General features: G+C 51.4%; 2 protein-coding genes across 2 annotated transcripts; one reads left to right on the top strand and one right to left on the bottom strand.

Annotated features, from left to right (window-relative positions):
• Window positions 1–10,508: 10,508 nt before the first annotated feature.
• On the bottom strand, window positions 10,509–12,611 carry LOC117438716 (serine/threonine-protein kinase pim-1-like). Its single transcript, XM_034074158.1, is given in 8 exon segments — window positions 10,509–10,572; window positions 10,574–10,664; window positions 10,906–11,082; window positions 11,289–11,547; window positions 11,549–11,656; window positions 11,965–12,015; window positions 12,096–12,197; window positions 12,303–12,611. Coding segments are annotated over 8 exon segments (1,161 nt in total).
• A 7,746-nt stretch (window positions 12,612–20,357) lies between these two features.
• On the top strand, window positions 20,358–75,537 carry LOC117438715 (hydrocephalus-inducing protein homolog). The gene is made up of 43 exons (XM_034074157.1): window positions 20,358–20,399; window positions 23,626–23,846; window positions 25,507–25,626; window positions 29,011–29,145; window positions 29,699–29,898; window positions 31,671–31,795; window positions 33,263–33,464; window positions 35,583–35,754; window positions 36,741–36,840; window positions 37,947–38,065; window positions 38,432–38,655; window positions 40,080–40,147; window positions 41,496–41,731; window positions 42,311–42,411; window positions 43,673–43,808; window positions 44,267–44,431; window positions 47,136–47,288; window positions 48,732–48,970; window positions 50,514–50,754; window positions 52,831–52,974; window positions 54,654–54,797; window positions 55,588–55,901; window positions 58,414–58,453; window positions 59,131–59,340; window positions 60,214–60,351; window positions 61,181–61,358; window positions 61,841–61,971; window positions 62,699–62,832; window positions 63,619–63,755; window positions 64,605–64,732; window positions 64,820–65,011; window positions 65,407–65,556; window positions 66,272–66,499; window positions 66,769–66,879; window positions 67,045–67,203; window positions 69,968–70,248; window positions 70,425–70,644; window positions 71,394–71,606; window positions 72,943–73,106; window positions 73,364–73,514; window positions 73,761–73,991; window positions 74,142–74,366; window positions 74,832–75,537. The coding sequence occupies exons 2-43, from the start codon at window positions 23,640–23,642 to the stop codon at window positions 75,288–75,290; spliced, it is 7,425 nt and encodes a 2,474-aa protein (XP_033930048.1). The 5' UTR covers window positions 20,358–20,399; window positions 23,626–23,639; the 3' UTR covers window positions 75,291–75,537.
• The last annotated feature ends 51,690 nt before the right edge of the window (window positions 75,538–127,227 follow it).

Below are 127,227 nucleotides of genomic sequence, written 5' to 3'. Positions count from 1 at the left end.
TGGTCTATAATCACTTATGCAGATATACCTTAAGATAGCTAAGTGCAAGCTCTGTTGGTCTCTGAAGTTATCTAAACCCTTCAGATCAGGTTGGTGGCCCATTACTCAGACTAGAAACCACCGTGTCCCATTTTGGCCCCTGGAGAACAGAGGTATAGCCTCTATAACAGAGGTATAGCCTCTATTCCAGCTGTGAACATGTCCTGTTCTGGAAAAGCTGGTGCTAGATTCAGATTCTGGGTCAGTCAGAAAATGGTGTCCAGAGATGGAGTGGCGATGGGAACGGCAGTGTCTGCACATTTGTCTCTGTGTGCTGATAGCAGTCACTGTAGCAGAGCTGCCAGCATGAATTGTGGTCTGAAGAGCAGCCACGTTAACCCACAAAGCTGGTTTTTAAAATGTGTTTCTGAACTATGGTAGCCCCTGCAGTAACCAGTGCAGAGGAGAGCCCTCCGTCAGGAGGCTGCATCTCCCGTGGCTGCCCTGCACATCCAAAGTCCTTTGCAATCCTGTTTTAGTGTTGGCTGGAAACACATTGTGGGTGCTGCTGTGAAGGGAGGAGAAGCTGTCAGGAGATGCGCTGGTGCCATGGCAGCTGTAGGAGCAGGGATGGGTGAGGAGGAGGCCCTGGGCTCGTTCACGTGCTTGGAGCTCCCCCTTCAGAGCTGCTGGAGGCAAAACAGGAGCCTTCTGCGTGCAGGAAGCAAAGAAAGTTACCACAGCAGAGGCTGAAGGAGAAGGTAATTTCTGCGGCAGCTGAATGTCTACAGCAGCGATACTTCCAGGTACCTAACAGAAGGGCAAAAAAGTCAGTTTTACCAATGCAGAAAGTGAATGTATTGAAACAATCTAGAATAGGTTAAATGACAAAAATCATGCTGCAGGCATAAACGGTATGGCCATAGAGAATTGTACCAATCATCCTTTAATAGAGCCAAAATTCAGTTATATGAAAGATTTGAAAGTAACTTTTGCAGAAAGTAGAATTGTATTGAACATGACAGAAGTATTTGTAAGATGAGAAATCTTGTATAAAGTATCTTAGTCCATAGGCTTTTGTGTTAAATATTCAAGTAATTTCCCCTGATTGTTCAGCCCTAAGACACGAGACGACAAGCTACAGTTTGGATGTATTTATAATCAATTCATGTTGGTGAGTCTCATTGATTTGATAAAACAAGAGTAACTTAGAGTTTATTGCTTTTAATTTTCAACTATTTTAAAGCTTTTTATGGAATAAGGACATTTTCAGCAGTTGTAGATTGCTGGACCATTTCAGAGGTACCCCTTCTTTAGCTGGAAGACTGACCTCTGCCTTGACCGAAGCCATCTGACTACTGCGTTTTAGGACAGTGCGAAACAACAGTGTCCTGGTCGAGTTGTCTCTACCCCAGGACACACATTACATCATGGCTTTATTGTTTTTGGTTAACCAGGATTTTTCTAGTTGAGGACCTTGCTAGTGAGAGGCAAATGTAGACCACTGCAATGTATCATCTTGCCCAGGGCTGAAGATGGTCGTGTCCCAGAAGCAGTAGCTGGGGCAGCTGCAGCAGTGTGGTGGGGAACACCACAGGAAATTTATCATTTCCTTTTCTTTTTCCCTTTGGTTTTCTATGTTTAGTCTTACTCCAAGGGCTCTTCTGCCTACCCAGCACATACAATTTACCAGGAATTCTGCAGGGAAAAGGTAAAGAATAACAGTCCTTATCAGAGGGATGGATGAGAACTGTGACCCAGGATCTAAATGCTTGTTCCAGAGAACAACAGTGAATCAGTGCGTGTTGTTCTTTGTCTCTGGTGAGCCCCTCTGCTGTCAGAAGCTCTTCCTTCACTGTCACAGATACTCCTCCAATTTTTGTAAACTTGATGTAAAACAACTGCTGTCTCCTGTACATCAGTATGGAAAGATTATGCAGAGCTTTTCAAGTCATTTAATTTAAAAATATTCATTGTGTAATAGTTTTGCAGATTTGGCAGGTAAATTTTGGTGTAAAAAGGGTCAAAATAAGTTAGAAGATGAAGTAATATTCTAGTGAATAAATGAACACTCTTCACTTTCTTCATTTTCATCACCTTAGAAAATAAATAGGTCTTTACAGCACCAAGCCTTAAAAACTTGCTTGCTTTGAACTGATAGGATAGATATGATAACATTCACCGCTGCTTTTGGGGCTCAGCCATCCAGCCAGTGTCAGATGCCACAAAGAATACACCTCTCATGACCGTGAGAATACACCTCACAGACCGTTTGGCTGTGTGGCCAAAACACCACAACAGAGGAACAACCCATTGCTGCACCAATCAAGAGGAAAATGCTAGTGCCACCAAGAAAGAGAAGCAGTGGACAGCAGTAGGAGATTCTGCTTTGAAAGATAGGGACAGTGCAACAGGTTGCCCAAAGAAGTAGTAAATGCTGCATCCCTTCCAGTGGAAGAGGCCAGGGTTGCAAGGGACCTTAAAGCTTCTCCAGTTCCAACCCCTGGCATGGGCAGGGACACCTTCCACTAGAGCAGGTTGCTCCAAGCCCCTGTGTCCAAACCTGTCCTTGAACACTGCCAGCGATGGGGCAGCCACAGCTCCTCTGGATTAATGAGGATTAATGTCCCTCACTAAGGTGAACTTGGGGTCCAGTCTGTTGATGTGATCAGTGAGGTGCCAGGTATCTGCTGCTGCAGGTGCATTCTGTGAAGACAGGGAAGGGTAGGAGGTTGATGGTGACTTTCTCTAGGGGCTGGAGAAGAAAAGCTCTTCCAGAGGATGTAGTGACGTGTATTCCTCTGACAGGAAAATAAACCCAAACCCAAGGTTAACAACCAAGTATCTGGCCAGGTATACTGCTGCTGTGCTGCTATCAGGGGACAGGGGCTGCTCTGCCAGGTGTTTGCAGCAGTTTGCATTGCATTTCTGTCCCAGCCAGCCCTCAAGCCATGGGGCCCAGCCCAGCTGACCAAAGCTGCTGTTGCCTGGGCAAGGGCTGCAGGGGCTGAGAGCTTGGATCTCCCAGGGGAAGGAATAGAACTGAAAGCCCATGGAAGCATCTGATAGATGATGAAGGAAGCTGCATCTTTCTGGCCCAGGGAAGTTGCTTCTCCTGGTGGGAGGAAGCTGTTAAGGTGGGGAAGGGGAAGCTCAATTTGGCGATGAAGCTTGAGCCCAGGGATATTCAATGACATTTATCCTGCTCTGCTATTAACACTGGTGTAGGTTTTTCCTGTGACTGATTCCAGGAGAAATATTTTCCCTGCAAATAGGACTGAACACCTGAAAAATAACCAGGGTCTGTTGTGTATTACAGCAAAGTAAGAGACTGATTTGAAATGAATATTCAGATGGGAGGTTTAAAATAAATACATTTCAAATGAAGGCTAGAGTGGGACATTAAAAATCAACGAGCACTTACTGTGTATTAGCCTGATAATAAACCAACCTCATTTCCCTCAATCATAAAAGTTTATGCTACCACTGTACCAAAAGAGCTGTAAAACCCCAGCTTTTTGCAATTTCACACACAGAGAAACAGAGCAGATGCCTCAGGATGATGGGAGGAGCTTTGCTCCAGTGCACAAAGCAGTGGTGCAGGTATATGTTAACATGTCTTAGAGGCCTTATTCTTGAAAAGTATTTCATATGCTCTAACTTAAGAGCAGCTGCTTTAGACAATCTACAGATTTCAGGTATCCCCAGGAAGAGAAAAACCCTACATCTGCAGTTATGCAGGAGTTCTTACCCAGCACTATACCCAGGTCATGCTTTAAGATTCTAGATGAACATAAGTCTTTAATCAAGAGCCCTGAAGGTGTGAGAGCAGCAGGCAAGAAGTGAAGCCAAAGGTGAGCCCTGACAAGAGGATGTGCTCAATGCTAAAGATGAAAAGTAGCACCCTCCATTCCATGCCAATCCATTGCCTCCCATCCCATGCCGTTCCCTACAGCCAGCCCGAGCTGAATAACAGTGGCACTGCTATTGCCCTGCAATGCCAGGGTTTTTCAGCTCCAAAACCACTTTCAAGGAGGTGAAACACAAAGCTTACAAGTGGAAAAAAGATTTTATTTTAGGATTTCATATGATTTTAGTTTGGTTTCTTTTCTTTGGCCGAATTTTCCATGATGTTCCATCATGGGGTTTTGCTGTGGGTTGGTTTCAGGGGCGATGCTCACAAGCATCCAGGCCTTGCAAGCACAGTGCTGCTGTGCAGAAGGCAGAAGGCCCGGGTATACGGAGCCAAGGGAAGAGCAGCAGTGGCTCCCTCTGCGAGCTTGCAGTGGAGCTGGAGAGTGGGAGGGCAGGAGTGCTGGGCTGCAGGTGCGAGAGCAGCGGGCAAGAAGCGAGCCCAAAGGGGAGCCCTGTCAAGGGGCTGTGCTCAGTGCGACAGAGGAAAGCAGCAACGTCCAGGGGCTACCCCGGGAGTGGTGAAAGCTTCCTCCCCCCACATGCATGGGGGCATGAGGGGCCACCTGTGTGGAGCAGGAGCAGCAGCCCTTGGGCCACAATAGCCCAAAGGAGCCCTGTCAAGGGGCTGGCTCACCGCTGCAGGGGAAGGCAAAAAACCCGCGGGGACACTGGCAGGCCCTTCATGCGGGAAAAAAAAGCCTTCCCCCCCCAGCTGCAGGACACCAGGGGCCACCTTCATGGTGCACGAGCAGCAGGCAGTAGCGCAGCCAGAATGGAGCAGAGGAGCCCTGACAAGTGGTCCTGCTCCATGCTCAGAGGAAGGCAAAAAAACCCCCGGGACCAGTGCCAATGTGGCCCGGGGGAAAATTCCTTCCTGACCCCAGCACTGGCGATCGGCTCTCCCTGAGCATGGGAGCAGGACCGGCTCCTGCTCCACAGGCTGCTCACGCCTCCCCGCAGGTGCCCAAGCCCTGTTCTCCCTCAGTCTGGAGCCACCTCAGGGGCTGCTGAGAGTGGCCAAAGGCCCCTGGCCTCATGGAGCCTGGGGGCAAGAATCCATCCTTCCTACACGTGGCAGGGCATCAGTGGCTGCTCCAAAGCGCTGGCATCTCTGCAAGCATGTCCGCATCCCATTGCTGATGGCTGCTGCCCCTGGCTCCGTGGGGGATGAGAATGGTGAGCTCTGCGGTGCTCCTCCAAAAGGCATTCCTAGAATCTAGCCCTGCCTATCCAGCTGAAAAGGATTGCTATCCCTGCCGTGTGCTAAGAAGCTGGCCCTGCCAGGAGCTGGCTTTGCAGCGCAGAGCTCTGAATCTCTTCTCTGAAACAAGGGGAACATAAAATCACAAAATGGAATATATAAACCTTTAGAATTAGTTGTAAGTAATGTTAAGTTCGATGGCTTTGTAGCAGTAGCAGTGGAAAGTTACTGAGGTGCTTAGTACATAGAAGAAAAACTAGAGTCCAGCTAGAGAACATACTGGCATAAGATAAATCATTCTAGTTGAGGTAGTTTTAAGAAAAACAGGCTAGAAAAACAGGACGCAGGGATAGGGAGTATCTGGGAATAGCAGGTGTCCAGGATGGGCTATGGGTAAACTAACTGATAAGTAGGAGGACAAGGGGACTGTTATGTCTCTGGTGCTAACGAATTCTGTAGGCATGCGGGGAGCTTTCTGGAAAATGCTGTAATCCATAAGTAACCTCATGAATATGTATGTGTGCCCAAGGGCTATATAAGGATGGCTTGTGTAGCAATAAGGGAGACACACGTTAGGTGGAGTTATCCCCCGTGTCTGTCGGCGCCGGAATAAAGAATAGCTGCTTGTCAGCTTGGAAACTGTGTTGGCCAGTTTGTTCCTGGAGTTGTCTCCGAATCAATTTGGCGACTCTGGTGGGAGCCTCTCTGCTCGGCTGCAGGACCCGCTGAGGACAGGGCTCCCTAGGGCCCTCGGGAATGTTTCCCGGAGGGACCCCTGGACTCATTGGGATCAGTGCGGGAGCAGACAAGGACCATCTGCATCAAAGGTATTCTTTTCTTCTGTATAGTCTGTAAGGTGCAGGGGGCATCTCGGTTTGGTACATTGGGTTGGTAAGCGTACGCATGGTTTGGAAGCCTTCCATAAATCCAGATAGGAAATCTCGTAGGTAAAGGCGTATACCCGGCTGCTAGCGTCCGTTGGGATACACTCGCAAGGAGCAGGGGGCTTCTTGTGGTTTGGGTGAGTCCTACAAGACACAGGGGGTGTCTTGTGGACACGGTTTTGAACCTTATTGGTATAAGTATTGGAATTTATTGGTATGGGATTTGTTCCGGTTCGTTCTAGTGCTGATTTTGGTTCTGTGATTTTGGTATCGGTGACAGATTGTTAAAATTGTGTTATTAATTGTGGTCTGTTTGATAGAATTTTAGTCTCTGTATCTGTTCCAAGTGTTGTAATTGTGTGCAGTGTGTCTGTGGGATCCCGTGTGTGTGAGAGAGATTGATAATGGAAAATCAGCAGAGTGAAGAGATCATGAAAAAGAGTCCTTTAGGGTGTATTTTGGCACACTGGAAAGAACTGGGAGGGTCTCCTGGGGGCTCGGTAAATAAAAGAGCATTGGTAAAATATTGTAACCAGTGGTAGGCTTTGTACAGCCTAGAGGATCAGGAGAAATGGCCTAAAAATGGAACTCTGAATTATAACACATTGTTACAATTAATGTTGTTTCTGAGGCGGCAAGGAAAATGGGATAAAGTGATGTATGCAGATACGTTTTTCACATTGAGAAATCACCCGGAGTGGCAAAGAGAATGTGGAATTAATATAGCACCTTCAGATCCCTTAATTTTAGCTTTAGAAAAAGAAAGGAAGCAGGCAGGGAATAAATTGGAAAGATGTTGTTCTGGTTGTGATATTGGGGAAATTTGTTTGAAACTGAAGAAAAGAGCTGAGGATCATAGGGTTGAGGATAGAATGGAGGATTCTATATCCCCAAAAGTACCGGATCAGAATCCACCTCCGATCGAGGAGGAAACCCCTGATTCGGATGTAAAACAAGAACAAAGTGTAAAACAAGAACAAGGTGTGAAACAAGAACAAAGTGTGGAACAAGAAGAGAGTGTAAAACAAATTCCCTCCCCGCCCGTTGCTGCCTGGATTCGTAGTAAAACTAAGACTGTTCTGCAAGCCCCTCTGAGGGAAGCAATGGGACCGGAGGGACCTACCAAAATAAAAGTGAATTTTTCTTTAGGAGATTTGGATAGATGGAAACAGATTGCAAAAGAGAATCGAAATGACCCTCTAGGGGTAGCAAAGACATTGGAGATCCTGGTAAAAAGTCAAGATCCTGACTGGAAGGATATAGATGTCATCCTGGATGCATTAACAGAGACAGAAAAACAGTTAGTTATAAAAACTGCTTGCACTCAGGTACATGCCCAGATTACTGCAGGGGCAATGGATGGGAGGGTTGAAGATCATATTCCCCTTACAGCTCCAGATTGGGATGATGATGATGATGGAGATGATGCATCTTTAAAAAGATACCAGAATACCAGAAGATACCAGAAAAGATACCAGAATCTGCCCAGCCTGTAGCTCTGCTGGGATTTCAGGGCCGTCTTGATGCCATATCTGTCCCCCTGTTGATCGCTGGGCTGGCTGCTGACTCCTTATGGCAGCCGCCTTCCACCGTGTTCTCAGACCCATTGGGGAGAGCACTGAGCAAGGCACTCCTGTCGTGGGTGTTGGGGATGGTGTCCTCGTTGCTCCCCTGCCTTGCCACGGCTGCTGGCTCTTTGGATCTGACACCCTTCACCACTTTCTCAGGCACATCAGGGAGAGCACTGAGCAAGGCACTCATCCCATGGGTGCTGGGGATGCTGTTCTGACTATTCCCCAGCCCTGCCACGGCTGCTGGGTCCTTGCAGGCCTTAGAGTAGCTGCATTGCTGCTTCCCAGAGTTGGAATAGCTGCAGACCTGAAAACTGGTGGTGGAGCAACTGCAGTGCTTGTGCCTGGGGTTGGATGACCCAAAGTGCTTGTTGATGGGGCAGGAATAGGCACAGTGTCTGTCCTTTGCATTCAAGTGCTTGATGTGTCTGTCAGGGTACTTTGAGTACCCACACTGCATGTGGCTTGGTTTGGAAAAGCCTCACTGCTTGTGAATGAGGTTGCAGTAGTGGCAGTGTCTGTCTCAGGCATTGGAGTAGCTGCACTGCTGTTGCTGGCACTGCAGTACCTGCTATGCATGTTGCAGTTGACACACTGCAGGTATTCCAACCTCATCAATCAGCAGTGAGGCTTCTCCAGTGCCAGCCACAAGCACTGTGGCTTCTCACTGCCTGCCAAAGCCCTGTGGCTACAGCAACCCCAGGAACTGGGACAGTGGCTACTACATGGCAATGATAGGCATAAACACTGCAGCTATTCCAGCCACTGCAACAAGCACAGCTGCTGCTGCAGTGCCAGCCACAGCAGTGCAGCTACTTCAATGCCTGAGACAGGCACTGCAGCTACTGCAACCTCATTCACAAGCAGTGAGGCTTTTCCAAAGCAAGCCACATGCAGTGTGGGTACTCAAAGTACCCTGACAGACACATCAAGCACTTGAATGCAAAGGACAGGCACTGTGCCTATTCCAGCCCCATCAACAAGCACTTTGGCCAATCCAGCCCCAGGCACAAGCACTGCAGTTGCTCCACCACCAGTTTTCAGGCCTGCAGCTATTCCAACTCTGGGAAGCAGCAATGCTGCTACTCTAAGGCCTGCAATGTATGCAGTGGCTACGTCAACCTCCTCTACAAACAGTGCAGCTTCTCCAACACCAGTGACACACACTGGTGCTTTTCCAGCCCCATTGACAAGCAGTGAGGCTTCTCCATCCAAAGGCCTAAGAACTGTGTTTGCTGCAACCATGGGGGGGGTCAGCTGGGGGGCAGTTGTGGGTCTGGGAGGTGACTTGGGGGCAGTTGTGGGTTTGGGAGAATCACTTGGGGGGCAATTGTGGGTGTGGGGGGTCTCTTTGGGGGCAGTTGTGTGTCTGTGGAGTTACAGGGGGATGACTTTGGGAAGAGTTGTGGGTCTGGGTGGACATTGGGGGGTCACTTGTGGGGCAGTTGTGGGTCTGGGGAGTACCCACACTGCACGTGGCTTGCTTTGGAAAAGCCTCACTGCTTGTCAATGAGGTTGCAGTAGCTGCAGTGCCTGTCTCAGGCACTGGAGTAGCCACATTGCTGTGGCTGGCACTGCAGTAGCTGCTATGCTTGTTGCAGTGGCTGGAATAGCTGCAGTGTTTTTGCCTGTCATTGCCACATAGTAGCCACTGCCCCAGTAACTGGGGTTGCAGTAGCCACAGGGCTTGTGGCTCGCATTGGAGAAGCCTCACTGCTGGATGATGTGGTTGGAATACCTGCAGTGTGTGTCATTGGAGTTGTAGCAGCCACAGCACCTGTCCTTGGCATTGGAGTAGCCCGTGTACCTGCTGCCATGGTTGTAGTAGACACAGTTCTTAGGCCTTGGGTTGGAGAAGCCTCACTGCTTGTTGATGGGGCTGGAGGAGCAGCAGTGTGTGTCACTGGCATTGAAGAGGCTGCAGTGTTTGTGGCTGGCACTGGAGTAGCTGCAGTGTTTGTGGCTGGGGTTGACGTAGCCACTGTATACATAGCAGGCCTTAGAGTAACACCATTGCTCCTTCCTAGAGATGGAGGAGCTTCAGAGCTGAAAACTGGTGGTGGAGGAACTGCAGTGCTTGTGCCTGGGGCTGCATTAACTGCAGGGCATGTTGAATTGGCTTGTAGTAGCCACATTGACTGTCCTTGGCGTTCAAGTGGCCGCTATGTCTGTCTCTGTACTTTTAGTACCTGCAGTACCTGTGGCTTGGGTTTGAGAAGCCTCACTGCTCGTCACTGAGTTTCGAGTAGCCGCACTGCTTTTTTTGCCCTTGTTGGAATAGCAGCAGTGCTTGTCTGTGGAGTCGTATCAGCTGTAGTGACAGTCCTTGCCATTGGTGCCTGTTGCCATGGTTGGTGTCATCGCAGTGGTTGTGGTTGGTGTTGGAGTAGCTGCAGTTCTTGTGGCTGGTGTTGCAGTAGCCGCATTGTCTGTTGCTTTGCTATTAGGTCTTGCCTGCCCTCACTGCAGAGCATGAGAGACTGAATCAGCCTTGCTCAGGGTAAGTGCTAATCAGAACCCACTATACAATCCGTGTGTTACCAGCGTTATCCTCAGACTAGAGCCGAACCTAACCACTGCCTCAGCTACAAGAGCAGAATGAACTCTTAGGAGGTGTCCCTCTGACACCTGTTGCCCTCCAAAGAACCCAGAAACCAATCCCCACAACCCCCCCAATAACTGCAAAAGTCCCCCCAAAACACCCTATCCCCCAATAAACACCCAACCTCACCAAGGTCCCAAAACCGCAAAACACCCAAACCCACCAACTCTCCGCAAAACCCACAAAGTCGCCCCAAGAAACCGACCCCCAAACCCTCCAAGTCTCCAAAAAATCCCCACAGGCCCCAAAAATCCATCCTAACCCTCCAAGAGCCCAAATCCTCGCCAAAAAACCCAACCTCCCAAAAGCCCCCAAACCCCACAAACCCCACGCTCCCCCCAGAAGGCACCCCTGGCTTACTTGCCCGGCTGCTGGCTCAGGCTGTGAGGGTGGAGTGTGGCTGTCTCCTGGGGCAGTTCATGTTTGCAGCCAAGGGTGGTTGAACACATCCTCCAGGGATGGTCTGGCCCAAGCTTTCATGTTCAAGCACCACCTGATGAGCTGCTGGCATTCTGGGGAGCATCCGGGAACCACCACTCAGTTGCAGGAGGCTCCTGCCCACCTTGTGCCACCATCCGCAGCGCCCAGGCCGGGGTGTGCTCAGAGCTGCACCCAAACCTCCTGCTCCATGATCCGGTTTGGAGGAGAGCAGGATGGCAGGACATGTGCCACCTCCTCCAGCTGACCAAGGGAGATCAGCTGCCACCCTCTAAAACTTGACCTCCCCCTGCTGCCGCCAAGCCGAGTACCTACCAACAGAGATCTGGCGCTTGAAGAAGAGCTGCCCGCTGGTGATGTCCTTGCAGCACCGGAAGGGGAGGACCCCGCACACCATCTCATACAGCAGCACGCCCAGGGACCAGATGGCCGCCGGACGGCCGTGGTAGCAGTGGTAGAGGAACCACTCCGGCGGGTAGTACAAAGGTGTTCCTACAACAGGATACAGGAACAGCTCATCAGGCGGATGCCGCCTGCTCCCGCATCCTCAGCCGCGCATCCCCAGGGATGCAGGGGCTGCACCGGTGGCCCCATGGACGTGGGGAGACACACTCGGTGTGAGCTGCCACTTTGTCACCAGCACGTGACTCTTTTCCCAAACTGCCTGCTACTGGAAGCACCCTGGGCTGTGCGCTCACCGCTAAATTTGGTGTAGACCGTGTCCCTGAGGAGGGTGCTGCAACCAAAGTCAATTAGCTTGACCTTTCCGGTGACCAAGTGGATGATGATGTTCTTGGACTTGATATCCCTGTGCAGGACACCGCGGCTGTGGCAGTGCCGCACGGCCCTCAGCACCTGCAGGAAAATGCCCTGCGCCGGAGACTCGGGCACGAACGTCCGGTGTCTGATTAACTCAAAGAGGTCCTGCGATGGCTCCGGACGCTCCAAAACCAGCAGCAAATGAGTTGGGCAGCTCAAACCAATGGAGGAGCTGGATGATGGTGCTGCAGTCGGAGCGCACTTTCCTCATCATGGCTATCTCCATGGGAATGAGGGTTCCACTGCGCTGCAGGGTGACCGTGGCACCGTTAGCGGGGCTGATGCTGGCCCGGGGGTCCTGTGCCTCCCTGCCTGGGATGCTCTGATGCCCCCTGCCCGGCCCCACTGTTCCCAGGTGCCCAAGTCCGCAGGGATGCTCTGGTGCAGCCCTAGCCGGCCCAAGGGTACCAGGCACCCTCTGCCCAGGATGCTCCGTGTCCCCCGGTGACTCCACAGCCGCTCCCCTCGCGCTGTCCCGCTTTCCCCCCTCCCGGCGCCACCGCCTCACCCCCACCAGCCCTGCCCCACGCTGTGCCGGTGGCCCCGCGCACTCACCCGCTGGCCCCACGAGGAGATGCGCTCCCGAGCCACTTGTTTGATGGCCACCTGCAAGCCGAGAGCAGCGCTGGGCTGAGCCTCGCCTGGCCCCGCCGCCTCCCCGCCCCGCCGCCGGCCCCGCCCCTTACCGGGGTGTTGTCACCCAGGCGGACCCCCGAGTACACGGAGCCGAAGCCGCCTCTCCCCAGCAGCGGTCCCATTCGGTAGAGCCGCTCGAAGGTCTCCTTGTCATGCCCGACGCGAGAGACGCTGCCGCTGCCGCTGTCGCTGCGCGCGGGGTCCCCGCCGGCCCCCAGCGGCCGCTCCGGGCCGAGCGGAGCCGCATCATTCCCGGCCTTTCCCGGCCGAGGCTCCGCGGCGTGCCGCTCGCCGCCGCTCCCGGGGCGCAGATAGAGCGACGGGTCAATGCGGGTGAGGAGCACCACGGGCACCTTGGCCGAGCGCGCTGCCGGTGCCGGCACCCCCGCAGGGCTCTCGGGGGTCGCGGCTGCCGGGCGGCTGCGGGGCGGGGCCTGGGGGCGGGCCGGGGAGCGCCAGGGGGCGGCGCTGCCTCGCCAGACCCAGCGGCGGCGGCTCGCCCAGCGCCGCCACTGCCAGTACCGGGAGAGCCGAGCGGCGCCGCGAGCCCCGGCGGGGGGCACCATCGCGGGGAGCGGCGGAGGGAGGGCTCCGGACCGCCGAGAGCTGCCGCCGCCGCGCCGGGTGCTGCTGCCGCTGCTGCCGATGACAAAGTCGCTGCGGCTCAAAAGCCGCTGCAAAAGTCGCTGCCGAAGTCGCTGCCGCTCCAAAGCCGCTCCAAAGCCGCTCCAAAGCCGCTCCAAAGCCGCTCCAAAGCCGCTGCTGCCGCTGCCGCCGCAGCCTCGCTCTCAACGGCTCTGTCCACGCGGCCGCAGGAGCCCGTGGAACGGCGGAGCGGGCCCTGCCCAGCCCCGCGGCCGGGCTCGTGCACCCCCCGCCCGGCCGCAGCATCCCCGCGGCCGAGCCTTTGTAAACTGAACCTGAGCCTTGGGACCCTGCGAACGAGGCTTTAATAAAGAAGTGAGACCGGAGGCTTTGGAAAGTCAAAAGGAGGCTTCATTTTACTGCTGATTTTATCCCCTTTTCCCTTTCCACAGAGGTGGATTGAGATGAGATCTCAGGAAGCTCTTCCCTGGGAGGCTGCTGAGGCGCTGGCACCGGGTGCCCAGAGGAGCTGTGGCTGCCCCATCCCTGGCAGTGTTCGGGGCCAGGTTGGACACAGGGGCTTGGAGCAGCTGCTCCAGTGGAAGGGGTCCCTGCCCGGGGCAGGGGTTGGAGCTGGAGGAGCTTTAAGGTCCCTTCACCGCAGCCCACCCGGTGCCTCTGGGATCCCATGAGGGGCGGCTGCTCCGTGAGGAAAGGCCCCGGCCCGCGCTGCCCCTCACGGGGGTCCCGCTGCACCCCCCGTTCCCTCTGACGAGTGCGGCTGCTCCTGCGCATGTGCCGGAGCCCGGACTACAGCTCCCAGCTGAGGAGCGGGGCTGGGGGTGCTGAGAGCTGAGGAGCGGGGCTTGGGGTGCTGAGAGCTGAGGAGCGGGGCTGGGGATGCTGCAGAGCTGAGGAGCGGGGCTGGGGGTGCTGAGAGCTGAGGAGCGGGGCTGGGGGTGCTGAGAGCTGAGGAGCGGGGCTGGGGGTGCTGAGAGCTGAGGAGCGGGGCTGGGGGTGCTGAGAGCTGAGGAGCGGGGCTGGGGGTGCTGCAGAGCTGAGGAGCGGGGCTGGGGGAGCTGCAGAGCTCAGGAGCGGGGCTGGGGATACTGAGAGCTGAGGAGCGGGGCTGGGGGTGCTGCAGAGCTGAGGAGCGGGGCTGGGGGTGCTGCAGAGCTGAGGAGCGGGGCTGGGGGTGCTGCAGAGCTCAGGAGCGGGGCTGGGGATACTGAGAGCTGAGGAGCGGGGCTGGGGGTGCTGCAGAGCTCAGGAGCAGGGCTGGGGGTGCTGCAGAGCTGAGGAGCGGGGCTGGGGGTCTGCGGCCCCCCGAGGCTCTGGGCAGTGGGGCTGCGAGTTCCCTGTCAGTATGGGGGGCTGGGAACCCAGGCCATGGGGGGCTGGGGGCTGTGCGCGTCCCGCTCCTTTCCGTGCCCGCCCCGGGCACACGGCCCTGGGGATGGAGCGGGGCTGTTGTGGGGGCTCTGGGGCTGTTTCCCCCCGGGGGGGAGGTGCTGCTGGGGCAGGCGGTTCCCGGCAGCCAGGAGGGGGCAGAGGTGCCGGTGACTGAGTCAGGTTGTGGCTCCTGGAGTGGGATGGGGAGGAGGGCCGGAAGGATGAGAAACCCGAGGGTGGAGATAAGAGTTTAATAACCGAAGCACAAGGTACTGGTGATAGTGATGATAATGATAAGGGAAATAACAAGGAGAGAGAAAACAAAAAGGGAAAAAGAATAAAACCAATAAACACAAGTGATGCTCAACAGAATTGCTCTGCATCTGCTGACTGATCCCCAGCCCGACCCGAGCAGTCATCCTTCCTTCCAGATACAACTAAAACGTCAGTGTGTTGTCAGTATCTCCCTCCGGTGTATGTAAAAGTTCTGATTGGGCTGGGCCAGCCCTGTTGACAGATCCTCTGGTGTTGACCAACCAGGTGGCCTTTGCTATGTATATCCCAGTGTTTGAAAGTCCCAGCACCCACTGCTCTCAGTGTGATTTTCAGCAGCCCATTGTACCACTGGGTTTTCCCAGAGGCTGGTTCATGGTAGGGATGTGATATACCCACTCAATGCCATGCTCTGTGCCAGGTGTCTATAAGGTTGTTCTGGAAATGAGTCCCATTGTCGGACTCAGTTCTCTCTGGGGTGCTGTGTCGCTGCAAGATTTGCTTCTCAAGGCCCAGGATAGTGTTCTGGGCAGTGGTGTGGGGCATGTTTACAGCCATGCTGTGGTTGCTTCCACCATGGTAAGCACATGGCACTTGCTCTGGCGGGTTGGTGGGAGTGTGATACAGTCAGTGTGCCAGGCCTCCCTGTCTTTGTACTTCAGCCATCGTCTGATGTTCCTCAGTGGCCCAACTCTTGGGTAAATGAGCATCTCCACGGTGTACCTTCACCACCAGGTTCTGCATCTGGGCAGTGATGTCTTGCCACAGTGCAGCAGCCCAGATGGGTTTCTCTCCGTGCTGCCAGTTGCTCTGCTTCCATTACTGCAACCACCCCTCGAGGGCATTTGCCACCATCTATGAGGAAGGAGAGATAAAGCACTGGAGATTTCCTCATTCATTATATGGTGGGGCTTTTTCAGCATCTGTTCTCTGGTGACATTCCAAAACGGGTGCCTTCTGGCCAATCCACAGTCACTTCCAAGATTCCTGGACAGCTGGGACTTCTATTTGAGCTCCTTGTGTCATCAGTGCAATGCCCTCACTTACTCCATGTAGCATCAGTTGTATGATGTATAGGCTTTCCCTTTGAACATGAAGGCAGCACGGGCAAGTGGGGTGCCAGGAGGAGCTGTGCTTCAGTGCCCATCACTTCTGAAGCAGCTCGAAGCCCTTCAGAGGCTGCCAGGATCTCTTTTTCAGGGGATATAACCAGCCTTGGACCCTGTGTATCCCTGACTCCAACAGCCGAGGGGTCGACCTGGAGTCTCTGCTGGAGCTTTCTGCCAGAGGCTCCAGGTAAGCCCATTCTCCCCAGTGCAGTGCAGAGCACATTTCACACCTTGCCCAGTCCAGACTGGCCCAAGGGCATGACCTATCTCCTGTTTAATTTGTTCAGAGGCTGTTGTTGCTCAGGGCCCCATCTGCAATTGTTCTTCCTTGGGTCACTTGCTAGAGTTTACAATCAGACTGTAATGTGGGTTGTGCACGGGCCCTGTGGGGCTCCTGAAGGGTGAGTGGGTCCTGCTGAGCACTCCTGGGCTCTCCAGTCTGCATCAGCTCATGGATGGCAATAGGGGAGTCTCGGTCAGAGCCATCTTGCCACCGGTGCAGTGCTGTGGTAGTGATTGGCACTTGTTCTTCTACCTTCAGCACCCCCAGCACAGAAAGATCCTGTGAGAGACCAGGCAAGGCAGAGCTGCTGCAGTTCCTCTGTCTCTAAGACAGCTCTACCAACAGCTCCTCAGTCACCTTTGGGCAGAGCCTGTCACAGGTGTTGGAGTAGCCTCAGTGCCTGTTGCTGCCATTGAAATAGCTGTGCCACCTCTTGCTGAGGTAGCAGTTGCGGTGCCTGTTGTAGGGGTTGGAGTGGCTGCAGTGCCACATATCTTTTATTTGTATATGTGTGTCTGTGTATTTCTGTGTGCCCTGTAATGTGATGAGGTGGTGGATTTTTCCTGGAAGCTTCAGCCCAGCCCTGGATCTAGGGCTTTTCTTTAGGGTGTCTTAGAGCTGTCTGTGAAGGAGAAGGGGTATTGCAGCCCAGCAGAAATAATGGCAGAATCCCAGCCCCTCCAGCATGTCTGTGAAACCCTCCCACTGTCCCGCACAGCATTAGTCAGTGTCTCCTGCAGGACATCTGAATCAATAGGCAGGAGCAGGACTGCAGCAGAAGTAGCATGAGCGCCTGGCAGAGTTGGACTAGGACTAGTAATTGGTAGTGAGGGTGCTAGTGTTTGGTCCAAGTGTGTGGTACGTGACTGTTTGTATGGTGTGAGAACCCTGTGTAAAACCACATTTGGGGTTCTCCAGTGTGTCTGGGATACTCTGCTATCAGGACAGTAGAATCTCCATGAGGGTTTCATACAACCCTAAGATAATACTGCACAAGAATTGGGAAAAAAGAAACCAAAACAAAGAAACCCCAACAAAACCAAACCACAAAACCTAAACACCAAAATGTAAGTCAATGAAGAAATAATCCAAGCTTTTGTGCATTCTTTATAAAACAATCTGAACTCATTTGAGGTTGTCTGTTAAGAAGGAGGAAAAGAACTGTTAGAGCTGAACCCAGTGCAGTGATTGGGAGAAAACTCCAGGCACAAACTTGCTAACACAGTTTTCAAGCTGACAAGCAGGTATTCTTCATTGCGGTGCCAGGAGACACAGGGGAGAGCTCCTCCTGCCGTTGTGTCCCCCTGTTGCTCCACAGGCCATCCTTATGTAGTCGCTGGGCATACATACATAGTCATGAGGCTACGTGTGGATTATGTTGTTTTCCAGAACGTTCCCTGCATGCGTACAAAAATGTGGTGGTCTCTGAGGGTATTTACTTCTTCCAACAATCTTCATCCCTTCTGGCAAAAGTTCTAATCCAGGTCCTGGAAGGATACCTGTCGGTAACAGTAAAATTGGGTATTACAGCACCTAAGGTGCCTGCCCCCTTCCAGCTGGGGGGGGTAGAGTCTTATAAGCATTTTCTCCACATAACCAATACCATCCTTTCCCTTTAGGAATGGGCCACCACTGAACCAGGTTACCATCTACATTAATAGTGTGGTTGCAATTTGAATGGTGACCTACATCTGTGGCATTTGAACAAGCATGATCTCCTGCCCTGGTTCCTGGTGTAATACATCTTTGTGCACAGGTGTGATATTTATTACCTGGATTAGGATTAACTATTCCAAATGTTAACCTTTCGTTTGAATACAAATTGCTAGTGTTCACCCACAGATTTGTCCATGAAACAGTGTTAGGAATTGGAACTCCAGTTCATGGGAGTTCCAGGCGTTCTCCTGATTTAGGCACCTGTGCACACACCCAACAGCCACTACGATTAAAACTTCAGTACCATTTTGCATTAATTTCAGGTATAAATTCTGGTCCCAAGCTTGTGCACCAGTTATCATACGAGTCCAAATTATGACCGACGCAAGTTCATACGTAAGGGTCCTGAAGGTTCCATCTGCCACATCTCTGGTTCTGGTGCTTTCTTTATTCTTGAATACTGTATCCGAGCAGGTTGTTCCTTTATCTTCCCTGCTGTAAAGGTGGTCAGTAATATCTGGTACGTTCTGCTCCACTTCTGCTGTAGAGGATCTCCTGAAAAATCCTTAACATAAACCCAGTCTGCAGATCTGAAAGGGTGAATGGGATAATCCAAACCTCTTGCTCTTGTCCCTGCTACTCTCTTATTTATCTCCTCCAATTGTTTTCCCAGATGGATCAAAAACTCACAGAGATAGCTCTCTCTGACTTCCTGAAGACTTTCTGCCTTAAACTGGGACTGTTATGGTCTTCCATATAAAATTTCAAATGGGCTAACCTCTTCTTTCGACCGAGGTTTAGTTTGAATTCTTAATAGATCCAGTGGTCACCTTGGTACCAATAGAATTTCATTTCCTGACATTTTCCTAATCTGTTGTTTGATCAGATGGTTCATCTTTTCTACGTGCTCACTGGCCCGAGGCCTGTATGGAACATGTACTTGCCAATCAACTTCCCCCTGATCCCGGAGGGATGGGAAGGAGAATGGAAAGAGTGTAACTCCCAGGGGCTGAGGTAAGTCAAGTAACTAAGGTATAACACAAACCACTGCTGCTACCACCAATAATAATAATGATAAGGGAAATAACAAGGGAAGAGAATACAGCTGCTCGTGAGGATCAGTGTTTACAGATATGTAAAGGGTGGGTGTCAGAATGATGGTTTTTTTCAGTGATATCCAGTGATAGGACAAGGGGCAATGGGTGTAAACTGGAGCATAGGAGGTTCCATGTGAACGTCAGGAAGAACTCCTTTACTGTGAGAGTGACAGAGCACTGGAACAGGTTGCCCAGGGGGGTTGTGGAGTCTCCTCCACTGGAGATATTCAAGGCCCACCTGGACAAGTTCCTGTGTGATGTACTCCAGGTTACCCTGCTCTTGCAGGGGGTTGGACTAGATGATCTTTTGAGGTCCCTTCCAACCCTTGGGATTCTGTGGAAAATGAAGATCTGCCCCTCTGCTCCCAGTGCCCAGAGGGGATGTGCTGGCAGTCAGCACGGAGGTCTCGATCCCATCAGAGCTGTAGGGTCTGACAGTACCTGCATGGCAGAGAGCAGAGGCTCTCGTAAGGGATGCACTGGCTGCCCTGTTTAAAAATCAAAGCCCTGGCTTGGGTTCCAGCCCAGGAGAGCCTCTGCACAGCTGTTGTTTGACAAAACTCACAGTGTTTTTGGCCAAAGACTTTCAGGTACAAATGCAGTCAAAAAAAGGCAATCCAGTGGTCCATTCTTGAGCAGAGCAGCGATTGCTTTGGGGTTTTGCTTGAGTTCAGACAGTTGTGGCTGTGGCATGGTTGTAATGGGCATGTGAAGGCACCTGCCCGGGGCAGGTAAAGGCACATTCATCTTTGCTTTTATTTCTTGGTGCCTGCTTCAGTTTGGAAGCTCGTTGCACAGCAGGGCTTGTGCCTGCAGCCTGCCCAGCACCTCTGAGCACAGCGTGCGTGCTGCAGGGAGCTGCCCCAGCTGCCTGTCAGCAGCAAGAGATGGGCCTGTCCCTCCAGTGCTTCCCAAGTGATAGATAACCCAAGCTGCTCCTTTCACAGCTTCTGAAGAGCCTGTGGGGCTTCGTAGGTGCTGGGGTTGTGGCCGGTGCTCCTGTGGGCTCAGGTTGAAAGGCAGGTCACGGGCTGGGCTTGTCCCCTCCCTGTGTCTCCTGGTCTGATCTTTCTCTCCCTTGCTTCAAACCACAGACCCATGTGCCGGTGTTTGAAGGTGCCCTGCAGGAGAAGTAGTAGCCCTGCTGTGGATGACCAGCTTGCTGCAAAGGCAGGAGCCCAGGAGCCCAGTCCTGCTGCAAATGGAGCTGCCAGGGGATGTCTGAAGCTGCAGATGCCAACCAAGCTGTAGTGGAGCAGGTAAAGCACGTGAGGGCTGTTGTTTGTCTTGCTCAGGAGAAGGTGGAGGGAAGGAGCGCTTGTGGCAGCTGGTGTGGTGCTTGGAGCTGACCATGGGAGGATCCTGCTGGGCTGTGGGTGCTCGGGTGTAAGTGTGGTTTGAAATGTGTGTGATGCCAGGAAGTAAAGAGCTGCCATGTGCTCAGGCTCTGAAGGAAGCTCTGTACCTTGGGGGAGGAGAGGAGGAGCCTGTACTCCCTAGGCTGTGGTGTGTCTTGGTGCTGGGTGGCCTGGAGAAGGCCCTGGCAGGAGGGAGAGAAGAGCTGGGTGTGAGGGAAGAGAGACTGAGCCCTGCTCTGGCTGCGTGACTTTGACTAAGCCCTGGTCCTGCAGTGTGGGGGTACTGTAGGATGTTTCTGTCCTCAGTATCGTGGTGACTTTGATGGTTTTTATCTGCCAGTGGAGACATGAGGCCAAGGCAGTTAGGATTAAGGCAGTGTCAGCCCCAGGAACGACTGTTGAACCATTCTGTAGCTGCTGCACAGTTATCAGTGCCCCTGACATCTGTCCCCTTTCCTGTTTAACCTGAGCCGTGGTGCCAGTACCTTGCTGAATTGGGCCCGAACCTCCATCCAGAATGCGCCCATCTTTCTGTGCCCTGTCTCCTGGCAGTCACAGCCTCGGTTGCTGCCCTGCTCGTGTCAGAGATTGCCCCTGAGCTGTGAGTAACTTCTTGAATGTTCTGAAGTTTGCAGCAAGGCAGCTGCTGGGTTAAATGGTTTCACAGTGTGAAGGGAGCAGAAGAGCAAGGAGGCATCACACTTGTTGGGCCCAAGTTACTTCTGGTTTGTTTTAAAAAGTGATGGAGGGAAAACAATTCCTCAGTTCAGGTTTGACTGCACAGCTGACATCAGGGTCTCCAAACTGGGGTATTTGAAATGCTGTCTGGATTTAGGAAAGGAGGAGAGAAGCCTTTGCTTGAGCTCTCCAGTTTTCACCTGGATTCGTGGCTGGACATGATGCGGGACATGTTTTGGAGTGTTTCCACAGGCTGGCTGCCTGGAGAGCCAGTTAGCACTCAGGGCTCATCTCCTCCCTGGCTGGTTTGTAAACCCCCAGATGCTGAGTGTTGGTTTCAAAGTGAGGGCTCCACGATCCCCACCAAGCAGACGTGAGGATTTGCTTTGCCTGTGGCCGAGAGTCTCATGGGAAGGTTTTGTTTCTGGCAAAGGCTGTGCTGAAAACGTGTGAGGCTCCTGGCAGCTGAGATGCCCCAGGAAGCTGGGTGGCCTTGGCTGGTGCGTGTGCCCGTGTGCGCAGGCTGAATGGGTACAAAGTGATGGATGGGTGCTCAGCAGGGACAGCAAGAGGGGTCACCCCAAAGGCAGCCTGGCCATGGCCCTGGTGTGAGTGGGCTCCTCCTGGGCCAGCGAAGTAGGAATTAAATGGTTGCTTTGTAGTCAGTGTGGAAGCTTTTTTCTTTACTCCTGCAGCAGGGAAATGATTGGATCATGTGCAGTGTATAAACCAATTGATCTGCCGCTCACGGAGCGTGAACAACTGGTGCTGTAAGGTGCACTTTAATGGTGCTGCAGCCCTTCAGTGCGGGGCAGACATTGAAGGCGTAGGGGGGCTGCAGGGGTCTGCAAGGCTGTAACTTTAGCAAGGCCCTGCAGTGGCCGTGGAAGCAGCAGAGGAGAGACAAGGCGGCCGACAGTGATAGCGAGAGAGCTCAAGGCAGGAAGCAGCAGGGTCTCCACTCCAGCCTGGAGCTGGAGAAATCCCAGAGCCACAGGTGGTGGTGGCCTTGGTGTGGAAGTGGTGCGGGAGGGTGAGCACGTTCTTTCCGGGGGGTGTGGACCTCTCCTATTGTGACATAGAGGGAGCTGCTGCTGCTCAATGCACTGAGGCAGGAGCAGGCTTGAGCTACTGTCAGGCTCTGAGCTCTGCTTCGTGGAGGCGCTGGTGAAACCCTGCCCTAGCTGGCAAAGCCAGAGCGTTGAGGAGAGGGGCTGGGCAGCCCAGGTGCCAGCCCTGTCCTTTGGTGCCCAGGTTCCCCTGGCTGTTGGCAGCCCAGCAGCAGTTCCCTGCTGTGCTGGTGGGCAGCATCCCCACCGAGGCGGCTCCTGTCCCTCCAGCTGCCCACAGGTGCCAGCAGCGCGAGGGCATTGGGGAGCCAAGGCCCTGCAGGGAGGAATCCTCCAGGAGAAGCTGAATCAGCCGTGCTGAGGTAGCGTCTGGCCCTGGGCAGGGAGGAGGCAGCTCCGTTGGCAGCAGGGATGGGGCAGTTGTGTGATAGCCGCAGGATTTAAACACCCCTGGGCTAAGAGCAGGGCTGGGCAGGTAGAAGGGCTTGAAGGGGCTGTGGAACTGCCGTGCGGCTTGCAGCGATGGTAGAGACTTGGAGCTAGGCTGTAGGTCCTGCAGCAAAGGGAGCCTTGTCTGTGTGAGGTGGGGAGCAGGGAGCCCCGGGGTGGTGGGCTGGAGGGGTGCTGTGTCCTGGGTGCTGGTTTGTCCTGCCCCTGCAGGGAGATGTGCCCGATTGCTCCGTTGTGCTCCTTTCCTGCTGCTCTGGGAGGCTGGTCCCTGCGGGCTCTGGGGCTGGGGAAGAGCCTTGCTCCAGGGCTCAGGGGAAGCTGCTGGGCTGGCCGGGCTGTGCAGGTTGGAAGCCCTCTGGAAATAAGCGTTGTGGGGGTGACGACAGGATTCGTTTCAAGTGAAGTGAAATCACAGTTTGGAGAATTGGGACGAATGAGGCAGTTAAGAGCCGGTAATAAACCCTGAAATCAGATGAATGTTGGATCATCCCCATGAGGTTTCTCCCCTGACAAGCAGTTCTTTCCAGCTTTAAAGGCCACTCTTGCTGCAGCAGGTCCTCCTGAGCAGAGGCAGTGCAGAGCTCTGGTGTTTGGTGCAAGAACAAAAGGAACCGGTAGCCTTGTTTCCTGAAGCTGCCAAGGGCCCAGCACCACAAACACCGTTTGTGCCGTGCTGTAGCTGTCTTGGGCGTAAAGGCATGAAGTGATTGCCTTGCGTGCAGGGTGTGGGGGAGAGTCGAGGGGCAGGGAATGGCCATCTTTGCCTAGATGCTGTCTTGCTGTGTAGAGCAAGTGCACACAACAGAGGTGCTGTGGAACACAGGGAAGCAGGAGGGAATATCCTCCTGGATTTTCCTTAGATTTGAGCTAATTGCTCCTGTGCCTTTGATGGTTTCCTGCTTCTTTCCTGCTGTGGCAGCCTGGAATGCCTGTAGGGAGCCTCGAGTTTGGGTGTTACCAAGTGAAAATGGGGGCATCCTTCTGCATGGAGAAGTGCTCTTGGGCAGTGGGGTGGTTTCCTGCCTGGAAGGAGCCGTTTTTGCCAGCTAATCTTTGTAACTTCAAGCAGGCAAAGTAGCCTTGAGAAACTCTGGTTCTTAACCAGAGTCTTGAGCTCTGTGCTGAGTTAGAAACATCAGCAGGCTCCTTGCAGAAAGGGTGAGAAGTGCCAGCAGCCCCTGGTGTGTGTCCGTGGCTGGTGGGACTGCACCCAGAGCAAAAGGCTGTTTTGGCTCAGGGGCTGTCTGTTGTGGGGTTTTACGTCTATGAATGGAGCCTAAATGTGGTCTAATGATGAGTGAGGGTGGGGAGGCCATCCCTGCGTTCTGCGCTTAGGAAGGATGCCAGAGGCTGGAGACATGGCTGTGTCCTTTGGGTGTGCCAGGAATGGCGAGGCCCTGGCACAGATTGCCCAGAGGAGCTGTGGCTGCCCCATCCCTGGCAGTGTTCAAGGCCAGGTCGGATGGGCCTTGGAGCAGCTGCTCTAGTGGAAGGTGTCTGTGGCCGTGGCAAGGTTGGGAGTGGGTGAGTTTTAAGGGCCCTTCCCTAAGGTTGTGGGTTCCAGGCTTCCATGGGTGTGGGGTTTTAAGGTTCTGGGGTTGTGGATTGTCCAGTTGTTGCTTCTTCCAGGTGAGCTCTGCGACATGGCCAGTGGCAAGACCCCCCGGCCCATGAGGTCCTCCAGAAGGGCGGATGGATTCCAGAGCAGAGTGGTAGCATCTCGTAATCCCAAGCTGGTCAGAGAGGCAGAAGAGTCTCTCAGCAGCAAGCAAAGGCTGGCGAGGCCTCGGGAGATGAGGCGGCCCCGGACTGCCCAGCTTCGGGACATGGGTGAAGTCTGCCATCAAAAGGTAGCCTTTCCCTGGCCTTTTCCTTGCTGTTTGATGTGCTATTTGAAGAGGACACGTGCTTGTGGCTGACTTGCCTCCAGCTCACCCAAGCAGCTTGGTGATTAGGTCCTGTTGTCATTTCCGACTGGTGGTGGTGGAGTTCTTTCTGCTGGGGGAAAGGCAAAACATGTGTTTGCAGTGAGCCATTGAAGTCCTGATCTGCAGGAAGCCAATGGAACCTGTGCTGCAGTTGGTGGGTTTTGCTGGAGTTGAGCTACCGTCACTAAAGCTACTGGGGGTAGGGCTGGGGCAGGACACAAGGGCAGGAGCTGCTGTTTCTCACCCTGCTGTTCAAAGAGCCACCTCTGGCTTTGTTGTAGTCAACTGCCACGTGCTTGGGGTCACAGGACTTCCTCAATGGTGGCAGTAGTGACCTTTGAAGTCTGAGGGCCTGTGGCAATTACTTAAGCTGTAAGAAACCCAATTGCCTCAATGCATGAATGGGTTGGAAGAAGGCGTGGGAGCCTTCCAGGGTGTTTGAGTTTTCAGGCTGCTGGATAGCCAGGGAATCGCCCTGGGCAGAGGAGAGTGGATGCGCTTTCCCTGGATCAGTGCTCTCTTAGATGGATGTTTAAAGCTGCTTTTCTTGCAGGACTGCTCAGTGTAACAGCCAGTCCAGGTGGGTGGAAGACTGAGGTAGGCTGTTGAGCAGAAAGCTGCCAGCAAGTGAGCTGTAGCACATCAGTTCAGGGTTGCCCCAGACAGCACACGAGGTGGGAACACGTAAGACAGGCGCCCAAATAACTGGCAGTGCTACAGCTTCTGGCCTCAGCCTGACCGTGGCTTTTGTGGGGCAGCGCGAGACCTGCCTGTGTGTCTCGAGTGGCAGCAGTGCAGCTGGGAGAGGGGAGACCAAGCAGGGAGGAATTATCTCCAAGTAAAGCCTCTGCTGGGTCAGCATTTGTTCTTTGTGTGTACTTTTCAGAGCTGCTTCTGCAGTGCTGTTAAATAAACCAGCAGTAATAGAATCCAGTGAAGCAGCAACTTTAAAGCTCCTGGGGAAAGGGGATACGAATTGCAGCCTAGCTCAAGTTGCCCAGTGATGCTGGGGAAAGAGCTGAACTTCATCCCCATCCAGCATTCACCTCATTTGTCTGTTTCCCAACTGCCTGTTACTTTCTTGTTGGCCTTTCCTCCCTGGTACTGGTGTCTTCCGCCTGGTTTCTCGGCTCTCCATCAAAAAAAGATATGTGGGATGTGTGGGACTCAGTGTCGCTGTCCCAGAGGGAAGTTCACCCGCAACTTGTTTCCTGTGGAGGCTCATGGAAACTGCTGGGTTTTGCTTGCTCCCCGAGTGCTGGTGGCTGTTCCAGCAAGTGTCTGGAGTTGAGCGAGCAGCTTAGCAGAGGGCTCTGCTGGAGGTGAGCGCTGCTTTGCCTGTTGGAGAAGGCAACCTGAAGAAAGAGCCTCCAAAAGAGCTTCTTAGCTTGAGGCTGCTCAACATGGTCCAGAACCCTTTGCTGAGCTGAGAGCAGAGGTGGGTGAGCTGCCATCTCCTAGCGTGAGCTGGGCAGATGTAGTCACCAAGAGACTGTATTTACTGGAGATGAGTGTGGGATCTTCCTTCGTTAATCTTTCTCCCAGCAGCTGAAGCTCTCTCTGCTCTGTCTTGCATCTGCAGTTCTCAGCCGTTGATCGGGACCAGAGGTCGTTCCAGCCTTTCCCATCCGAGGTGGTGTTTGAGAACTACATTCCCCACCAGTTCTACATAGCGTCGCTAGCTCTGAGGAACAAAGACAGGGTAAGTGCTGGGCTGTGGAGGTTGAGCACTGGGCTGGAGGAGGAGAGCAGTGGAATTCACATGGTGTGCAGCAGAGCAAGTTCCCTGCTGCAGTGCAGCACATGCAGAATAAAATGTCTCACCAGCGTTATTCTGCAAGATGGGGGAAATGTTCCCATGCTGGGGATTCTGGTTTTGGCCGTGCACTAGTGGTATCTACCCAAAGGAGCTCTTTGAGCCAGCATGCTTCCCTTGAAAGCCCTGGAGTGATGGGATTGTCGAGGGCTGTGCAGTTCTTGCCTGCTGTCATGCTTTACCTCGAGAGTGCACCGTGTCCTGGTGGCTCTTTGGTCAGTCTTGGTTTCTGGCAGGCCATGTTTTCCTCTCTCAGCCTGTTCAGCCACCTGTGTGCAAGTGCCTGTCAAAGCACAGGTCTTGAGTCTTCTCCACTTTGTGCTGGAGTAAGTTGTAACTGCTGGCATTAGCACTGCAGGCTGGGTGTTTTGGAAGAGCAGTGGAACAGGCTGGCTTAGCAGGAGCAGTTAAAGGGGAGGACTTGAGCCTCTTGAAGCTCCTGCTAAGCTCAGTTCAGTTCTGCTGAGGTGTTTCTAAGCCAGCGTGGCTGTGCTTTCCCTTTGGAGAATCCCAGCACAGGCAGGGTAATGTGGTCCTGAAGGTGTCCAGCTTGAACTGGAAAGATTGTGATCCTTTTGAGATTTCCTGAGAAAATTGAGCAGGGAAAAGCTGAGCGATGTCAGCAATTCTGTTCTGCTGTAAAGGGGGAAAAGGAGAACTTTGAGTTTCAGCTGGGGAAACATTTGCTCCAGTGAGACATGTGCCAAGAGCAAGCCGGTGGGAAAAGACAGGAGGCAGGGAAGGGGCTGAGTTCAACGTCCTGTCCTGGAGCACTTTCTTCTGCACAGGGATTCTCTTGCTGCATAACAGGAAGTGTGCTGGAAGCAGAGAAAAGTCAGAAACAGGCATAATTCCGGATCCTGTTGCGTAAGAAAGAGCAAGATGTGTGAGTGTGAGGAGGGCACGGGGGGAGGTGGAAGTGTGCAGGTGAATTAACCCCCTCCTCAAATCTCCCTGTTGGGAGAATCAAAGGACAGGACAAAAGGAGTGACACTGTCAGGGCTTAATGTAGGGGGAGGAAGAGCAAGAGAAGGCAAAGTATCTCCTGAGATGACAGGTTTTACAGGGGTGTGGTAGAGCATGGAAGACCCTTTGGCAAGGAAGGATGAAGGTGTGGTCCCTCAGGTACTGCCAGAGAGTTCTGTGTCATTCCTGGTGTAGCTTGGCAATACTGGGAAGTTGCAGTGTGGGTACCTATGGCCAAGGGAAACAACTGGTGTGGTTCACAGTGACTTTGGGCAATCTCTGCTGTAGGTGTGCCCTTTGCTTATTATAATAGGCCTCAGTTTCTCTTTTCCTACTGCTCTGCTTCATTCCGGCTGTGTCTTTTGGGTTCAGCTGCTCCCTCAGCCGTGCAGCACCTCAGATGTTTGCCTTTGCCAAGTACCAGCGAAGAGGCAAACAGTGAATTTGCTCTATTCGTTCTTCCCAAGTGGAAAATAACATCTGCATTGATGTTGGTGCCATTCCCAATAAGACGTAATAGACTGGTACAGCTGCAGTTTGGGATTTGTATGCCCTGTGAAGGGGAGGCAGTGTGTGTGCTGTTGATTTTACCCAAAATGAATTAGTTTTGAAGCTAGTACGACCTCAGGCATTGGACAGCCCTGGTGTAAAAGGAAGATCAGCTCTAAGGAAAACCCTAAGCATATTGAAAGGCACAAAAATAGAGCTGATAATCCCAAGAGAGTTTCTTATGTTGTAATTTTGCTGGGTTTTGGTCATGTCCTGGAGAAAAGGAACATTGTGCCAGGTCTGTCTCATGAGTTTCCCAGATCCCTCTGAATCCTACTGATGTCTCCTGCATGATAGCTGAGGTTGTCTGCTTCCTAGAAGTGCAGCTAGCAGCAAAGTGTAAGAGAGGCAAAGTGTAATGGAGCCCAGTAGGTGCTCTGCAAGCAGTCCGATAGGGAAGTGCTTCACTATGTGCTTGCTGCTCTTGCCTACTTGCTGTCGAATTGCTTTCCTGTCTTCAGGCTGCTCCTCAGCACCCTCAGAGGTGTCCTGGGTGGCTCTTGCTGAAGATCTTTGCCACCTGGGCTCACGTCCCAAGGGACTTGGTGACCAGAACGTGTGGCTGCTGTGGGAAGAATGGGCTCCTGGAGCTTGCTGCCCCAGGGCATTGCTGGGAGCAAAGGGTGTTTAGAGCATTGAGGGCTGCCTTGGCCATGGGTTCTCAGGCTTGGGTGGGGGGTGCAGAATGAGCCTCCATTTGTTCCAAGCCTCACGTGCTCATCAGTGGAGCTGCCTGTCATTCAAACTCTCCTTGTTCTACTTTCTGAGCTGACATTGGGTGCTGGGGAGTTGCTGCCTGTGTGCTAGAGAATGCCTGTTTGCTGTCTCTGTGCCTGTGGTATCCCAGAGGACAGACACTTGCAGCAGGATGCTTGCAGGAAGGGCTGGCTATGAGGAGGGACAGGCAGAAATGGGGCTCTCCTGCAGCAGCCAGAGGCCTGGCTGCAGTCACCAGGCAGCAAGAGCCTCCAGAGAGCTCAGGGTGGCTTTCAGTAATGAAGTGACACTGTGAGGCAGTGCTGGTCACGTATCTCAAAGCAGAAAGTGCCTTTGAGGACCATAATAGATAGGCACAGGCTGGGGGGGTTGTCTGGCTTTCCATCATACAGGCACATTGGGTGTTCTCATCTCTGCTGCAGCCTTTCCTTGTCTTATGGATCTCCCTTGCTGCTTTGCAGCCCCCTGTAAATTCTCTTAGCCATCTGCTTCTTGCTGGGGTTGTTCTTTTGTCTTCCTGTGCTCGTCCTTTTGCTCTTGAGGTAAAGCTTTTCTTCTCAGGAAGGCCAGAGTGTCTGTGATCTCCTTCTCTTGCCGGCCCACCCCCATGACTAGCACCGCAGCTTGAAAAGCCCACTCCAGCTTGGGGTGTGTGTCAGAAGTGACTTTCTTCCCCCCGTATAACCCATGCTGGTTTGCCTTCAGATAATACATTCCTCCTCCAGAGGCATGATCGCCTGGATGTGTGCAGGCAGAAACAAGCGTGTTCTTTGGGCCTGTTGAATACGCAGATGACCTGAGGTTCTGCATCTCCTTCCTGCTTCCTTCACAGCAGGACATGTTGTTCCTACTGCCTCTGTCCTGCAGGTCTGTAGCTGAGCAGAAGGGATTCAAGTCCAGCCTTGTGTGTTCCGTGCGTGTACCTTCAGAGTTAAAAGTGTTTTGGGAAGGTGGTAAGGAGGCTGTCACGGGGCCTGTCCTGGTCCCTTCTCAAGTTTCCCCAAGTGACAAAATCATAGTTGTGTGTCTTTCGTGCAGGTTCCTCGTCTGCTGAACGTCATCCTGGGGAACTCTCCTTACTTTGAGTTGATCAGCCCGAGTGATGAGGACTATAAGGTAGCCCCGGGCATGTCTTCAACCTACCGCATCCTTTTCCGACCTGATGAGAACAAGGTGAGAGTGGAGGTCCCGAGAGATGATGCCTTGAGGGGAAGGTGAACCTGCAGGGCTGGATTCCAAAGCAGGCATCTGGTGTGGGTTTTGAAGAAGTGTCCTGGGTTCAGTGGGGATTGCACTGGATCTAGACCTGAGGGAGACTCTTTGCTGGTGCTGAAGGCTTGTGCTCCCATAGGCTGGAGGCTCTTGCCTTGTTTCAGGCTCTTTTGTCCTTCAGTGGTGGAATATTTAATGGAATGTCTGTTGGCTTGAGGGCTGAGAGTCTGCTGCCTGTGCATGGCCTTTTACTCATCTTGTGTTTGCTGCTTAAATGTAGTTGAATAGTCTGTCCTATCCTCAAGCAGCAGGCCTCTAGAAAACTACAGAGGATCTGCCCCATGGTCCCTGGCTGCCCCTGCTTGTGAAATAATCTGTAATGAAAGGCCATGAAGGTAAAAAGTGCGAGTACATTATCAAATGCTACTGTGAGAGTCACAGAAACCAGCAGCAGTTCTTCTGGCACGGGCATGGTGCTAAATGCGCTGTGCTGAGCTTGTTTCTTTCCCTGCAGGATTATTTTGAGGAGCTTATCATCATCACAGAGAGGGAGAAGTTCTTTGTGCCTATCCGAGCCATAGGTGCCCGAGCCAGCCTGGACTTCCCTGAGCAGCTGAACTTCTCCGAGTGTCCAGTCAGGTTCAGCACCCAGAAGACTCTGCTGGTGCGCAACGTGGGGAAGCGGGAGGCTTGCTACAGCATCACCACTCTGAGGTAAAGGAGCTCATCTCTTGTGCAAAACGCTGTTGCGTGCTCATGGAGTTGTAAACAGTGAGAAAAAGGAGACAGAGCATCTGAGGTGCTGGACATGGGCAGGACACGTGGGGTTTGCCATTGCTTACGGTGTTTTGAGAAAGCTCTGCAAGCAAGTTTTACAGTGCAGTGATGTCTGCAAGGCAGCATCTTGCAGATCTGTTGCTGTTAGATTGGAAGAGCCAAGGTAGGAAGGCAGCTGGAGTGCTGCAGAAGGTGCTGTGTGGCAGAGGACAGCTCGAGGGGCTCAGGTCACAGAGCCCAAAGGCAGCATCAAGAAATGGGCAAGCAATGAGCTGGTGAGAGGCACTGAAGAGTTGCTCAGCAGCTGTGTCTGTATTAGCAAGCAGAGATCATAAGAGGAAAGCAATTGCTCTGGAGGCCCTGGCAATAAGAGTGTGTGGTCCAGGGCCTTTGTTTTCCCGTGGGCTTGGTCTGGTGCCTGGGACCAAATATGCCTAAGCAGAATGAGCTCTGAAGTGGAGAGGAGCAGGTGGTGGCTTCAGAAGTGGACTACCGGAAAGCTAAGGAGGGCGCAGGTGAAAGATGCTCCAAGTGCCTGGTGCATTTGCAAAGGGCTGGGGGCCTTTTCTCCTCGAGCTGTCTCTCTCCCACATTTCCTGGAGAGGGCTCAAGTAGCTGAGTAGCTGGTTTGCACCCTTGTGGTCACAAATAACCTTCTGAAATGGTTCCATACCACTAGGAACCAAGTACACCCGGTCTCTGGGAGGCCACAAGTTCACTGTACTCTGGTGGTCCCGTCATCAAATGCCTGAGGTGAACTGTGTTGCAGACAGCCTGTCCTGTTCCTGTTGGTCTCAGAAGCCAGTCACTGGTTTTCCAGTTTGCTGCACTGGAGAGGGGAATGTGTTTGTGACACTGCATCCGCAAGGCAGGCGGTTCAGTTGGCTGGGAGTTGAGAGTTGCTTGGTCCCAGATGTCTCAGCACAGGAGCTGAGGTTAAGAACGCACCAAAGACCTGCTGCGTCTCAGTTGGTGCACCTGAGCTGCTTCAGTTTCTTCTCCAGGAAACGGGATTCAGAAGACTTTCAACTTGTCTCCTGTGAAACACGAGGGTCTGAGAGGAGCTTCTGCCAAAGGCTGGCAAGGCTGTTTAAGCAGGCTGCTAGGATGCTCTTTAAGCAGGCTGCTGCTTTTCCCTGTGGAGCTCCATGGGCAGGAACTTGTAAATCACTGTACAGTTTCCTTCTGGGATTTCCAGGCCTAGTTGTCACCACCACAATAAGTACCCAGTGAAGTCTAGCATCTGTTTGCAATGCACTTGCCAACTACTCTATTGGGTGACAGAGCACGTGTTGAGAGCTCCTTGACAAGGGTTTTAAGAGTTCCTGAACTTCAGCAATGAACTATTTCAGTCCCGATTTGCAATAAAGAAATGGGAAGCATTACAAAAGTTTAAGTGAGCTACACAAAAACCGTAGAATTGTGAGTAACTGGATTGCAGAGGTGAAGAGCTGAGAACTGTGTGCAGAGGATGGGGGGCTGAGGTCATGTTATACCACAGGATCTTCTGCAGGGTTCTTCTGCATGGGATTGTTCTGCACGTGATCTTCTCTTCAGCAGGAAGAGTCACCCGCTCTGTTTCTGATCCTGGATGCTCTGGTTTTCTTGTACCGCCTGTGGTTTGCTTGCTCCTTGCTTGCACAAGAGAGCTGAAGTGAACTAGACTGCAAAGTTAACGGAGGGCCCAGATCTCTCTCTTTGTGTTGCAGCCCTTTCTCTGTGGATCCCTCCATTGGGACTCTTGGCGTTGGAGAAGCGATGCAAGTCACGGTGGAATTTCACCCACCAAAGACGGGTGTTTATACAAGTCCCATGATTGTTCACTATGACACTGGTAAGTGCTTGGTGCACCTTCTGTGTGTCCTTCCAAAGAGAGCAGTGTCTGCCATCATCGTCTGATGGCTTCATTGTCCTGTTGAATCCCTTCTGCACGACTCCTTCACGCTGGGTAGAGCAAAGCTTCCATGCTGGCTGCCAGATATTGCTGTGCTGGAATATTTCAGCCTGTAACAAGGCAGCAGATCTTCCTAAGCACAGTGCACAGGGAGCGATGGGGAATATTCTGGGTGCTCCACTGGGGAAGAAGGCATAGCAAGGAGCCTGATTGAAAAGGAGATGGCTTTTAACGTGCGAGAGAGCTGTCTGAAGAGCCTGCAACTTGTCCCATAGAGCTCTCCTGACTGGTCATTGCTTTTCATCCCGATGTGTTGTGTTACAGTTCCTGGCAAGGCCTTTGAGGTAGAGACCCTCTTCTTGTGATGTGATGCATGGGTACAGTGGGTGCTCTGCCGAGAGCTGGGCCATGCTGAGGTCTTGTGACTGTGAGGAGTAGTAAGTGTGGCAGCAGTAGCCATTAGGGTGCTCTGAGCTTTGCTGTAGCCTGGGAATGATTCTGTAGAAACCCCCTTGTGAGCAGCAGTTATTTAATGGTGAGGTTTAGGAAGAAGCTGCTGCTAGGGCTGGAGTCAGTAATGTGAGGGTGTAATGATGTCTGAAGGTAGGTGGTGAACAGCACCTTGGAGAAACCCTTGGGAATGGCTGTGCTGCTGTGCGTGTTGCTCTGATGCTGGAAGTCTCCAGCTTTCCAGCGGACACTTACCCTAGTGAAGGGACTCACTTCTCCAGTGGTGAAGTGGTAACAGCAGCACATTTGACAAGGGAGAATGTGCTGGCAGTGGTGAGGCACTTGGCTGTGAGAGCAGCAGGAGCAAAAGGAGTTGGCAGATGGATCCGAGGGCCCCATAGCACCCTGTTGAGTGCAGAGCTCAGCACAGAAGCTGCTCTGTACTTGCCATTGTTCTTTCTGCTCTTGTCCATTTCAATTCAAATGCTCCCGCTTGGTTTCTGAGATGAGAGCTATGGCCAATATTTGAGGAGCAGGAGATGAGGATGACACGAGAGTGGGGGCATCTCCTGCCTGCAGGAGAGCCTGGGCAAGCCATGACTGAGGTGGGCTCCTCAGCATCACTGAGTGATTTGGATGTAGAATTCCCTGTGACCTGAGTGGGATGGCAGCCCAAAGGGCACCCGGGCACATCTGCAAAGTCTCACTGTAAATGCTGTCACCTTGGGGATAAATCTCCACGAACACCCCCCAAAATAAGGTGCCTAAGGTGGTGCCAGGACATCCTCATGCCATATCATGTGCAGCTGTCAGGATACGATAAATGTCCTGATGTGGGGAACTGCTGATGCAGCTCAGAACTGCAGCTCTTTCTCCTGTTGCCTGCAGATTGCCCCGTTCCTTGTACTTCCATCAGCAAGTGAGATGAGCCAAGACTTTGCCTTTGCTTTGTTTCAGGTGAAGATGTTCACAAAAGCCTCTGTGGAACAGCTGTAAATGCCGACATCAGGCTGGACAAGAGCTCCTTGACAGTTGAGAAGACTTCCCTCACGCTGTCAAAGCAAAGTTCCCTGGTCATCCACAACCAGAGTGGCATCACGGCCCACTTCCAGTGGAAGCGTTTTGTTGATGAGGAAGAGGAGGAGCGGCAGAAGCTGAGGTTTGTTTGAGAGATTCCTCCCAGCAAGATAGATGCCCCAGGGGAAAAGTAACACACAGCCTCAGAGGGCTCTTGGGGCTTTTGAAGGGATTAGGGCAGACAAAGCCATGCACAGGAGCTTAACCCTTGCCATTCCAGTCCCACCCGTGCTACAGCTGAGGATGATGTTTTGGGGAGAGAAGGTTGATTGCAATCACTGGCTTGCCTCAGAGGGCAAATTCACTTTTGGGAGCCACAAACTATTGAGTTCAGAGCTGCGTGCACTGCGGAGGGTCCATGAGACTGAGGAAGGTGTCAGCACTCGGTACCTGGGACTGCACTGAGCAGTAGCACTGAAGAGCTGCAGGTGGCACAACTCTTAAGATACTCAAGCAGTTTCTTTGATAAGGTGTCAGGCTCCTTTTCCAGCCACACGCAGGGTAGAGTGCTCGGTTGGCCCAGAAGGTGGAGGCCGTCCTGCTGTAGGCTGGGGAATTGCCTTCCAGTGTCCTGGTTTCTGGCCCAAGGAGGTGTTTCTGCCCTTGCTCCTCGGCTGGGCAGATGTAGAGGGGGAGGGCTGTGCAGGGAAGTGAGGGCAGCCAGGACCTGGAAGTGCTTTTGGGCTTCAGCAACCTGTGTCCTGGTGGTGAGAGATGGGGCAGGTTCTTCCAAGGGTGCCTCTGGTGAAGCTTTGAAATTGCCATTTCAGGCAGCAGAGAAACACTGACAGCCTGGGGGCATGAACTGGAAATGAGACTTAAAAGCTTCTGTGACTTGGGGAATCCTTGTGCCACTTTTCAGGCTTTGATGGGTGCAGGTGTACAGGAGTTAGTGTGAACCCAGAGCTCATCAGGAAACTGCCTTGAACTGCAGCACTTGTCAAGGGCTTTGAGCACATCAAGTTCAGCGTAATTGGGTCAGAAATGCCTCGAAGGCCAGAACTAGTTTTCCACTGTTAGACTCTGTTTTGGATGGATGGTCATAGCTCAAAGGCCACTGTCCTGCTGTGAGAGAAGCTTTTGAGATCTCAGAGGAGAGAGGAGCTCTTCCTGAGAGGAGGCAGTGCAGGAGCCTGTGTTGGGATGTGACCCCAAAAAGCGTAGCTCATTAGAAGGTGTCCCTCCTGCAGCACTTCTGGGGATGTAATTATGGCCTGCTGATGGAGCTTGAGTTGAGGGCTGCTCATCCCAGTGCGTGGAAGCCCTCGTCATGCACAGCATGTGTGCGAGGCTCCGTGTGTGTGCAGCAAGTAATGTCCCTGCCTGTTCCCTTTCTCTTTGTGTTTGGATTTAGCTGGATGATGCTTGTTCATCTGGCATTGCTTCGATTTCCTGCACATGGAGCCTTCCCCTGGTCCCCCAGTGCTGTTACCCACTGGTTCTTTGTGGGCAGAGGACTGGAGTGTGAAGGGGGGGACAGCAGTGTCCCAGCAAGGAGTAACCACTGTGCAGCACTGCTCCCCTCTCATCTCCCGCTTGTGATCTCTAACCACTAGAATGATTTCTGCTGCAACCAGCAGTAAAGCAGAGGTTAACTGCATTGCAGCTCTGCAGAGGAGGCCAAAATGAGGGAAAAGATGAGGTGGTTCAAGTCTCAGTGTAGGGTTTGCATTCAGAGATGCTGGTCCTGACTTCTTTCCTGGGTGATGCTGGGCAAAGTCCCTTCCTCTCTTGGCACCTCTGTTTTCATGCACAGAAACCCATTTGTGTCACTGAAGTGGTGGGATGCCAAACCCATTGGTTTGCTTTGGAAGTGCACCGGGGTCCTCTGGTGCAAGGCAGTGCAGATACTGTCTCCTCATCCCTGTGGGTGCAAAAGGGGAGGGGAAAAGTGTGCTGCTGGTAATGTGCAGCTGAAACCCGGTTGCTTCTCCCCTCCCAGTGCAGGAGGCTTTTTCTTGAGGGCTGCCAGCTTTAAGAAACCTCTGGTGAGCTTCTCAGTGAGGAGTAAAACTCGCTGCTGTGCTGGGAACACAGGAATAATGGGATCCATGGGGGAGCCTGTGTCTCAGGGTCAGCCCTGTGCTGAGCTGCTGCTCTTACTTGCCAAGTGCTTTGCTGGTCGTGCACGGACACGACAGGCTCTGCAAATCTGCTGCTTCTTCAATGATCTCCTTGGTTCGTCTCTCCCATGGCACAGGCTGCAGAGGCAGGAAGAGGACAAGCTGGTTGATGTCCCTAAGGAGCACGGGGTGGTCCCCCCTCTCAGAGAACACCCTTCCCTTCCCATCTGCACCTCCCAGAGCCAGGGGAAAGAGGTGCAGGGAGACTCCACACCTTTCTGCAGTGATATTTTCACCATTGTGCCCATGGTAAGTGATGGCTGAGAACCTCCCTTCCTGCTCCTCGTCCTTCTCCTCTCTGAATGAGGTCCCTTGGCAGATCCCAGGTCAGCTGCTCCATGTGCCAAGAGAGGAGACATCAGGTTTCTGGTGAGGCTGGGGGCGCTTGTTGCAGAAAGCATTTCTGAACAGCAGCAAGAGCCGACCCCAGGCTGGGCTCTGCTGCAAGGCCTGTGACTCAAGGGCACTTCATGAGTGTCCTCACAGTGTTCAGAGGTATCAGTTATTCTCTGTACGGACACATTTCCATGTAGCGCATGGGGGTGAAGAAGGGACACTGGTGCACTGATGCTGCAGGAGTGCTGGAGGCTCCAGTCAGTTCAAGGCTCTTCTGGACAAATTCCTGAGAATAGCCAAGAGCAGAGTGGAATCAGAGCCTGGCTGTGCTGATAGAAAAATGACTCTGTTCTTTTTATCTGCTTCCGTCAACTCAATATTGAATTCCTGTAGCGTTATTACAGTTGCCAGAGGTGTAGCTACTTACGTCAAGTGTATTTGTAATGCTAGGGGCTGAAGGGCTGTACGAGGTGCCTTTGCTTAAAGCAGTTGGAGGAAGTGAGAGCCTATAGAAACCAGGGATGCCTGCTGAAATGTGTGACAAGGCTTCCTGGGCCTGAGCACCAGTGCCAGGATCCTGTGGGAGAGCAGCAGAGAGAGAAGACCCTGAGGAAGCAGCAGACAGTTGCAGAAACTGGTAGCGTGGCCCAGACTTAAATCCCTGAGCCAGAGCTCAGTCTCTTCTGAGGGTAACAAAAGCCCCTTCCGGGCGCCAGTAAAGGCGAGGGACTTTGGAAGGTGTTTCTGCAGCTGCTTCCAAGCTCTCCTCTAAATTCTGTTGACAAGTGTTGCTTGCTCCTTGCTCTTTGCTGATGCTCTAAATAAAGGCTTACAGGGCTGTAGTGACAACAAGAATGTGCTGTTTGAAGATAAATAGTTTGCTGTCACTTCTGTTTCAGGAGGGAGATATCTTGCCAAATTCTTCACTTGAAATCAATGTGATCTTTAAGCCCAAAGAAGCCAGAGTCTACCAAGAGGCAGCCTACTGTGACATCTCAGGTACAGCTCCTTCCTCCTGCTCCTGTTCCCACAGAGGAGGTACAAACACTCTTCCAGCCCACTGGGATCTCGTGTAGCTCTGGAGGGCTCAAGAGGACAGTGCTGGCACATGCTGCTGTCCCTGCGGTTCCCGGTGGTCTCCTGTCTGAGGCCAGGGCTCAGGGTGCCTGGCTCTGGCTTCCTGACCCCAGAAGAGACAAAGCAGTGAAGGAATAAGCTTTCCTGGCACGGGTTTGCCAGCATTTGCAACACACACAGCTTTAATGAAGGAGCCCCAGGAGCCTGTAGACTATTTACCTCCAAGATGAGTCTCGGTTGCGTGGCTCTCTCCTCCTCCTGGTGCTGCTCGCCTTGTGTGCAGAGTAGAATGGGATGGCAGTGAGATCTCGTCCAAAATTTGAGCCAGGATTCAGGCTTCATTGGCTGAGAGCAGCTTTCAGACTGAAGATCTTGTGCTCTGTCATCTCTAGCAAATCTGAGGGAAAGAAGCCACCCTGGAGTTTGGCTGTAAGCCTTGAGGTCTCGGTTGCGTTTGCACCAAGGGATGTGTATGTTAGCAGTACATGTCTGGCTTATGTGATCTGCTCAGTGAGAGGGCTGGTTTTCCATGGCTGGAGGGAGACTCTTCATGGGGGACTGGAGAGATGAGACAAGGGGTGATGGGTTTGAGCTTAAACAGGGGAGATTTAGTTTAGATATCCAGAAGAAATTGTTTGCTGTGAGAGTGGTGAGGCACTGGAACAGGCTGCCCAAGGAAGTTGCTCCGTCCCTGGCAATGTTCAAGTTCAGGCTGGATGGGACTTGGAGCAGCCTGGTCTAGTGGAAGGTGTCGCTGTCCATGGCAAGGGGCTGGAAGTGGATGATCTTGAGGTCCTTTCCAATGCAAACCATTCTGTGGTTCTCTGAGACACCATCCCAGGGGGTTGGTTAGAAATGAGAAACCAGCCCCAAGGCTGATCTCCTGAGAGACGAGATGGGTCCCGTATCTTCTCCTGGAGCATCTGGAGGTGGTTCCATGCAGGCCAGGGACCGGCAGCAGCACTGAGACAACCTGGAAAGTGATGGGTAGCAGAAGGAATTGCGCTCACAGAGATTTCCCTCCACAGGCTGTGAGACCAGGCTGCCCCTGTGCATCAGCGGGGAAGGCGTCGGGCCCCAGGTGGAACTCAGCTGTGACCAGCTGAGCGTCGGGAAGGTGTTTGTTGGCTCAAGCCACAGCTACGGGGTGAGCAGGACGGGTGGCAGGGCATGGGGTGGATCCGGATGGCTCGTGGGCAGCAGTGAGCCTGGTGGAGGTGTGGGATGGGTCTGAATCAAGTTGGTGGTGCTGAGCAGGTCCTTGCCACTGCAGGTCAAGTGGAGTGCTCTGTGTCAGGGGAGTAAGGCCAGAGTGGCTCTGTTTGTGTGAAGTTATCCCTGCTTTGCATGAAAAAGCCCTGGGGCAGAACTTGTCCTGTTGTATTTGGCAGCAGCGCTCAGCATCTTCTGCCTTTTACAGATGTTAATTGCTAAAGTAGAAAAGAAGTGAGGCTTCAGTAAGTAAAGAGGATTCTTCATGTATTTCCATGTTGCTTTCTTGCTGCTGCTGCAGGTGCTCCTGCTCAACAGAGGAGTTACTGAGGCTCCCTTCAGCGTGGTGTATCCGGAGAGAGCTCTGGACTCCTGCTTCACCTTTGCCCCCCGGGAGGGCATGCTTTTGCCTTTGGAGCATCAGGTCATCCGGATCTCCTTCAATGCCAGTGTCCTGGGGCAGTTCACAGAAGAATTCCAGTTGAGTGTGAAGGGATCCCCTGAGCCTCTGACGCTGACTGTGAGGTGAGGAGGGTTCTAAGAGCTTGGTGGTCACATTTGTAGCTCTCTCTGGGTAATCGTCTCCCACCTACCTCATTTGCTGATGAAGCAGAGAAAGAAAAGGCTTGTCTGAGGTCTTGACCTTAGCTCTCATCCTGGCATCCCCACACTAAGAGCCCACACTAACCTTGACTCCAGTTTGACCCTGACTCCTTGCGACTGCAGCAGCAAATGAAGTGTAACTGTCAGCAAGAGGGAGCTGTGGAATAGTTTGGGTTGAACAGAGCATTTGCTGTGGTCCTTGATTTTGAACTGAGAGGCAGAGCTGGCATTGGTTGGCATCAACCGTGAAAGAAATGAATGGGTGTTGTGCAGCTTCACGTGGTGATTCAAGTGGATGTTGGTGAGTGCTGGAGTTTGGAGCCTTAAAGTCTGCTGAATTTAAGGGCAGGTGAGGTGATGTGGTGGGTTCAGGTTTCATTATCCCTGCAAGTAGTTGAAAGGAGGATGGAGCCAGGAGGTGTCCGGTCTCTTTTCCCAAGTAACAAGGAAAAGGACAAGAGGAAGTGGCCTCAATCTGTGCAGGGCAGTTTTAGACTGGATGTTAGGAAGAATTTCTCCCCAAAAGGGTGCTCGGGCATTGGAACAGGCTGCCCCGGGCAGCGATGGAGTCAGCATCCCTGGAAGTGTTCCCAAACCATGTAGACAAGGCTCTTAGTGACATGGTTTAGTAGTGGCCTTGGCAGTGCTGTGGTGACAGTTGGACTTGATGATCTGAAAGGTCTTTTCCAACATAGATGATTTTAGGCTTCTCTGTTGGGTGGTGTAAGACGTGTTGCTCTTGGATGTGTCAGCTGGTGCACTGGTGATGAGCTGGTGCTTTCCTCCAAGATTCAACTGTCCACTGTGTTGAATTGTTGCTGCTGTTATCAAGGGATGTTTGGGGCTCCCCTGGCTTCATGTCTCAAAGTCCTGCCCCCATAATGATTGTGTAGGTCAAGATCTTCTGAGAAAGGTTTTCCTGTACTCCATGGAAAGAGCAGTTCCAGCTAAGAAATGCCAAAGCAAGAAAGCTGTGGCTGTAAAGGGTAGTTCCATCGGCTCTGCTTTACTGGGGGCACGCATGTGTCCAACACATTACAGATGGGGAAACTGAGGCACGCAGCCAGCACTTGTTTGGTGTCCTTCATCAGGCCTTCAGCAACTTGGGGGCATACCCTGCATGACACTGTGCCCCAAGCCCCACCAGCAGCTATGGGCTACTGACCACTTTGCTTTGGCTGCCTCCTGTGCAGCTGGATGCTGTGCTGAGCATGAGGGTGAGGGGTTGATTTGAAACCCGCTGAGGTTCTCAGGCTGGCTTTTACCCACCGGAACGGTAAGGAAAGCTGAAGGCTTTGCAGTGCTCTTTAACCAAGGCAATGTCTCCTCTGCCTTTGTCCTCACAGTGGCTGTGTCATTGGGCCAGCGTTTCATTTCGATGTATCGTGCCTCCGCTTCGGTGAAGTCTCCTTCGGTGAGTGTGCCCTGGGCTTGGGCTGCAGGGTGGGAGGTCTGAGCCTTATCCAAATGGAGCACTTGGCCAGGACATCATTGTCACTTGTGTTCCTCCATAGCCACCTTCAGCATGTCAAAAGCAGGACTGCCAGCTGCTAGGCAGTGTTTTGCCATCATGAGATCAAAGAGAACCAGACAGAATGGCACAGAGACAATTGAATGGTTCAAATAGAACCTAAGGAGTAGAAAGTCAGTGTTCTCTGGTGTCCCTGACAGTCATTCCAGCCCCAGTCTCCCAGTCCTTGGCAAAAGAACGACTGTGAGAGTGTCTCTTGTCCTGGGACAACTGGAGAAGGGAGTTGAAGGCAAGTTGTAGGTGCCCTGGGTGGATTTTGCTGTTGAGAGGCAAGGGCAGCATTTACCCACCTGCCCATTAGCATGAGAAATCAATTAGTGCTGTGAGGCCAAGTCGTTGTCAGCTCCCAGGTAACATGGCCAAGCAGGAGCTCTGCATTGGGCACTCATGTCTTCAGACACGGGCTCCTCCTTCCCCACCAAAAGGCCTGTGCACCCAGAGCATCTCCACTGAGATGCACATTCTGGTTCTCTGTCTCAATCTTGCAAAGGACTTCTCACTGAGACGGTCCAAAGTTGAAATGTGGCCTCAGTCCCCAGGTCAGCTGTGATTGTGTCAGTGGCTTCCATGATGGAAAGCAAGTACCAAAGCTGAAGCCACATCAGCCTTTGTGGGGTAACAAAATCCAGCGTGCAGCATGGCTGTGTGTCCCCACTCCTTCGGGAGGGTGAGACACAGGTCCTGCTGTCCTGCTTGTTCTTGAGCAAGCTTCAGGTTTGCTTCCAGTCAAGTGTGCTATGAGCTGTCACGGGCTCAGTCTTGGTTGTCCCAAGCCAGGAGATGCATCGAGGTTCCTGTCTGGAGAAAGTGCTTTAGAGTGCTCAGCATCATGCTGTGGCTCCCAAATTCTTCCCAATTTCAACATACTGCTTTTACCTCTTGAAAACCATGGGGGTGTTTGTGGAGTTGAAGGGATTTTCTGGATTGACTTTTCGGAGTCAATGTTCTGGATGCACCATCATCGTTGAGAAGGAATTGGTGCTGGTTTGGGGGAGGTGAGAGCTCCTGACAGTTAGAGAGAGGCATTGTGGTGTTGAGCATCACACAGAGTGGGCATTTCTGTGTGACAAGCATAAAAGGGAACTTCATTGACGAGGACTTCCCCACAGAGCTTCTCAATCAGCTGTAATTGCCATTGAAAGGAGGCAAACTGCAAGTGCAGTTTTATCACAGCAGGATGTCCAGCCCAGGAATCACGGGATAATAAACTCCTGTTGTTTCCTTTTCCCAGGCTTTCCTCGCACCCTGTGCTGCCGCCTCACTAACACTTCCCCAGTGCCCTTCAACTTCAACCTTCGCATTCCTGGGGACGGCTTGGGAGCACCCAGCGTGACCAGTTTTGCTCAGGTGTCAGAGCGCACTGGTCTGTGGTGGAGAAAGAGAGGCCGAGGTGCCAACAAGCCAGCTGAATTTACTATCAGGCCCTTCAGAGGGAGTGTCTGCTCCAAGGGACACTTGGATATCCAGGTACGGGAAGAGCCCAGCCCTGTGTGCTTCAGAGGTGGAGCTGGAGCTTCAGTGATGTTGAGGGGGCTTTAGCACTGCTGGCTCTGAGCGTCATGCGAGTAAGAGATGTGCACTAGTGTTGGGCTCTACATCTGCCCTGGCAACGGCAAAGTGTATTCAGTAATTCAGATATTGTCCAAAGACTTCTGTTACTGCCAGAGACTGTGCTCTGCACATGAACCAGCAGAAGAATTAAAGGCAAACGTCATAGAATCCTATCCTGGTTTGGAAGAGACCTTACAGCTCATGCAGTTCCAACCCCCTGCCACGGGCAGGAACACCTTCCAGCAGACGAGGTTGCTCCAAGCCACATCCAAACTGGCCTTGAACACTGCCAGGGATGGGGCAGTAACAGCTTCTCTGGAGCAACCTGTGCCAGGGCCTCAGCACCCGCACAGGGAAGAACGTCTTCATGGTATCTCATCTTCCTAAGATCTGCTAAATCCTTCCTTTCCTTGCTGTGGAATGAGACCTGGAGGGCACTGCATATGGCTGATGGGGTTTGGGAGTGATGACGTATTTGATGCTCTTGTCTTCCAGGTCACCCTGTGCTCCAACACCGTGAAGAGATACAAGCTGGCCCTGGTGGTAGATGTGGATGGTGTTGGCAGAGAGGTGTTATCGCTGCCCGTCAGAGCCAGGTACCAGCGCTTCTCTTGCAGCCCATCTTCTATCCCTGTGCATCTGTCACAAGCAAGTGGTGCTGCCTTGCATAGAGGTGTCTGGCTCCAGCTCCAAATGAGGAGCATTGCTCAATGAGCTAGTTCTGCCCAGCTAGAGAGGAGAAGAGCAGCACATGGAAAACAGTCCACGATGAGCAGCACTTGCACTCAGCCACAGGCACAGCCCAGAGCCTTTTCCTACAGGAAACTGATTCTGTTCCTTATTGGCCTGCTCTGGGGGCTTGAGGTGTAACGTTTCCAAAGGGCCACCTCTCCTCCTTCCTGCAAGTGTTGGACTTGTGCTGGCTTATGACCAGAATCCAAGCCTGGTTTGGGCCACAGCAAGCAGCTGCTGCAAGCTGTTGTCTGTCTCAGTTAAGGAGGGGGCGTGCAGATGGGCAAGGGCCTTAGGGCAGGACTGGTGAGGGAAAAGTAAAGGCGAGATCTTACAAAAAACAAAGTAGTCCTTGGTGTGGAAGGTGAGCTCAGGTTTTCCTGCTTCCCTCTAATATGATGTTCTCAGAGTTAAGCTAAAAGTTGTTAGTGCTTCAGCCAGATTCAGGCCTGTTGTGCTGCGGTGGGTGTCAGTTCAATGGCAAGAGGGATGCAGTTCACCGGTGCTGTTCCCTCTGCCAGGCAGAGTTGTGCAGTCAGTGCCTGGGCTGCAGTTGTGTAGAACAAGTGCAAATGGGAGCAGCTGGTGTGTGGAGCCATGGGGAAAGGACCAAGGCAGCCACAGGACCTGGGAGAGGGTTATCGCTGATGGCGCAGGGCAGGTGGTGGTCTACCCCCTGCATTGCTGGGGTAAAGGGCTGGATTTCAGGCAGGGACACGGCAGTGTTTTCCCTGAGCCACTGGAGTCTGGTGTTCCTGGAGCCTTGGCGAGCGCTGCTCCTCCTCAGTGGGAAAGCTCCCTCAGAGCTCACACCTTGCTGGGGCCATTGAGAGGGTCCTTGCAAGCCTCCTGGGGCAAAGGGGGGACAAAGCTGACTTGGGACAGGGCACCGTGCTCTGCGTGGGCACTGAGCAGCTTTTGTGATGCTGAGACTCAGGGTCTGCCCCTCCTTGCAAGAGGTTGTTGGGTGAAAAGAAATGAAAGGCTGTTGGTCACTGTAGGGGTATCAAATGTCTACTTGACAGTGACAAACGTGTCATGCTCCATTTGGTGCTCCTTGAGAAATAAACAAGTAAGCAACACTGTCTCAGACTCTAATTGCCTTTTGCTCATCTCTCTGCCTAGATGTGTAGTTCCCCCGCTGCGAGTGCTCCAGCCGGCTGTGACATTTGGACGATGCTCTCTCAAAGTCCCTTATCAGCAGATGCTGACCCTTGTGAACGACAGCAACCTTCCAGGCTGCTACTGGGCTCTTCCTCAGGTTTGGCATCGCATCCGCCTCTTGCCTCCAGTGCCACCTAGGGGTTTGTTAGGGAAAAACCTGGTTTGGTTAAGATGTTGCTGATTTGTATTCAACCCTAAAGGTTTGCTGGGAACAGGAAGCTACCGGCAGATCAACTTCAGGAAGCAGCTTAAACTCTGCAGGAAGCAGATTATATTCTGGTTTTGGGGATGATTTCAATGCAGGAGAACATGTATGGTTGTGAAAAGCTGCTGCAAGGAGGCTGCCAGCACGGGATGGGGGGTTGTGGAGGCAGCAGCTTTTGGACCCCCTCAGGATGCTGAACCCATGCATTTCTTGCATCTTGAGTTGTGCCTTTCTGCTTTCTCGTAGGGGTTTTTCGACATGTGTGTGAGTTGCTGTTGCAGTAGATGTTAAAGAGTTGAAAGTTTCCTCAAAGGTCACTCTGAAGTCGTGTTTGATTCTGTCCCTTGTAGGAGAACAAGGAGGCTGCTGCTGTGTGGTACTCCAGCCCTGAGCCCCGTGGGATTCTCCAGCCTCACAGCTCGGTGGAGATCCCGTTCACACTGGAAGTCCAGGTGACAGGAAATCATGACACCGTTGCTCATGTTGCGGTGTTTGGGAGTAAGGAATCCCCACTGGTGAGTGCTGGGGCAGCCGTGTGCCTTTGTGCCTCTCATCATGGTGGGATGTAAAGCGTACAGGGGTTCTTTCCAGGGAAAATGATCTATGGCTGTTGTCTACAAGGAAAGCAGGGATTCATGGCCTAAGCAACACTAGTGCCTGGAGAAGAGGGAGGCTGGTATCCCCTTAGGTGGTGTGTCTGACACTTGCACGTGTCAGTATGGAAGTGTCTGACACAGCATATAATTACGGGTGTGTGAGACAGGATACCAAGCCTAACCTGAAACCCAGAGCAGTCCCTGGCTCTTGTACTCTGCTGTGTTTGTTACAGCTGAACAGCAACTGCTGCTTCATTAGAACTTGTGTTGAGGAGCAGGCAGGGACACCCTGATAGCAGCTACAGCGAGCGCTGTGTTGGAAACGGTGCCAAAGGGATGTTCTATCCAGAGCTGGAATGCAGCTTTGCTGGAAGTCAGGTCCATCATGTGTGAGCAACATCCATCCATCAGATCTCCTTGCCAAAAGCCCCACCAAGGACACCAGAGTCTGCACACCGCTTACATCTGGAGCACAGAGTCTTTGTTTGTCCACCAAGCTTGGAAGTGGATGAGGCAAAGCCTTCCTGGGCTGAAGCCTGCTGAAAGATGTTGTTTGCAACAGCAGCAATGACAACAAAATGTAGACAAGGGGATGGTGTCTGTAGTCTCCTGGCTTCATCTGGCTGAAACAGAGAACAAATCTAGTTAATGAAACTTTAAATGGTAGTAACTTTTGAAGCAGCTGTTTTAAAATGTCTTGTCCAATCTTGGGGCATGAAAGAGGATGTCAGAGGGTTGCTGGGAACCTGATGCTGTCTGCAATGAAAAATAAGGCTGATATGTTGAAAGCACTTGCAGGGCTTTAAACTTTTCTTAAAGTGAACAAAAATGCTGCTACTAAATCCCCTGATGGCACCAAGTATCTCCACTCCAGCCTGTTGTGGATATGCGTGTAAAGAGTCAACAGGAAGGCCAGGCAGTGCTGGAGGTCTGAAGTTTGACCACAGTTGCTCTTAGGAGCAACTTCTATTTGTATAGAAGGAATATTTCCCTTGAAGAGGAAAGTTTCTCCCCACTAGAATAACCAACCAGTTGTTTAACTGTGAGCTGCTTTTTAACTCCTGGTTTCTTGCACAGCTTTTACCCTTGGGCTAACAGTTTGTAGTTTCAAAGTTCACCTTAACTTAATCTTTTTGATGTGGAGGTGAACATGTCAATGTTTTGCCCAAAGGGTGAGCAATTCAGCTGGAGGATGGTGGCTGTCCCATATATTGCAGAAAGCAAGATATTACAGCATCTCCGACTGGTTTGGGTTGGAAGGGACCTCAAAGCTCCTCCAGTTCAAACCCCCTGCCACAGTCAGGGACACCTTCCACTAAACCTGGTAGCTCCAAGCCACATCAAAGCTGGCCTTGAACAGTGCCAGGGATGGGGCAGCCATAGCTCCTCTGGGCAGCCTGTGCCAGCCACAGCTCCTCTGGGCATTCTGTGCCAGCCACAGCTCCTCTGGGCAGCCTGTGCCAGCCACAGCTCCTCTGGGCAGCCTGTGCCAGCCATAGCTCCTCTGGGCAGCCTGTGCCAGCCACAGCTCCTCTGGGCAGCCTGTGCCAGCCATAGCTCCTCTGGGCAGTCTGTGCCAGCCATAGCTCCTCTGGGCAGTCTGTGCCAGCCACAGCTCCTCTGGGCAGTCTGTGCCAGCCACAGCTCCTCTGGGCAGCCTGTGCCAGCCATAGCTCCTCTGGGCAATCTGTGCCAGAGCCTCACCACCCCTCACAGGGAAGATCTTCTTCCCAGGATCTCATCTTGATGACCCCCGCCGTCAATTTAGACCCACTCTTCCTTGTTCTGTCTCCACAGGCCCTTACTCAAAGCTCCTCTCCAGGTTTCTTGTTGGCCCCTTTAGGCCCTGGAAGCTGCTTTAAGGTCTCTCCAAAACCTTCCCTTCTTCAGGCTCTCCAAGCCTGCTGAAGGCTTGGGGTGTTTGGAGCTGGAGAAATCCAGCCAGACTGGATAACTTCTCCTTGGTTTTAGTGATGTGAGAGGGGGGTTTAGCAAAAGGATCCACATTCCTCCTCCTCTGGTTTGTGCCCCTCCTGCAGGAACAAACTGTTTGGTCTCAGGCTGTCAACAGAAAAAATACTGCTCGAATGATGCAATTAATAATTGATGTCTCAATGCAATAAGGAACTAATAGCAGGAATGCACACAAGCACAAATGAGAGGCAACTAACTTTCATGATCTCTACTGTGAAGAGCTTTGCTTCCAACCTTGTGCTGGTTTTCCCAGGAGAGGCTTCGGGAAGGTTGAAGAAGTTCCTGTGCAGTGTGGCCGTGCAGCCACAGCAGTGAGGGAGGGTGATTTATGGCAAGACAGAGCATTAGAAGGAGCAGGTGTAGGCACAGGGTGGAGGAAGGAGAGGTGACAGCAACGAGGAGGTGTGAAAAGCATGCATGGGAGATGGGGGTTCTGTATCCCCTCATAATGGGATCTTGTGACTTTCAGATCTGCAGGGACCACTCCAGGTGCCACCTTTGCTCCAGCGTTCCTGTTTCAGCCTCACAACCCTGACAGCTTCAAACAGTCAGAATTCCCTCAGCCTACGAGCACCCTTAGAGCTGTGCAGTCATTCTAAACTTTCCCTGTTGTTTTTTTCTCTTTCCTTCCTGCTGCCTCCTGGAGCAGAAAATCCATTTCTTGAGCACTGGAGAAGGACCAGTTGTCCACGTGCAGCCAAGCCAGATCAATTTTGGCAGCATCCAAGTTCTACAAGATGCTTCCCGAACCCTCCACCTCTCCAATCAGTCTGTCATCCCTGCATCCTTCTCAGCAAAGATGGTAAGTGTCGCTGGGGCTGTTTTCCAGTGCACGTGACTGGCCCATAGCAGCCTGTGACTGGATTATTTATTTCTGTGCAACATTTCCATATGACTGAGAACCAAACATGTCCTGTTGTGCTGTGCCTATTGACAACTGAATGCCAGAGGGTTAGAAGTCTTCAAGAGAGCTGTGCTTCTAGAAGCAAGCTGAGAGCTTTTCCCAAAGGAAAAGCAGGGGGAGTTTGGTCATTAAATGTTGTGCTTGGCAGCAGCTGGCCAAGCCGTACCCGTGTCCTGGAGAACCGCGATGTGCAGAGTGGTGTCCGTGGTCTCCCCAGCCTGGCAGGGAGGGCAGATGTGATCATGGAGGGGTGAGCTGTGGACAGGGAACACAAATGGAGACAAGCTCTGCCCCTTGATTCTGTAAAACTTCCCGTTGATGGTGCTCAGGGCAGAGGCTAACCCACTGTGGTCCCCATGCTTGTGCTGAGGAGATGCTGATGCTGAGGAGCCAGGAGGAGGCCGGTTGGTGGTGGGAGCATGTAGCCAGGCTCAGGCTCTGATGTCCGCCTCCTGCAGGGCTCGGGGTGCTTTTGGGCTGTTTCCTGCCGTGGCTGTTTGTGTGGATAAGGAGCAGCTTTGAAATGAAGAAGGGAGGGTCCCCCCACTGGGAATGCTGAACCACCCGGAACAAGGCTCTGCACCCAGCTGGTGCAGGACAGGGTTTATTTCCCCTTCATGAGCAGCCCTACGAGGACAGTGGGTCAGCCTGACAAAGTGGGAATGCTGTTGTTAGAGCACTCAAGGATAAGCAAGCAGCAGAGATGCTATCAGAGGCTGGGTATTTATCTTGAAAGTGGGAGGATTTTGTAGCATGGCTCCAGGAGGTTTCTTGTCTCTGAGACACAGGCTGGATTGGGGCAGGTAGAAGCTGACCTAGAAACCCAAGAGAATGTGTCTTAGCAGAGCCCTGTGGCCCTGGCAGGTCTCCTGTTCAGCACTGCACTGTGCTGCCCCTTGGAACCAGAGCAGATGCTGACTGAAAGAATGAGGACAGGATGCAAATCCTCCTCCCCTGACATGGGCTGTTGGCCTGGCCGGGCCCAGCAGGGCTGTGTTGGGTCACCCCAGGGAGTTGAAGGTCTGGCTCCGTCGAGACCCCCATCCTCGTTCCTCAGGACTAGTTTCTGGGGTACAATTTTCTACCCGGCTTGTTGCCAAGCTTTGATAGATGAGCTTTGTCAGGGAGCAGACTGGCAGATTCACCTCTGGAGCAGAGCTCTGAGGGCTCCTTTCCAAGGGAGCTGCCCTGTGTCAGCATGAACCAGAGAAGTTGTACATGAATGTCAGTGGGATCTTCACACCCACTGGCTTGGTGTGAACGTGTTGTCTGGGCAGCCCTTGGCTGGTGGCAGCCAGGTCCATGGTTTCCATCCTAAATGAGTGTTTGGTTGTCTTCCAGGCTGCTGAAAACTCGCGCTGGAGTATTGGACCCAGTCAAGGAGTGATCCCTGCCAAGGCCGAGGTGTCTGTGGCTGTCACTGCAAACTTGGATGACACGGAGCAATTCAAGGATGAGGTGGTGCTGTTCATTGAGAACAGTCGTGCCTGTGTCATCCCCGTCCAGGCTGTTGGCGTTGGCAGCACGATTGTCATTGACAAACCCTTTGGGCCGGAGCTCAACCTGGGAGCCTGCTTCAGGTAGGGAATCTCTGGGCTGCCACTTCCCCATGGGCTCAGCAAGGGGGAGTTCTGCTGCAGTCCCTCAAACTTCTTCAGTGCTCAAGGTCCTGACTCTGCTTCCCTGAAGCCACAGGGATCCCTTTAGAAACATTTTATGGCCATTTGAAAGTCGTTAGGTACTCTGAAAAGCCACCAAGCTGGAGAGCAGCAGCTAAATTGTTGCTGAATTGTCGTTAGTCATCATGCATTTATTTCCTCACTTTATCAAACAAAGGTTTGGAGGAAAAGAGCAGGTCCTGGAAGCCTGCAGCTGGGAAATGCTGCCTTCCAAGTATAACCATGTATCTCTTTGCAGTGATATGGCTTGCTTTCCCGTTCCCTCCGGAGTATCATCTGAGAGCAGCAGCAAGCCTGGGCAGCAGCTCGTTAGGTGCTTCTCGAGTGAATGAATGGTGCTGGTTTATTTCCCCTCTGTGCGGGAGCCCTGGAGGAGCAGCAGAATTTCTTTGCCCTGTGTCACCCCCAGTTGGCTCCTCTGCCCCACTCCATGCCCGGCTGCTCTTTATTAGACGTGGTGGCTCTTTCCTGGTTTCTCCTGCCTGCTTCCCGAGGCAAGGGCAAGCGAGGGTGGATGCAGGAGCAGCTCTGGAAGGGGGAGGAAGTGTGGAGATCTGCTGAGGTGGAGTGGGATAAATGAAGAGTCTTAATTGAAATTGCTGAGCTGGAAGGAGAGGATTCGGTGGTACCAACGTGTGTGTCTGAAACCAGGCATGTTCTTAAAGCCAGGAGGAAAAAAGTGCTGTTTGCCTTGGTTGGAGACCTCCTCAGACAAGAAGAACAGTCTTCTTGGGGTGCCTCTTCCTTTCTGTGGCTGCCAAGAGGGGCCGTGCTGCTCTGATACCTGTATTCTTGGGGTAGAAAGAGCAGATTAATCCTCCCTTAAGTACTTGGGATAGATTTGGAGAGGTAAAATATGCACCCAGGAGCCATCCACGTAAGCAGGGACATTGCAGGGAGGTTGGTGCTTGTCCAGAGTTTCCTGTGCTCAGTGCAGCCACAAGCCACAAGCTGGCTGCAGAGTAGAGGGGACAGTGTCCATGGGGTTCATGTCATTGTCTTCTGCCCCCTTTTTGTGTCTTTGCCTGCGGGCTCAGTTTGGAGGTGTTGCTGTTGCTGTCGGCTGCAGAGCTGCCACCAAAGGGTGGTACACTGGGGGCAATGAGGGTTGGATGCTTCCTAAGAGACGCCTCAGAGGCATGAACAGCAGCTCCCAAGGGGAAGGTGGAATGGCAGCCAGGCTGTTCCTCCACCCACTTGCATCTGGGGCAGGCTCTTTATGATGCTCCTCCTTGCTGGGTGCAAGCAGAGCAGGTGCTGGATGGTGACAAACCCAGGGGCAGGCAAGGTCTGGCTTTGGGTGAAGCTTTGCGCTCAGTCAGGCTTCTTGGAGGTGGTTTTGTTGCCGAGTGTGCAGTGAGGTCGTGCCCTCAGGATGCTGAAGCTGGGTGACCACTGGCAAATAGCAGCTCCCTGCCATTTTGTGTCTCTGCTCCTCCTCTAGCGTGGATCCCTGCTGTTACCGCTTCAAGATGACAAACAGAGGACGACGTGCCCATCTGCTCTATTGGACCACAGAAGGTGGCACCACACTTGAGCAGCATGAGCATCTCCCTGCCATCAGTAACACCAAGGACAAGGTTTCCTCCTGCAGCCCCGTGTTTAAGCTGCAGCCGCTGAGGACGGAGCTGATGCCTGGCCAGACAGCAGAGATGCTGCTGGAAGGCTCCTGCAGCACCCCCCAGGTGAGTACCACATTGGGGCATTTCTGCAGTCCCTTGACATTTGCCTGAGCAAAGGGGCAAGTGCTTCTGAGAACCTGGTTTCCTGCCATAAGTTACCGTGGCAGCACCAGTTGCTTTCTGTGCTCGCCACCATCGGTTGCTGAGGCTTTTTGAGTTCCATGGCTACCATAAAGCCAACTTGCTGGTAGCAAAACATGGCCTGAAGGCACTGTCGCCCCAAGCTCTGTCCAGCCTGGCCTTGAACACTGTCAGGGATGGAGCATTCACCACTGCTTTGGCAACCTGTGCCAGTGCCTCACCGTCCTCACAGTAAAGAACCTCTTCCTTGTCTCCAACCTGAACTTCCCCTGTTTGAGTTTAAATCCATTACCCCTTGCCCTGTTGCTGCAGTCCCTGCAGAAGAGTCCGTGTCCAGCATCCTTGTAGGCCCCCTTCAGATAGCGGAAGGCTGCTCCGAGGTCTCCACGCAGTTTCTCTTCTCCAGGCTGCACAGCCCCAGTTTTCTCAGGTAGACTGGGAGCCCAGGCAGAAAGTAACTAGAGCAATGGCAAGTTGTGTGTGTGGGGAAGCAGCGAGTGAAACAAAGCACCCAGGAAGGTAGGGAGTGTCTGGGAGCAGCATTGATTTTCCTCTGTAGGCAAACATGGGCCAGGAGCTTGTCTGGCACGGAGAGCGGGACGAGAGAAATGAACCCAGTGTGCCAGCTGGAATGATCTGAATGATGCCCGTCCACATGGGAAACTGTTCCAGGGCTCAGTAGAACTGACAGCTTGACTTGTGTCAGTATTTCCATCACGGGTCGCCCGGTCCCTCAGCCAGCCCCAGTGTCCCAAGGGCAGGCAGGTCTTGCAGCAGCCTTGGGTGGCAGCTCAGAGGGGCAGATTTCAGCAGGGTCACTGAGTGTTCTCCTCCCTGGAGCCTTGTTTCCGAGGGAAATGCAGCTCTGCAGAGGAGCTGCCATCTGCCCCTGGTGTGGCTTCCCTGGCTCCAGGAGCACTGGGCACAAGTGTTTAAGTGAATGGGGAATAAATGTGCATTAAGCTCCTGCTGCTACTAGAGTCTGAGAGGTGTTTTAAAGGATTGCCTCAGTGGTAGCTTGAGGAGGACTTGATTTCTCAGCTGGTTGCCTCTGATGGGACTGTCCCTGTGCAGTCCTGAGCCCATAAGGCTTTGCTGAAGAGGGAAGAAAGTACCGGCAAGGAAATGATCAGGCCACTGGTGAGGGAGTCTTGCCTAGAAAGCCAAATGGGCATCTGTGAGCTCAGCTGTGGCTACCCGGCTCCTGCAGTCCAAGCCAAGACCCTGGGATTGGGTTTTCCACCTTCCCTGGGTCTTGAGAACTTCATACCCTTGAGGTTGGTTAGAAGCCGAAGAGCCTGCGTTGTACTTGCAGCACAGGTGATTCTGAAGTCTGTAGGCTCTGTGGAGGAGTTGTGTTGTGGTGTATCAGAGGGAAGAGAGAGGAATAAAGGGAGGAATGTGGGGAAGTGAAACCGTGAGGAACCAGGAGAAGTCTTGGATGTAAGAGCATCCAGCTTAAGTAGAGGGTTTCCGTGCCAAGTGGAAGGCATCTCTTTCCTGGGGAGGTTTGGTTTAAAGCCAGCCCTAGGAGGACACAGTACATGCTAGGAAGGCAGGCTGGCTGTTTGGGGTTTTCCCTCAGATCCTTTCCACTAAACTTGCAAGGGAGGATTTGCTGGCATTGATCTTTCTATCAGCTGTTTCCTTTCATACAGGCTGGTTTGGTTTTTTTAATGAGTTCCTACAGCTTTCAGTAAGCATTTTGCTTGGCAGTGGGACAAACCAAAGCAATAATCATTTGGGGCAGGGATTGTTCTGGCAGCTGCAGGCAGCACAAGACTCCTGAGGGCCTTTTGTGGCGGCCGAGTTGTAACATGAGGGACGTGTGAGCACAGAACAAAGAGGATGCAGCATATAAAGAAGAGAGGGCTCCTGAGGAGAGCGATGGCTGTAACCTCCTGCAGGAATGGGGTCTGTGGGTGGGTGGCTCACAAACACAGTGTGTTTTCTGGACTCCCTGATAAGACCCCTGTGTGCCGTGTGACTCGCATGCAGGTGGTGAAGGAGAAGCTGCTGTGTCACACCATGGTGGGCAAGGAGGGAGTGAAGAATCTGATCATGCAGGTGGATGTCACGTGCGAGTTCATTGCTCCTGCTCTGCAAATATCCACCAGAGAAATGACTTTCCGGGTGGAGAAGGTGAGTCTCTGGCTTGCATCCTGGCACTGACTGGTGTGGCTGGGGTGTGCCTGTGTCCAAAGGAGGAAGTTCAAGAGCTTCTCCAAGTCCACGGAGCTTTAGCTCTGGATTTGAGCCAGGCCAAGCTTTTGTCATGCATGCCGAGATCATTATTTCCCCCCTCTGGGGCTGGGGACAGTGTCCGCAGCTCTGTTGTGCCCTTCTTGATGTGGAGACAGAATTGAGCTGCTGAGCCAAGGGCACGGGCTGAAGATGTGGGAGCCGTGAGAGCAGCGTGGGCTTTGGAAGAGCCAGCTCGTGTGCTGGGGCTGCAGGTGGGGAGCACATCCCTCCTCACCCTCCCTGAGGTGGTGGTGAAAGGAGTGAGGATGCTGCTAGAGATGAGGCTGTTCTCTAACTTGAGCCAGGTAAAACTGAGATTACAGCTGCTCTGCCGAGGGGGAGCATGGCCCCTTCTAGAGAGACACCAGTGTCTGTACTCAGGGGTTTGAGGATCTTCCGAGGTGTGGTGATGTCTGAGCAGCGATGGTGTAGGGAAGCTGAGAAAACCTGCGATTCCTGTCAACTCCTCAAGCTGATGAGGGAAAACTGGAATCTCTTGTGCCTCTTTGCCTTCCCTGCTGTCGGTATGGATGGTGCCTCTTTGCCTTTCCCAAGCCTCACCTTCTTTGAAGGACCCAGGGGTGCCCTTCAGCTGCAGTGATGAGAGCACCAGTGCAAAGTGTGTGCCCTTTAGTCTCTGGATCCCGACTCCTGCATCATCTTTCCCCCTCGTGCGAGATGTCTGTAAAAGAGCCGATAGGTTGTGATTTAGTTTCTGTGGCTTCAGGTCTCTCCTCTGGTTCCCAGGCTTCCAGAGAGGCACAAATGCTGTGAGCAGGCAGTTCACATCTAATCAGTTTTCAGCTCCCCCTGCTGTCTGCCTGTGGTCTGCTTGATGCCACATGCTCCCGTGTATTGAGTGCTATGACAGTGCAGGAGTTGGATGTCAATACATCAGAATTAATTTCCCGAAGACTGTCTAGTTTAGATAAACTGTGCAGGAAGGCTGGAGCAATGCATGGACAGGAGGAAAAGGCTTAGTCTGAGCTTAGCTTTGAGACTGCACCATCTTGTCACTGGAGCAGGGGCAGCAGGTTGGGGCCAGCCTGTTGAGGTTTGGAGCTGCCTGCATGTGCCCGTGAATCTTCAAAGCTGACCTCGGGCTGCTGCAGGCTCTCTGCTGCAGGCCATATCCTGCTTGCTTGTCTCCTCTGAGCAGCATCACTGCCTTACGGGCCTGGCAGAGCTGATCAGGTGGTAAGGAACTACTGTATGTGAGTGGAAATGGCCTTGTGCCTTGTGCCTGTGTGTCCTCTGCCCAGGAGAGGAGACACAAGTGGAGCCAGACTGGGTTCACTTTCTGGTTTGGATCTTGCTGAAGCAGCTGCCTCCTCTGGGGGCCTGCTCCCTCCTCTGTATGTGAGACTGTTTCCCTGTCCCCTGAGGGATGCTGTGGGTTCTAAACGTGAAAGTGTCTGATAGGGTGGGAGGACAAACTTTCCAGAGGGGTAGAAACCAATCAAAAGAGTCAATAGAGATGGATGCACTTTTGGGGTTGGAAAATTTGAAACGCATCTGAAGGGGAGGAGGTCCATGGCCACTTCAGGTTCATTTTCTCTTGTCTCCTGTTTCTGTAGCATCCCGGTGATGTCCTGACTCTTCAGTACAAGCCTCTGTCTTTAAAGAACATCTGCTCCCTGCCCCTCAGCGTGGTCCTCTCCTTAGAGCAGCCCTTCTCCATCTGCACTGTGGACCAGCAGCCTCTGCCTGCAGATGCTCAGGTGAGCAGCCCTGGACCTTCTTGCTGCTGGGCTTTGAAGAGGGATGAATGTGGTGGTGTGTCTCTGCTGGGAGGTCCTCCAGCAGGGAAGTGTGTTCTGTAGAGTCTGCAGTAAACTGGCCCGAGGTAAGTCAGATATAAAATGAGCTGCTGAAGGAAACAGAATGCCATCTGAATGGGGAAGAGACCTCCTGGCTTGAAGACAGGAGGAGGAGGGAGCAGGTAACTAGGTCTGGGCAAGCTGTAGGAAAGGTGTCTCCTGGACAGCATGCCAGCTCTCCAGCAGCCATCCTCAGGTAAGCTGGGGAACAGCTTGCTGGCTTTGAGGGCAGTCCTGCGTTTGGGAAGGCTGAGGTGGGCTTCTCCAGCTGCTGTCTGGCTCCTTCCCTGGTGTTTGCAGAAGGTGTTGGGCATGGGCTCTGTGAGGCATGTGTTGTTATAGGTCCAGCCACCATTTGTGTGCCCTGCCAGTGATCAGCACCTGCATGGGTGAGGCTGCAAAGCCACTGCGCTTGTGCTGCAGGCTAGAGGAGTTCTTCCAGAGTCAGGGCGAAGGCCTGGATGCCAGAGTGCTGCTTTGGTCGTGTTTAGCACGTGGCTTCTGCGGATCCAGAATTCAGGAGGCCAATGTGGATTTGTCTTGTATTGGTGCAGAGCAGAGAACCATGAGCCTCAGACAGCTTCAGACAAAAGTGTGGGGCTTGGTCAGACACTGTAAAGAAAATGAAGGATGAAGCGAGAAGCCCGTGTTGGGGTCACACGTTGAACATTTTGTCTGCATCTCCTTGCAGCCCATGAAGCTGAAGACAGGGGAGGAACTTCAGCTCTGCATCGGATTTAACCCTGCTTATGAGGAGGATTTGCTTATCCGGGCAGCAGAGAAGGCTCTGAAGGTCAAGTTCCTGGAGCATCCTCATGAAGAGCAGGTGACCGTTCGGGGAGAAGTCTACTTCCCGAACCTTCAGATCCAGACCACGGCCCTGGACTTTGGCTGCATCTTGAATGACACCAAAGATGTGCGTTACATGGAGATGACCAACTGCAGCCCACTGGTTGTCCAGTACCACTGGTCATTCCTGAAGGACAGCCAGGTGAACCCAGTGAGGTATGTGCACCTCTCCCTCTCCTGGAAGCTCTTCTTCCTGATGTCCTGTTTGTGGTTTGCAAAGCCCGAGGCCGTTTGCCTGATCTGCCAAATTGTTTTCAACCTTCCCTTGAGGAAATCACACTTCTCTCAGATGTGCTGAGCCAAGGTGCTCAGGGAACAGGTGCTCTCCGCCAGCTTGATGCTGGGAAGGAGACAGCATTCTCCAGCCAAGCTGGGACTGTAGGACACTGCTGGCCCTTTTCACATAGCCATAAGCTGGAGTCCTGCTTTATCTCTGCAGCTACAAAGCCATGCTTTGGCACTTGGACAAGCAGATGTAGAAGGTGACCTCTTCTCCTTCCCTGCTAACCCCATCTGTTGTCACCCTTGAAGTGAGTGTTCATCTGTTGAACTGTCCGTCACATTCACAGAAGAGCTGTTTAGAGTTTTAGAGAGGAATGGCAGGTTCTGCTGTGGCTTTAGGTCCAGCTGTAGATGCTGGAGGGAGCCCTTGTATGGACATCCCTGGGGAGGAGGACCATTCAGCAGTGGTCTGTGGTTTCCAAGCCCAAGAGCAATCCTGTAGTGGTGCTGAAGCACATCTAGAAGCACATTCCTAGTGCTCCTCCTGCTGTGGCTTCTCAACATAGTACAAAAGTCTGGTGTGGGCAGTTTGAAGGAGAGTAGCAAGTGGTTTTCCGTAATGCCCTAGGAAACCCAGCAAAGTTCACCATGGGGCATTGAAGTGCTGCTATTACAAACAAGAGAACTGATCAAGAAGCTGATCAAGGTGTGAAGGGAATTGGGATCTGAGTCAGAGGAGGTGACCTCTTGGGAACTGGAGATGAGCTGTGGCTATTAGGAGGGCTCGGGGGAGAGGACCAGGGCACTGCGGTGTCCCATTGTCAGCTGTGTCTTACCAAGTAACACCAAGTCTTCACTGGGGCCCTTCTTGATGCATGACACCTTCAAGAGCAGACCCTCAAATGCAGAGGCAAGTCTGAAAAAGCTGGAGGGAGGTGAGCAGGGCTGTCAGCTCTGCTGGGAGCCCCTTGTGCTCTCCTGTAACTTAGATCAGGCTTTAATTCCAAGCTAAAGGGAAAATCTAGTTTTGATTAAATAGATTTGCTAGAAATCTTTCTAGTTTAATAGATAATCTAGAGATGGATTTTGATGTGATAGAACAATGCATGTGTTTTCTAATAGCAGAGAAACAAGCACATGACAGCGAAGCCTGTGTGGACTTGCTTTCCTCTGCAGCCACTTGTTGGCCAGCGGCCTGTTTCTCTTTATTCTTAGTTTTGATTGGAACCAGTTTAGGTGTTTGGACTTGTGAATGTGAATCAGTTTTCAGCTGTTCATTGCCCTGTCTCTGCTTGAATTGGCTTTGCTGGGCCTGAGCCTGCAGGTGCTTATTCTGTGGTGGGTGCTGAGTCGCTGCATTGTTGGCAGCAGAGGGTCCTGAGCCCCTGGTCAGGACACAGCCTCTGTCCTGCCCCCTGCCCAGGGGCGTCCACCCCTCCAGAGGGTTTGCAGGGCCCCCTCCTGCTCCTTAGTGCTGTGGACGTGAGGAGAGCTCCTCTGCTGCTCTCACGGCCGTTAAGCAGTGTTGTGCCCTCTCCGGGGCGCTCGGCAAACACTGTGGGATGCTCTGTGCCGGAGCTGGAAATGAAGATGGTCTCCAAGGTGCTCCCACCTCAAAGTGCTCATTAGGAGCCTACAGAAGGGCAGCGTGTCAGATGTTATTTCTGGTCCACACTAAGCACTGTTGGTATTCTAAATTGTCAGCTCTAACCCAGTCTGCCATGGAGGGAATCAACCATCAGGTCTCATGAAGGTGAGATCAAAGACTGGAACTTTCCCTGCCTCTAACCTTGCTGGAGCCGGTCATCAGAGACTCCCAGGATCAGTCACACACATTTCTTCTGGTCAGGAGAGAAAAATGCTGTTTCTCTGCCTCAACAAGACTTCGTGTGCTGCTTACATTGTTTTCCTTCTAATTGTCCAGCCCATTCTTTCCTCCTTGCTCTTTGGTCACTGCTGCTACCTGGGGCAGAATGATCGTATGAGCAACACAATCCAACTGCTGCTGTGTGGTTGGACATACCCAGTGCACACCAGTGTGTGCCCCTTCTCTGACTTCTGAGCCATGAATCTCTCACGGTTACTGTTGTTGCAGACCTAGGTGGTTAGAGACAGAGTAACCCTAACCCTCACCCTTGGACCTCTGGGAGCTCAAAGCTGAGCTGAGCCTTTGCACCAAGGTGTTTTCTCCAGTGACAGAATGGATCTTGAGAATCACACAGCAGGAGACAGCAGATCTGGAGACAAGCAGTTGCCAGCTGCCTGCACCGCTGCTGTACCAGTGTCATCCCCCAGCGTTGACCTGCTCCATCCCAGTTTTGGAGCTCATTACTGAGCTCACAGCACTGATACCCACCCAGGGGCCCCATCCTGTTGAGGAGCTGCTGTGCAGACTTCCCTGCCTGCCACTGCAAGGTCCCTGAGCAAAGTTGTGTTCTTTTTGCAGGTTCATGGAGACAGAGCCCCTGGCCTTGGGTGTGGAGGAGGTAAGTGGGAATCTGCCTCACTTGCACGTTTCCAGTGTAGCAAGCAGTTACATCCTCCCAGTCCCACTGGTGTCCTGGGTGCTGCTCCCAGAGTGGCCTCATGTCCTAACAAGCACATGGCTGGTCATTGGAGAGGCCACATGGGAGGTGTTCTAGGGCTCGTCAAGAGCACTCCTTGTGTGGCAGCTGTGGAGGACATTACCCATCTTGGTCCTCATCAAGTGGTGGGTAGGAAATTCCTGCAGCAGCGTTTGCTGCAGCATCTGCAGAGAGCAGGATGTGAATCAGAGACAGGGAAAAGCATCAGGAGTGCAAGGATCTGGGCTGGATCCTGCGCCCGGCTCCACGGGCTCTCAGCTCCCAGTCTCGTGTTCTTCCGAGGGCAGGAAAAGGTGTTTTTGAGGGCAAGTTCTGCAGCAGAGAGAATTTCTTGCTGCCAGGAGACACCACAAATGAATGTAGTGTATTAGCTACTGCATTAATTGGGCCTGTGGGAGAAGGTTTTCCCACGGTGTCTCCGTTGGTAAGAGGAATGGCTGCGGGGTGAGACGAGGATGATGTTGCCTGTGTTTGAGGAAGAGGCTCCTGCAGCCACGTCTGTCCTTTGGGCCAAGCCGAGGGTGCTGTTCTGCACCAGTTGCCTGCTCCACGTGTGGATCTGTCCCCCCTGCCTGCAGGTGTTCGCTCTCCTGCCGCTGCAGGGTGAGCTGCAGCCGGGCCAGAGCCAGCGCGTCACCTTCACCTTCTTGGGCCACGCCAACCGCGTCACCCAGGGCACGGCGCTGTGCAGGGTGGAGGGAGGCCCCAGCTACGAGGTGGCTCTGCGTGGGGAGGCCTCAGGCATCAGCTACCTCCTGGACACCACCGAGATCGACTGCGGGCTGCAGGTACCGCACGCTGCTCTTGTCAGAGCTCCTTGTCTCCAGCCATGACCGGTGGGCTGCTGCCCCCCCGGCTCGAGGGCTCTGCCCCCTTCCCAGCTGCTCTGCTGGCTCTGTGGCTTGGAAGTCCAGTGTTTGGGTGATAGCTCCAAGCTGGTGTTTAATGGCCATCTCCAGCCCAGCCCAAAGCTGGGAATCCCTCCTCTTGGAGGGAACTAACGCTGCCTCCTGGGGCAGGCAGGATCCCAGTGGTGATCTCCAGAGGGACGTGTCCCTCAGATGTCCATCCGCTGATGGGCTCCTAAAGCCAGAGGTGCAAGGAGATGCTCTCTTTCAATGCTCCTGATTCATTGGCCAAGGAGCAGCTGACTTGGGCTTCCAGTCACTGTAGCTGGATAGAATGTCCCAGAATAACCCTCACTGTATTTCTTTCCAGTTACAACCCCCACAGCTGTTTCCAGCTGTTGGCCGTGTGTGTGTTGCCCTGTTTGTCTCCCTTTTGGCTTGTATTTTGCTCACAAATACTTGTGTGCAGGTGCCTTTTCTCCTTAAATGCCTCAGTGTCTCCTCCTGTGTTTCAGCTTGCTGTTGGGTGACACCTTCAAGTGCAGAGGGCTTGTGTCCCCTACTTGGTTTCTTCCTGATCTTTCCATGGTTGTAATTGCACCTCTGCCACAAATACCTGTCCCTGTGTAGGGCTCAGAGGTAGCCTGCGGTCGCGGGTTGTCCGGGTTAACCCAGAGAGCCCAGTGCCCATCTCTCCTGTGCGCTCCCTGCTTCTGGGCTGTGTTCCTTTGCTTTCGACCCAATGGAAGAGGAATGAAACTGTGAGCAGCAGATGTGTGCCTGTAACTTCCTGCTCTTCTGTCCTCTCCTCAGGTGTTTAACAAAGTCACGGAAGCAGCAGTGACCCTGCAGAACAGTGGGAAGCTGGGATTTGCCTTTGTGGTGCTGAGCCCTGGCACAGGCACTGCAGCCAGCCCTCTGCCTGGCGTGCCCCTGGTCGTGCCCAGCACGGTGAGTAGCACAAGGGCTTCACCCGGCCTGTGTCAGGCTGCCCAGGAGAGAGTTTTGGGGGAAAATAGGGGGAATGAGCACACAACCCCCGTCCAAAACCAGGCAGGAGAGACAGGGCTGTGAGCGATTGCTGCAGAGGCAGAGGAGGTGCATCGAGCACAATCCTAATGGAGCCCCTGACTGGCCTTGGCCGCCGCTGGCTCTGCTGTCCTACAGCAACCACCAGTGGGAGGCACGATGGTTGCGGGAGCTCTTTGGAGCTGAGTGCTAAGCTCTCTGGCTGTGCCATCACTGGAGCATCACTCCATCCCAGTTGTCATCCTGCCTGGGTGTCTTAGAGCTGGAGCAGTGTTCCTGCCTTGGTGCCCTTTTGCAATGGGAAGAGGAAGCAAAGGGCCAAGTGGCTTCCACCTTCCTCAGTGCTTGTCCGCCTGAGGGATGACACACTGATGTCCTCTCCTGCAAGCTGCTGCCAGGAGCTGCTGGCCCTGCTGGAAGCACAGGCCCTTCGGTGCTCTTCCAGAGCAGCTGGTGAAAGAGCTTTGGTTTGTTGTGCCTGGCTCTGGCTAGCAGAGGGTAAACCCTGTCAGCAGAAGAGCTGTGCTCATGCTGAGCAGAGGGCAGCCTTGCGAGGCCTCTGAAGGACATACTGCATCTTGGTGTAGGAGACTTCGGGCGTTTGGGTACAAGAAAGCTGGAGGTGGTGATGTCTGATGTTTCCTTATGTATGAGAAGCTGTCTTGTGTCCTCAGCGTGTCTGTCGTGTGAGCCATCCCTCCACTGAGTCCTCTTTGGTACACTACCTCCCTCTGTCTTCTGTGCCCCGCAGGGTTACATTGAACCTGGCAAGCAGCAAGTGCTGAAAGTCTATTACCTGCCAGGAGTGCCTGGAGTCTTCTGCAGGGCTTTCCAGATCCAAGTGGGTCACCTGGAGCCAGAAAAAATCTGCCTGAAAGGAGAAGGGACCTTTCCCAGGATCCACTTGGACCTGCCCAGGAACATCAAAGGTGAGCACTGCCTGTCTGCTCGCCAGGAAGGTCACCTGGCTTTCCCCCATGCCATATGCCCATAGGGCAGCTCACGGGCACCTCCGCCAGGCCTGGAGGTTTCAGGGCTGTCAGGAAAACTCAGCCCTCTGGTTGCTTCCTTGGTCTCTGGCAGACGAGCCCGTGTGGCTTTGCCGCAGGAACCATCCTGCACAGCTTGCCAGCGTATGGCAGAGGTGTGGGAAGATGAGGGCTGGGCAGAAAAGCACAGGGAACCTGCAAGAGAGGCTGGCAGGGATTTTGACAGGGTTGGGTTTGCATCACGTTGTGGGGCTGAGATGCTCCTGTGTGGCGAGAAAGACGTCTGGGGGTGAGAAGCAGCAGGATCGCCTTTCCCTCCATTGCTGGAGCAGTTTGTGTCTGCGTGTTGGGGGAATGGGGCTTCCTGTCTTCCATGGGATTTGTGCTGCCCCACTGCTATTGGTGGTGTTCTGTGCTTTCAGGCAACGCCAAATATGAGAAGATCCTCCAAAAGGCCCAAGAAAAGCTGGACAAAGGCAGCCAGAGAGACGAGGCCATTGCTCTTGGGGAGGCTGTGGCAGCCGAGCCCTGCATGGACGACTCGGGCACCGTGGTGAGTAGAGCTGCTGCCCTGTCCCACACGTGCCACCCTCCTGCGTGTCACTGGAGCCCCTGTGCCCCACGGCCCTGTGCCCAGGGCTGTGCTGGCACTGGGTGCCTCCCTGCACAGCCCTGGCCACGGACTGTGTCAGCTCAGCGTGCCCCATGGGCTGCCCACCTCTGGGAGTTGTCCCTCCTGGACATGCACCAGCTCCTGACTACCCCAGGGAGATGCTAAGGGCTGTGCTCAAGCAGTTGGGTTTATGGTGCTCTGAAGGACATTCAGGTCGGTGCTGGGGGTTTTGTTGCTCACCGGCCAAGCCCTGCCAGCTTTACAGAGTGTAAAGCAGCAGCCTGAATGCACCCTGAGGCTGTTCTGTGTTGTGGATCTCCGAGAGGCTCCAGCTCTCTCATGGTTCCCTTTCCAGGAGAGCTTTTGTCCAAGCTGCTTTGGCACTAACTGGGGGCAGGGACATACTTGGAGCTTTGGAAGGTTTCTGGCTTGTCTGTCCATCTGTCCAGATCAGCTTTGATAACTGGGCAGGGAGAGACACTGGAGTTCATTTCTTTGGAGCTATGATCCTGCCTGAGAGAGCAGGAAGTGTCCCAGACACTGAGCAGTGAGACAGAATGACTCCATCGCCTCTCTCAACAAGAGCAGGGTGGGATCCTCCACCTGAGAGAAGCTTGTGCCTTGGGAAGGACCTTTGCTAAGCAGCCCCTGTCTTTACTTTCCTCAGTGGGATGCTCAGCTGCAGATGCAGATGGAGGAGATGCTGATGGAGGAACATGCCGTGGAGCAGCAGAAAGCTCTCAGCTCCCGTCCCCCGGAGGACACTGCCTTTCACCAGCGTGTCCATCGGAGGCTTCTCAAGTTAGTAGGGAGTCCTGTAGCCTGTGTGCAGGGGCCCCGAGAGTAACAGCCAGCAGTGCAGGCCTGCTCCTGAGAGCTCCTTGTGTCTCAGAGCTGGGAACAGCTGCGGACTTCAGAAGGGGCCTGATGCTGAGAGCTATGATGTGCTCCCTGTGGGCAGCTCGGTGTCCTCACTTGCACAGTGCTCCCCTGAGCTCTGGAGGTGCTCCCCTCCCCACAGTTGCTGGGTTCTGTTCTCAGAGCTGAGGGGTGCAGACGAGCAAGCCCTTGCAGACAGCACAGGCACCACCCCTGCTGACCAGCTCTGAAAGGGGCATCTCAAAGCTGGCATCTTTGTGCAGAAACAGACCCCACTATGCAGGAAGAGCAGGGAATGGTCCAGATCCCTTATGCACTTTTCCAAGTGGGATTGCCTGCAAAGGCTTCTGCAAGGAAATGCTATGACAAGGTCCTGAAGCAGTTTCAGGCTTGGGCTGGACACCAGCTTAGCAGTTTGATTGAGATCAGTGGAGATGCAGTGGACTTCTCTGCAATGGCTTTTTGCAGCATAGGAACTGTGTCCAGTACCCACTTTAAAGTCAATCGAAGATCCCATTGGTGGCTGATAAATCCTAGGCCCTGCACTCCCCATGACTTAGCCAAGTGTTATTACTGGGTACTCAGGCCTTGGGTTTCCTGGGCTTGGCTTGAGCTTTCAGAGCAGTGAATACAGAATTATCCACTCCATTTGGTTCTCCAGCCCACGCCATGCTGGGGTTGACAGAGTGTCCTTACTCCTCCTTTCAGAGCTGAGCTGCCCGAATACATCCTGGACCTTGGCTATGTCGTTCCCGGTGACATCCACACACACACGGTGAAGATCACCAACACCGGGCACTTCCCTGCATCTTTCCATGCCGATGGATATGTCCTGTATAACACAGGTAACCCATGGTGGAGAGGCTTCACGGGGGCTTGAAGGAGCTACCTCTGACACATCAGCTGAAGCCATTGGTCACGGGGAGATCTGAGTACTTCCTTGGACAGCTTTTTCCTCCTTAGTACCCCCGTGCTGGGTGCCCTGTTCAAGAGCCTGACTTCTGGTGAGCAGTGCCCAGAGACCTGCTCTGCCTGTGGCTGCCCTAGAAACTGATTGCAGGGGCCAGAAGGGCTGATCACCTTGATCGCCTCTCAGCATCTTCTGCTCTTGGCTCCCGTGAGCATCATCCCAGTTTCTTTGTGCACTCTGAGGGTTTATGTTGCAAACAGATGGACCCTCTGTGGTTCAGAAGTGCTTTGTTTAGAGTTCATAGTGCCAGAGCACTTCTGCTCAGCCTTTATTGACCGGCCTGTGGGATCCTCTGCTCTATGGAAACAGGCTTCCCAAAGAGGCCTTGAGGTAAGGCTGCAGCTCCACCACATGGTGACTGCTGTCTCTGCCAGGTGGCAAGTCATCTCTTCTAAGCCGCTGTCCAGGGAACACCCCAGCATTTAGTATCTTAGGTGGCAATTCTCCTTTGGAGAGGTCTATGCATCCTTTCCTCAGATGCCTGATGAAGGAATTGCTGGAGTTCCTTAAGCAATGTGATTGCTTTTTACCATGCAACCCCTGGATTCTGGCTGTGAATGTCCTTTTGCTTTGGGCAGTGCCAAAGGGAGAAGAGCAGCTTCTCTGGAGATGCAAAGGGGTCTTTCAGAGAGCTGCCAGCCAGGACATCCCTGTGGCCTTACCGTGCTTCTGAGCCATTTCCTGTTGCTTGCGTATCTCAGCTGCTTTATTTTGCTGTGTTCAGGCTTCAGCGTGTGCCTGGAGCGTGTGAAGCACCTGCCCTCCTGTGAGAGCAAGACATTTGAAGTGTGCTTCGACCCACAAAGTGCCAACGTGCCCCTGGGAAAAGTGGATGTGCTCCTGCCCATCAAGGTACTCCAGCTTCTGGGGCAGGCAGCAGGTTGGGCACAGCAGCGAGTATCGGGTAGGCTCTCAACTGGATGCTCTGTCCTTCTGTAGGTCAGAGGAGGCCCCACATTCCAGGTCCGCCTCCATGCCATGGTGGCTGAGCCGTCCCTCTGCCTGTCCAGGGACAGGCTGGAGTTCTCTGCTGTCCAGTGTGGGCAGTGCCAGGAAGAAACCATCCAGCTCCACAACACGTTCCAGGTCCCCTGTAAATGGTCCATCAGCATGACTGATCCTGTTCAGGAGGTAAAGCACAGACAATGTGTAACACACAACCTCTCAGTTGGGTTCTCTTTGCCTCTCTTGCCTTTTGTGCCCCTCTGGCTGCCTGAGCACTTGGGCTGCAGCTCGCTTGAGGAAGCTTTTGAGGGTACAGAGCAAGGCTGGTTCACCTGGGCCTGTTCACTAGCTGATGCTTCACTTCTCTGCCGTCTTCACCCATTCCTCCTCCTCTGAGGACACTGCCTCCCCATCTGCCTGCCCTGCCAGCATGTTTGCCCTCCAGTTCTAGGCAGTGGTGGCCACGTCTGGGTGGGATGAAGGTGCTCCCTGCACTGTGCCAGCATCTCGGAGCACTGCAGGAACCGAGGGTCTGTCCTCACAGACCAAGGAGACCTCACGCCACTGGTTTCTGTGCGCAGGTGGACAAACATCTGCCAGGGAGCGAGCATCAGAAGCTGCTGGAGGAGATGAAGTCTGTGCCCTGTGGCTTTGAGGTGCTGCCCTCGGCTGGAAGCCTCGCTCCAGGACAGCAGTGCCACGTCCAAGTCCGTTTTTCACCCACGGAAGAGGTGAGATTGGTGGGTGTCACGCCAGGAGGTCTGGCAGGGCAGTGTGGTAAGGGGAGGCCAGCCCAGGGAGCAGGGGATGAGCTCTGCCTCCACGTGGAGCTTCCTGCACCTCAGTTTCCCCTGCACGTTCCCACGCAGCTCGGGAGTCAGCTTAAATGATGGAGCATTCCCAAAGGCAGTTTGCATGTGGCCACCGTGACTTGGAAAGTGGTAGCGTGTGACAGGATGGACACAAGTGCTTCCATGCCTGGGGACAGTCCCAGGGATCTCAATTGCTCATGGAGATTTCAGCGTCTCGTGTCTGGCTTTGACCAGAGGCAAGCACTGAGCAGAGAAGATGATCCTTATTTGTGTCCAGTGAGAGCTCAGGTGCCTCTTGCACACAGCTGATGTTTGCCTGGTGCTGCAGTGCCAGGACTGTGTCTGAGGAAGCAGACCTTTCTCATGAGCGTTGCGCTCCCCCGTGCCCAGGTGAAAACCTCTGAGAGCCCATTTTAGATCCACCTGGGAGCCAACTGTCCAGTTATGCTCCACAGCAGGACTCGCTGCAGTTCCTGAGAGCCATGCAGATGCTGTAGCCTCTGCTCTAAGTAAATACCTGTTTTGGGTTCAGCTTGGAGGTGCTGACAAGACCCCTGACCCTGGGCGATTGTTGACTTGGAGGTGCTGTCAGCTGGGGCTTCACGGAGGAGCTTTCTGTGCTGCTTCTTTGCAGAAGTGCTACCAGGGCGAGCTGCAGATCCAGATTTGCCAGAGCAGCCAACGCCTGCAGGTGCCGGTCTTGGGACATGGTCTGGAGCCACGGCTGGAGTCCATCCCTGCAGAGCTGGAGCTGGGACCGCTGCTGCCCCAGAGCCATGGGGAAGAGGGGACAGTGGTGGTGAAGAAGCCCTGTGAGGTTTACTCAGTGCAGTTTGAGCAGCAGCACCTTGCTGAGGAGCAGGTGAGGGGGAAGGTCTGTGCACACTCTGTAGATTCCCAGCGCTCCAGCATGGCCAGGCTTGTGCAGGGAGACGGGGGCAGTGCGCAGGGCAAAGCCTGGTGGCCTTCCAGGGTTAGCCAGCTCTGCTGGCAGGCTGCAGAGGGACTTGGATAATCCCTGCCCCTGGGGGGAAGGAATGTGGGAGGGGATGGCTTGGCTGGGGAGCCTGCTCACATGGTGAAGGTCAAGAAACTCATCCTGCCTATGGTTTCTCTTCCTTCTGTGCACAGCCCCTACAGACACCAAAAGATGACAACAGCCCCAACAGCTTGTTGCTGCCTCCGTGTGCCGCAGGAGAGAAGCTGACTGCTGAGGCCCAAGGAAGGGGCATAAAGATGAAGGTGAGATGAAAATTAAAGGCTAGAACTCCAGGTGGCAACCGGCAGGGTTTTCTCATTTCCTCCTGTCTTCCCCAGCCTCCCATGGTTTGGGTTTCTGCCACGAGAGTAGCAGAAAGCCTTTTCTCCTTCTTTCCTTTGGCTTGATATCAATCCCTACCGCCTCAGGTTGATGTTGTGGATCCACCAGGAAAGGTGGTGAAGCTGGGAAACGTCTGCATTGGGCAGACGGTGAAGAAGATGGTCACCGTAGCCAACAAGAGTGCAGCCCCTCTCACCTTTAAGCTGAAGGTCACGTCCACCGTGCCAGAGTTGCAGGAAGCTGGGGTAAGGCCTGTTCCTTCTCTGCAGAGCACTTTGGTGTGCCTGCAGGGAGCGCTGAGCTGCTGTGGGTGGGAGCTAGTAGGTAATGACTCAGGTGTGGGCTGCCCTGGCTGCCTGTGCCTGCCCTGTCCTCCCTGCTGGCACTGCTCTGGCAGCAGATGCCTGCAGTGCGAATGCTTCAGCTGAGCTTGGTGCCAGGACTCCCCGAGAACCAGAAGTGAGAAGGCAGCACAATTCCTCTAGCCTGTTTTAGACACATCCATCAGGATGCAGCCATGTGTTCTAGATCTGTGTCGTAGTTTAAACCAAGTCCCCCTACTCCCGGAGAGTTCGGAAGGAAAATCCAAAGAATGTAGCCCCCACGGATTGAGATAAGAACGGTTTAATTGCTAAGGCATAACACAAAACCCCTACTGCCATTTACTACTACAAATAATAATGATACAGCAAACAGCAAGTTAAAAGAATACAACACCCCACCAGCCACCGACCCATAACTCACTCCACCCTGCCCGGCCGAGCACCATGTGCTCCTTCCTCCATTTTCCTCCACAGCTCCCCCCTCCAGCCTTCTCTTTCCCAGTATGCATCCTGGGCATCACGTGCTATGGTATGGAATACCTCATTGACTAGCCTGGGTCAGGTGTCCTGTCTCTCCTTCCTCCCAGACTACCCCTGGCTGGAAAAAACCTTGAACAAAAAACACCCTCAAAACATGCTCAAACCATGACATTATCCACCCCTTATTCCATACCATTCACGTCATGCCCAGATCTCACATTTCCAAAACACAATCACTCTTAAGTCCACCCCTCGATCATGAGACATCTCTATGTTGCATCTCTGGACTGATGGCCTGAAGTATCTGGGCCCACCAAAATCATTCACCGTCCCCTTCAGCAGTTCTACAGCTTGCTGCTGGGGACTCCATACAGCTGCCTTCCACTTCCAATGCTTCCAAAGCACTGGAGGGGCCCAGTGGATCAGATACCTGGCCATACTGTCCCACATGCCCTGCCACTCATGACTGTCCAGACTTGGGGACAGTCTCCTGGTGCTCCTATATCCTTGTCTAACCCTAGACAAGACCCAAACCTGACTCTGCTTAACTTTTGGGATCAGACAAAATGGTTGTGGATGGAACACACTCTGTGTGTGTGCCACCATGCCGAAAACCATCACAATCAGCAGGCAGGTCCCAAGGGCACCCAAAAGCCATTCATAACCGTCAGAACTCTCAAATGATGCTGCTGCACTTGTCACTGGGGCTGATGTAGCTGCCGTGCTTGCCAGCTCTCCCACTATCAGCTTCTCTTCTCCCAAGTCTGGATCTTCCTCCTCTGCCCTGCTGGGAAATGCTGCGTGGTCTCCTGCCTCCTGCTGGGGCTCGGCGGGTGACTTCCGGGGAATTTTCTCGGCCGCTGCGGGGTTCGGAACGGCGGCAGGACTCGGTTCCTCCTCTGCCTTGCTGGGAAGTGCTGCGTAGTCTCCTGCATCCTGCTGGGGGTCTGCGGGCGACTTCCGGGGGACACTCTCGGCCGTCGGAGGGTCGGGAACGGCCGCAGGACTCACCTGCCCGGCTGCCTGATCCCCCTGCTCAGCTACCGCCCTGCTCCGCTCCTCCCCCGCCTGCTCCCGCTGCTCTGCCACAGCTGTTTGGCTCCCCGTGCCGCTCTCCCTGGCAGCCTCAGCTGCCGGCAGCTCCCGGGGCCGCTCCTTCCTGGCTTCACGCAGCTCCACACAGACGACGACGAGGATAAGGACAAGGACGGCGAAGAGCAGCGGGACGGGCTGGTACAAGTTCAAGTCCACGGCCACGTCCATCCCCCCCTGCTGCCGGAGCCCCACCGTATTACAAGCCTCCGACACAAACACAAACACATCCAATCCATACACCAAGTACCCGGTAAAATCCCGAAACAGCGAGATCCAGAGAAAAACCTCTAAGAGGCAATAAATCAGCATTGTGACAAGAGACCATAAATCCGCTCAGATCTGTTCTTATCTCAATCCCTCGGGCCCCACGTTGGGCGCCAAAAATGTCGTAGTTTAAACCAAGTCCCCCTACTCCCGGAGAGTTCGGAAGGAAAATCCAAAGAATGTAGCCCCCACGGATTGAGATAAGAACGGTTTAATTGCTAAGGCATAACACAAAACCCCTACTGCCATTTACTACTACAAATAATAATGATACAGCAAACAGCAAGTTAAAAGAATACAACACCCCACCAGCCACCGACCCATAACTCACTCCACCCTGCCCGGCCGAGCACCATGTGCTCCTTCCTCCATTTTCCTCCACAGCTCCCCCCTCCAGCCTTCTCTTTCCCAGTATGCATCCTGGGCATCACGTGCTATGGTATGGAATACCTCATTGACTAGCCTGGGTCAGGTGTCCTGTCTCTCCTTCCTCCCAGACTCCCCCTGGCTGGAAAAAACCTTGAACAAAAAACACCCTCAAAACATGCTCAAACCATGACAATCTGGAAAGGTGAGGGAGGTGAATCTTGAAAGAGGGAGAGTTGCAGCTCTGTTGGAACGTATGTGAAAGCTTTAGAAGACAGAGTTGACCTCACCGTGACCAGGTGGACACATGGTAGAAAACACCTTTGGTATTCCCTAGGAATGCCTAGGAGGGAATGAGTGGGACTGGGGCAGTGCTGGTGGGGACAGAAGAGGAATTGGAAGCCTCTTCCCTGAGTGTGGTGAGGGAGGCTCCACAGCTCGCTTGCCAGATGAAATAGTCTCCACTCATTTCTTCGGGTAGGTTCTGTGCTTGAAGCCCAGCAAGGATCTAAAGCTGAAGGGCAGAGGAGACACCTGCAAAGTGGAGGTGACCTTCTCCCCGAAGCGCCGCATGCAGCCGTTCAGCGGGGAAGTGCTGCTGGAGTGCCGCGGGCTGGTGCGCTCCCTCTGTGTGGTGCGGGGCTCCTGCCAGGGCAGCCTCGTGAGCCTGGACCAGGACCAGCTCAGCTTTGGAGCCGTGGTGCAGCAGAGCTACACGTGCCGGCGCGTCGTCATGCGGAACGCGGGCGACACGAGAGTCAGGTAAAGCAGTAGGTCCTGCCCAGCCTGAAGCCTTATTGCCAGGTGGCTCAGGGTCAGGCTTGAGATGTGGTGGGAAAGCCCACAAGAGACTTGGAGCCTCACACTGAGGCTTACACTGCCTTCACAGCTCCCCGTGGCTAATCCTTCTTTCCTGTCCTTGTGCTTTCCTCGGCAAGGTTTATGTGGGACGTGGAGAGCTTCAAGCCAGACTTTTCCATCAGCCCCACAAAGGGTTACATCAGCCCAGGGATGGATGTCCCCTTGGTTGTGACCTTCCGCCCCTCGAAGCTGAGCCAGGCTGTCCAGTACGAGGGGCTGCGGTGCTTCATCCAGGGCAGTGAGGCGCTGCGGCTTACGCTGGCAGGATCCTGCGTGGAGGCCCCTGGCCCCAAAGAGGTAACGCAGCAGGGACAGGATGGGCCCCTGGACCCCAGCATCTGCACCACATCTCTCCCAGGGCAGGAACTGAAGGACACTTGTGAGCACAGACTCGCTGGTGCTGGGGTATCCCAGAGAGAAACTGCTGGGCAGGATTGCCAGAATTCCTGAGCCCTGTCATTGCCTTTCTCCCCTGTTCAAGGTGCTGCTCCTCCAGTGAGCAGCTCAGCTGTCCTGGCTCTGCACTGCAGCACCCGTGCCATGGGAACACCCTGCCGGGCTCTTCTGAGACCCTCCTCACAGAGCCACCTCACTGTATCCCAGCACTGCACCTGCAGCCACACTTCTCCCCCCTGCCGGGCCAGGGGAGGGCATTCAGCAGTAGGAAGGGGCAAGACATCTGCATCCAGCCCCTGGGAGGGGGCAGCCTGGGAGCTGTTGGCTCTTGCTCCCAGAGAGAGCATGGAGCTCCTCTTCCTCCTGCCCACGAAGGAAGGGGCTGTGTGGCTGCAGATCTTGTCCTTGCACAGGAGTTTCCTTTCAGGACTCCCCGTTTCCTTTCACCCAGCATGTGAAAGGCTTGTTCTGCTCCCTTCTTCAAGAGCAACCAGCTTGATTTACTCCAAAAGCTATGGCCAAAGCGTAATTTTTGCATGTGACAAGGAAAAGCTGCTCCCTGTGCTCCAGGTCCTGGTGCAGAGCCAGTGTGAGAAGAGTAGGAAGGGTTGTGGGTACGACCCAGCAGCCTCTGTGCTCCTCTGTTACAGACGCTGACTTTCAGCTGCAATGTGCGTGAGAGGCAGAGCCAGACCATCCTCCTGTCCAACCCGAGCAGCGAGGCCTGGACCCTGCAGCCCATCATTGAGGGGAAATACTGGAAAGGGCCTGAATTTATCCATCTGGAGGCCAGGCAAAAAGAAAAGGTCTACCAGGTCACCTACAGACCCCTAACCATGAGCTCTGAGAACAAGAAGCACCAGGTACGTGAGCTGTGCCAGCGTGTGCTGACCCTCGTGGCATGACCCTTGTAGCTCACCCTGCTTTGGGCAGGAGGTTGGCCGAGATGACCTTCAGAGGTCCTGTCCAAGCTGAAGGTGTCCTGTGCCCTCTGTTGGAAGCTGGGTTTTGTGGTGGCTGGGGGCCAGGCAAAGGCAAAGGGCAGATGGGAACTCGGGCCTGACACCAAACGTGTTGGAGCAGCTGACCTAAAGAGCCAGGCTTTCTGAAGGCCAAGAAATGAAGTTTGTTCTGCGCAGCTCCTGGTGGCTGCTTGTGGCAGCCCAGGGGGCTCAGAGACCCCCACGCTCAGCGCACGGCTGCACAGGCTCTCCGAGCCCTGGGCACAACCACTTGTGCCTGTCCTTGTGCAGCTTGCAGGGAGCAAGAAGGGCAAAGCTGCCCTGCAGTTTCTCAGTGCCCTCCTGGCCGTGAACAGGCAAGTGGGAAACGAGAGAGATCTCTTGACAGTCATGCAGGAGCTGTGGGAGGAGCCCTTCCTGCAGGTCTCAGGCTGGGCACATGGGGGTGACTGGCCCCTCTGCAATGGTTTCTGTGCCATAAGGGGTCAGTTCAGAAGGGCTCTGGGGTGCTGGAGCTGCCGGGTCCTTGTCCCGCTCCAGCTGACCTTACAGTAGGCCAGAAATGAGGTCAGAGATTTCTGGTCTCCGTCTCCAGGGTGCTCAGCAGATCTGTGCCCTTAGGGTTGCACGTGCTCAGCATGTCTTTAACGTAGAGCCTGCGTGAGGAGTCTTGCAGCTTTCAGCTGCTGTGGAGGCAGAGGAGATGGCAGAGGCAGGTGTCTGGGATCCATGGGCACCCAGAATGATCATGGATATGAGCTTTCCATGGCCCACGGCTGGAGGGCCCCTGTTGTGCCAGCTTAGAGGCTGCTGTCTGGGCAGTGCTGTTGGGGCTAAGGCCAGCAGGACTGAGGCAATGGAGCTCATGAGGGACGGGCACCCCCTGCCCAGGGCTGTCCCTGCATGAGCACAGGCTGGCAGGGATGTGCCCAGGTGAGTGTGGCCAGTAAGGGAGTGTTGGGATGTGCAGAGCAGCTCTGCCGCAGGGCCCGTGTCTCCTTGCTTTGCCCAGAGATGCTGCCTCTGTGTCCTGTAGCTGTGCCATGTCCTGTGGGCCATGCACCCACTCACAACCAGCTCTGAGCAGGTGTGATGCTGGTGCCTCCTCCTGCACGGGACAGGGCTGCAGGCAGAGCTCTGCCAGCTGGGCGTGCTGGAAGGTGCTGCAGTGAGAGCCTGAGGCATGGGGCTGGCCAGGGGTGCTCCAGAGCCGACTTGTCCTATTCGTTGTCTGTAGGGCTCCATCTTCTTCCCCCTGCCGGACGGGACAGGCTTACGCTACCACCTGGAAGGAACTGCTGAAGCCCCCAGGTGTTCAGGGGCCATTTCCCGGCAGGTTCCATGCAGGAAGTGCCACACGGAGCTCATCCCTGTGTCCAACTGGCTGCACAGACCACAGAGGTGAGTCCAGCCCAGGAAGTCTAGAAGTGCCTGGAAGCTCCTTCCTGAAAGCTTGTCCCTCTCCTTGGCCGTGTCTGGCCATACCCATGTTCTGCCTGTGCAGAGGCACCCTGGAGGGCTTTCCTCCAAGGGGGATGAGAGCTGGTGCCCTGTGCCTGAGGCACTGAGGGTGAGAGGGGCTGTATTGTACCCCCACACGATGGGTATCCTATGGGAGTCCTTCGTGTTGACCTTCACTGCGTCCTTCTCACCCACAGGTTCCTGGTGGTTATTGACATGCTCAAACCAGAGAACCTGGAAAGCAGTTCTGTGCTGCAGGGGTGTTCCTACATGGACGTGCCAAGCTCTGCGAAGAAGGACTACCAGCTCACCTTCCTCTCCTACAAAGAAGGAGTCTTCAGGGCAAAGGTAAGTGAGGACACTGGTCTGCAGGGCCCTTCAAGGAGCTGTTGGCTCACCGAGAAGCTACACGCCTCTTCATACCTCCACGTGCACAGGTCCTATGAAATACCACACGTGCTTTCTGTGGTCTTGTGCTCTTCCTCGGTGGGTGCTCACAGCCATTCCTGGAAGCAGGGCGCTGAGCTCAGTGGGCTCTTTTGGGTCTGTTTTCATGTGTGGTATGAGCAGCCCTTCCCTTTCTGTCTGATTTAGGTGACCTTCCTCAATGAGACAACCGGAGAGTACTTGTTCCACATGGTGACTTTCAAGGCGGTGGCTTCAGGACCCATGGGCACTGTTCAAATGAGCACCGCTGTTCGGCAGAGAGTGTCCTCCAGCGTCAAGGTGGACAACCCTCTGCCTGTCCCGGTGACGTTTGACATCAACTGCAAAGTGCCTGACGTCAGCGTTCCCCAGCACTTTACTGTCCCTGCACAGTCGAAGGTAGGGGCAAAGCTCCTCCGGCTCCCTCTGCTCTCCCTGCTCCTGGCTGGAGGGGATGCTCTTGAAGGGTGATGCCTGAAAGGAGCCATGTGGGGAGCCATGTTCCCTGCCTCTGCCTGACAAAGTGGCTTTTTCCTTCCTTCCTCCCAGGCGGATCTTGTCTTGGAGTATCAGCCCCTGCAAACGGGTGAGAGCAGCGGGCAGCTGGTGCTCCAGAGCAGCGACTTGGGCTCTCTGTTTTACACCCTGCAGCTGAAAGCCACCTGGAGCAGGCCAGAGAAGCCCGTGTATTTCCGCACCAGGCTGGGCTCCCGTCAGACCATCACCACCAAAATACGGCATTTTGCCCAGCAGAAGACCGAGTACCTCGTACAGGTGAGCGCGGCTGCCGGGGCTCTGGCTGGGAGGCAGCTCCTCTGGCCAGCACCAGCCCTCTCCACCAAGGGCTCCAAGTGCCTCTGGCTTGGGGTGGCAGAGCCAGGGTGGCCATGTGAGCCCAGGGGTCTTCCCACTGGTGTGGGCTTGTCACCAGCTGCACTGTCCTCCCTTGCGGGCCTGTGTCTGCTGCCCTGGTTGGAGCTGCTTCTGCAGGCGCCACGGTGCCTGGGCTTGCTTCCCCCTTGCAGCCCAGGTCTGGCAGTTGGGCGTCTTGGGGCTTGGGTGCAGGGTTGTCCCTGCTGGGCACGTTTGCACAGTTCTCGTGCCCATTCCCCGCAGGCACTCACCAGGAGTGTGGTGTGGGTGGGCCAGGCCAGGGCCAGGGGACCATCGTGTTCTTCCCGATGTGCTGGCTCTGCTGTTGTGACCCACCCCCCATGGTCTCTTGTCTCCCCTGCACAGACCGACTGTGCCGACTTCCAGACGGCAAAATCCATCAGTGCGGCACCCGCCAGTGCTGGGGGCTCGGACCTGAGCGTGGAAGTGACCTTTGAGCCCTGCCAGCTGGGCGAAGCCAAGGCCACGCTGCAGCTCAGCTCTGCATTGGGCGGGCAGTACTGCATCCCACTCATCGGCCTTGCGCTGCCCCCTGAAGCCCAGGGCCCCTTCCTCATCCCAGCCGGCGGCACCACCTCCATCTCCTTCAGGAACGTCTTCCGGAAGGCCACGGTGTTCCAATACGCAGTGAAGCACCCGGGCTTCACCGTCAGGGCCCCCGAGGTGCTGCGCGCCAAGAGCAGCACCACCATCACCGTCTCCTTCGCGGGCGGCCCGGCTCCTGTCACCAGCAGGCTGGTGGTCTCCTGCCCTGGGGGCTCCTGGATCTACCACCTCCGGGGCCTGCCCTCCCCCCGCAAGTGAGCAGCTGCCCCCGGCCCTTCCTGCCACGTTCGTGCTCTCTGGAGCAAATAAATGTCATTTAACATCCTCCCACACGACGTCCTTGTCTCTGAATGGGAGAGACGTGAATTTGCTGGATGGACACCCGGTGGACAAGGAATTGGCTGGATGACTGCACGCAGAGAGCTGCGGTCAGTGGCTCTATGTCCAACTGGAGACCAGTGAGGAATGGTGTCTCTCAGGGGTCGGTGTTGGGGCAGACCCTGTTCAACATCTTTGTCGGTGACACAGACAGTGGGATCGAGCACCCTCAGCAAGTTTGCTGACGACACCGAGCTGTGTGGTGCAGTCAGCGTGCTGGAGGGAATGGATGGCATCCAGAGGGACCTGGACATGCTGGAGAGGTGACCAACCTCCTGAAGTTCATCAAAGCCGAGTGCAGCTCCTGCCCCTGGGTCAGGGCAATCCCAAGCACAGCTACAGGCTGCAGGGAGAAGTGATTCAGAGCAGCCCGAGGAGAAGGGCCTGGGGGTCGGGACATGAGCTGGCTTCAGCATGGGCTTGAGCCCAGAAACCCCCTGTGTCCTGGGCTGTATCACCACCAGCATGACCAGATCAAGGGAGGTGATCCTGCTCCTCCACTCTGCTCTCATGAGACCCGCACTTGGAGCACTGGGTAGAGTTCTGGTGTCCTCACCAGAAGGACCTAGAGCTGTTGGAGCAAACCCAGAGGAGGGTCACGAGGATGCTAAGGGGGTGGAGCAGCTGCTGTACAAAGACAGGCTGAGAAAGTTGGGGCTGTTCAGCCTGGAGAAGAGAAGGCTGCATGGAGACCTCATAGCAGCCTTCCAGTATCTGAAGAAGGCCTGTAAGGATGCTAGGGAGGGACTCTTCATTAGGGACTGCAGTGACAGGACAAGGGGTAACAGGTTAAAACTTAAACAGGGGAAGTTTAGATTGGATATAAGGAAGAAATTCTTTGCTGTTAGGGTGGTGAGGCACAGGAATGGGTTGGCCAGGGAGGTTGTGAATGCTCCATCCCTGGCAGTGTTCAAGGCCAGAATGGATGAAGCCTTGGGAGATATGGTTTAGTGTGAGATGTCCCTGCCCATGGCAGGGGGGTTAGAACTGGATGATCTTAAGTTCCTTTCCAACCCTAACTATTCTATGATTCTATGAAAGAGCTACATGGGAAAATAAATCTGACAGAGAAATTGGTCAAATAGGCAGTCCATTTTGAAAGCTGCAGATCTCAATGTGTATTTTGTAATACCTGCTACTCCACTGATGAGCTGACTCTTACCGTGGTGGAAGTGATCTTGGAATGATAATGGAATGTCCTGAAAGCGTCAGCTCAATGCTTCAAGAGCAGCTGAAGCAAATGAGGTGCTGGCAATCTTCAAAGCAGGAATTCAAGATAAAACAGAAGGCACTGGTATGCCACCAAACCAATAGTGTGCTCTCAGCTGGAGTGCAGCATGTCACTTGACTCCCTCATCTCGCTTAAAGGAAAATGGAAAGGCAGTACAACTGGAAGTCTGGAAAAGAGTGGCAGGGATTATTTTAGCCATGGAATAACTTCAGTAGGAGGAACCAACTTGTTTTCTTCATCCTGGATCTTTGCCCCATTTGGCCTTGAGGGAGAAGGAGGAATGAAAAAGTCTGTTCCTCTTTCTCTGTAGTTTTAAGACAATAAGCAGCATACAAAAGTTAACAGCAACTATTATTCACTGGCCCTCCGAGTAAGGAAACAAAGGAGTGTGGGATGCAGGTAATAAGTGGTGGGTGCAAAACAAACCCAAAGAACTGGTTCTTGACAGAGTATGTCATTGACATTGTTGCCACAGGGTGTTTCTGTAGGTTCAGAAATATCAGGATGAACTGATAGAATAACAATATGTTGGGTGTATGAAATAGAGAAACCTTTGTGTTAGGCTGTTCTGCAAGTGGATGGAGGCAAAGAAGACATTCAGGGAGCTGTGCTACATACTGCCTTTGCTTTTTAAACTCCTTTTTCCCAAGAATTTAATTTCTTTGACTGATGTGGAGGTGAACGTTTGGTCTGACCTAGTATCCCATTATATAGGAGGGGCTAGGAAAGTGTACGTGAAGAGATGTCATAGGTTGTGACAATAAAGGGCCTTGAGCAGCAGGAATCCTAATTCAAAAGCACACAAAAGCTCTGAAAAATAAGAGAAAGTGGAGATTGAGGTTGTTCTTAATTATCCTTTAGTGTGTCCCGATAGACTAAATGGCATTTGTTTGTATTCTTAAAGACACAGCCCTTGAGTCTAGTGCTTTCAAACACTGTAGCCACTAACTGATGGCTTCCTTGTATGTGAAGTTGTACCTTTTGAAAGCTAAAACAGAACATGTTTTATTAAAATCAAAACGTGTAAGTAACAGAAGGTAAAGGTGTTTTTAGTATTTAGTTGTTTATCTTCCTTGTTTACAGCTTTAGTTTACTGTTAACTGCTTTATGGGTAATCCTTGTCCTTGGCATTTGTGGAAAGAGATGGAGCTAACAGCTGTCACGTTTTCATTAGATAAGAACTGAAAGATCTGGAACAGAGGGCAAAGAAAAATCTTCTGCACTTATGGAAATAACACTTGTAGACATCATTTGTGATGTCTTGTTTCTTGCACTTGCAAAATGTTGTGTGGCTAGAAATGCCTCCTGTCAGTCATCGGTATATAAGTTTGTAATAGTTTTGATAGCAGATTGTATTTACATGACGTGTTGCTTCTTCCCAGATTCTGCAGCAGGTGGTGCATGGGTGCAGTGAGAGCATGCTAGGGACAATGGCACTGACAGCTTGCCAGTTCATGGAAGAACCCGGAATGGCAGTGCAGAGGCATTAATCTAAACATCCTTCTAACAACAATAGCAAGTTTGAGGTAAGTTAGACCTGCAGTGTAGTACAGTGCATTTGCATGGCTTGAAGAGTTCTAAACCATCAAGGTGGTTGGAGCAGAAATGTCAGTGGTCCATGTGTTTACCTGTGGGACTTTGTGCTTGAAGCCCCTGTGAAATACCTGTTCAGCCTTGCTTTTGGAAGGGCTGCTGCTGGATGTGTGGGGCCCTGCCCTGTAAAGAAATAGGTTCAGTAAGTCACTTTTATTTAATCTCCTTCAATCATGTGAAAAGTGCATAACTTCAGTGGTTCTGCTGTGTGTGTGTTTGCAGCAGATCATATTCTTAAATGGTCTCAGGGCCTTAATGAACAAATATTTCTACCCTTTCATCCCAAGGTTCATTTCCGTTTGCCTGTTACTTCCTTGTGCTGTTAGATGAAAGCTGGGAGTGGAGTCTCATTTTTCTTGTCTTCTCATTTTAGGCTATCTTATCCTGACACAAACAATTCTTATTTTCTTCTCTTGATATTGTTTGAAAGCCTTTTCCTAATACAGTTTAGTGAGTAATTGTTGCCTCTGGGCAGTCTTGGGGTTGTTCATTTATCTGCAGCTCTGACTATTCTGATTTTTGTTGTTTAAAATGCATAGAAACCTTTAGGTTGTGGCAGTGGAGATCAGTATCAGCCACAATTACCACTTCTAATAAAACCCTAGCCATTAATTTGACATGCTTAAGAGCTAACGCAAACAATAGGCCATGCTTTACATTTGTTAAATTAGCTCTGGATAAAAAGATTACAGAGGGTTGTTTGGTTTTGGGGGGATTTGTTGTTGGTATGGTGAAAGTGAAGTAGCTCTTTGGTAAAATAGTATTGCAGGATGCAAAGATCATGTGTTTATTTCTCAGGATGAAGTTCACATTCCTGGTGCTATCTACCTCTCCATCAAATTTGACTCTCAGTGTAATACAGAAGAGGGCTGTGAAGAGTTGCTCATGTCCAGCAGCAGTGATTTCCAGCAGGATCGACTCAGCTTCCGTGGGTCTCCACAGAAGTGGAATGACTTTGAACGTCCAGGTGAGTATGCTGTGTTTCCAAGTGCAGATGTGTAGGCTATTGATGGTGTTTTGGACTCTCAAGAGAAACTAATGACACTTCTATGTAGATGTTCCTGAGATGGGTGGGAAGAAAAGACAATTGTTTTCCTGTCCCAGCCTGTTTGCTCTGAGGTGCTGCTCTTGCATTTGTTTCTTGAAAGCAGGCTCATCTGCTCTTCTGCTGCTTGACCTTTTTTTTCCCACCCTTTGGTCAAAGCATGCACTCAGTGACTGGGAGCAAATTTTGCTCTGGATTGTGTTCCAGCACAGTCCTTGTTCTGCACAACATTCACTTACATTCTTCCTGCCTTCTCTTACTTTCCACAGGAAGCACATTGGTAAAAGCCCAGCAGATAGGCTTATCTCTTCTCCCTGCTACACAAGTGCACAGGTAAGGAGTGTGTGCCCGTGCCTTGTCTCCAGTTGTTGCCACAGAGTACAGCTGAAAAAACCTCACTCAGTTGACTGAGAGCTTCAGTCTCTGTTCTCTTCTAAGCCTGTTTTTGATAACACAGGAGCAAATGCTGGTGAGCTGAAGGATGACATCTTCAAGTTGTTTGAACCCACTGAGCACCATGACATTGCAGGAAGCTTTTGACTTCGAGTGCTGTCAGTAGCTGGAAATAGGCGTAGGAGCTCTCTTAGCAAAGCAGTTTGGGTGACAAAGTGCATGTTAGGAACTAATGTGCATACTGTAGAAATACTTTGGATTTTTATGACTTTCTTTCTGTCCTTTTCCTTCCGTATAGTTGCAGAGGTTTGCTAAGAAATTGAACTTGGAGGCCCATTGTTTTGGAGCAGCCTTGGCTGTGAAACCTGAGTTTCACCTTGTGGAACTTCATGTTTGGACAAGGCTGTCTGGATTAAGGCTCTTGATTCCCCTCAGCAGGCTTAACTGAAACCAGGCATTTGAAGGCTTCTGGGCTTTTCATTTGTTGGCAAGGCTTTCTCAGACCTCTTAGGAATAGGAGAGAGCAATGAGTCCATTTCGTGATGGAAAAGGGGAAAAAAATAATTTCTTCCGTGTTGTGTTTATTACTTGGCCTTTATTTTCCTGAGAATTTCACTAGCAATGGGTGAAAGTTGCAGAGAGGGGAGTTAATAATCAAGATCCTGTAGAGCTTTGAATTCTGTTAGGACATGGGCGGTACACATTGTGTTCTCCTCTTCTGTGCCCGGCACAGTTGGTGTGTGTCTCCTCCTGGGCCCCAGAGTGAAAAGTGGTACCACTGGAATGTTCCTGGTGCCTGCAAAGAGGCTGCTGACACGAGTTCGTACTGCTGTCTTCTGCTTGTCCTGGGGGTGACACAGACGGTGCTCCTGCTGGTACAGGTGAGAGGGAAAACAATCAATCAATGAATTAATCAAACAGTTAAATCCATCCAACCTCTCTGAGCCGAGTTAGTTGTGCCAAGGTAAAGGGGCTTGTCCCAGTGCATCTGGGGTTGGAGAGAAATAACCTATTTCAGCATAGAAATACAACTGTAAGGCTAGAATAGGGATTTATAAGGATGTTACTGCTGGAGCAGCATGGCTGGCCCACTGCTGCTGAGGGAGAGACAGGCAGGAGTTGGGCCTGGCCTTAAAACTGGAAACAAAGGCTAAGGTGTGACTGAATTAGCTACCCCTGACATTGCATAGGAGCCTGCTCTCTGTTTCCCCTTTCCTTCCGCCAGGAAGAGCTTACACATTTAGAGCAATATACATTTGGGTTTGGTTTGGTTTTGTAAGAGCCACTCAGCAGGTGCTGATGTAAACTACACCTTTGCAGGTTCTTCCTGAGATTAAACAATGAGCCAATGTGCTCCTGATAGCACAGGCCTTCCCCTTCACTGCTGTGTTGTGTAAGATGAAGCAGTGAAGCACACCCAGTGGGAGAACGGGTATTGAATTTACTTTGGAGAATGGGCCGTGTAATTCCCAGGAAGAGGATATGAGGGATTGTGAGAGGATGACTCCTGTGCTAAACACATAAATGTATTGGCTTTCGCAAATCATGGGTGTTGATGTGTGAACTGTGTCAAGAGTCCCTTAGAAAGAAAGAGTGTTCTCTGACTAAAAGCATCCCTCTGATGATGTGATGGTGTCACCTGTGGTTCCTGCAAATCCAGAACATCAGATGCTCATGAGTTTGGCTCAAGGAGGCAGAGAGACTTGTGGAAAGGCCTCCATAGGCAGAGCTGGGAGGTACTGAGAGAGTTTATGCTCTGTGTGAAAGCAGTTTCCTGCAGGTGCCCAGCTGGAGCGGGCTGGCAAGAGGACAGTGGATCTCAACAGAGAAATGTCATTAGCGTTTGAAGGCTTCTGAGCTTTCCATTTGATGGCAAGGCTTTCTCAAACCTCTTCAGGAATAGAAGAGAGCAATGAGTCCATTTCGTGATGGAAAAGGGAAGAAGCTGATAGACTTTTAGGGTTTTTTTAATTGTGAAAAATAATGGTTTTAAAATGTTTCTTCATGAAACTGCAAATTCTGCTTCTCGGTGCAAACTGGCATGCTTGTCCCAGGGTGCCAGGATTGTCCATGGAACAGAAGGAAGTTCTGTTTTAACCAGCTCTAGTATTGCAGAGCACAACAGGTAAGGACCTGTTTTGTTTGGCATTTCAGCTAACCACCAGTGTTCCCTCTGAGAAGCTGGAGATGCTACAATGACAAGAACTTCTTGAATGTTCCAGTTCCTACAGCAAAATGGTCAAACCTTTGATAGCTCTTCCACTTTTAGCCATAACCACTTCAGGGTTTTGCTCCCTAGAGTGGCAGTGTGCCATTTAATTCTCTGTCTGTAAAAGCAGTGCAGCTTTGCTTTCTCTGGTTTTTAACCTTTTGTTTAATGGGCTGTGAATTTGGCTGCCTCTGTAAAGGTTCTTTCTTCATAAATCATAACTGCTCCATAACACAGTTGGAAAAGGGAAGCGTAACTGGTATAGAGGTTCTTTAACTCCTCCTTCCATCTAACTGGCAAAATGTAAGAGGCATTATCCTTGTACCTGTACACAGTGGAAACCATTCTGTGTTTTACTTCAGCCTCCAGCTTATCATAGTGTTCTGTGCGTTTCAGAATGACCAAAAAGCAAAAGATCACATCTCCTGAATGATGATTTCTAGGATTAATGTATGACAGACTGTTCATTTGAATTGTATTTGTGGTAGCCAAGCTAACTCAGAAGGTTGTGATGTGGATTTTCTTCCTCCCCTTGTACACAGGTGCCACGCTGTATTACAGATTTACTTCTGACATGAGTAACACTGAGTGGGGTTATAAGTTTACAGTGACAGCAGGTCATCCTGGGAGGTTTCAGACAGGTAAGCACTGCTCAGGATGTGTTGGAAAGGGCTTTCTGGAGTTATTTTGCCAAACTTTGACAGAGATGTGGTTATCCCCTTTCTTGGCTTAGAATTTGCTTTCTCCAATGTTTTGGAAACAAGGTGCTTCGTTTTGTTCAAGTTGATTCTTGACCAATGTCTCTTACTTGCTGTGACTTTGTTAGAAATACCAAATCTTCAGAGATGTGGGGACAATTATAGTAATGTTATTTGCATTCAGAGTTTCATTATATCAGTAATTACACACCGAAGTAACCACTCTAAGGTGCCATAATCAGGAAAACAAATAACTGTAATTGTATCTTTAAAAACAGGTATCCATTAAACTAAGTTGGTTCTGGATCTAATTTCTAGGTATAGCATGAAAGGGTTTGTTAGCTTGTATTAGAGTTCAAATAGTTGTAATGAAATTGAGGCTGGTGGATGACTGCAATCAGCAGATGTCTACTGCATAGTGAGTGAGGACCTATAGAATAGTTGGGGTTGGAACGGACCTTAAGATCATCTAGTTCCAACCTGCCTGCCCTGGGCAGAGCCACCTCACACTAAAACACCTATGTTTAATTTGCCTTACTTGGGCAAATTTTAATTTCAGATAGGTTTCTTTCTCATTTTGCTCTAGAGGTTACCAAAGAAAAGACTTGTGACCTTGAGACGTAATCCAGACTTATCTCAGGTTTTTGGTTGGTGGTACAGTTTGGTATTTCTTGCTTGCCAGATCAGTATTGAGTATATGGAGAAGAGAGAACTGAGTGTGTGAACAGAATGGGTCCCTACAAAAGTAACAGCTGTTTGAATTTTGTTTGAATTTGAACCTTTTCAGTTCAGAATAAGCAAAATCATGAAAATAGCAGCATCCTACCAGCTTGCTTTGATAAAGAGAAGTGAAAAAGTATATTTGTGCTGTGATAAAAATGGACAATTTGGCTCTCTGCAACCTTGATTTGCATCCAAGTCTGAAAACCTGGCTTTGGGATTTTCATCATGGATTTATTACTTTTTCAAGTTCCCTTAGGTATTTTCATCAGCAAATGTCATCTTTGTCACGTGGACAAGAGATTTAATTGCGGAAAGGCCAAGTCTCCATTGTGCTTGTATTCTTTAATCTTTTTCTTGTGTTAATCTGATGGTCCATTCTGAAATTGAGCTTCCCCTTTTCCCTCCCCTCCAACATCTGTCATCCTATCTGTGTAGTAAGTAACATCTGGGTTAGTTGGCTTTCACTCAGGAGTAGGAAGGAGGCAGGGTTGGAATTGTTTTTCAAGCTATAGCTCAGGTTTTGTCTGTGCTGTACAAGGGCATCACCTGCTTAGTGCTGTAGTGCAGTATTTGATAGTTTCAGTCAATGGAGCTACAGCATTTTGCAAAGTGATGGATACAGTAATTTTGAAGTCCTCATTTCAGGAGGCCACTGAGTTTTACCAGAGTCATTTGGACATATTCATAGATGTGACGTTTTCTCCACTTCACTGACTCAGAATGAAATTAATTGTCCTGAAGCACTTCACTGAATTTAGATTTTAGAATAATTCTTGTGCTTCTTCCTTCATTTACTCATCAGTTAAAACTGTCTGGTTTTGTTCTCTTCAATTTGTTTGGGGTTCTGTGTTGGGTTTTTTCCTTCCCAGAAACAGGCCTAAGGTCACGGTTACTCACTATTTCATTTGAATTGCCTTTTCTCAGGGACTGTGACCTTACCTTGTTGAAGCCACTTGGGCAGCTTTTTACCCATATGGAAAACAACTTGTGTCATGACCTGGCCAAGCCTGGGATTCTTCCTCCTCTTCATGGTGCACTTGCAGAACTCGTTCTTGTTACAGAAAACAGAGTTAGTGGAAGCAGTTCCTGTGTTTGTATCCCTCCTCTCCCCAGTGCCCACAATGATACATAGTTCCGTGTTAAATTAAAAGCAGTTTTCCTTTCCTTGGCAAAGTTCATCAGAGCTTTAGAACCATTCAATGCTTCAGAAACATTAAAAACTTTCTCTTGTGGAATCTGGCAGCAAATTCTAATGGAGGGGCCATACTGTTGCCCTATCCATTGTGGAGCCTTATGGAATAGTCATGACTCCTCCTTATGCACTTAAGGCAGCAGTTGTTGCACTACCAGGAGAGGACCAGCAAGATGGTTATTTATTTATCTATTTCTGTTTAATTTCATACAAGGTTTTCTTTCATTGTGGATTGAGGAGAATCATGGCTTTGTTTTTTCCTTCTCTCTTTTAGGCCCTGAAAAACACTGCTGCTGTCAGCCTTGCCATTAACTATCCAAACAAACCCACAAGTTTCTGGAATGTTGAATACTGGCTCAGGCCAGAGTGCATGGGATAGAGTGGTTTGTCTATAGGACATTGGAACCAACATTTTAACTCTGTTCAGGAGAAGGAAGTTCCTTCAGCTTCAGTGTATGAGCACTCTGCAGCCTGCCTTCCTTCCTTCCACCTAGAATACGTAAAAGTAAAAGCACATCTTGAAGTAACTCACTCGTCGCCTACAGTTATGCATGCACATATTGTAGCATGTTAGAGTAAACTGAACTATCCTTTTTTTTTTAACCCAGGGGAAGTAAATGGCAGAAGGTAGTTGAGAATGGAAGGCCCCTGCATTGGTATCGTCTGCTCCCAGGGAAACTTGATAGATGGAACCTGACATGGAAATGACTCAAAATGATACCATCAGCAGTGTCTGTTACATGTAATTGAAGTGAGATGGGCAAACCAGAATCTGGTGGTCTGATGCAGAAATGGTCCACACTTGAATCCTGTCATGTTTGCTTTTGCTTTGCAGGCTACTACCCAAGAAAAAAGACTTTAATTCTTGCTAAACTCCAGGCTGTAAAACAAATTCTGGGTGATTTGCATTGCAGTTAAAGGATTCCAGTTTCAGAGCATCCTTGTGCAAGAAGTTTGTGTCTCATGTTCTTTGGTTTGATCACCTGGACCATCTGTTCTTACCTCACCTTATCTCCAATGTTGTGTTCTAACTCGTACATCATTCTAGTGTGGAGAGCAGTCTAGCCTCCATTCACAAAGCAGTGGCAATATGAAGAACTGAGGAACTTGTGTGTTTCTCAAAGATCACATCTTTACAAGCAATTATTAATGAAGTTTTTTTCTTCCAGTTATTTCAATCCTAATGGCTTGGGAGGTTCTTCCTGGCAATGTTGGGAACCCAGACTCCCAGCACTCAGGGTGGGGGTTAACGATGAATCGAGTCTTACCATATAGAGCAATAACTGCATTGCTCCTAGTGAGCATGGAATCAATTGCAGACCTTCTATGCTGAAATAAACTGGCTTTCTTCCTGCTCAACTCTGCTTGTTATTCCCTTTTGAAAGAATTGTAAAGAACAAAGAAGCCTTTGTGGTGCATTTTCTATACCATTAGATAGTATGGTCTTGTCAGGTATGAATTCAGAGAAATTTGTGCTCATTATTTTCTTCCTCCCTTCTTTCACATCAGGATATGAAAGAAAGGGACCCAAAAGCTTCAGTAATAACTGAGTGCAGGTTGTGTAAAGGCAGTGGCTCTATCAGAAAGGAATCTTCTTGCCCAAGGACCTTGCTTGTCCACAAGGGGAGCAGTGCCTAAATGTCAATGTACACAGGATGTGTACAGGAGCGCTGCTTTGGGGATGGCCTCTGAACTGATGGTCTTATCTGCTGGGGCTGGAATTGTAAGGGTGGTCCAGTCCTCCTGAGAGGCAAAGCAAATGTTGCTTCAGATCAGCTTGAATCAGAATGTGATTGTTCTGCCTGAAAGACTTAAAACTGAAGACCAAGCAGCACTGTGCTGAAAGCCATTGCCTTCAGCGTCAGAGTGGCCCTCTTAGTAAATGGGAATGCCAGAATTCAGGGAAAGTGGGCCACTTATCAAAGTCTGAAAGGAGGCAGAGAGATACTGCTCTGAACACCCTCCTCAAGTATACTTAAGGTTAAAGCCCTCCTTCCTTCCCAAATGAGATCCCAATGGGAAGGGACTTGTCAGAGTTGGGGTGTATCTTTAACATGTGGTTCGTTTTGTTCCCACATCCTTTAGGGAGTCAATTTTGAAATTGCTCTTCTGGAGCAGTAGGACTTCCTGTTCACTGCCCCAGTGTGAATCCATGGCTAAGTGGTCAAGGATAGGGAATGGGCTGACTTGCTAAGGCATGTAGCACACTGCTGAGATCTGCCTGTGTTAGTCAAAGAAGGCTTTTCTCTTTTTCCCCATCAGGGATGCAGACTGGGAGAGAGGGACCTCACTCATGCAGTCCCCATTCCATGATTGTATGATCACCTCTCAGAGGTGTGTGCCTCTCACCAAACAGTTTTGGAGCTGGTGGTCATCGGGCACAGAGCTTTGAAGAGAGAAATGCCAGTTTGGAGTGGGGTGATAGTGCTGCCCACAGCAAGTGAGGACTGGGATGGGTCTGGTTCAGGCTCCAAAACGCCACAGAACTCCTATGGATCCTGTGCAGGTGCTATAGGCTCTTCAAGACAGAGAGCACCATGAGTATGGTGAGCATCACAACTGTCTAAAGAGCTCTGAAACTCAGATTCTTGGTGTGCCTAAAGCTGTGCAATGGCCCTTCTGGCATGGTTTTGGAGGGTGGGAGGGTGTATTCCTGTCTGAATCAAGTGGTATGGGAAATACCAGGCTGCCTCTTGTACTACTGCAAGCCTGGGGCAGGCAGGGCAATGCTGGAAGCTGCTGGAGCATTTGCCTTGTGCCATGTCTCCTGTGTTGGCATTGCGGTGGGATGAGACATGAGGGGGTCTGAAGGAGCTTCACTGCTTGTTGCTGCAGCTGTGTCCAGTCTGGCACTGAGGGAGTGTTTCAGGGGTAAATAGGGATGTCAGGTGTCTTATGAATACCAATTTCTGGTGGGTTCGTGCCTTGAGGTTGAGATGTTTCTGTGAGTTCAGAGCTGGGGGTGGCTCTTGTCCCCATCCCCAAATCCACAGCAGGCACAGGCTCTGGTGTTCTTGAAGCCCACAGGAGCCAGAAACATTGCTGATAACTGAAATCTGGTTCAAAAAATACCTTTGTGCACTGAAAGGACTCAGCCTTTAGGGAAGTTCCTCACCTTCATCTGAGATAACACCATTCCTCGTGCCTGTCCTTCCCCAGCACTACCACATGCTCTCAGCTTGGCCAGGCAGCCGGAGCCCCAAAACCCCAGCAACAATGACCTTGTTTTCTACATGGGCACCTCTTCAGGCTGAGCAGAACCGATGACACCGTGGAGCTGGCAGCAGAGCTGTATTGATGCCATCTGCACAGAGCCGCCTCCTCACCGTCTGCAGATGAAATCACTGAACTGGTTGGTTGGTGCTTGTCGGGGTGCAGGGTGCTCGTGGTGGGCACCACGGCGCCCAGGCAGGAGCCCAGGGTCCCCCCAGACTGGGGATGCTCTTTGTGTCTCACACCAAGGGTGGGTGAGGAGATAGCACATCTCGTCCCTTTCCTTGGCACACGCTGTGTGCCACGGGCTCCTTCCGGACATCGCACCCTCCCCATGAGCAGTTTCCAGCACCAAATGTCCTTGTGATTTCCTTTGTTCCCCACTCTTTTGATCACAGGCTGCCTCTGATGTGGGAGACGAGGGCTCAGCTCTGCTCTGCCTTCAGAGAGATGCAGGCTGGGTGTCCTGAAACCCTCTTAGGCTTTATGCACCTTGGGATGCTCGTTTCTAAAGTCAGTTTGGCTCTTTGTATTTCACTTCAAGTGCTTCTTGGGATTTATGTTCTTGTGTGGCCAGGTTGACCCTGGTGGGGGAGAGAGCTCCTGGCCTCCTAGGGAGGTTAGAAGAAAGGCCAGTGTCATTTGACAGCGTGGAGAAAGCAGAAGGGAAACACCAAGGGTTTTGCTTTCCAGTTTTGGGGGGGGGGGGGGGGGTGTTGTGCAGAGCCACAGGGCTTTGGATGCCTGTGGGGAGCAGGGTGCTCTGGTCAGGGGCGAAGTAGGAAGCCAGCTCCTACAGCCACATCCCACCGGCTCCCACCGGAGCTGTTCCTGTCATGGTTTGTGTTTGCTCTCTGATGAATGTAGGATAGATTCTCTTTTCAGGGAAGAGAATCAGAGAAACCGACTGCAGCGTGTGAAGTATTTGGCAAACAACTCCTTCGATGTGGTGTGTAGGCAGCGCTCGATGTATTTGCGAGCTATGTACAGCTAAATACATATGTGTCACTCCATGTAATGGTTCCACTTCTTTGCAGGCTACCTGCAAAACACAGACCCCAGCAGAAGCTGTAAATACAGTGATGACACCACTGAATGAGCCAGTTCTCTAAAGCTTTTTGATGCAAAACATCTTTGTGTTTTCCAGGGAAAGACAATGGGATTTCGGTCCCGGCTGGCCCATGCTGCGGGCAGGGATGTGGTCCACATGGTTTGGGGTATTGATGCACCCAGAAGAACAAGGTGTCCTGGAGCTGTAGGTGTGTGTTGGTTATTGATGGCAAAGTTTTAGATGTTTGAGGGGTTTTCTCGGTGCTGGCATCAGATTGGGAGTGGTGGCTTGGCTGCTGCTTTCAAGACAAGAAGATAAAGTGATTTTGGGAAAGAAAGCTACAACAAACCAAACTTTTTGTCCTTTTGAGTTCCTCCCTTTCTTAAATGGAACTAAATCCAAGCTTCTGGAAAGGGGGAAATTCCCTTTTTTCTTGTTTAGGAAGTGTTGGAACAAGAGCCTGGGACTTTTGGAAAGAAAACTCCTGCTGCTTTTTTTTTAAGGGTCATTAAAGTTGAGGCTGGAAGAGGCTGGAAGAGGCTGAAAGAGGCTGAAAGAGGCTGGAAGAGGCTGGTGTCCCAAGCAGCTGCACGTTTGCTGGGAAGAGCATGGTGGGCCTCGGGGTAGGAGACCATAGCACAGGGGGCTGCATGTCCTACCCTTCCTTCTGTTTTGTGACAAGGAATAGGAAATCCCTCAGGTACCTTCCCCAAGGGGAGAGGCAGCAAGTACCTGCAGCCTGGGGAGCACCATCAGAAGAATTCAGCACAAACAAAAGAATGGGTCCCAAACCCAAACACAGCAGCACTAATAGAGAGATTTTATTTCCACTGTATTGAGTTGTACAGCACATTTTGTTTGTCACAATGCCAAGGAACTGATTTTAGAGGGCTTTGGCCAGCCCATTGTGATGCTGAACTCAAGAGAGCTAAAAGCAGCTTGGGCTAACTGCCTGAACTGAAGGGCCAGGAGTACCTTGTTTCTGGCTTCCCCATCGCATGCAGTCATTGCAACACGTGCAAGACAGGAGCAAACCCAGTTTCTTCTCCAGCCCAATGGGCACTCTCCGGCACCTGGCAGTGATTGCATGGTACAAGGGGGGGCAGAATCTGAAGCAAGGTACCTTCTCTTCCCAAAGCCATCATTGGTGTTCCCAGTATGGAAAAGAAGCAGAGTCCAGGGAAGCACAGGGTCTGCAGATGATGCTTTGCTTGCGCTGTTGGGCTTTACAGAACCAGAGACTGACATATCCAAGTGCAGGAAAGGGTCCCCACAGAGATGACAAACCATTAGCAAAGAATTGGGGGGATCACAACAACATAAAGTCCTTTGCCTTGTCAGTAGAACCAAACATCCTCACAGCTCCTCCCCACACACACAAAGCCTCAGCTCTTGAGGTGCAGGATTTATCAGACATGTTCATTTAGGTGGAAAACCCTCTGCATTTCTGCAGAGAAATCCCCACTTTGAAACTCTTCTTCCTCATGAACCCCACAGATCTCTTAGACAGGAGGTGAGACAGGTGCTGCCCGAGGCATCCAGGGGTTCAAAGCCCACCCAAAGCCACCTTCTTCCTAAACCTCTTTTCTTTCTAAAGGCACTTCCTTTTCCTCAGAGGGAGTTGGGATTCCTGCTCTCTGGATTCAAGGAGCACAGAGGCAGTTACCAGTTGGCAGCTCTGCACTTTGACCACTGAACAGGAAACAAAACCAGTCCAATCCAAGAGGGATTTCAGGGAGCGCTGGGGCAAGTCCCAGAGATTGTTTCCCCCACTGAAGAGATGCACACGTCCTGTTGCTCACTGCAGCTTGGCTGTACCTGCTGAAGTGGAAAGCACAGAGCACAGTGTCTGTGTAGCCAGTGTCCTTCCCCATCCCCATTTTGGTATCCAGGCTTCATTCTCCCCTCTTTGGCTTACATTAAGTGCACAGAAACACATAGCAGCATTTGGACTGAAACCCTCATACACCAGACAGCACATTCCTGGAGGTAAAACAGCACATTATGGCCTGTACCCTCAAGGTATGGAGTTTTTAAGGATGAAGAGCAGTAGGCAGTGGAGACCTGAGGGCAGAAAAGGGGAGGAGGAACACCAGAGGAACATGAGTTCTGTTTCCATGCCAGGAGAGGATCCGAGTGCCATTCCTGTTAGCCCCAGGCTGTGACACGAGCGCAGACAAGCAGATGGGCAGAGCAGAAGTGGAAAGCCAACCTCCCATCTCCCTGCAGTGCTGGGGCTGCAAGAACTTCCATGCACACTTTTAGAGTTGTCCTCTTTTATTGTTGCCAAAGTGTGCACGAGTTTTGAAGGTGGTGGTTAACATCACATCATTCCCTTAGGCTAATGGCTGGGGACACATCTTGCTGATAGGGAGCTAAGGTGGAAGAGTGGGAAGTAGTTTATTTGATGGATGTGTTTTGTAGGTAGTGGCTGGTAACTCTCTGTGCCCTCGTGAAGGGCACACACAGAGTGGAAACGTAATTCAAAGTTATGGGATGGGCAGTGTCTGATAATACAGCCCTGGTTCCACTGGGGAAAAGTGAAAACCCAACCAAAAATGTGTGACCTGAACTAGCAACTCCTAAGGCTACCTGTGTGTGTCACTGTGAGAGTGGGTAAAACCAGTTCCTTGTCTCCCCAGTCAGCCAGGTACTTGTGATGAGTGGTACCCAAGGTCCCCAACCAGCCTCTCTAGGCAGATGTGCCAGATGCTGCTTTTTTTCCCCAAATGAAGCACAGCAGTAGGAGAGCAGCTGGAATCATTCCCATCAATCCATGTGAAAGTGGCCATTCATCTTGGTGCAGAAGAGACCTGATTGGCCCATGGATGCAACCGCTCAATGCATCTGAGCAGTTTCTGTTCCCATTCAGAGGGATCTCTTCTCACCTTAAAACACAGCGTGTGTTTCAGCCTGTAGCACACGGCAGTGATTACTGAAGTACACTCAGAATCTCAGCCCTTGGCACTGTGTGTGTGTTGCATTTGGAGCAATACACAAACATGAGTGTCTCTCCTTACCTATCTATGAGCCAAGGTCCCATGACAGCTGATGAGACTCAGGCCAATGCAATCAGCAGACTTCACCCAGATCTCTTCAGCTGGAGCAATGGAGGTGTCTGCATTGCAGTGAGAGGCATGAACCCCACCAAATCTCCCTCAACAATAAAGGCAGCTGATGGACCCAGTAAACACATAGGGGTGACCTGGTGCATTCAAATGTAAGCAGATAAGTCCTTGCCTAAAGACGTTTGAGCTGGCTCCTAAATCCAATCACTAAGTACCCAAAGAAGGGGCAGCAGCTCCTGCCCAGCATTTGCTCAGCTGCCTTTAAACCAGACTTAACTCCAATGAAAGCAGCTCCACCTGCAAGTGGAGAGCTAAAGCCATTAGGAGCTCATCAGCAGCAATGCCAGAAGCCACCTCATTGCCTGCTCATCATGACCCACCAGGAAGATGCATTGCAATGCTGCTGCTGCTTCTGCTTCCTAGAATGTCACCTTGTGTTTCCTCTGCTCTCCTGCTCAGATGATAACCCCATCGAAGGCAGTGGCATCCCTTCAACACAGCAAAACACTGCTTGCCTTAAATACACACAACAAGGAGCAAAAAGCTTTTGGTTTTGAGAGCAGCAGCTCCAACAGGAAGCCACAATGAGCAGAGCAATAGGGTTGTAGGCACAGACTTGTGTTGTTAAGACACGAAGAGCTCATGTTCCTGTTTAAACACTTGGTGTGATGAAGGAGAGACCAGCTGGACATAAAGTGGTTGAACATTGTTGTAGAAGGCTGCAGAGAGACCTTCTTGTGGCCTTTCAATACCTGAAGGGGACTACAAGAAAACTGGAGAGGGGACAAGGGCTGTAGGGACAGGCCAAGGGGAATGGCTTGAACCTGCCAGGGGGAGACTGAGCTGAGCTCTTAGGCAGAAGCTGTTCCCTGTGAGGCTGCTGAGGTGCTGGCACAGGGTGCCCAGAGAAGCTGTGGCTGCCCCATCCCTGGCAGTGCTCAAGGCCAAGTTGGACACAGGGGCTTGGAGCAGCTGCTCCAGTGGAAGGTGTCTCTGCCCATGGCAGGGGTTGGATCTGGATGAGCTTTAAGGTCCCTTCCAGCCCAACCCAATCTGGGATTCCAGGATTCTCTGCTGTGCCAATGTGGGTCACTCTGCACTTGCCGTAGGTGCCGTGACGCCTGTTCCATTGTCCAGGCTGAGCTGTGACCCCTCGCATGCTGCACCTGCGCACCAAAGGCACTGAGGAAGAGCAGCCCCTGAGGGACCTCCCCGAGCCGGCTGGGCAGAGCCTGGTGCCCCCCCTTTGCAGTGACTCCCGCAGCACCCCTGGGTGCCCAGTGGCCATGGGCACGATGCTGCCGCCATCACAAAGCCGTGGCTGATGAATAGAGCGGGTTCTGCCCCATAGAACAGGCTCTGCTCCATAGAGCGGATTCTGTCCCATTGAGTGGAGTCTGCCCCATAGAGAGGGGTCTCTGCCCCATAGGAGAGTCTCTGCCCCATAGAACAGGCTATGTCCCATAGAACGTGCTCTGCCCCATAGAGGCCTTTGGCAGTGCCAAGCCCAGCCCCATCCTTGTCCCATTGCCGCATCTTCATCCCTGTCCCATTGTTGCCTCCTCATCCCTGTCCCATTGCTGCATCCTCATCCCTGTCCCATTGCCTCATTCTCTTCCTCATCCCTGTCCTTTCCTCATCCATGTCCATCCCTGTGTCCATCCCTCTCCCATATCCTCACCCTCATCTCAACCCTATCCCTGTGTCCATCCCTATCCATGTGTCCATCCCTGTCCTCACCCCATGTCCCTGTCCCACATCCCTTTCCCAACCTTCTCCCCCATATTCCCCATTCCCACTCCGACCCCCCCCCCCATAGAGCCAAATGGAACCTTCCAGCCCCATTGAACCGCCCCCCCCCGAGCCAATTGGAGCCCCCCAACCCCATCTGGAACCCCCCAGACCCATTTGAACCCCCCCAAAACCCATCTCGATTCCCCCCCCCAGACCCATTTGGGCCCTCCCCATTGGTCCCTTCCATTTGGCCCCCTCCAGACCCATTTGGCCCCCCCCAACCCCATGTGCCCCCCCCCTCCATCCCTCAGATCCTGGCAGTGGATGACAAGGAGCTGAACCGTTGGTGCTCCCTGCACAAGACCTGCATGTACCGGTAAGAGGGGGTATGGGGGGGGGGGGGGGGTCCATGGGTGTCCCCCCCCCATGTATTAGGTGTGCTCAGGACCCCTTTGCCCCCAGCTCGGAGCAGGAGGAGTGGCAGGATCTGGCCAACTACAGGCGCCTACAGGGTCACACCTAAACCTACCCCCCCCATCCTCATCCTCATTCCTTTATCCTCACCTTTTATCTTCATCCTTATCCCTTCATCCTCACCTTCATTCCTTTATCCTCATCCTGATCCCTTTATCCTCACCCCTCTTTATCCTCATCCCTTTATCCTCATCTTCTTTATCCTCATCCTCATCCCTCCCTTCATCCTCATCCTGATCCCTCTTTATCCTCATCCCCCCCTTCATCCTCATCCCTTCATCCTCCTCCCCTCTCCCAGCCCCAAGGAGCCAGAAGTGGAGCCGGAAGTGGAGCAGAAGCCCCGGGACAGCGGAAACGACCCCGGGGGGGCCGCTTAAAGGTGCCCCCCCCTCCCCCCCCCCCCCCCCCCCCCCCCGGTGCCGGGCTCGGCCTCATTGGGCCCCCGAGTGCGCCGGGGGGGGGGGGGCAGGAATTCACCGGGAGCCGTTTGGCTCCTTCGGCCTCAGCGCCTCCGGTACCGGCAGCAGCACAAGGGGGGGGGGGGAGCCGCTGCCCCCCCCAACCCGAGGGTAATGGGGAGTCCCCATGGGTGACGGCAGCGCCTGGTTCAGTTCATCTTTACTGGGGGGTGAAACAAGGAGGCACAAAATGTAATCAGTTCTAAAGTAATGATAAGTTTGGCTTTGTAATGAAAAGTAACCGTTTTGCCTGAAGGCAGTTTCAGGTCCTCAGAACCTCAATACAAAAGGTGTGACAAGAACAGAATGGAAAACGACCAGGGGGTGGGTAGCACCTGGGACTAGCTGATGGCCAGGATGGCAGCAGTTAAAACCTATTGATAAGTAAAAGAACAGGATGATTGCTATGTCTGTAATGTTAATTAAGCTGGGAACGACCATCATATTTTGTATGAATGCGGGAAACTTTCTGGAAATGATGTAATATTCCCAGTGACTATATAAGGATGACCTGTAGAGCAATACGGGGACACACGTTAGGAGGAGCTATCCCCCGTGTCTGTCGGCGCCGGAATAAAGAATAGCTGCTTGTCAGCTTGGAAACTGTGTTGGCCAGTTTGTTCCTGGAGTTGTCTCCGAATCAATTTGGCGACTCTGGTGGGAGCCTCTCTGCTCGGCTGCAGGACCCACTGAGGACAGGGCTCCCTAGGGCCCTCGGGAATGTTTCCCGGAGGGACCCCTGGACTCATTGGGATCAGTGCGGGAGCAGACAAGGACCATCTTCATCAAAGGTATTCTTTTCTTCTGTATAGTCTGTAAGGTGCAGGGGGCATCTCGGTTTGGTACATTGGGTTGGTAAGCATACGCATGGTTTGGAAGCCTTCCATAAATCCAGATAGGAAATCTCGTAGGTAAAGGCGTATACCCGGCTGCTAGCGTCCGTTGGGATACACTCGCAAGGAGCAGTGGGCATCTTGTGGTTTGGGTCCGCAAGACACAGTGGGTGTCTTATAGAAAACAAGTTGGGTCCTACAAGACACAGTGGGTGTCTTATAGAAAACAAGTTGGGTCCTGCAAGACACAGTGGGTGTCTTATAGGAAGGGTTTTGGATTTTACTGGTATTTGACTTCTATTGTGGCTTATTACAGTTGTGATTTTGGTCTTGTGATTTTTGGTATTGGTGACAGACTGCTATAAATGTGTCTCTGTTTCAAGTATTGTAACTGTGGAGTGTCTATTCTGTGGCTTGTTATAGTGATGATTTTCGTCTTGTGATGTTAGTGTTGGCGACAGGTTAAAACTATTAATTGTTTGATACGATTTTAGTCTCTGTCTCAAGTGTTGTAACTGGGTGGAGTGTGTGTGTGGGATCCCGTGTGTGTGTGTGTGTGTGTGTGAATGCGAGACTGATAATGGGAAATCAGCAGAGTGGAGAAATCTTGAAAAGAAGTCCTTTAGGGTGTATTTTGGCCCATTGGAAAGAACTGGGAGGGTTTCCTGGGGGCTCGGTAAATAAGAAAACATTGGTGAAATATTGTAACCAATGGTGGCCTTTGTATAGTTTAAAAGATCAGGAAAAATGGCCTAAAAATGGAACTTTGAATTATGATCCATTGTTATAATTAATGTTGTTTTTGAGGTGGCAAGGAAAATTGAATTAATGTATGCAGATATGACAGACGGAATGCAAAATTAATATACCTTCGCCAGATCCCTTAATTTTGGCTTTGGAAAAGGACAGGGAAAAACTTGAAAGCTAAGCTGGAGAGATGTTGTTCAGATGGTGATACTGGGGAAAGATGTTTAAAGTTAAGGAAAACCAAGAAGGAAAGTAGGGGAGCTCGGGCAGCTCCTGTGGTTGAGTGGGATGAGTGCTGGGGGAAGTGCATGGGATGGCTCCAGTGGCTGAATTTGAGCTAGACTGACGGGGACCTGGGTAATCTACCCTAGTAGATCTACTGGTTAAATTAAAACAGGGGACTAGAGGAAATAAAGTAGAATTTTAGTGGATACAGGAGCAACTTGTTCAGCGTTAAGTCAGAGGGAAAAGAATTTGTTACAGATGTGGGAGCTACTGGTCACCAAGGAAAAAAAAAATTCTTTCTGAAACCCTTTCAGTACAAATTGGAAAAACAAACGGGAATGCAGAAATTTTGATGCATACTAAATTCTCCAAAATCTATATTAGGGCTGGAAGAAGCATTTAAAGAAGGTAAAATGGAATTGAGAGTTAAAAATCAGTTAATTTCAGTTTTGAGTTTATATCTTCAACAGAAAAGCGAACAGGAGGACCCCCCCTGAAATGGAAGAAATCCTTAATCAGGTATATCTGGGAGTATGGGCAGCTGAAGGTCCAGAAATGGCGAAAAGAACTGCTGAAAAAAGGTGGACACATGCATCTTGAGTAAAAGGACCCATGAAAGAATGGAAAGTTGTGACTGAACCCAGAGACGCCAAGTTGACCCTCAAGAGGACTTGGATAAGTAACTGAGGGAATTTATATTGACTCCTGTAAATCTGATATGGGAAATGCAGATATAGTTGAAATTATTTTAAGGATAAAGGCCAGTACCAGTCCATGTCCTATATGCAAACACTGCAATTTGTATATTAGACCTAAGTGTCCCAATTGTTTGAAGTATATTATTACTCGTAGTGATACATGGGTAACCAATGTACAGGGGGGTAATGCAGAGAAATTGTACAAGGGAGTTAAAGGAATTCCTTTGCTTAAACAAAAGTATTGTCTGTCCTAAGTACCTGCCACTGCCACCTTGCCAAGGCATTGATTACTGCTGGAGGGGAAGAAGCAGATGCTAGTTCTACTGACAAAAGCAGATGAAAGGTCCTGCTGATAAGCCTGGAGAGGCAGACTGGGCAATCAAGCCTTAAGACCATGACAAAAACACAGATGTTTGTTCCTATTGATAAGCGGCAGGAGAAGTAGACTGGGTGCCAACTAACCCTAAGTCCATGTCTGAAGATTAAAAGGTGTAAAGGTTAAGAAGAGGAAGACTCATTTACTTCATCTTGAAGACCCCTGCCCACAGGAGGAAGACTCATTTACTTCATCCTGAGACCCCTGCCCATGACCAGAAGGGGCACTGCGCAAGTGCAAAGGACCTTCCGGCTCATTAGAATACAAAGCGGGGATAGATAATAAATATGTATAGGCGGATTGAGCAACCTCATGTCTATGTATACCTTAAGAGGATAAATGTAAAGGGAGAACACCCCTGAGGTGTGCATGCTTTGCAGGAGCTATCCCCATGCACCTCAGCGCTGAATAAAAGCATACCTACTTTACAACTTTAACTAGTTGTGGAGTCTATCCGCGTATCACTTCGGCGAGCCAGGCAGGAGACCTCTGTCCGGCTGCAGGATCGGCCAAGGGGTGCACATCCTCGGCGCCACAGGCTGTTTGCCTGGAGGACCTCCACTTCTCGTCTGCTCACTGCGGGGACAGACAACAACCTGTGCCGGCTGCGGAGAAACGGTATGTTTGGGGTTATGGTGATTTGGGTTTTGGTAATTTAGGTTTTGGTAATTTAGGTGGCCTGTAAGGTGTACGCGTGGCCCGGGGCTCTGGTAAGGAGTGCAGAGACGTCTGGCGCACAGCGAAGTTCCCCTTGGTTGGTATGGCTTGCAAGCGGGGGGCTCGCCGACCGATAGAGCGGCTGCTAGCGATCCTGGGAGCAGATCGGGTGAGCCCGGGTTTTCGCTGTATCCCAAGTTTTGGGAGCCAGGACGGACCTGCTAGGGGGGCAGGTGAAGGGTAAGCGAACCCACCAGGTTTCTGCTGTATCTCAAATTCTGAGAACCGTGAGGATGGTAAGCGGAACCATAGTGTGAGTGGGGGATCCCATGTGTAACTTTGTGTTTCTGTGTGACTGAGACGTAGCATAGCTACGAAGCGAGTGTGGAGTCCCAATCCACGGTTCCGTGTCTCCGCGAGGAGAGCGGCCGGAGACGGACGAAGTGTCTATGTTTTGTGGTCCTGTCTCTGTCCTGTGTATGTTTGGTGTAGATTAAAAGAAAAGGAAAAAAAAAAAAAAAGAAAAAAACAAACTGAAAAAAAATGTAAAAATGTCAAAAAAATATTTAAGAGGCATGATAGCAAAGGAAATTTTTCTGTAACTGAAACTTGTGTAGGTGCTCTCATATTTTCATAAGTGCATTTGCAGAGCACTGAGAAAGAGAAGCTATAGAGATCTGTAAAATATTGGCTGAAATGGGAGCCGGTCAAAACAAGGAAATTCTGAGGAAAAGCCCATTGGGTTACATTTTGGCACATTGGAAAGAACTGAGAGGGTCTTCTGGGACCTCTGTAAACGACCTTCATATACTTTGGAAGATCAAGGAAAATGACCCAAAAATGGAACTTTGAATTATAATACATTGTTATAATGTTGTTTTGAGGTGACAAGGAAAATGGAATGAAGTAATGTATGCAGATGTGACAGAGTGCAAAATTAATATACCTCTTCCTGATCCCTTAATTTTGGCTTTGGAAAAGGACAGGAAAAACTAAAAGCTAAAGAGATGTTGTTCATATTGTGATACTGGGGAAAGATGTTTAAAGTTAAGGAGGGAGCTGGAGCAGCTCCTGTGTTTGAGCATGGGATGGGTGCCGGGATAGACAAACAAGTGGAAACAGACATGTTGATAAATGCGGACTGGGAGTAAAGGAGGAAACATGGAAAGTGGATAAAAAGAAAGCGGTTGCTTTGAAACTGGTGGAGAAGGAACGTTGAGCAGACGTGGGGGAGTAGGCTCTTCTGTGGAACCAGATCGGTGTGTGTGCTATGGGGAGTCTGGACCCTGGAAGTGAGACTGCCTGGAGGGGAGTGCCATGGGGCGGCTGCAGTGAATGAATTAGAACTAAAATGGCATAAAAGCTGAAAAAGAAGAGAGTTTATCCCCTCGTTGGGAGGGACCTTTTCTTGTTCTTTTAACTACAGAAACGGTGATAAGAACTGCTGAAAAAAGGTGGACACATGCGTCATGGATAAAAGGATCCATAAAAGAATGGAAAGTTGTGACTGAACCCAGAGACACCAAGCTGACCCTCAAGAGGACTTGGATAAGTAACTGAGGGAATTCATATTGACTCCTGTAAATTTGATACGGGAAATGCAGATATAGCTGAAATTATTTTAAGAGCCAAGTGTCCCAGTTGTTTGAAGTATATTATTGCTGGTAGGGGAGACCACGAATAGTTTTTGAGAAATCAATTACAGTTCTTTTTGCATTCGGTGTGAAATTACCACCTCGTTGGAATAGTTGTTGTGGGGTATACCTTTAACCTACCAGAGAGGGCAAGACCGGAGGGAGTCGGTGCTGCAGCTGAAAAGGTCTGCCAAGGGCTGCAACCCCTGGGGCTGTGACCGCTGAGCACTATGATCCTGACCGGACCTCTTTTGGTGTCAGTTCTGACAGGAAAATCATTCACAACAACTGTAGTGAATGCATTACCACAACTAGACAAGGGAGAGTAACCTCTCAAATGCTGATCTACCACACCTTTTATGAATGCAAAGGAACAAAGACAGGCAGTTGCATATACAGTCAAACTCAGTGAGAACAAATTCAGAAGGAAGATTAATTGGAATAAGTTACAATGAAGTTATAACCAATTCGAGTACCTCACTGTCAATAATTTTTGATGCATGTGATATTATAGATGATAATTTAAATACTAATTGTGGAAGTTTAGAGTGGAGGTGGTACTATAGTAGCCAACCAAAATATATTTGCCCAGGTGGATACCAATGTCACATAAATCCTGATGATGTACCTAGTCAAACGGCTAGGTATCAGTCATCACACCTCTGTGGAAGAAAAGGATGGTCTTGTGTATGCTGGAATACTGCAGGCTGGGGATATGACTATCAATGTAAGACTCTATGAGGTTTAATAGCAGGAATAGCTGTACAACCCGTGCCTGCAAGCCAGTAAATTTAACTGAAATTTAACTGAAAAATTGGAAACAGAAAAAAAGTAACTAAAATTGGACTTAAAATATATGGAACTGGAGAAGACCCAAATGTGATTATTAGTATTAAGATCAAAGAAAAATATAAAGAGTCAATACAACATCATGTATTATCATGAAATGGAAACTGGAGTCCAATGTGAAATTCCCACAGTTGCTAAAAATCTCTTCAAATCTTGCTGAAAATATAGCTAAAGCATTGAATGTAACTAACTGCTGTGTTTGCGGGGGAAATAACCGGGGAGAGAGATGGCCCTGGGAGGCAATGGAGAGTAATATAAGTGACCCTGCAATCTGGAAAAATCTAAAAGGGAACAAATGGACCAGGCCAACAAGGGCAGATTGACTTTACGGAACTGAAAGGAAGGGGGGTATAGGCATTTGTTACTAAATTGAATAATAATCAAATGGTTTGCTGTCTTGGATTTCAGGGACTCTTTCTTTGCTTAATATTGGCCAAAGAAAACCAGAATTTATTGGCTTTTGAATAAGGAAAATCCTGACACAGTAAGGAAAACTCAACTAATTTGGACAGTATTACCTGAAGGGTTTAAAACCAGTCCAACAAGTTTTGAAATCAGTTAACACTGGAACTAGAAACATGGAATCCACCCACTCAGAGGGACTCTGTTACAATATGTGAATGACCTATTAATTGCTACAGGAACAAAGGAAGAATATGTCTCGTTAATGGTGGGATTATTGAATTTTCTGGGACTGAATGATTATCAGGTATCCAGACAAAAGGCCAAACTAATTCAAACCTGAGTTTCCTACCTAGGATATGAAACAACAGGAGAACATAGAAGTTGGAACTGCTAGAAAAGAAGCCATTTATCAAACACCATGACCATCAACCATCAAGGAGTTCTGTACGTTCCTGGGAATGACTGAATGATGCAGACATGGATACATGATTATGGTGTTCTGGTAAGACCACTATATGAACTGTTAAAAGAAACCTCTCTTTGGAATAGACCGATTTTGTAGAAGAGGGCTTTAAAACAGAGCTAATGAGAACTGCAGCTCTGTGACTTCTGGATGTGACCAAATCATTTTGGCTCTATTCCTATGAAGAGGGAACAGCTCTGGTCCTTGCTCAGAAGCTAGGACCCTATAAGAAGACAGTGGTGCATTTTTCAAACCAGCTGGATGAAGCAAGCAAAGGATAGCCCAGATGCCTAAGAGCTGTGGCTGCAGTTGTCATGAACATTGAAGAGGCTTGCAAATTTACCTTGGGACAAAAGATTACTGTACTAGTGTCTCATGTTGTACTAGCAGTTCTGGAACAGAAAGAAGCCCACTGGTTATCTCCTTCATGGTTTTTGTTTTGGTTTTTGTTTTTACCAAATTTGAAAGAAACCTGGAACATGCTGAACAAGAGCCCTGGAACTGTCTAAAGACAAAAGGAGAAATATTTGGACTGGTTCTAAATATGCATTTGTGGTCCATGGACATGGTGATGGCTGAAAAGAATGAAAACTTTAAAAAAAAATAATAAATTTAAGCTGGTGACTCTGATCAGGAAACTGGAAATAATTTGGCCAATATTGGAGCCAAACAAGAAGCTGAACAATCTAAAATCATTCTTTTAATCCCTGATGGCAAACTAACAATTGAGAAATCTAAACCTAGATATTCAAAGGAGGATAGAAAATTGATTGAAGCTCTCAAAGGACAGGAAAAAAGGGGGTTGGGTTCAGATACATGATGGGCGAATTGTAATTCCCTGTAATCAACTCTGGAAGATACTTCAGGAGGAACCTAATAAAACTCATTGGGGTCGCAACTCTTTGTATAAATACTTAGGCAAATTGTAGGAAGGAGCAAATAGAAATCAAATGGGTACAACTGGGGAGGAAGCTACCCAGGACAGTACTGGCAGATAAATCTTCCTGAGTTACCGAGAACAGGTTACCAATATTTGTTGGTGTTAACGGATACTTTTTCAGGGGGGCCAGAAGCATTCCCTTGTAGAATAAATAATGTAAGACAAGTAATTGGAACATCGTTATATGATATACCTTGTTTTGGAGTACCAGAGGCAATTTCTTCCGAGCGAGGCTTGCATTTTAGAGCAAAATAGTTACAAGAAACTAGCAAAAATTAGAAGCTGATTGGCAACTACATGTACCATACAGGTCAGTGGGCAAGTAGAAAAGATGATTCATCTGATCAAAACATCAGACTGGTAAAATATGTCAGGAAATTAATATTGGTACCAAGCCTTACCACTGGCTCTACTAAGGCTTTGAACTAAACCTCGGTCAAAAGAAAAGGCTAGACCATGAAAAATTTTATACCATATCAGTCCCAGTTTAAAAGAGAGAGTCTTCTGGAAGTGGGAGAAGGCCATCTCTGAGAGTTTGACCACCTTTACAGCAGTGAAGATAAAGGAACAACCTGCTTGGATACATTATTCAAGAATAAAGAAAGCACCAGAACCAGAGAAGACATGGCGGATTGAACCCTCAGGCTCCTGGTGTATGAAATTGTATCGGTCATAATTTGAACTTATATGGTAACTGGCATACTAGTTTGGGACCAATACTTATACCTGAAATTAATGCAGAATGTTGCTAAAATTGTTAATTGTAGTGGCCGTTGAGTGTGTGCACAGTTGCCTGAATCAGGAGATCAGGGCCTTCCATTCATTGGCATTCCAGTTTCCAACATTATCTCATGGACAAATCTGTGGGTGATATCTAAAATGGTATTACAAAGCCGAATGGCTCTAGACGTTATTGGCTTCACAAGGAGGGGTTTGTTCCATAATCAGTGAAAGTTGCTGTTCCTGAAACAAATCTGGAGGAAAATCTTTCATAAAATGGCCAAGGATGATACCTGCTGGGGGTTTAAAGAAAGATGGAAAAAGTTAACTTCATGGTTACTTGATCTCTCCTGTTTAAGACAACTGGTTGCAGGATATTAATATTGTCTTAATATTGATTACTTGTGGTATAACAATTTTCTTTCTGGTATTGTAAATGATCTATGATAAGTTATGAAGATTGGAAAAAGAAGTGAAATTTAAGTATCAAGTAGAAACAGGAAACTTTCCAAAGACTCTAGATGGTAATTGTATTATATAAAATGTTGCAAAAGAATTTGCAAAAGGACAGAAAAAGGGGGGATTGAAACAAGGAGGCACAAAATGTAATCAGTTCTAAAGTAATGATAAGTTTGGCTTTGTAATGAAAAGTAACCGTTTTGCCTGAAGGCAGTTTCAGGTCCTCAGAACCTCAATACAAAAGGTGTGACAAGAACAGAATGGAAAACGACCAGGGGGTGGGTAGCACCTGGGACTAGCTGATGGCCAGGATGGCAGCAGTTAAAACCTATTGATAAGTAAAAGAACAGGATGATTGCTATGTCTGTAATGTTAATTAAGCTGGGAACGACCATCATATTTTGTATGAATGCGGGAAACTTTCTGGAAATGATGTAATATTCCCAGTGACTATATAAGGATGACCTGTAGAGCAATACGGGGACACACGTTAGGAGGAGCTATCCCCCGTGTCTGTCGGCGCCGGAATAAAGAATAGCTGCTTGTCAGCTTGGAAACTGTGTTGGCCAGTTTGTTCCTGGAGTTGTCTCCGAATCAGGGGGGAGCAATAAATAACGTGTGACCCCCACACCGTGAGCAGCGTCTGGTACCCCCTGGGGCGGGGGGGCACAAAGGGGTGGGGGTGGGTGTCCCTGAGGGGTCATTGTGGGGTTGGGACCCCCCTATAACCCACAGTGGTTCAGTCCCATGGGGGGGCGGGGTTTCAGGGGTTGGGACCCCCCCATAACCATTGGCTTCAGTCCCATGGAAGGGGGAGTTGAGGGGTTGGGAACCCCCCCATAACTCACAATGATTCAGTCCCATTCCCCCCCATAACCCAGAATGGTTCAGTCCCATGGGGAGGGGGGGGGGCTGTTTAGTAGTTTAGAGATCCCCCATAACCCACAATGGTTCAGTTCCCCCCCCCCCCCAAAACACACAATTGGTCAGTTCCCCCCTGCCATAACCCACAGTGGTTCAGTCCCGTGGGGGGGAGTTGAGAGGTTGGGACCCCCCCCATAACTCACAGTGATTCAGTCCCATCCCCCCCATAACCCAGAATGGTTCAGTCCCGTGGGGGGGGGGGCTGTTTAGTAGTTGGAGACCCCCAATAACCCACAATGATTCAGTCCCATCCCCCCCATAACCCAGAATGGTTCAGTCCCGTGGGGGGTGTGGTGTGCTCAGAGGAACACGAACTTCTCTGCCCCGGAGGGGGTCGTGGGGGGGGCGGCATCTCCGCAGGAGGGGGGGGCTCCATCCCCTGCGCCCCCCCCTCGACCAGGGTGAAGAGGGGATAACGCTCGGGTGCTGTGGGGGGGGCCAGGACCTGGATATGGGGGGGGAGGGAAAAGGGGGTTACAATGGGGGGGGGGGGGTGGGGCACCCCCAAAACACCCCCCCCCCTCCATTATGCGATGTGGGCTCACCCGGTTCAGGTCCTTGCAGAGCGCATCCAGCCCGGTCCCAGCGCCCACATAGAAGCCAATGGTGCAGCTGGGATCCATCTTCCCAAAGGGCATCTTCCCCAGGGATCTGCATTGGAATGACTGGAAAAGGGGGGGTGGTGTGTGTGTGTCAGGATAATTCCCCTCCCCCCCAAAAAATACCCCATTGATGGGATGTCCCCATCCCCCCCACGCATTACCTGCAGTGGGAAGTTCTCCTGCTCTGTATCCACATAGGGCTGGCAATAATGGGGGTCCAGATAGAGCAGAAAATCATCTGGAGATGGGATAGGGTGAATTAGGGGGACCCCCCCCCCCCCATATCCATGTCCTGGGGACACCCCCCACCCAATTCCCATATGGAACTTTGGATGCCGATGAAATAAAGTGAATGCCGGGGTTTGGCACCGATGATGCCGAGGCAGGATTCCAGCTTGAGCAGCTCCTGGGGGGACGACACACACATTAAGGGGGGTATTGGCGTGCTGGTGGGGTATTGGGGTGCTGGGGGGTTATGGAGGTGCAGGGGGTATTGGGGTGCTGGGGGGCCATTGGCTGCTGTGGGGCATTGGGTGCAGAGAGGTTATGGGGTGCTGGGGGGGGTTATGGGGGTGCAGGGGGTTTTGGGGTGTTGGGGGGCCATTGGGTGCGGGGGGGCATTGGGTGCCAGGAGGGTCACTGGGCACAGGGAGGTTATAGGGTGCTGGGGGATTTTTGGGATGCAGGGGGGTCATTGGGGTACAGGAAGGTCATTGGGGTGCCAAGGGAGGACTGAGATGAGCTCTGAGGCAGAAGCTGTTCCCTGTGAGGGTGCTGAGGCACTGGCACAGGGTGCCCAGAGAAGCTGTGGCTGCCCCATCCCTGGCAGTGCTCAAGGCCAGGTTGGACACAGGGGCTTGGAGCAGCTGCTCCAGTAGAAGGTATCTTAAGCTCCTTCCAACCCAAACCATTCCATGATTCTCTGACTTCAGGGACAGAGAAAGGATGCATGAAAGAATTAATGGTGTCACCTTGTTTTTGACTTGATGCCACCAGCAAGTTCTCCATGGGCATGGGAAATTCCAGTTAGAAACAGAGGGTGGGGAAAACCCCACTGTAAGAGCAGTCAAGCACTGACACAGGGGCCAGGGAGGGTGTGAAAACTCTGTCCTTGGTTGTGAGACAAGGGGGGGACAAAGTTACAAAATGGAATACATAAACCTTTAGAACCAGTTTTAAGTAATGTTAAGTTTGATGGCTTTGTAACAGTGGCAATGGAAACTTACTGAGGTGCATGATCCATAGAAAAACCAATAGAGTACAGCTGGAGAGCATCCTGGGAATTCTTGTCCAAGATAAATCACTATAGGTGATGTAGTTTTAAGATAAACAGTCCAGAAGAACAGGATGCAGGATAAGGAGTATCTGGGAATGTCAGGTGTCCAAAATAGCCTCCAGTTAAACTAACTAATAAGTACGAGGACAGGAGGACGATTATGTCTGCGGTGCTAACGAACCAATGAAGCTGGTATAAGCATCTACTTCAAAGGCTGCCAGAAGTGTATTTATATTATTATTAATATTTATATTTAGGTTGGATATAAGGAAGAAATTGTTTACTGTGAGGGTGCTGAGGCACTGGAATGGGCTGCCCAGGGAGGTTGTGAATGCTCCATCCCTGGCAGTGTTCAAGGCCAGGCTGGATGAAGCCTTGGGTGATATGGTTTAGTGTGAGGTGTCCCTGCCCATGGCAGGGGGGTTGGAACTGGATGATCTTAAGGTCCTTTCCAGCCCGAACTATTCTATGGTTCTATGATTCTAAGAAGTAAACACCCCCCAGAGACAACCATCACAATTCTGTACACATGCAGGGAACTTTCTGGAAAATAGTGTAACCCCTACGTAGCCTCATGAATATGTATGTATGCCCAGGGACTATATGAGGAGGACCACAGGGATAACTGGCTCGTGGTGGCCAAGCGTTCATAGCGACATCGCATTTGATCCTTCGATGTTGGCTCTTCCTACCATTGTGAAGCAGAGTTCCCCAAGCGTTGGATTGTTCACCCACTAACAGGGAACGTGAGCTGGGATTAGACCACTGTGAGACAGGTTAGTTTTACCCTCCTGATGATGGGTTGTTGCAATAGTAATGCTGCTCAGTGTGAGAGGAACCGCAGGTTCAGACCCCAGGTGCGTGCACTTGGCTGAGGAGCCACTGGCACGAGGCTCCCATCTGCGGGCTTGTGACTGAACCCCTCTAAGCCAGAATCCCACCTGGATGCTTGAGATTGACCCAGGAAATGACAGTCTTGCTCAGAATGTGTGGGATAAAGCCCTTCCTGAGTCTTTGTCAGCAAAGGTCCTGCACCTGGGTCGGAGCAATCCCAGGCACAGCTACAGGTTGGGCAAAAAGGAAATTCAGAGCAACCCTGCAAAGAAGGACTTGGGGGTGTTGGTCGTTGAGAAAATGAACATGAGCCAGCTGCAGTGTGCGCTTACAGTCCAGAAACCAACCATATCCTGGGCTGCATCCAAAGCAGCATGACCAGCAGGTGGAAGGAGGTGATCCTGCCCCTCTACTCTGCTCTCGTGAGAGCTCCCCTACAGTATTGTGTGCAGTTCTGGTGTCCTCAACATAAAAAGGACATGGAACTGTTGGAACAAGTGCAGAGGAGGCCACGAGGATGATCAGGGGCTGGAGCAGCTCCTGTATGGAGACAGGCTGAGAAAGTTGGCGCTGTTCAGCCTGGAGAAGAGAAGGCTGCATGGAGACCTCAGAGCAGCTTCCAGTATCTGAAGGGGGCTACAGGGATGCTGGGGAGGGACTCTTCATTAGGGACTGTAGTGACAGGACAAGGGGTAATGGGCTAAAACTTGAACAGGGGAGATTTAGACTGGATATAAGGAAAAAATTCCTTACTGTGAGGGTGGTGAGGCAGTGGGATGGGTTGCCCAGCGAGGTTGTGAATGCTCCATCCCTGGCACTGTTCAAGGCCAGTTTGGACAAAGCTTTACGTGGCATACTTTAATGTGAGGTGTCCCTGCCCATGGCAGAGGGATTGGAACTAGATGATCTTAAGGTCCTTTCCAACCCTAACTATTCTATAATTCTAAAATTGTATCAAACTAACAACAGTTATCACAACCTGTCACCAACACCAAAATCACAAGACCAAAATCATCACTATAACAAGCCACAAAATAGACACTACAAAGTTAAAACACTTGAAACAGAGACAACAATTACTAATGCATTTATAACAGTCTGTCACCAATACCAAAATCACAAGACCAAAATCATAACTACAACAGGCCACAACAGAAGTCAAATACCAGTTGTGGTTTAAAACCCCACCTCAGTCTCCCGCAGTACCACACACCCCTTTCCCCCCCCACCTCCCCACTCCCCCACTCCCGGAGGGATGGGGAGGAGAACCAGAGGAATATAACTCCCACGGGTTGAGATAAAAACCAATCCAGCAATTAAGGTATAACACAAATCACTACTGCTACCACTAATAAAAACAATGAGAGAGGAAATAAACAAGGAGAGAGAATACGATACCACCTGCCGAAACGAGCCCAACCCGGAAGAGAGCTCACTCCCCCCCTTCCAGCCAACTTCCAGTTCCCTCCCCGAGCATGACGTGCTGTGCTATGGAATACCTCTTTGGCTAGCCCAGGCCAGGTGCCCTATCTCTCCCTCCTCCCGCCTTCCCCTCCTCCCTGGCAGAGCATGAGCTCAGAAAAGGCCTTGGACAAAACCAAACATGTGAGCAGTAACTCAAAACATACTTGCTATCAGCACCGTTCTCAGCCCGAAAGTCAACACACAGACTGCACCAGCTACCAAGAAGGAGAAAAAATGGTTGCTGCTGCTGAACCCATGACACCAGTAAAATCCCAAACCTTTTCTACAAGACACCCACTGCGTCTTGCAGGACCCAAACCACAAGATGCCCTCTGCTTCTTGTGGGTGTATACCAAACGGGCACTAGCAGCTGGGTATGGGCCTTTACCCATGAGATTTCCTATCTTGACTTACAGAAAGCTTCCAAACCTTACGTACGCTTACCAAACCACTTTACCCAAATGAGATGCCCCTTCCATGTTAGAGACTATACAAAAGAAAAGAATACGAGAGAATGATGGTTTTGAATTAACTTCCATTTGTGTGTGTGTGTGCATTGTGTTTTTTTAAAGTCCAAGTCTCGCTGTCGTACTTCATTTTACTTCAGGAGGTCGCATACCTACTCCAAGTCAAGATCATGTCCTTCCTGCACTGGCTCCTACTCTGGATCATACAATTGTTCCCATTCACATTCCATCTGGCCATCACCACAGTCTCCAAGCGGCAGCAGAAGGAAGAGCCGTGACTATTTTTCCAGGACAAGGTCCCATGCTCATCACTGTTCAAGGTCAAGGTCACCCCCACAAAGAAGACACCATTGATGGGCAAGGACCTGCCCCAGCCCTCTCCCCCAGCCCTGTTTCTTGTTTCATTCATTAAGAGGTCTGGGTGTTCGCTTCACAGCACCTCTCTCTGCCTGCAGTCATTTGCACGGGGGGAAGTGGGTAGGGGGTTAATGCAGCCCCTGCCCACCCTGCAGGCGACTGAGCTGGGATGGGGATGGCCACCGAGAGTATGGGCAGTTGGGGCATTGCTCCAGGTGGCATGAAGCCATGGGAGAAACCGCACTGGTTACTATCAATGCCTGGAGGACAGACACCTCTATCACTGCCCCAGTACCAGCATCACTGCAGCGAGCTGGATCCAGCCCTGGGAAGGAACCATGGCTGCCCCAGGCGCCAGGCAGACACTGGCTGAGCATGGGCAACTCAGCTCACACCTGGCTGGTGAGTGGGAATTGCTGGCTGGGGCTCACACACCCATTTCCCAGAGCTGGCACTGCAGTGGCTGCCCAGCTTGCTCCATCCTTTTATGGCCTCATCCAACGCTGCCTTGGCGTCACCCAGCAAAAGCCCCAGCCCACAGGTGAGCCCCGAGCCTGTGTCCCAAAATCTCAAACTGACCCATGAAGAGCAAGGCAAGAGGCTGGGATGCAAAGTATAGAATGACAACAACAAATACTTCTTCATGCGCATGACAGGCCCCAGCCCAACTGGAGCACACAAATGTGCCTCTACAGAGGGTCCTTATGCCCTTCAGTCATTCAGGTACAAGATGACTTGCCTCATCACCAGAACCCACACTACAAATTACCAATGCCTGTAAACTTTGCAAAGCAACTCTAGGTTTCCATCATTCTCACTGCTTGCCTACTGACCCCTGGAGTCAGTCTGTCTTGAATTATTGATCTGTGATGCCAAAAAATGCTGGGAGGGGTTCCAAGGTGTGTCTCAGGGGCTACGGTCAGACTTGTTTGTAAGGAAATCTTAAACTGGGGAAGATCTTTGAGAAGAGGAAAGGTGCTAAGGAGCATATGCGGGATAATGTGAAATAGGAAGTAACTCTATTCCGGGCAATACCAGGACATCCAGTTCCAATCCCCTGCCACGGGTAGGGACACGTTCTACAAGACCACATACAGGGGAAGCTCCATAAGTCAGACATGGTATCCCATAATGACAAAACATGGCTCTTCACATCAGTTTTCTGCATGTTCACATTAGTTCTTTTAGTCAGACTCAGAAATCAAAGTCATCTTTCCCTCTGCGGTGCAAGTAATCAATCTTTCAAGGAGCTATTGTTAATTCAGGAACAACAAAAAGAACTTAGAGCCGGTCCTTTTATCCTTATAAGATGCTTACCACAGAAGTGTTTCTCATATTAAATGTTCTTCTCTACCCTAAAGGGTCCCCATTTTCTCTGTTCCCAAAGCTATTGATGGGGTTTCAGAGAAAGAAACACGTAGTACAAAGTCTGAGGGCTTTGAATGGAGAACATTTACCAAACACTATAAAGGCAAATCAAGCAGAGAGCAAACCTTAAAGGGAAAACCTGAGAGCCAAAGGACTAACACCACCCCAGTAAAACTGTCCTAAGCACATCAAGGACCACAAGCCTGGAGCCTGGTGATGGCTCTGGGAGGCACTTCCCTCCCCCAGATGAAAACCCCTCTTAGTTCTCTGTGCTCAGTCCACGGAAGGAAAAGGGGACAGCCCCCACCTTGGCATCCGTAGGCATGCCACTGGGAGCGGTCATTCCTTGTTGCTTTAGGGACACTGCCCGGCCAGTTACAACACCTTCAACATACTGACTTCATGCACCGCATCCCACACACAGCTGTGACACGCTGAATAAATGTGGAGGCTCAGGTGATCTTTGACACACACACACACACACACACACACAGACACACACAGACACACACAGACACACACACACACAGACACACACAGACACACACACAGACACACACACAGACACACACACACACACACACAGACACACACACACAGACACACAGACACACACATACACACACACACATACACACACACACACACACACACACTTCTACCACTGCAGCTACTGACATTTAGCTGTTGCCTTGAAGCTGCCCCAAGGTCAGGGCGTAAGGTTCTTGTTCGACGGAGGTACTAAGGAAGACATTTCTGGTGATAGATCATTTCAAATAGGTAAAGCCACAGCAGAACATGCTGTTTACAATGTGATGAGAATCACCCCCCAGGCATAGCAGGAACAAGGACAAAGGTGGTAGATTTAAGTTGCATTTGAGTTACATTGCCATTAAAATACACCCCCACCAGACACTTCTCCAAACTGAAGGCTGACAGCAGGGTACGAGCACTGTCCTCTTCTGACACATCACTGCTGGGCAGAAATCCTGAGACTTCATGTAATGACAGAAACCCCAAGAGCTTTTTAACGTGGGCACAGCAAACAAGCAGCCACATGTAAAGCCCTGAGGCACTAACCAGCAGCACAAGGTCTCCCGCTGAGTCCACCACCCCTCACAAACCAGACACGTCTTGAAAACAGATTGCTGCAGAGAAGCCAGGGACAGAAGATAACCCTGGGAAGTGCAGCACAAGCAACCCATGGAGACACGGCCCTGCTGACCCTGCTCCTGCCACCAGCTCTTCAGCAGCCACCCAGAGAGGGTGAACAAATCAGACTGGGGAAGAATTTGGCCCCCAGAATTGAACAGGATCCAGAAGCCTGTCTGAAATATGAATTCCCACCCACTGTCGTGTATGATGAGTCTCGCCCTAAGCACAGGTTGTGCCTTGAGACAGCAGCTGACTGCCTCAAGTCACTGCCACAAGCAGATGTTCAAACCCAAAGCATCCAGAACAGGCAGACAAACCTCTACCATTTCTCAGCAACGTTTCAAGGCACACAAGAGTCAGTCAAGGTCTTTACAAAACAGCCCTAAAGAAGAACAGAGCCTCTGTGAGAGTTTCTCCCTCCAAAGCAAACCCCCAAAGCCACACACCCCTGAGGAAACACTCGTCCTTCCGTGTGCCGGTGCCTGACCACGGCTCTTCCACACGGCAGCAAACCCACGGATCTGGGAGTCTGCAGCCTTGAGGACACATGGCTGCGGCAGTCACCAGCTCTGGGCCAGAGCCCTCCCACCCCCCGCAGTGCCCCTCGCTGTTCCCCTTTCTCTGCCTGCCTCCTGCCTTTATTCTCTGATCCCCCCGTGTCTTGTGTACCTGTTGCTATTTCCCCTTCTCCAGATCTCTCTCTCCCACTCCCTTCTCTTCTTTCAAGCCTCGCTTTCCCATTCTGTCTTGCACCTGCCACCCCCGTGCCCCTGGAGTCCTTCCTCGCCAGTGCTTCCCTCTGGGCTCCATCCTGCTCCTGCCCTTTTGGCTCTTCTCCCCTGGAGGCCATGGCTGCTCTGTCCCTCTCCGCCTCCTCCCCCCGCCCCCTGCCGCTGCTGCTCCTCAGCTCTGCGGCTCTGGCAGCAGGAGGAGCGCCCCGGGGCATGCTGGGAGCTGTAGTGCTGGGGCTGCCGGCGGCCATGTTGGTGCTGGGGCTTGCAGGTTGTGCTGAGGGGAGGGCCGGGGCCAGCGCTGAGGTGAGCGAGCCCCTGTGGAGATGGAGACAGCCCCGCTGTGGGCACAGGCACCGGGCACCCCGACTGCCAGAGCGCCGAGAGCTGCCCCAGCCCGGCCTGCGGCCTGCAGCTGGCCCTGGGCCTGCACAGGAGGAAAGGGGAGAGCACAGAGAGGCAGAGAAAGAAGGGCCTGGGCTGAAGAGGTTCCCTGGCAGGACGGAGAGCGGGAGCTGTGGTCAGTGCCCGGCCCTTGGGGCCGTGTCTGCCTCTCATCTCTCCAAGCTCCCGCTCCCTTTCCCCTTGCTGTCATTGTCTCCCTTCCCCAGACCTCTCTTCTATTCCTGTGCTGTCCTCCACGTCCCTCTGTTCTCCAAGTCCTTCTTTCTCTGTCTCTCTACCAGCCCCTTCTCATGGTTGCAGCTCATTCTGTATCCCACCGTCTCTGTCTTTCTCCCTGCCTACTTCTCCTCTCTCTGGCTGTGTCTGCTGCTCCCAGACCCTTCCTCCATCACTCTGCAGGGCTTCTGATGCTTCTCTTTCTTTCTCCATCCCTCTGAGCTGCTCATTGCTCCTGCACTTCTCTTTCTCTTAGTTGTTACTCTTGTTTGTTGCTCTGGTTTTAGAATCCTAGAATAGTTAGGGTTGGAAAGGACGTTCAGATCATCCAGTTCCAAGCCTGTGCCATGGGCAGGAACACCTCACATTAAACCATGTCACCCAGGGCTCTGTCCAGGCTGGCCTTGAACACTGCCAGGGATGGAGCATTCCCAAGTTCCTTTGGCAGCCTGTGCCAGCCCCTCACTGCCCTCACAGGGAAGAACTTCTTCCTTATATCTAACCTAAACTTCCCCTGTTTCAGCTTGAACCCATCACCCCTTATCCTGTCACTCTGGTCCCTGATGAAGAGTTGCTCTCCAACATCCTTGTAGCCCCCCTTCAGACACTGGAAGCTGCTCTGAGGTCTCCATGCAGCCTTCTCTTCTCCAGGCTGAAGACCCCAGTGTTCTCATCCTGTCTCCATACAGGAGCTGCTCCAGCCCCTGATCGTTCTCGTGTCCTGCTCTGGACTTGTTCCAACAGCTCCGTGTCCTTTTTATGTTGGGAACACCAGAACTGCACCCAGTGCTGCAAGTGGGGTCTCAGAAGAGCAGAGCAGAGGGGCAGGATCACCTCCTTCGACCTGCTGGTCACACTCCCTTTGGATGCAGCCCAGGACACGGTTGGCTTTCTGGGCTGTGAGCACACACTCATGTTCATTTTCTCATCGACCGACACCCTCAAGTCCTTCTGGACAGGGCTGCTCTGAGTCTCTTCTGCTCCCAACCTGTAGCTGGGATTGCTGGGATTGCTCTGACACAGGTGTAGGAGCTTGCATTTGGCTTGGTTGAACTTCATGAGGTTGGCATTGGCCACCTCTCAGGCGTGTCAGGGTCCCTCTGGATGGCATTCCTTCCCTCCAGCGTATTGACCGAACCACACAGCTTGGTGTTGCTAGCAAGCTCTCCCTGCCCCTATTTGTTTTTTACCCACTCACCTTTCCTCTACCCACCACGTCTTTTGATGATCTCTGTCAATCCCGTAGTTTTTACTTCTCTCTGCCCTGCTCCCTCTCCCACTGTTTGCCTCTCTTCTTCTTTCCCTGCTGCTTCTTTCTCCATCTCTGTGCAGATCTCTACCCTTTTATTCTTCTCATGTCCTTCTTTCCCTTTTTCCTGTCTGTCTTTCTTTCTCTGTCCCATTCCCTGTCCCATCCTTTCCTGCTCAGCCTCTCTGTCCAGCTGGCTGTGCCTTCTTTCACTCTGGCTCTGGAATTTTCCTTTCTCCCTCTCTTGACCTGATGCCCAGCAGTTGGTTTTGTCTTCCAGTGCTGCCCTGCTCTCTCTTCCTTCTCTCACTGTCATTCTGGCCTGCTCTCCCCATTGTTTTTTCATTCCTTCATCTTGAGCCTGAAGCCCATCAGGATTTTCTGTTCCATCACTTTGTCTTGCATTCTGTCCCTGCTCTTTTCTGTCTTTCCCTTAGTTCTGCTGCCTTTCTCTTCTTTCCCTTCTTTCTCCACCTCTGCCCTGCTCAGTCCCTCTCGTTTTCTCTCTGTTTCTGTCCTGCTCCCTGTCTTTGCCCTGTCCCCCCCATTTTTCTGTCATACTTCCTCTTAGGGCTCCCCACCACCACTACCCTGTCACTCTTATTTCTCAGTCGCAGCACAGTGTGTTTTTTCCCTTCCATCTCTCTGTCCTCCTGCCCAGCCCTGGCTTTCTTACCTCCAGCTCTGTCCTGCTCCCCATCTCTTATTTTTGCCTGTCTTTGCCTTTGTCCTGCCTTCCTGTCCCATTTTCCCTCTCTCTCACGTGTCCTGCTGCCTTTGTTTTTCTTGGAGAATCGGTGTCCTGCTCCCTTTCCTCATCTTTCCCTCTCTGTCCCCTGCCCAGGGGTGGCATTGGGATCTGGAGGGTTGCCTGGGACCTGCTGTGAATCGCAGTCAGTGTGAAATGGAACGTACCTGAGCTTGAATGAAATCGAACCGATTGCATCTGGTTTTCTTCCCATTTCCAATTCCAACTGACTTTGTTGGTGCTGATGATCATGAGACCCTGAGCTGCAAGCATACTGATGGCATCACTCACTTTGGTAATGGGGCGGGTGGTCTGTGATAAGGATGTGTACTTGTGTGCTGGTGCTTTCATGAACATTCTCTGGTCTTGCCACTTCAAAGCTCTTCCTCCCTTTCCAGAAACTTGAAAGACTTTGTTTGTTATTCTGGGGTTCACAAGGGAGTTGGACTGAACGTGTGGTAGAATGGGCTCTGTCAAATGGGAGAGAGAGCCCTGCTTTTTTGTTGTTTTCCAGTGTTCTGTGAACTTTGGTAAGCAAATGGAAGAGTGGTTGAAAGAGTCTTTTGAGAGTAACTTATTCCTATAGCATGCCTGTCTTTACCTTCTGGTGAACAGTTCTTTACTATAGTTTCTACACAAAGAAGATGAGCTGTCTGTAAGGAAAACTTCACCAGAAGTAAGGCTAATTTTTCTAAATTTGGTACTCTGTTGCAACGGAGAGATGGTTTGGTGGTATTTACATCCCAGCTGTGTGCCAGTGTGTTAACGCAGGCCATCAGGGTCTTTTCAGCAGTACTGCTGGACTGCAGGTGATGTGTGTGGGTGGTACCCAGAGCCTAGGTGAAGCAGCTCTGCTGGCTGTTAAAGCTCAGAGAATGTGACAGAATGGAAACCATCTTTGTAGTAGACCCTGAACATCAAAGGTGCGGATGTGCTGGCAATATCCCAGCAGCGTGGAGATGTGGGGACTTCAGTGAGAGCCCAGTAAGGATCCCATTTTGTGCTCTGGTAGAGGCTGTTTGTGCACACTGTCCCAGGAGGCATATTAGCCCGGCTTTGGAATTGTTAGGGTTGGAAGTGAAGTCTGGAGATTTTCCAGTTGAACCACTTGCCAAGGCAGGGCCACCCAGAGCAAGTTACAGGGGAATGTGTCTGGGTGGTTTTGGAATGTCTGCGCAGAGGGGGACTCCTCAGCCCCCCTGTGCAGCCTGTTCCAGTGTTCTGACACCCTCAGTGTAAAGAAGTTCTTCCTCATGTTGAGATGAAACTTGTTGTGCTTTAGTTCATGGCCATTGCTCCTCGTCCTGTCACCGGGTAACACTGAAAAGAGTCTGGCACCATCCTCTTGGCACCTGTCTTTCAGATATTTCTGTGCATTAATGACAATCCCTTCTCAGTCTCCTCTTCTCTAGACTCAACAGAGTCAACAGGCTGTGATTCTTACACATGATTGTTACACCTTTCAAGTGTTCAGTGGTTTGTGCAAGGCCTACTCAACACACACATATAGTGCTGTTTTGCAAAGCAGCTCTAATTGTGTGGTGTTGTCATCCATCTGCTTCTTTCTTGAGCAAGGCATCCCTGCAGCTGGTCTTGCTGCCGTACCTTATCTCTGCTGCAAGGTGAGGGGAGAGTTTCAGTGAGATGTCAGAGGGGCTGGGCTGCTGCTCTGTTCTGGGTAGTGCAGAGGTATCCTTTCTTCTTCAGAGCTGGGGCTGTTCTTCTCCCCCTTGCAGTGAGCTGGTGTTCTTTAGTTGTGCTGACTGAACCACAGCTATGTAGTTTACAGTGTCAACTATATGGACCTTAAGAAAGTTCATACAAAGTCAGACTTTAAGCCGTAGCAATTTAAGTGGGATTTAAGTTGTGTGTAGACTCATGCTGGCTTCCTGCACAGAAGAGACTGTCAAGCAAAGACATTGTGAGGAAGATGGGAAGGGATTACAAGCATTCTAGATACATTTCCATCCCTAAGGCTCAGGATATGAATGCACACTAAACCTACAAGAAGGTAAATGAGGCTGCAAGCCCCCTGTGTGTTAGCTCTGCAGTAACGATAAATGAGAGGTAGATTTTCTCTAAGGGCAAGAAAGTGTTTGCGACACCAGTGTATTTTAAACCACCTATTGTATTCTCCAAGCACCTCACCCCTTCCTGTGAAATGAAAACAGACGCTGTTGCCCATGAAAACCAGGCTTTTGAGATGCAAGGTCAGTCACTAGTTTGTGTGGAGCCTAGGCAGAGGGAGCATATGGTCTATAATCACTTATGCAGATATACCTTAAGATAGCTAAGTGCAAGCTCTGTTCGTCTCTGAAGTTATCTAAACCCTTCAGATCAGGTTGGTGGCCCATTACTCAGACTAGAAACCACCGTGTCCCTTTTGGCCCCTGGAGAACAGAGGTATAGCCTCTATAACAGAGGTATAGCCTCTATTCCAGCTGTGAACATGTCCTGTTCTGGGAAAAGCTGGTGCTAGATTCAGATTCTGGGTCAGTCAGAAACGGTGTCCAGAGATGGAGCGGCAATGGGAACGGCAGTGTCTGCACATTTGTCTCTGTGTGCTGATAGCAGTCACTGTAGCAGAGCTGCCAGCATGAATTGTGGTCTGAAGAGCAGCCACGTTAACCCACAAAGCTGGTTTTAAAATGTGTTTCTGAACTATGGTAGCCCCTGCAGTAACCAGTGCAGAGGAGAGCCCTCCGTCAGGAGGCTGCATCTCCCGTGGCTGCCCTGCACATCCAAGTCCTTTGCAATCCTGTTTTAGTGTTGGCTGGAAACACATTGTGGGTGCTGCTGTGAAGGGAGGAGAAGCTGTCAGGAGATGCGCTGGTGCCATGGCAGGTGTAGGAGCAGGGATGGGTGAGGAGGAGGCCCTGGGCTCGTTCACGTGCTTGGAGCTCCCCCTTCAGAGCTGCTGGAGGCAAAACAGGAGCCTTCTGCGTGCAGGAAGCAAAGAAAGTTACCACAGCAGAGGCTGAAGAAGGAGAAGGTAATTTCTGCGGCAGCTGAATGTCTACAGCAGCGACACTTACAGGTACCTAACAGAAGGGCAAAAAAGTCAGTTTTACCAATGCAGAAAGTGAATGTATTGAAACAATCTAGAATAGGTTAAATGACAAAAATCATGCTGCAGGCATAAACGGTATGGCCATAGAGAATTGTACCAATCATCCTTTAATAGAGCCAAAATTCAGTTATATGAAAGATTTGAAAGTAACTTTTGCAGAAAGTAGAATTGTATTGAACATGACAGAAGTATTTGTAAGATGAGAAATCTTGTATAAAGTATCTTAGTCCATAGGCTTTTGTGTTAAATATTCAAGTAATTTCCCCTGATTGTTCAGCCCTAAGAAACGAGACGACAAGCTACAGTTTGGATGTATTTATAATCAATTCATGTTGGTGAGTCTCATTGATTTGATAAAACAAGAGTAACTTAGCATTTATTGCTTTTAATTTGCAACTATTTTAAAGCTTTTTATGGAATAAGGACATTTTCAGCAGTTGTAGATTGCTGGACCATTTTCAGAGGTACCCCTTCTTTAGCTGGAAGACTGACCTCTGCCTTGACCGAAGCCATCTGACTACTGCGTTTTAGGACAGTGCGAAACAACAGTGTCCTGGTCGAGTTGTCTCTACCCCAGGACACACATTACATCTTGGCTTTATTGTTTTTGGTTAACCAGGATTTTTCTAGTTGAGGACCTTGCTAGTGAGAGGCAAATGTAGACCACTGCAATGTATCATCTTGCCCAGGGCTGAAGATGGTCGTGTCCCAGAAGCAGTAGCTGGGGCAGCTGCAGCAGTGTGGTGGGGAACACCACAGGAAATTTATCATTTCCTTTTCTTTTTCCCTTTGGTTTTCTATGTTTAGTCTTACTCCAAGGGCTCTTCTGCCTACCCAGCACATACAATTTACCAGGAATTCTGCAGGGAAAAGGTAAAGAATAACAGTCCTTATCAGAGGGATGGATGAGAACTGAGACCCAGGCTCTAAATGCTTGTTCCAGAGAACAACAGTGAATCAGTGCGTGTTGTTCTTTGTCTCTGGTGAGCCCCTCTGCTGTCAGAAGCTCTTCCTTCACTGTCACAGATACTCCTCCAATTTTTGTAAACTTGATGTAAAACAACTGCTGTCTCCTGTACATCAGTATGGAAAGATTATGCAGAGCTTTTCAAGTCATTTAATTTAAAAATATTCATTGTGTAATAGTTTTGCAGATTTGGCAGGTAAATTTTGGTGTAAAAAGGGTCAAAATAAGTTAGAAGATGAAGTAATATTCTAGTGAATAAATGAACACTCTTCACTTTCTTCATTTTCATCACCTTAGAAAATAAATAGGTCTTTACAGCACCAAGCCTTAAAAACTTGCTTGCTTTGAACTGATAGGATAGATATGATAACATTCACCGCTGCTTTTGGGGCTCAGCCATCCAGCCAGTGTCAGATGCCACAAAGAATACACCTCTCATGACCGTGAGAATACACCTCACAGACCGTTTGGCTGTGTGGCCAAAACACCACAACAGAGGAACAACCCATTGCTGCACCAATCAAGAGGAAAAATGCTAGTGCCACCAAGAAAGAGAAGCAGTGGACAGCAGTAGGAGATTCTGCTTTGAAAGATAGGGACAGTGCAACAGGTTGCCCAAAGAAGTAGTAAATGCTGCGTCCCTTCCAGTGGAAGAGGCCAGGGTTGCAAGGGACCTTAAAGCTTCTCCAGTTCCAACCCCTGGCATGGGCAGGGACACCTTCCACTAGAGCAGGTTGCTCCAAGCCCCTGTGTCCAACCTGTCCTTGAACACTGCCAGCGATGGGGCAGCCACAGCTCCTCTGGATTAATGAGGATTAATGTCCCTCACTAAGGTGAACTTGGGGTCCAGTCTGTTGATGTGATCAGTGAGGTGCCAGGTATCTGCTGCTGCAGGTGCATTCTGTGAAGACAGGGAAGGGTAGGAGGTTGATGGTGACTTTCTCTAGGGGCTGGAGAAGAAAAGCTCTTCCAGAGGATGTAGTGACGTGTATTCCTCTGACAGGAAAATAAACCCAAACCCGAGGCTAACAACCAAGTATCTGGCCAGGTATACTGCTGCTGTGCTGTTGTCAGGGGACAGGGGCTGCTCTGCCAGGTGTTTGCAGCAGTTTGCATTGCATTTCTGTCCCAGCCAGCCCTCAAGCCATGGGGCCCAGCCCAGCTGACCAAAGCTGCTGTTGCCTGGGCAAGGGCTGCAGGGGCTGAGAGCTTGGATCTCCCAGGGGAAGGAATAGAACTGAAAGCCCATGGAAGCATCAGATAGATGATGAAGGAAGCTGCATCTTTCTGGCCCAGGGAAGTTGCTTCTCCTGGTGGGAGGAAGCTGTTAAGGTGGGGAAGGGGAAGCTCAATTTGGCGATGAAGCTTGAGCCCAGGGATATTCAATGACATTTATCCTGCTCTGCTATTAACACTGGTGTAGGTTTTTCCTGTGACTGATTCCAGGAGAAATATTTTCCCTGCAAATAGGACTGAACACCTGAAAAATAACCAGGGTCTGTTGTGTATTACAGCAAAGTAAGAGACTGGTTTGAAATGAATATTCAGATGGGAGGTTTAAAATAAATACATTTCAAATGAAGGCTAGAGTGGGACATTAAAAATCAACGAGCACTTACTGTGTATTAGCCTGATAATAAACCAACCTCATTTCCCTCAATCATAAAAGTTTATGCTACCACTGTACCAAAAGAGCTGTAAAACCCCAGCTTTTTGCAGTTTCACACACAGAGAAACAGAGCAGATGCCTCAGGATGATGGGAGGAGCTTTGCTCCAGTGCACAAAGCAGTGGTGCAGGTATATGTTAACATGTCTTAGAGGCCTTATTCTTGAAAAGTATTTCATATGCTCTAACTTAAGAGCAGCTGCTTTAGACAATCTACAGATTTCAGGTATCCCCAGGAAGAGAAAAACCCTACATCTGCAGTTATGCAGGAGTTCTTACCCAGCACTATACCCAGGTCATGCTTTAAGATTCTAGATGAACATAAGTCTTTAATCAAGAGCCCTGAAGGTGTGAGAGCAGCAGGCAAGAAGTGAAGCCAAAGGTGAGCCCTGACAAGAGGATGTGCTCAATGCTAAAGGTGAAAAGTAGCACCCTCCATTCCATGCCAATCCATTGCCTCCCATCCCATGCCGTTCCCTACAGCCAGCCCGAGCTGAATAACAGTGGCACTGCTATTGCCCTGCAATGCCAGGGTTTTTCAGCTCCAAAACCACTTTCAAGGAGGTGAAACACAAAGCTTACAAGTGGAAAAAAGATTTTATTTTAGGATTTCATATGATTTTAGTTTGGTTTCTTTTCTTTGACCGAATTTTCCATGATGTTCCATCATGGGGTTTTGCTGTGGGTTGGTTTCAGGGGTGATGCTCACAAGCATCCAGGCCTTGCAAGCACAGTGCTGCTGTGCAGAAGGCAGAAGGCCCGGGTATACGGAGCCAAGGGAAGAGCAGCAGTGGCTCCCTCTGCGAGCTTGCAGTGGAGCTGGAGAGTGGGAGGGCAGGAGTGCTGGGCTGCAGGTGCGAGAGCAGCGGGCAAGAAGCGAGCCCAAAGGGGAGCCCTGTCAAGGGGCTGTGCTCAGTGCGACAGAGGAAAGCAGCAACGTCCAGGGGCTACCCCGGGAGTGGTGAAAGCTTCCTCCCCCCACATGCATGGGGGCATGAGGGGCCACCTGCGTGGAGCAGGAGCAGCAGCCCTTGGGCCACAATAGCCCAAAGGAGCCCTGTCAAGGGGCTGGCTCACCGCTGCAGGGGAAGGCAAAAAACCCGCGGGGACACTGGCAGGCCCTTCATGCGGGAAAAAAAGCCTTCCCCCCCCAGCTGCAGGACACCAGGGGCCACCTTCATGGTGCACGAGCAGCAGGCAGTAGCGCAGCCAGAATGGAGCAGAGGAGCCCTGACAAGTGGTCCTGCTCCATGCTCAGAGGAAGGCAAAAAACCCCCGGGACCAGTGCCAATGTGGCCCGGGGGAAAATTCCTTCCTGACCCCAGCACTGGCGATCGGCTCTCCCTGAGCATGGGAGCAGGACCGGCTCCTGCTCCACAGGCTGCTCACGCCTCCCCGCAGGTGCCCAAGCCCTGTTCTCCCTCAGTCTGGAGCCACCTCAGGGGCTGCTGAGAGTGGCCAAAAGCCCCTGGCCTCATGGAGCCTGGGGGCAAGAATCCATCCTTCCTACACGTGGCAGGGCATCAGTGGCTGCTCCAAAGCGCTGGCATCTCTGCAAGCATGTCCGCATCCCATTGCTGATGGCTGCTGCCCCTGGCTCTGTGGGGGATGAGAATGGTGAGCTCTGCGGTGCTCCTCCAAAAGGCATTCCTAGAATCTAGCCCTGCCTATCCAGCTGAAAAGGATTGCTATCCCTGCCGTGTGCTAAGAAGCTGGCCCTGCCAGGAGCTGGCTTTGCAGCGCAGAGCTCTGAATCTCTTCTCTGAAACAAGGGGAACATAAAATCACAAAATGGAATATATAAACCTTTAGAATTAGTTGTAAGTAATGTTAAGTTCGATGGCTTTGTAGCAGTAGCAGTGGAAAGTTACTGAGGTGCTTAGTACATAGAAGAAAAACTAGAGTCCAGCTAGAGAACATACTGGCATAAGAGAAATCGTTCTAGTTGAGGTAGTTTTAAGAAAAACAGGCTAGAAAAACAGGACGCAGGGATAGGGAGTATCTGGGAATAGCAGGTGTCCAGGATGGGCTATGGGTAAACTAACTGATAAGTAGGAGGACAAGGGGACTGTTATGTCTCTGGTGCTAACGAATTCTGTAGGCATGCGGGGAGCTTTCTGGAAAATGCTGTAATCCATAAGTAACCTCATGAATATGTATGTGTGCCCAAGGGCTATATAAGGATGGCTTGTGTAGCAATAAGGGAGACACACGTTAGGTGGAGTTATCCCCCGTGTCTGTCGGCGCCGGAATAAAGAATAGCTGCTTGTCAGCTTGGAAACTGTGTTGGCCAGTTTGTTCCTGGAGTTGTCTCCGGATCAATTTGGCGACTCTGGTGGGAGCCTCTCTGCTCGGCTGCAGGACCCGCTGAGGACAGGGCTCCCTAGGGCCCTCGGGAATGTTTCCCGGAGGGACCCCTGGACTCATTGGGATCAGTGCGGGAGCAGACAAGGACCATCTTCATCAAAGGTATTCTTTTCTTCTGTATAGTCTGTAAGGTGCAGGGGGCATCTCGGTTTGGTACATTGGGTTGGTAAGCGTACGCATGGTTTGGAAGCCTTCCATAAATCCAGATAGGAAATCTCGTAGGTAAAGGCGTATACCCGGCTGCTAGCGTCCGTTGGTATACACTCGCAAGGAGCAGGGGGCTTCTTGTGATTTGGGTGAGTCCTACAAGACACAGGGGGTGTCTTGTGGACACGGTTTTGAACCTTATTGGTATAAGTATTGGAATTTATTGGTATGGGATTTGTTCCGGTTCGGTCTAGTGCTGATTTTGGTTCTGTGATTTTGGTATCGGTGACAGATGGTTAAAATTGTGTTATTAATTGTGGTCTGTTTGATAGAATTTTAGTCTCTGTATCTGTTCCAAGTGTTGTAATTGTGTGCAGTGTGTCTGTGGGATCCCGTGTGTGTGAGAGAGATTGATAATGGAAAATCAGCAGAGTGAAGAGATCATGAAAAAGAGTCCTTTAGGATGTATTTTGGCACACTGGAAAGAACTGGGAGGGTCTCCGGGGGGCTTGGTAAATAAAAGAGCATTGGTAAAATATTGTAACCAGTGGTAGGCTTTGTACAGCCTAGAGGATCAGGAGAAATGGCCTAAAAATGGAACTCTGAATTATAACACATTGTTACAATTAATGTTGTTTCTGAGGCGGCAAGGAAAATGGGATAAAGTGATGTATGCAGATACGTTTTTCACGTTGAGAAATCACCCGGAGTGGCAAAGAGAATGTGGAATTAATATAGCACCTTCAGATCCCTTAATTTTAGCTTTAGAAAAAGAAAGGAAGCAGGCAGGGAATAAATTGGAAAGATGTTGTTCTGGTTGTGATATTGGGGAAATTTGTTTGAAACTGAAGAAAAGAGCTGAGGATCATAGGGTTGAGGATAGAATGGAGGATTCTATATCCCCAAAAGTACCGGATCAGAATCCACCTCCGATCGAGGAGGAAACCCCTGATTCGGATGTAAAACAAGAACAAAGTGTAAAACAAGAACAAGGTGTGAAACAAGAACCAAGTGTGGAACAAGAAGAGAGTGTAAAACAAATTCCCTCCCCGCCCGTTGCTGCCCGGATTCGTAGTAAAACTAAGACTGTTCTGCAAGCCCCTCTGAGGGAAGCAATGGGACCGGAGGGACCTACCAAAATAAAAGTGAATTTCTCTTTAGGAGGTTTGGATAGATGGAAACAGATTGCAAAAGAGAATCGAAATGACCCTCTAGGGGTAGCAAAGACATTGGAGATCCTGGTAAAAAGTCAAGATCCTGACTGGAAGGATATAGATGTCATCCTGGATGCATTAACAGAGACAGAAAAACAGTTAGTTATAAAAGCTGCTTGCACTCAGGTACATGCCCAGATTACTGCAGGGCAATGGATGGGAGGGTTGAAGATCATATTCCCCTTACAGCTCCAGATTGGGATGATGATGATGATGGAGATGATGCATCTTTAAAAAGATACCAGAATACCAGAAGATACCAGAAAAGATACCAGAATCTGCCCAGCCTGTGGCTCTGCTGGGATTTCAGGGTTGTCTGGATGCCATATCTGTCCCCCTGTTGATCGCTGGGCTGGCTGCTGACTCCTTATGGCAGCCGCCTTCCACCGTGTTCTCAGACCCGTTAGGGAGAGCACTGAGCAAGGCACTCCTGTCGTGGGTGTTGGGGATGGTGTCGTCGTTGCTCCCCTGCCTTGCCACGGCTGCTGGCTCTTTGGATCTGACACCCTTCACCACTTTCTCAGGCACATCAGGGAGAGCACTGAGCAAGGCACTCATCCCATGGGTGCTGGGGATGCTGTTCTGACTATTCCCCAGCCCTGCCACGGCTGCTGGCTCCTTGGGGCAGCTGCTGTCCACCGTGTTGTCAGTCAGGTCAGGGAGAGCACAGAACGAGGCAGACAAATCATAGACTGCGGGGACGATGTCCTCATTGTCTGCCAGCCCTGCCACTGCTGCTGGTTCTTTCTGGCTGCTGCCCTCCACTGCATTCTCAGTCACGTCAGGGAGTGCTTTGAGTAAGTCCATCAAATCATAGACATCAGGGGCACTGTCCTTGCTGTTCTCCAGCCCTGCCATGGCTGCTGGCTCCTTGCGGCAGCTGATCTCCACTGTGTTGTCAGTCAGGTCGGGGCGAGCATAGAACAAGGTAGACAAATCATAGATCCCAGGGCTGGTGTGGTCACTGGTTGCCAGCCCTGCCGCTGCTGCTGGTTCCTTGCGGCTGCTGCCCTCCACTGCTTTCTCAGTCAGGTCAGGGAGTGCTTTGAGTAAGTCCATCAAGTCACAGACATCAGGGGCACTGTCCTTGCTGTTGTTCAGCCCTGCCACGGCTGCTGGCTCCTTGCGGCAGCTGCTCTCCACCGTGTTGTCAGTCAGGTCAGGGAGAGCATAGAACAAGGCAGACAAATCATAGACCACAGGGACAGAGTCCTCATTGTCTGCCAGCCCTGCCACTGCTGCTGGTTCTTTCTGGCTGCTGCCCTCCTCTGCACTCTCAGTCAGGTCAGGGAGTGCATTGAGTAAGTCAGTGAAATCATAGACATCAGGGGCACTGTCCTTGCTGTTCTCCAGCACCGCCGCTGCTGCTGGCTCTTTGGAGCAGGCACTCTCCTCCACATTCTCAGGCACATTAGGGAGAGCACTGAGCAAGGCACCCCTATCATGGGTGTTGGGGATGGTGTCCTCGTTGCTCCCCTGCCTTGCCACGGCTGCTGGCTCTTTGGATCTGACACCCTTCACCACTTTCTCAGGCACATCAGGGAGAGCACTGAGCAAGGCACTCATCCCATGGGTGCTGGGGATGCTGTTCTGACTATTCCCCAGCCCTGCCACGGCTGCTGGCTCCTTGCAGGCCTTAGAGTAGCAGCATTGCTGCTTCCCAGAGTTGGAATAGCTGCAGGCCTGAAAACTGGTGGTGGAGCAACTGCAGTGCTTGTGCCTGGGGTTGGATGACCCAAAGTGCTCGTTGATGGGCTGGAATAGGCACAGTGTCTGTCCTTTGCATTCAAGTGTACCTGCTATGCTTGTTGCAGTTGACACACACTGCAGGTATTCCAACCACATCAATCAGCAGTGAGGCTTCTCCAGTGCCAGCCACAAGCACTGTGGCTTCTCACTGCCTGCCAAAGCCCTGTGGCTACAGCAACCCCAGGAACTGGGACAGTGGCTACTACATGGCAATGATAGGCATAAACACTGCAGCTATTCGAGCCACTGCAACAAGCACAGCTGCTGCTGCAGTGCCAGCCACAGCAGTGCAGCTACTTCAATGCCTGAGACAGGCACTGCAGCTACTGCAACCTCATTCACAAGCAGTGAGGCTTTTCCAAAGCAAGCCACATGCAGTGTGGGTACTCAAAGTACCCTGACAGACACATCAAGCACTTGAATGCAAAGGACAGACACTGTGCCTATTCCAGCCCCATCAACAAGCACTTTGGCCAATCCAGCCCCAGGCACAAGCACTGCAGTTGCTCCACCACCAGTTTTCAGGTCTGCAGCTATTCCAACTCTGGGAAGCAGCAATGCCGCTACTCTAAGGCCTGCAACGTATGCAGTGGCTACGTCAGCCTCCTCTACAAACAGTGCAGCTTCTCCAACACCAGTGACACACACTGGTGCTTTTCCAGCCCCATTGACAAGCAGTGAGGCTTCTCCATCCAAAGGCCTAAGAACTGTGTTTGCTGCAACCATGGGGGGGGTCAGCTGGGGGGACAGTT

The sequence above is a fragment of the Melopsittacus undulatus genome, unplaced genomic scaffold, assembly GCF_012275295.1.
Source record: "Melopsittacus undulatus isolate bMelUnd1 unplaced genomic scaffold, bMelUnd1.mat.Z mat_scaffold_56_arrow_ctg1, whole genome shotgun sequence".
NCBI classification, from domain to species: Eukaryota; Metazoa; Chordata; class Aves; order Psittaciformes; family Psittaculidae; genus Melopsittacus; species Melopsittacus undulatus.
Note: the sequence above shows the minus strand (reverse complement) of the source record. Positions and strands in the feature narration are given on the sequence as shown.

Bases quoted from the DNA above. Each gene is read 5' to 3' on its own strand.
- LOC117438715 (XM_034074157.1), top strand. From the start codon at position 23,640: ATGGCCAGTGGCAAGACCCCCCGGCCCATGAGGTCCTCCAGAAGGGCG. The intron at 70,645-71,393 runs GTAACGCAGCAG...CCTCTGTTACAG, and splicing joins AGGCCCCTGGCCCCAAAGAG to ACGCTGACTTTCAGCTGCAA. The intron at 74,367-74,831 runs GTGAGCGCGGCT...TCCCCTGCACAG, and splicing joins AGACCGAGTACCTCGTACAG to ACCGACTGTGCCGACTTCCA.